This window comes from Callithrix jacchus, chromosome 6 (assembly GCF_049354715.1).
Source record: "Callithrix jacchus isolate 240 chromosome 6, calJac240_pri, whole genome shotgun sequence".
In the NCBI taxonomy this organism is placed as follows: Eukaryota; Metazoa; Chordata; class Mammalia; order Primates; family Cebidae; genus Callithrix; species Callithrix jacchus.
The window spans coordinates 28,543,266-28,687,444 of NC_133507.1; the positions used below are offsets into that span (position 1 = coordinate 28,543,266).

General features: G+C 45.5%; 3 protein-coding genes and 1 pseudogene across 5 annotated transcripts in view; 1 reads left to right on the forward strand and 3 right to left on the reverse strand.

Moving 5' to 3' along the window:
• The window catches only part of LOC100411414 (membrane integral NOTCH2 associated receptor 1), a 14,304-nt gene extending 11,259 nt beyond the window's left edge, over positions 1-3,045 (reverse strand). The window contains 1 exon segment of the mRNA XM_008998522.6: positions 691-3,045. Coding sequence (XP_008996770.3) covers positions 691-2,988 — 2,298 coding nt within the window. The 5' untranslated portion in view covers positions 2,989-3,045.
• A 59,540-nt stretch (positions 3,046-62,585) lies between these two features.
• On the forward strand, positions 62,586-65,323 carry LOC128930873 (RNA-binding protein with multiple splicing 2 pseudogene; annotated as a pseudogene).
• A 2,892-nt stretch (positions 65,324-68,215) lies between these two features.
• LOC128928082 (uncharacterized) lies at positions 68,216-84,937 on the reverse strand. 3 transcript variants are annotated; one of them, XR_013519296.1, is made up of 7 exons: positions 80,010-84,937; positions 78,810-79,242; positions 76,412-78,043; positions 75,619-75,646; positions 75,213-75,280; positions 74,745-74,772; positions 68,216-72,681 (listed from the first exon to the last, which is right to left on the reverse strand). XR_013519296.1 is itself a non-coding variant. In XM_078329073.1 (6 exons), the coding sequence occupies exon 6, from the start codon at positions 70,971-70,973 to the stop codon at positions 68,508-68,510; it is 2,466 nt and encodes an 821-aa protein (XP_078185199.1). In that variant the 5' UTR covers positions 70,974-72,681; positions 74,745-74,772; positions 75,213-75,280; positions 75,619-75,646; positions 76,412-78,043; positions 78,810-79,100; the 3' UTR covers positions 68,216-68,507. The 3 variants fall into 2 exon arrangements, 2 of the variants coding, with proteins under 2 accessions (XP_078185199.1, XP_078185200.1); XM_078329073.1 differs by lacking the exon at positions 80,010-84,937 and having other exon boundaries at positions 78,810-79,100.
• Positions 84,938-93,210: 8,273 nt separating this feature from the next.
• LOC144582930 (uncharacterized) lies at positions 93,211-119,859 on the reverse strand. The gene is made up of 13 exons (XM_078375619.1): positions 119,601-119,859; positions 116,736-116,842; positions 114,841-114,961; positions 108,169-108,377; positions 107,135-107,348; positions 98,619-98,693; positions 96,953-97,017; positions 96,192-96,219; positions 95,616-95,680; positions 94,828-94,855; positions 94,427-94,494; positions 93,635-93,662; positions 93,211-93,296 (listed from the first exon to the last, which is right to left on the reverse strand). Exons 4-13 carry the CDS (start codon positions 108,256-108,258, stop codon positions 93,211-93,213), a joined length of 747 nt encoding a protein of 248 aa, XP_078231745.1. The 5' UTR covers positions 108,259-108,377; positions 114,841-114,961; positions 116,736-116,842; positions 119,601-119,859.
• Between the last annotated feature and the right edge of the window lie 24,320 nt (positions 119,860-144,179).

Below are 144,179 nucleotides of genomic sequence, written 5' to 3' on the forward strand. Positions count from 1 at the left end.
TTGGCTCACTGCAACCTCTGCTCTCCCAGGTTCAAGCGATTCTCCTGTCTCAGCCTCCCGAGTAGCTGGAACTACACGTGCCTGCCACCACACCCAGCTAATTTTTTCTGTTTTTAGTAGAGGCAGGGTTTCATCATAATGACCAGGCTGGTGTCGAACCCCTGACCTTGTGATCCTATTTATCTTCTTTCCTTCCTAATCATCAATTTATTTTATAATTAAAAAAAACCCCTCCTACTTAAAAAGGAACATCCCATGTGCAATGAAGTCCACGAAAGGGATGTATCCACGAGCACCCTTTCCACTGTTTTCCCTCATTTACCTCGCCTGCATCCTGCATCCTGCTTTCAGAAAGCACAGGAAGATATCCTTGGTGATGCTTGCCTGCTCTGACACATTCCCCTTTCTATGAAAATCTGTTCTCACACCACCTGTCCAATGTATCCCAACCCTACACTCCGCTGTCGGCAACATCGCAGTATGTGCTCCTCCTAGTTGACGACAACCTGGCGGCACACACAACCTGCCTGTGCTGTCCTCTCCATTCCAATGTGAAAAGCCTGCCAAACTTGGAAGGAAAACTGGCACACAGAGGCCTCTTGCCTGTTTAATGCAGTGTTCAAGGCTTTGAAATACACCAGGGCTGTGATGAAGCTGGTGGCCGATGATGTGAACTTAAATTTAAATTACCTCTTTAGATTTCCGATGCCAGTCTTTATTATCTCCTGGGCCCGGGTCTTTTATCTCCTCCTCATTGAGGCCTGCACGGTTGGTATAAGTGATGGTACGCCAGTCTCTGGGTGAGTTGGAGATGCTGGCAATTTTGGACTCTGTGGCACTGTTCTCCTCTGTTAGGGACCTAGAGGACGGCCTGGTGAAGAGGCTTTTCTTTAAGGCCTTGACCCGCAGGCTTTCGCTGTTGCTCCCACTAGCATCAGAGCAGCACCAATCAGGGTTGTTCTCCAGTTTGGGTCCATGGGAGCTACTGTGTGCACGGAACATCCGGGGAGAGGCACTGTCATCAGACGGAGCCTCGCTTGTCAAGGAGTTCAGGTCTATCTGCACATTCACCTTCTCAGGCTGTTGCATTTTCTGGTCTAATTTATTTAGTTTGCCCAAGACCTGGGAGGTTTCCTCACGGACACCTGACAGGGATTCCAGCTTCCGTTCGATTTCGCCGATCCTGAGCACCAGTTTGCACACACTGGTCTTCAGCTCTTCTTCCAAGTGGTGGGTGTTTTCAGGTCGGCTGCTTTTGTCTCCCTTGCTGTTGGGGACCCCATTGGCAATTTTGGTTAAGTTGTGCTCAGGAGAGCTGTCGCAGTCTGACTTATGGAGCTGAGACAAGGACCCTGTGCTGTTGTAGCAGGATGAATGTATCACTCCTGTGGAGCCACTGATGCTCATGTCATCAAAAAATCGGAAAATATCACTGATGTCGTCACTGACAACTTCCGAGTCGTCGTCTGAGTGCTTCATGGCATGCCTGTCACTGTACTTGCCCTGACTGGAGGTGCACAGGTCTTTGCACTTCTTGGGCTCTAGTACATGCTCGGTCTGGGTGCCCACACTGCTGGTGTCTGAGCTGAGCTGCCCGCTGGTGCAGTTAATGCTCTTGTCTTTAAACTTTTTGACTGGTTCATGCTTCTCCAGGTCAACAGGGGATGAGATCTCTTTAGATTTGAGCCCGTTTGGTTTTGCTGCATAAGCAATGGGGAGAATTGGCTGCTGATCATTTGGAACGAGGTAAGTCGGGCGCCTGCCTGAGGCTGGGAAATTGGGAGTCTGGCTACTGGCATTTGGATAGCGCAACTTCTCCTTGGAGGGATTTCTATTGAAAAAGGACCGTTCAAAGTCAGGAACTTCCTCCATGTTCAGGCTCCAGCTTTTGGCTGGCCATGGAGTCTGCTTGCTGGGCCTCCCTGGACAGCACCTGGCTTCCTGGGTCCCCATCACAGGAGTGGGCCCGAAGTATGTAGAGGCTTGAAGGTCATCTAAGCTTTTGTGCTTTGCTCACCTTTTGTCAGGAACAGGGGAATACACCGGGTTCAGGTACTGGCTGTTATAGGGCATTTCAAAGCTGTGGTTAAAGAAGGGTGGCTTGTGGGGTTCCTTTCGACTCTGGGGTTCCCCGTGCTCATTCTCTGCTTTGCTGATGGGGCCAACCATACTGGGGGACACTGCCATCAAGTTGTGAAAATCCTCTTTAAAGATATTCCTTTTCTGGACACAGGACTGGACCACAAATGGCTCCTCATTGGAAATGAAGGTCTCCTTGATGCTCTGGTTGATGGGCAGGGAGTCCTGGTCTGAAATTGACTCATTTTCAATGTTCATGGGAAAGTAGGTCCTCTGCATCTCACAGGGCTGAGGGCTGGTCACAGAGTAAGGGGCCAGCGCCTGCAGCCTGTCCAGGGAAGCAGCCCTGTGTTTCACCTCTTTGCTAACTCCCAACAGGAAGTTAGGCTCAGAGGCAGGGACAAACTGCGGGCAGTCCTTGCAGTCTATCTTCCGGCACTTGGATGACTGCCTGGTGGGGTAGCCCCGGCTGAAAGATCTCTCACTCAGCTCGCAGTTCAGGGGCTCACACTCTGCTGCATTGCAGACCTCTGTGTCTGACCTGCATGAGTCAAAGGATGCCTCCTTCTTGCACACCTGCTGGCGGCCCATAGGCAGCTTCTCCTTGGCGGCCCCGCCATCCATTTGGATCAGGTTGAATATCGTCACTATATCTGCTGCCACCATAATTTTCTTGGATTGCTGGTTATTCACAATGCATTTCTTCTTGTCTTTGAACAGCGTGGCTGGAAAATTGGGATCGAGACAGGCCGTGTAGAAGAGCATGCTTCTCAGTTTGGCAAGCTGCGACAGATCGAACCGGGCACAGAGAGATTTGCACAGATCCTGATAAGAAATGGTATTTTGCTTGCTGTCCAGTTCCTCCAAGATCTTCACCAAGAAGAGGGAAGTTTCCTGACTGGTCCCCATGATTTATAACTTGAAAAGCTTGCTGATTACACTGAAACTTCAGGTCAGGTCTACGGTGGCAATACTGAGAAAAAGAGGAGGAAAAGAGGATTATAAACACCAGTGGAGTTTGAAGCCAAGCTTCTTACAAACTATATAAAGAAATACAAAGGAAAACATTTTAATGATTAAAAATGCATTAAGGGCAGTAAAAATATTCATAACATTCAACTTAGTAAATCCCTTCCCAGGAATCTACCTTAATGATTGATGACAATCATTATGCTTAAAGATATTCACTGTGATGGCACTTATAATAATAAAAAAGCAAAACATCTTAAATATCCAAATAGCAGAATACATAAACATGCTATGATATTCCATGAATTTTTACAAACATTAAAATTATGTTAATGTACATTCTTACAACAGAATACTACTCATCAAGAACAAACTATCAGTACATACAAGGACACAGATGAATCTCAAATGCATTGTGCACGGGTGGAAGAAGCCAGTGGGAAGGCTACATACTTGACTGCGTGATTCCAACTTAATTACATTCTGGAAGACATATCAGTGGTTGCCAAGAGCTGGATATGAGGAGGGAGGTTGACTCAAAGGGGCACAGAGAAGGTTTCCAAAATGATGTAATTGTTCTACATCCTGGTTGTGGTGGTGGTGACTTGACTACATGCATCTCTCAAAACTCACAGGACTCTAAAGTATAAGTTTTCCTTCACATAAGTAATACCTCCATTTAGAAATTAAATAATGAAGACTTTTCATAACAAAACTATGATATAATATTGAGTGAAAAATATGAAAATAAATCTATATAAGATTATAATGATATAAAATTATGCATTCTTGGAAACAAAAATGAAAGAAAATGATGTGCATGAAGATGTCAGTAGTGTTTAAGTTTGGGTTGCAAGTGTGGATGTTTTAATGAGTTGGTAATCTCTCTTCCCTAATACCCTATTATGCAAGTTTTCAAATATACAGCAAAGGGAAAAGAATTTTACAGTGAACACTAATATACCTACCATCTGGATTCTCCATTAATATTATACTTTATTTGCTTTATTGCATATCTATCCATGTATTCATCAAGCTTTCTTATTTTTTTATTCACTTCAGAGTAAATTGCAGACATCTGTACACTTCCTCCAATACTTTATCATACATATCAACCAAGTTCAAGAATGGTTCAGATTTTCTTTTCCTATAAAATGTACGTACAATGAAGTGCACAAATCTTAAGTGTGCGTTGGCTGAAGTTTCAACAGTTACGTATGCCTGTATAGTAACCAAAACCCCTGTAAAGAACTAGAATGTTCCCTTTGCCCCTGAAAGTTCCCTCATGCCCTTTCCTGTTCAACCACTGTTGTTTTTATAGGTTATTTTCTTTATCATTTCCCATCTTTTCTAAAATTCTCACAATGAGCATTTGTTATTTTGTAAGCACCAAACAATCATAAACTTTACTTTGAAATCTGATGAAAACACGACATTAACAGATCTTGGATGGTAAAATTAAAAACACTAAACCAAATATTAAATGGAAGTTCATAAGAGAAGGTGAAGCCCTTCATTGATAAACACAGATGCAGGTTCTAGAACTTACAAAGACACATCAAACTGCACAATGTATTCATTTCCCTGGTGCACACTGCTTAGAAAAGGTATTTTGATAATTGATTTATTGATTTTAAAGTTAGCGCAGTCCACATGTATCCAACCCATTTTCTAGGGGAATAGTATATTTTCTTTGGATTACATTAGCAGCTCGAGGTAATGAGCTTTCTCTCCATCCTGAAGGCAGCCACTCCCAATGGGCTTCTATAAACATTAGCCTGGTCTCTCCATGAATATCTGGAGGGACATGCAGAGACCAGTGGTTTGCATTTTCTTGCATGGAAAAGAAAACCACCTTTGACAGTTCTGCTCCTGCCCAGAACAAGTCACCGTGAAACCCATCCCGCCCCAGCCTTCCAGTCCATCTGATGAAAGCATTCTGTGTCCAAATGTTATGGCTTGTTAAAGGTGGGGACAACCTGTCACACTGGGTCTCAAGTAAATGAATGGGTGTAGATATCAGAGCTCAGGACAAGTGAATGTAATTTTGGGAACAGCAACTACAACCCATGCATATATTTTACAGTTTGGGTGACACAAAGCACTTTCAGGACTTCCAAGCTAATCCTGTGTGTGTCCTACCTTGCACCTTCCAGGAAAACCCAACACTTAGCTTCTCTGGGAAGATTTCTCAACTCTTCTATCCTACTTTGCATGGCAAAGGAAGTCTTAATCGCAGATCAAAAAACCTGTTTGGAAAAGCAAGGCCCAGGGTCTCCTGATGTGAATAAAAGAAGTACAAACAAATATGGTAAGCCTGAGTTATATTTTATCAAATCGGAGATTAGGAGGTCTGTGGCTGGAAAGAGGTGGGTGGACACACGTGCAGCACAGGTGCACGTGATGATCAGTTATCACAGAGAAACTGCACACAGATTTCCTACAATGTGCAAATGAGAACCAGAGAAGAAGAAGAGCAAAGGCAGAGATGAATTGAAAAACCGGATTCCAGGCTCTATAGCAGTGGAACAGGATCCAGCCGCCAGCATGAAGCCCTCGGCAGTCTATTTGACCACACAAAAAACTGTGTAGGGCAGGAAGAGCACCCCCATGTTACAGATAAATAAACTAAGCAACTCAGAGAGGAAGTAACCGTGTAATCCATGAGTTGCCAGGGCTCGGTATTGGGTTAGGGGCCCAAGTGTACTCCAACCCAGGTCTTCTGATGCTGTTGAAGGAGCACTAGGCTCAACTGCATGCCAGGAGGAGGACAAGCACCCAACGCCTACTGACAGAGGTGGATAAGGGTTGGGGAGCCGCTATGGATTCACCACCTGCTATGTTCTGAGGCCTCACATGGTTTCAAGCAACAGCTCAGAGGAGGCGGCATAGACACTCCTCAGTTATTCGGGAGAAATGAGGAAAAGGAAGCCAGAGAAACTACACTGAGAGCGTGACGCATCATAGACTGAACCCAGATCTGGCCAAAGAGCAAGGCAGAAATATCCGCCTGGAATCTGGGAGTTGAGCAAAACCGCCTTGGGACACTATGCATGCATATCCCCACACACACAGCTCCATACTCACACAGCTGCACACTCAGACTCACCCAGACCTGCTCACATGCAGACTCACACACCCACACACACACTCCCACACACAGCTCCATACTTACAAAGCTCCACACACAACTCCACACACAGACTCATCTAGACATGCTCACACACACTCACACACACTCACACAGACTCACTTGCTCACACACACACTCAGGTTCACACAGACACGCTCACATGGACACACACCCAGACACACACACACTCCCACACACAGCTCCACGCTTACACAGCTCCACTCTCAGATTCACACACAGACTCACCCAGACGCTCTCACATAGACTCACACGCACAGCTTCACACAGACACGCTCACACACACTCACCCAGACACACACACTCCCACATACAGCTCCACACTTAGCTCCACACTCACACAACTCCACTCACAGATTCACACACAGACTCACCCAGACATGCTCACACACACATGCTCACACAGCTTCACACTCACAGACATGCTCACACACACCCAGACTCACACACTCACATACCCCACAGCTCCATACTCATCCAGAAATACCCACCCAGCTTCACACTCAGACTCACCCAGACATACACAACTCCACACTCACACAGCTTCACACTCACCCAGACACACACATGCACACACACCCCAACTCTTACCCACAGCTTCACACACACCCCCAGACAGCCACACAGCTTCACACACCCAGACACATTCACTCACACAGCTTCACTCACCCAGACTCACACATTCACAGCTTCCCACTCAGACTCATCCATACACACACCCATACAGCTTCACACACCCAGACACCCTCACACACACACACCCAGACTCACACATGCTCATACCCACCCACACAGCTTCACACTCAGATTCACCCCCACACAATTCCACACTCACACAGCTTCACACTCACCCAGACACACAGCTTCACACTCACCCACACACCCACACAGCTTTGCACTTACACAGACTCACCCAGAGACACACAGTCACAGACTCACCCACACACTCATTCACACAGCTTCACAGTCAGACTCACCCAGCCACACACACCCACACACACACGCACACAGACTCACCCACACTCACATGCAGACACATTCACACAGCTTCACACTCAGACTCACCTAGACACACACCCCCATACATATACAGCTTCACACAGACTCCCCAGACACACACCCACACACAGACTCACCCACTCACAGTCAAATATCTTCACACTCAGACACACTCGCAGCTTAACACACACTCACCCAGAAACACACTTATACAGCTTCACACTCGCACAGCTTCAGACTCATACATACACATACCCAGACACACACAGCTTCATACTCACACAGACTCACACTATACCCAGACATACTTGCACAACTTCACACTCATAGACCTACACACACAATTACATTTATACACATACAACCACACATTCATACACACTCTCAAGCACACACACACATCCACCTACACACAAACAGACCTACACTCACACTCACTTGCACATACTGTCACACTTCTGCACACCAATGCATACACATAATTCACACAAATACTCAAGCTCCCACACATCCATAAACACATTCACACCTCTGCACACACACCTTCACAAACACATATACACCCACATACACAGACTCACTCACACTCTCATGCACATGCTTCTCTCCTGGGTGTCTCTGTCGTCAGGGTTTGAACTTTCTTAAGACCCCAGCACATCTCCATGCATATTTTGGGGGCCAGGCAGCCACCAATCCACCCTCTCTGGCATTTGGGAAGCTCACCCCATGATGCTGCACTTTACCTGCAAACACAGCCGTTGCAGCACCTTCTTCACTCCATCCTGTGTGGGAAAGCTCTGGGAGGACTCCAGGAGGCGAATCACAGGACTTCCATCCCACCTGGCTTCAGAGCTGCTTGCTAAGGAGCAGCCATGGTCAGCCCGGCAGGGAAACTTACGGGAGGAGCCAGTGGGCAGCAGAGATCCGAAAATCATGGGGCCAGACTGGGGCACATCAGCCCCCTAGGGCCCCACTGACTGCCCAGGTCAGCACCGCACCCAGGCCTCCCCTCCCTTGTGAGTCCTGCAGACCCCTCTGCTGGGAGGCCTGCTTCCTTGGCTACCCACACCCTCCTGCAGTCCTGCTCACCCACACCACCTCCTAGAACAGCCCTTCTTCCCCAGGCCCTCAAGAGTCTCCTTTCATGGTTCCCTCCATGGTTCCCGACAGCCGTCCACCTGTGCCTTGGCTAAGGCGCTTGCCACGCAGTTTTCAACCAGGTAAGATTCACCTGGGATGGTTTTAAAACATATTGAGACCTGACCTCCCCTACCTTAGACCAATTAAGTCAGAATTCCTGGGAGGGGTCCAGGTCTTGAGGATTTTTAAAAGCCACTGCGAATTTCTGAACCACGGGCCATTGGATTTGGGGACTGAAAAGCCCCATTTGGTAAGTAGGAGGGAAGAGATTTATGAAAGGTATTGAAGCCTGGTGGTAGAAAGGACAGAGCTCAGACTCCAGCCCTGCCCACTGTGTGACGCTGCATAGGTTACTTTCAGCTCCTACACCCTGCCTCAGTGTTGTCGTCTGTAACAATGGGTTTAATTAACAGCATATGTAAAGCACTTAATAATAAGCCTCTGGTGTGACAGCCATGCAACAAATGGCAGCTGTCACTGATGGGACAGCTGTGGTAATGGGAATGCTCGCAGGCTCAGTGGTTTATGCCTCATAGCACCCTCTGCAGGTTATAAAGAAGTATTTTTTGAAAAATTACTCCATTCTGTACAAAGAGCAAGACATGCCTGCCTAAAGTGAGATTCTGGCCTCTCCAGTTTTCCATTTTCAATTTCTTTAGAGACTTTTAGTTTCTCATTATGGAAAGCTTCATCCTCAACCACATGCTCCAGTGAACCTTCAGTAGACCAATGATTTACTGCCTCTGTCTCAGCTGCACACGACCTCAGAGGGAAAAGACAAGTTGGCTGTGGGGCTCATTATTCAGCTTTTTTTTATAAGGAAGACAGCTCATAAACTGATTCCATGAAAAAGTTCTGAAAGCCAGAGGTTGAAATTTCTCAGAATAAAGGGGGTGCCCTTGTCACCGGCCACTCCAAACTGTGGCACACCCCTCACTATGTGGCTCTCACTTGTGCATCTGCCTCATGTCTCCTTGAAGATTCTGTTGGTGTCCAGCCCTCCTGAAACTTGTTTCTGAGCACCCAGATGTGCATGAGACCGGACTAGGCACAGCCGAGAAAGGTAAAGGTGCTTCCCCAATAGAGCCCACAGTCCCAGAGAAGAAAACACTCTTTAGAGAGGGCTGCATGGGACACAGTGAACTCCAGCCTAAGCCCTTCATTTTATGGCCAAGAAAACTGGGGTCCAGAAGGTAACGTGACTTTTCAAAGACACATGTAGACCTAGTGGCAGAAGTGATCCTAGCACCCAGGGTTCCTGACACCTGTTTTCACACATGCCTGCAAAAATGCCAGTTCTCACTGTCAAGTGCCAGAGGAGCATAAACATGGAGCTAGGAACTGGAGTAAGGGGGAGATGAATTCCAGCCATGGGGAAAAGGTAAAGCTGGCTTCACAGAGGAGGTGCCACGTGTAATGGCCTCAAAGACTACAGAGGAGGAGAGTGTTTGATGGTCTGGAGGAAAGGGAACAAGTAGGTACTCCAGGCAGAGGGTGCAGGGCAGTGGGGAAGAGTCTGTCTGTCTGGTAGGGATGCAAACTAGGAGGCAGAGCTGGACACACAGGTAGAATTTAGATAGGGAGTGCTACAGTTTGAATGCGTCCCTTCAAGATTCAGGTGTTGCCAATATGATTGTTTTAAGAAGTGGGACCTTTAAGACACCCTCCCAGGAATTCTGATTTAATTGGTCTAGGGTAGGGAAGGCCAGGTCTCAATATGTTGTAAAACCATCCCAGGTGATTGTGATGAGGCCATAAGGGCTCCTCTCTCCTCAATGGAATCAATGCCCTTATAAAAGAGGCTTTGTGCAGCATTCTGCTAGCTTGCCCTTTTGCCCTTATGTGAAGATGGAGCAAAAATGCCCTCACCAGATATGTCAGAAACCGGCACCTTGATCTTGGACTTCCCAGCCACCAGAACCATGAGAAGTAAACTTAGGTTCCCTATAAGTTACCCAGTTTCATGTATTCTGTTATAGCAGCATAAACATACTAAGAGAGGGCAGTACACTAAACTCTGAGCTGGGAGTCTGAACTCAATTCTGTAGGAAATAGGAGCTGGGAATTGACAAAAAGGGTGTAGGAGCAGAGTAAGCCTGTGGTTAAGATGAGCACTCCAACCTACAGATGCCCTGATGGGGATCCACATTCTCTCAGCTCCTTTCAAAGCCTCCTCCCCGTACACAGCGAGGGGAAGAACTCCAGGCTCTTCTAATTCCTAATCCATAGGTATTTCCACTAGACAATAGTCTGTAGCTTTGGGAAAGGCCAGAACAAGATGCTTGATTTTTCTTCCCATTACCCTTGTTCATTTCTCGTGCCACATTCCAGACATGATAAATGTTGCTGTCCAGCCTACAAAGCTAAAGCAAACATCCACCCTTTCACAATCTTATGCATATTCAACTGCTCGCACTGTTGGCATCTGATGTTAATCAAAGCGGAGCAGAAAGGGAGAGATGATTTGGAGATATAGTTTGCAGTATTGCTGCTTGAATCTTTGGACAGAAGATAAGCTCTCAGAATTTCATTTCCGCCAACTCCCTTAGAAATTTAATCTTCCCTTCTGCTACCAACAACCTCAAAATGAATGACACAAACCTTGAACTGGATTAGCAAAACTCAGTTATAAAGTATTCTTATTAAAGCTTTCCAATATGCCAAAATACACTGATCTTTCAAAAACTGAAATAAAGTGCAGAGATGTAACAGCCACAATGTTCTCACTTCATGCTCACAAAAAGCACACTGCAAGGTAATTCATCTGCAGTATTCATGTAATTCCTGCCTTGGAGTTGGCCTGCTTGTTTTGAAATTTGTCTTGTTTTTAATTCAGGATGGTGGTTGCTACTGTAAACTGGTGAAACTATAAAAGGAAGGTATCAATCTAGGAATCTAAGTTTTGTGATTAAGAATATCTACATTATTTGTGTCACCTCTAATAAAATTTCAAATTTAAGGAGGAACACTTTCTTTCCCAGAGACAGCCATCTTCCACAAAAACTGCTAAAGAGGGCACCAAGGAGTTGAGAAGGGGTTACACTTCTGTTTCTCAAGACGTATACCTGCAGAGCTCAACCCTAATGCAAAGTCCTTGAGTAAGAAGTCAAGTGATTATGAAGCAATTTCTAGATCTGGCAAGAAAGTAAGCTTAAAGGATGTGAAAAACTCTCATTATGAGCACCTAGAAATGCCGGATAAAATGCAAATGTTTTTCTTAACATGCGTAACTAAATTTGCAAGAGCAAGCTAAATGCCCAGATGCCAGAAATAGAAGATTACAAATCACACAGGTAGACAGGAGAGCTGGCACTGTGGCTGCCCTAAGAGTAAAGGAGATGTTCTTCTAAGGTAGAGTAGGATAGGCCTTACATGAGATGGAAAAACATAGATGGAAAAATGTAGAAACACAGATGTCTGCATAAAGATCCTTGAAGCACTATTCTCTAACTTTATGTGAAAGGATGAAAAAAATCTGGTGCACAGGAAACAAAGACACTTGTAGCCTCCGCCTGAGCTCTGTGACAAATAAAGTAAAACATTACTCCTTAGAAATGGAAAACGAGACCAATATTTTAATATTTTAGGGCCCAACTTTATGTTGTCATGGTGTACAAGAACTCTCGAGCTAAGAAATTAATGTAAAAATCAGTTCCATGCTGATAATGTCCATGGGTGCAAGCAGAAACAAGAGCAAACGTACTCTAGACAATCAAAGGTACATAGGAGCACCACAGAGAAAAGCAGCCACATTAACGCTGAGTTACATCTTTAAAAATTACCACACACTAGAGAAAATACTACTCAATGAGTAAGCAGCAGCAGACACAAAATCACCAGCAGGATTAAAACTTAAAGAACTTCATAAAATGAATCCACAATCTTAAAGAAGATAATTATACTTAAAATAAGTAAACGCATAAAATTATTAGAAAATCCAAATAAAAGAAGACACTATGAAAAAAGAACATACAGATCTGGAAAAGGACTAAGTAGTACTTCTAGAAAAGGCATCATTAAAATGCAAAACACAATGGCATTAAATAGCATATTAGATCTAAACGAAGATAAAATCTATAAACTGGAAGATAGATCCAAGGGAATTTAGCTGCATGCAGCATAAAGAGATACAAAGATAAAAAACATGGAACCAGTCAGGCATGGTGGCTCATACCTGTAATCCCAGAGCTCTGGGAGGCTGAGGTGGGTGGATCATTTGAGGTCAGGAGTTCAAGACCAGCCTGGCCAACATGGCAAAATGCTGTCTCTACTAAAAATATAAAAAACTAACTGGGCAGAGACTCAGCAAGAAAAGAAAACTTCAGGCCAATATCCATGATGAACATATATGCAAAAATCTTCAATAAAATACTGGCAAACTGATTGCAACAGCACATCAAAAAGCTTATCCACCATGATCAAGTAGGCTTCATCCTGGGGATGCGAATCTATAAATGTAATTCACCACATAAACAGAACCAAAGACAAAAACCACATGATTATCTCAATTGATGCAGAAAAGGCCTCTGACAAAATTCAACAGAACTTTATGCTAAAAACCCTCAATAAACTAGGTATTGATGGAATGTATCTCAAAATTATAAAAGCTATTTATGACAAACCAACAGCCAATATCATACTGAATGGGCAACAACTAGAAGCATTCCCTTTGAAATCTGGTACTAGACAAGGATGCCTTCTCTCACCACTCCTATTCAATATAGTATTGGAAGTTCTAGCCAGAGCAATCAGGCAAGAAAATGAAATAAAGGTATTCAATTAGGAAACAAGGAAGCCAAATTGTCTCTATTTGCAGACAACATAATTGTATATTTAGAAGGACCCATTGTCTCAGCCCAAAATCTCCTGAAACTGATAAGCAACTTCAGCAAAGTCTCAGCATACAAAATCAATGTACAGAAATTACAAGCATTCCTATATACCAATAACAGACTAAAAGAGAGCCAAATCAAGAGTGAGCTCCCATTCACAATTGCTACAAAGAGAATAAAATACCTAGGAATACAACTAAAAAAGGATATAAAGGACCTTTTCAAGGAGAACTACAAACCACTCCTCAAGGAAATATGAGAGGACACAAACAGATGGAGAAACATTCCATGCTCAAGGTTAGGAAGAATCAATATTGTGAAAATGGGCAGTATGGCCATTTTTACATCTATAAAGTAATTTATAGATTCAATGCTATCCCCATCAACCTACCTATGACCCTCTTCACAGAACTGGAAAAAACCACCTTAAACTTCATATGTAACCAAAATATAGCTCCCATAGCCAAGTCAGTTCTAAGCAAAAAGAACAGAGCTGGAGGCATCATGCTACCTGACTTCAAACTATTCTACAAGGTTACAGTAATCAAAACAGCATGGTACTGGTAACAAAATAGAGATATAAACCAATGGGACAGAACACAGGCCTTGGAGGCAATGCCACACATCTACAACCATCTGATCTTTGACAAACCTGACAAAAACAAGAAATGGGGTAAGGAGTCCCTGTTTAATTAATGGTGTTGGGAAAAGTGGCTAGCCATGTGCAGAAAGCAGAAACTGGACCCCTTCCTGACACCTTACACTAAAATTAACTCCAGATGGATTAAAGGCTTAAACATAAGACCTAACACCATAAAAACCTTAGAAGAAAACCGAGGCAAAACCATTCAGGACATAGGCATAGGCAAGGACTTCACGGCTAAAACACCAAAAGCATTGGCAACAAAAGCCAAAATAGACAAATGGGATCTAACTAAACTCCAGAGCTTCTGTACAGCAAAAGAAACAATCATTAGAGTGAAGTGGCAACCAACAGAATGGGAAAAAATTTTTGCAATCTACCCATTTGACAAAGGGCTAATATCCAGAATCTACAAAGAACTAAAACAGATTTACACAAGAACAAAACAAACAAACCCATTCAAAACTGGGTGAAGGACATGAACAGACACTTTTCAAAAGAAAACATTTATGAGGTCAAGAAACATGAAAAAATGCTCATTATCACTGGTCTTTAGAGAAATGCAAATCAAAACCACATTGAGATACCACCTCACACCGGTTAGAATGGCAATCATTAAAAAATCTGGAGAGGATGTGGAGAAATAGGAACACTTTTATACTGTTGGTGGAAGTGTAAATTAGTTCAACCATTGTGAAAGACAGTGTGGTGATTCCTCAAGGACCTAGAAATAGAAATTCCATTTGACCCAGCAATCCCATTACTGGGTATATATCCAAAGGATTATAAATCATTCTATTATAAAGACACATGCATACATATGTTCATTGCAGCACTGTTTACAATAGCAAAGACCTGGAACCAACCCAAATGCCCATCGATGATAGTCTGGACAAGGAAAATGTGGCACATATACACCGTGGAATACTATGCAGCCATAAAAAATGATGAGTTCTTGTCCTTTGTAGGGGCATGAATGAATCTGGAAACCATCATTCTCAGCAAACTGATACAGGAACAGAAAAATCAAACACCGCATGTTCTCACTCATAGGCAGGGGTTGAACAATGAGAACACATGGAGGGGAGCATCACAAACTGGGGTCTGTTGTGGGGGGACAAGGGGAGGAACAGTGGGAGGTAGGGAGGTTGGGGAGGGATAACATGGGAGAAATGCCAGATACAGGTTACAGGGTGATGGAGGCAGCAAACCACATTGCCATGTATGTACCTATGCAACAATCCTGCATGTTCTGCACATGTACCCCAGAACCTAAAGTGCAATTATATATAAATATATATATATTATATATATATATTTATATATATATTTTATATTATATATAATATTTTATATATATTTATATATAATAAATAAATAAAACACAAAAGAAGGAGGAAATTAAAAAAAACTCAAATAAACTGAAAGAAAAAAGGAGAATGTAAAAATGTATGGAAATGAAATATACCAGCTTTGGGATAGTGGTTTCTGGGAGGGGCAAGAAAGATGTGATGTAAGGCCTACATTTAAGGCTCAATATGATGTGCTGCCTGCCACCTGGTGAAGCCAGGATGACCTTGATTGGCCAAACTGCAAGTTCCTCCACCCCTGCAGATACGTACCCGAGCCAAACCACTCTTCTTATCAAGGGACCAGGCACAGCTCCTACTTACCCCAAGTGGCAGCTTCTGGTTCCCTGCCAGTCCTCAAAAATATTCAGACAAGCCAATTGTTGTGGGAATCAGGGGTCGCCTCACCATTTTGGTACTGCGAAGGCTGCCTCCCACAGCCCCTGTTTGTTCCCTCTCTTCCTGAGTACACCCCCGTGTGGCCCTGTGTGGCCTGTGGTGTCCTCTGCTTGTCCTCCTTTGAGTGCAGGTGATTAATAAATCACTGTCCGTCTCATCTGCTCAGTGTTGGTGTCAAGTGTTCAGTCATCTCCATAACCTTAGAGTGGAAATCCTCCCTCACCAACACAGGGAGCAGCAGGTGATTAAAACAAAAGAAGGAGCACGTGACACTTGAACTATATCACATTCTTTTCTTTAAAAACAAACAAAAAACAAACACTGAAGCAAAAATGACAAAACATTATCATTTGTTTAATTTAAGTGGTATATGGACTTCTATTGGGTTATTTTATGTACTTAATTTTTAAAAATAAGTACTCATTTTAAAATAAAGTAAAAACACTGGATAAACAAGTTCCAACTTACCTGCTTTTACTGAGACCTGCCAAAAAGAGAGCTAAAGAAACCTTATGTAAGTAAGGTTCTAAATGGGCAGTAACCACTAAGAAAATTGACAGGGCAGGTTTTTGCTATTGTTTATGTTTCGTTGGAAGGTTGTTTTTTTTTTTTTTTCATTTTTATGGGTCAAGGCCATGCATGTTAAAGGGAACACTAAATAATTATTTGCTTTAAGTTAATTACCTAAGAATTCTGGTCAAAATAAAAATCTATTTGAATAGCTAAATATGAAAACTTACTACAAAGCTCTAATTATTATAATTTGACAGATAAATCAATGGAACAGAATCAAAAGACCAGAAGCAGACCCAAATGTAGATAAAGAGTCAATATATGGTAAAGGTGGCTTTTCAACTCAAAGAGAAAATAACCGTTTATTCAATAAACATAACTGTGCCACTTTATTAGTTAAATACTACTGAAATGAATGGTTAATTGTTTGGTAAAAAGTTAGCCCTATTTCTTGCCATTTACAAAAGTAAATTACAGATAAAATATAGAGCAGAAAATCTGAGTCAAGATTTAGATTATTGGAGGTTGTGAAAGGATTTTCTACACAGGTTGAAATAATTAAGACAAAGTGACACATTTGGATAAATAAAAATAGCTTACTGTGTCAATAAACATCAAAAACTTGAAAAGCAGAAAATTCTTGCATCTGACCAAAAACTCTTACAAATGAATAAGAAATAATGAACAACTCAAAGAAAAAAATGGTTAATTTACAAAGAAAAAAGGCAAAATAAACGTGCAACATAATAAATAAAGCAAAATAGAACAGCAATTTGTTTGATGACTTAATTATTTATAAATCTAAAGAAAATTAAAATGTTTTCTTTCTAAGTGGAAAAGTACTAAAGACTAAGGGTTTTGACTATTATTACGAAGGGTTTTGACCATTATTATTTATAACCAGTATATAGTGGTTATAGTATTTATAACATATAGGTTCTAGTGTCTATGCCCAATATGCTCATACCACTGTTGGGGAGAATGAGGGAAAATAGACATTCCCATGTATTGCTGAGAAGTATAAATTTATATGACTTATAGGAAGTAATCAACAATAAAACTTGAAAAATACACATACCCCTTAAATAAAGCAAATCCACAGTTCTAAGTATTTATCTAAAGAAAATAATCAGATATATATAAACAAAGTTTATGAATATATTCTCTTTAATGTGGCTTAAGCTAAGAAAAAATCAGCAATACTCTTCGTAGCCAACAATGGGTTCTGTAAATTGCAGTATGTCAGTATGACAGAACACCATGTAGCCATTAATAAGTCGTGGTGCAGAAATATATTTATTGGCATGTTGAAGTTTTAATGATGTATTCTTAAATGAAAAAGTATGCCACTAAATGGTAAGTTGTACTATGACATAAAATTTTGGACATACACTCACCCTCTCTCTATGTTAATAATAATTATCTCTGGGTGGTTTTCTCTTCCTTTCATTTCAGGTCTGTTTTATTTAAATGTTCTAAATATGCGATTTTCTAATAAAAAACGAAGAAAGGATTTGCGAGCAAATCCTGGTGAGGGGAATTTGAGGAAGTCAATTATCATATCTAATCTTTGATTTTCTTACTATAAAAAGAAGATATCGGTTTCTCCTCCTAGGATTACTAACAAGGTCAAATGAGACATCCATTTATTCATTGGAAAATGTTTCTTTTTTAATGGGCATGTGTCAGGCACTGTCTTAGCTGGTAACTATACGGCAGGGTATAAGGCAGACTACAGACAAAACAAAAACCCTGCCTTCATGAGCTTATAGTCTAGTCAGGGAGATGGACAATAAGCAAAATATGGAAGTAAAATGTATAGTGTATTAGATGGTAGAAAGTGCTATGGAGAAAAACAGAAAGTACAAGGGGAGGGGTTACAACTGTAAACAAGGGGGTCAGAGTAGACCTGGGGGAGAGATACCTTTGCATGAGGTACTGAAAGAGGCAATGGAGCATACCACATGCCTGCCTGGGTGGTACCATGTCCCTGCCTGGGTGGTGGGGAGGAGCAGAGGTTGGGGAGGGAATAGCAAGAGCAAAGGACCCGGGCTGGAAGGAGGACTGGCATGTTTGGTTGACCATAAAAATGTGCTTTATAAAATCTGGTGTGCAGGCCGGGCGCGGTGGCTCATGCTTGTAATCCCAGGACTTTGGGAGGCCGAGGCAGGCGGATCACGAGGTCAAGAGATCAAGACCATCCTGGCCAACATGACGAAACCTCGTCTCTACTAAAAATACAAAAATTAGCTGGGCGAGGTGACACGTGCCTGTAGTCCCAGCTACCCAGGAGGCTGGGACAGGAGAATTGTTTGAACCCAGGAGGCGGAGGTTTCAGTGAGCCGAGATTGCGCCACTGCACTCCAGCCTGGTGGCTAGCAATGGAGCAAGACTCTGTCTAAAAAAAAAAAAAAAATAGTGTGCAAAATAAATATTATTTATCAGTGTATTATCTTTGACATAATATTCACCTCCAAAATAATTATTTTCTGTCTTAAAATGTCTCGGAAAATAGCTTTCTAATGCTCAGGTCCTGCTTGTGTTCTATTTTAGAGTGAAATAATAAAAATGACAGCTATGAGCGCCCTCAACTTCTCTCTCCACCTCAAATCATTCCCAGGTGACCTCCCTTTGACCTCAGACTTCCCAGGAAGAGGTGAGGCCTTGGACCTGGTGGTGGGAGTCAAAATGGTGCGGTACAGAGTGGTACCATTTTGGGAACAGGAAAGTCACAATGTTCCCTCCCACCATCAGAAACCTCTGGCTTATGTTTCACTTAAGGAAGGAATTTCTGACCCCTTCTTGCACATAGTCTTAGAGGCATGACATTTTTGTTTTATTTAAATCATGTTAACTATTTTTTTCATTTGAGTGATGAATCTAAATGCATATTCTAGTTCCTGTGTACGGCAGCCTCATAACTGGATATGGCTACGTGGTTTCAGTGCCTGTTTGTGCTTTGGGAACAGCATTAGATTTGTATTGCTGTTTCCGAAACTGGGGTCCATGGAAGCTTTAGGCAGGGTAATTTTAGGGTTTAAGAAACACTGACTAAGGTGATGGTCTGACTAGATTCTCTGGATGTGCACTGCTCCCATGAGAAGTAAGGCAAAGTTACACTTCAGGTTCTGAAAAGGTCTCTTGCCTCCCCACACTTATGTGGCAAATCCTGATCATCTCAGTGCTTGTGCTGTATTAGCTTTCTACGGCTGCTGTAACAAATGACCACAAATGTAGGGATTAAAAAAAAAGATTTATTGTCTTATAGTTCTGGAGTCAGAAGTCCAAGATGGGTTTCAAATACCAAGGTGTTTATTCCTTCCAGAGCCTCTAGGGAGAATCAGTCTCCTGGCCATTCCCAGCTCCTTGATGCTACCCACGTTCCTTGGCTCAGGGCCCCTCCCTCCATCTTCAAAGGCAGCAATCACATTGTTCAGACCTCTACTCCAATGGTCACATCTCCTTCTCTAACTCTTCCGCCTTCTGGTCTCCCCATTTATAATCCCTTGCAAGTACATCAAGCCCACCCGTTTAATCCATCATAACTGCCTCACCTCAGGATCCTTAACTCCATCACATCTGCAATGCATCTTTTGCCATGTATGGTAACATAATTACAGGTTCTAGAGATTAAGACATGGACACCTTTGGGGAGCCATTATGCCACCACAGGGACCATGGCCTGTGTGCACAGAGAAAGAAAGGAAGTTCATCCTCCCCACATTCTTCATGTCTAAGATTGACATCCTCAACTGGAAGGCCTGCCATCCTCTGAAGGCAAACGTTTTGCCCTCATTGGTAAAATAAAGTCACATTTACCCAGCTTCTTTTCCGTTAGAACCTCTGTTAACTGGCAGCAGATGATAATGACAACTGGTGATGTTAACAAGGAATCTCAGGTACTATAATCCTGAGATGTGGGATTACAGTTCTGGAACCGAGAGGGGGAAGAAATTCAGAAGGTCACACTGTCACATCTTTCTCCCAAACTTGTCCTGTGCCTGCCTGGGCATCATGGCTCTTAAGATGGGGAACAGTCACAATTTCTCAAGGAAGCTGAATCCCCTTTGGAAGGGCAGTTCTTCAAGGATTTAAGGATGGGTCTTACATCCCATTTCTCCCATTTGCTTCAGGACCTGGCTGCAGCTCCCTGCATCTTTTAGGTTGATGGAGAGGAGGCTACCAGGAACAGTCTCTGACTCAGAAAATGAAGTCAAACCCCAGATCTTCTCCGTATAAAGTAGGCAACTCACAACAGCCTTGTAAAATATGGGGATAAAGCAAGTCTCTGGCCTCACCCCAGAGATTCTGACTCAGCAGATGCGGCCTGGAAATGTGCATTTATAAAATCCCCTAGAGGTTCTGGTATAGTGGATACACTGACGGCTGCTGGGAAATCCTGGACTAGTTGGACTAGTTGCAGCTTGGAGCCAATTCTTTTTTTTTTTTTTTTTTTGAGTCATAGTCTCCCTCTGGAGGGCAGTGGCACGTGATCTTGGCTGACTGCAATCTCCACCTTCCAGATTCAAGGATTCCGCTGCCTCAGCCTCTTGAATAGCTGGGACTACAAGCACACACCACCACGCATGGCTAATTTTTTTTTTATTATTTTAGTAGAGACAGGGTTTAACCATGTTGGCCAGGATGGTCTCCATCTCCTGACTTCATGGTCCACCCACCTCACCCTCCCAAAGTGCTGGGATTACAGGCGTGAGCCACCACTATTTAAATGATTTCCAATTGGTTCATGCACTTCTCAGGGTGTGTCTCCCTCACTTGAAGTGCACAAAAGAACAGAAGACCCATTCATCCTTCTAGACACTATTATTTCAGCTAAGGATCTTTCTGGTGGTCATACCATACTGTTGACTCAGGCCGAGGCTGTGGGAGACTAAATAATAGAATACTTTTCCCTTCGTGCTGTGACTACAGGGTCAGGCCTCTCCCATTTCTGCAGAGTGCATTCAGAATCACCTTGTTCTTTCTGTCTTTTACCCAACAGCTTTAGGGAACACCCAACTTGAGTGGGACACTGTGCTCCTCACCAGGACAAAACTATGAATGAGACCCTGGCCATGCCTGCAGGGCCAAAGGCTAGAAGAAGGGGAGCACCGATACATCATCTGTCATACAGCAGGGGAGTCAGTGCTCTGATGACACTGGCACAAACAGCAAGCGCCTACAGCCAACCACCCAACCCGTGGACTACCCACCCACCTTAACCCACACCCAACACCACCTACGCACCTCACTCCCACACAACACAGAGAACATTCCCTCACTGACTGCCACCACACCCTGCACACTCATGATCTCCCCCCGACATCTCATCACTACCCACCCACACCCACACACTCACTGCCCACCCCACCCACATCTCATCACTACCCACCCACACCCACACACTCACTGTCCACCCCACCCACATCTCATCACTACCCACCCACACCCACACACTCGCTGCCCACCCCACCCACATCTCATCACTGCCCACCCACACCCACATACTCACTGCCCACCCCACCCACATCTCATCACTACCCACCCACACCCACACACTCACTGTCCACCCCACCCACATCTCATCACTACCCATCCACACCCACACACTCACTGTCCACCCCACCCACATCTCATCACTGCCCACCCACACCCACACACTCACTGCCCACCCCACCCACATCTCATCACTACCCATCCACACCCACACACTCACTGTCCACCCCACCCACATCTCATCACTACCAACCCACACCTATACATTCACTGCCCACCCCACCCACATCTCACTACCCACCCACACCCACACACTCACTGCCCACCCCACCCACATCTCATCACTACCCACCCACACCCACACATTCACTGCCCACCCCACCCACATCTCATCACTGCCCACCCACACCCACACACTCACTGCCCACCTCACCCACATCTCATCACTACCCACCCACATCCATACCCACTCACTGCCCACCCACACCCACTCGCTACCTATTCCACCCACTCAGTCACTACTCACCCCCAATCACTACCCACTGTACCCACACCCACTCACTCCTTTCCATTCTGCACCCACGTAGCCAAAAGGCTTTCATCTTCTTCAGTGTCCACGCCTGAGACAGACCTCCTCTTGCTGTTTTCCAAGGTTTGCCTTCTCACCACTGTTCAATCTTTTAGGCTGCCAGGATATGCCAATGCTTTCAGTTCCTAGTGACTGGTGGATCTTTGTTTTCTTAGTTACTTGAAGCTTCCTCAAGTAACCCTAAAACTTGCATGTTTAGCTTTCTGAGTACTTCTTCTTCTCAAGATTCCAGTATTATTGAAGAGGGTTCAATGGGGTGACATGAGCCACTGATGGTCACAATTGCTCACTAGAACACAAAGTAAGTGGCAGGAAGAAAGGGTGCAGGGAATTGGACACACATGAGAAAGACACTGAAGCTGGGGACAGTGGAGGGCTGGGGACAGTGGAGGGCCCCCTGGATGAGAGCTTTTGCAGTGTGACGTTCTTACAGGCCACGTTAGTAGAAAAGCCTGTCCTTGGCTAAGGGGATGGAACAATGCTCAGAGCACCAGAAAAATCATACAGTTGTGTTCGATAAATCATGCTTTAAAGATAGTGCATGCATGTGTATGGAGTCTGTTGAGTGGGTAGTTCTCTAACTTGGACAATGAAGGATACATTGGCATGTAGGCGTGTTACTGCCCTATGACGCCGTCATCAAATTCATTCCACTAACTCTCCTGCCTTTCATTCTCAGCTCACAAATCACCTTCTGTTTGTATCTGGCTTTTAATGGACAATTCCCTATGATCACTGAACACATTTATCAGATTTTTTTCCTTCTCCCTAAACTACGAAACCAGCATCAGGCTTTTGGTTTTCAGGTTCCTTCTCCAAAAGACTAACGTGAGTATGTTACCAAATGAGCTCTCTGACCAGATGAAATGACAGCCACGTGCCAAAATGGGGTGCTTATACCAAGGTCCTGATCCCCATGAAGCCTGGTCTCTGCAAGCACTAGCCTTCCTGGATAACACTGCTATCCTGATCGGCTGCCTAAGTTCTTTATATGTTGTATCAGTCAGGATATGCTAGGTTACACTACAGCAATGAGCAATCCCCAGATTTCAGGGGTTTAAAGCACCAATCACTTTGTTTATTATCAGTGCTATATGTCCATTATGGGTGGGCAAGAAACTCTGCTCCACATCATCCTCAATCTCAGACCCAGGCTGAGGGAGGAGCAGCCACTTTCTGGAGACTTAACTACCCATTGGAACAGAAGAAAAGGGAGAACCTGGTGAGGCATCTGCTAACTCTTAAAGCTTCAGGTACTTTCTGGCCAAACAAATCACAAGGCCATACCTAACTTCAAATGAACAGGAAAATGCAATCTTACCACGTGCCCAGAAGCACAAAGACCCAGAACCTTTATGAACAAAATTAATAGCCAGCACACCTACACTTCTGTTCCCTCTTGGAGCAATCCATTCCCAGTGTTAACTTTAATCATTTTAAAGGACTTCCTATAATAAACCAAAATCTGCCTGTGCAGGCACCAGAAATATAGCAACAAATAAATCAAAGTCCCTGCTCTCCTGAGATTTCCGCCATAGTGGATCATCCGCCAGTCTTTGGTTGGCCAGAATAACTTTACTCCCTCTTCATTTCCTAATCCATCCAGTGAGCATTTACTAAACACCTGCTCTGACGCCAGGCAATGTGGTTGGCTCAGAAGATCCAGGGCTGAAAAAGCTACGCATGGCTCTCCCAGAGCTCACGTTGCAGGGCTTTAGCTAGCCATCCGGGAGGATCAGCTACAGGTGACAGGTACATGACAGTTTGTAACACTGAGCTAGGTGACCACAATGTTTCATTTGAAACACTCAGAGAGTGAATATGCCATATTGCAGAGAGAAGCTTCCAGTGATTCTCAAACTGAAGTCTGAAGAGCCCATAGAGGTTCCAAAGGGTGCTTCAGACACACTGCAAGTCAACTGGCTGCTATGTCCCTCCCTTCCTCTTCAATCTGTTTTGCATACTTAACTTGTTTTTTTTTTTTTTTTTGAGACAAAGTTTTGTTCTTGTTGCCCAGGCTGGAGCGCAATGGCGCGATCTTGGCTCACTGCAACCTCTGCCTCCTCGGTTCAAGCCTCCCGAGTAGTGAGGATTACAGGTGTGCACTACCACACTCAGCTAGTTTTTTGTATTTTTAGTAGAGACAGGGTTTCTCCATGTTGGCTAGCCTGGTCTTGAACTCCCGACCTCAGGTGATCCACCTCCCTCGGCCTCCCAAAGTACTGAGACTATAGGCATGAGCCACCGTGCCCCGCCACTTAATATTTATAAAAGATTTAATTTAAAGGGTTCTACTCTTAGAGAGACAAGGGGGAAAAGAGGAAAAAAATTCCATGATTTAGTCTGATACTCTCTCATTTTATCCATGTGAAAACAAGCATGCATTAAAGTTAAATAATTTACCAAGGTCATACAGTGAGTTAGAAGCATGCCTACGTAGGAAGCCAACTTATCTGCCTGTCTTAAGCTTCACAGCCTTTTTCTGTTTTTGAAATTTAAACCGAGTCTTCAGAGGAAGCTCTAAAAACAAAGATGTGAGTGTCTGTCGGTGGGAAAAGCTAATCAGTGCGATTAAGCAACATATTCACAGAGGAATCTAGAATCTTTTCCTAGCTAATTTGAGAATGCACATTACCACCTGGCTGGAGCAGAGGGCAGGGCCTTCCCCTGCCTTCTCCTGGCCATTAAATCCCTGCCCAGCAGGCACAGAGCCATAACTGCAACAATGCTTTCTGCTGCACATTTGTCAAGATTTGAGAAGGGCTCATTTTGGGAATCCTGAGTGAGAAAATTCCCAGACCCGTTCTGTGCATGTGCTGGGAACAGAGGCAGGAGAGATATTTCAACCTCACAGGAGCATGTCTGTTTCAGACAGAGTACTAGAGAGTTCATAAATATGACTGGTTTTAGAAACTGGAAAGATACATCAATTTTGCCTGGAGCACTGGCCAAGGGGAAGAAATATTCGAAAGGAACATAACACCAACAGCAAAACCTTTTGTCTGCCTTCTGAATATTAAGTGCCGTACAACAGTTCCTCACCAAACTCATCCGAAATACAAATAAACTGTTTGATCTATTCTCTGTCAACTGACATTTATTTTCACATAGTCCCTGATCTATACTCGTCTCTCAGACACACACAATAAAAATTAGGCTTTATTTACTAGACATTTAAGGTTTTCCCTCCAGGCTCCAGCAGCCTAAGAAAATCTCTAAGTTTGCTCTCTCTGCCGACTCACCACCGTCTCCTGCTTTACCCTCCTCCAATACACAAGAGGAAAACCCATTAAAGGGTGTTGTACAACTCCAGGCATCCTGCTTTCTCTAATCCACTTCTCTTATTTCAACAATCCCCAACATATTGCTGCCGGGCTCTCAATGAGGCTCATTTCAAAATACATCCCGTGGGCTAGCTTCCACCTGCATGGCAGGCTCCGTTGATGCTGGTGTCTGAGAAATGAGAAGGGCCGTTGACCCACCCTCTCCATCCAGAGAGGCGCCAGTGGCAGCTTGTTTGCTGGAATAAAGGGTGCATAACTGGCCATATAAGCTGCTGCCGCAGTCCTCCTAGCAACACTTCATGCCATGGATGAAATCACAGAGCACAAAATTGCAGAGCCCAGCAATGATGCCTCCAACCACAGCCACAGAAGTGGCTGCATGGGTCTACCATCTCCCAGCCAAATGGCTCCATCCGCAACAGAAACGGGTGCGAAGCCTTTAGGATAGACGCATATTGTTTACAACAGAAACTGGATTTTTCCTCTCCTTAGGTCTTCACCAAACGTAACTTAATTCCCACTGAAAAGAGCACCAGAACACAACCTTACCTTCCTTGCTGTATACACAGGCGCTTCACTCAGTGACAATCTTCCAGCAAAACAATGCTGGAGTGCGCGCTGCGAGAGTTAGGCTACTCAAGTGTTAGGCTCGCTGGAGAGGGGACAGATGACTACTTTGATGGGTTCGGTAGCCCAGGGGAATTCTCGCTTTCGGAGGGGCGGTGGCGAGCAGGGCGGGCACGCTGAGTTGGACGGCGTGTGAGCGAGCATACACTCCCCGCCTGCAGGCCTGGCCCTGGTGCTTTCTGACGGGTGAAGTTGAGCATCCTTATTCCCTCGGGAAGAACAACGTTCCCATTCCAGGTCAACGTGACTGGAAACCTCAATTTAAGAATTGCATCCACTGGTTGGTCCATCTGGGGTTTGTCCAGCTTCTCATCTTACTTCGCGCCTCCGTTGTGTCAGGCTTTTTTTTTTTTTTTTTCCTATGTGCACAGATAGCTCACATAGTTAACCCTCAAAACCCCGTTTTCTGAAGCGATTCTCAACCAGGAAAACTTGCCCCAAACTGCAGAATCTTCTTCCGTGGCTTCTCTTCCCGAATCCCTGCTCTGTCCACCAGGTGCGGCCCAGGCCAGTATCCGCACACACCTTTTCCGCCGCTGTCCGGGGCGCAGCGACAAGGGGGTCCCGCGCCTCCGCGGCCCGCAATGCTCCCCGGCCAAGCCGAGGCAGGGAGGCGCCTGCAGCTACTGACTTCACAACCCGCGCTCGTGTGCACCGACTAACGGGCACACCGCGAACACACCACACACACACACACGCACACACGCACTCATGCGCTCCCGCCCCCTGCCCGGCCCGGGCTCTCCAAAGTTACCTCCTAGGCGCCCGGGGGCAGGGCCCACGCCTCCCTGCGGGTCTCCGGCGGCCGCTGGGCAGTGGTCCTCACGGCCTCCGGTGCCGCGCCTCCGGGAGGCTCCGGAGCCAGCTGGTCGCTGTCACCCGGCAGCCGGGATTCCGCGCCCCGAGCTGCACCCTGGGGATGGGGCGGCTTTCGCCTCCGCCGCCCGGGTCCGGGTCTGCGCTCACCCGCGCGGCGCCCACCTGGCTGCAACCCTGGCCAGTGCCCGCGCGCCGCGGCTGAGGCTGGCGCTGGGACTCCTCCGGGGCGGCGCGCAGCAGACACAGCCTCGCATGACGCCAGCGCTCCAGCGGCCCCGGGACGCGGCCTCACCCTCAACCCCCGGCGGTCTCAGCCTCGCTCTTTGTGTCTCGGTCGGCGCCGCCACGTCACGGGCTTGGAGTCTCCGAGCAGCGCTGGCCGGGAACGCGGCTGCGGAGAGCGGGACTGGGCTAGTCCACCGCCGCCCGCCCGGGGCGCTCAGGCTGGAGGGGCGCACTGGCAGCCACCGAGCGCACGCCGGGGAACGGAGCGGGCGGGCCCGGGGAGGGGCGCGGCGTCGCGCCAAAGGGGTGCCCTGCCAGGGGCTGCGGCGGAGGAAAGTGGGAGTCCGAGCGCCGCCGGAGCCCCACGAAGGCGGTGTCCGTTCGGTCCCAGGTCGCGGCTGCAGCGCCAAGGGGCAAGCGAGACGAAGCTGTGCGCCGGAGGGAGCCCAGCAGCCGGAGCCACCCTCGGGGTTAGCGTCTCCCCACTCCCCTACCCTGAAGGTGACTGCGGCACCCAGGGGCAAGCAGGGGCGAACGGTGTCCGGGGCTCTCCTCTTCCCAGGGAGCACTCGGCTCACCCTCTGGGGCTTGGGACTCTGCAGTGCTTTGCAAGGCCAGGGCCAAGGGGCCACTTCACTCATTGATCTCTTCTCTTGGCTGGTGTCTACCTAATTGGAATCCAGACTGTCACATGACCACCCCCTCCCCAAACATTCACTCATTCATTCATACACCCCAAGCCCCACAAAACTGGGATGGGTTTCCAAAAGTCTTACTGGATACATGGATCAGAAATGGAGGCCTTTCCTGTCACCCCGTGTGCTGCAGCGGGGCCGAAACGCAGCAGCTGCCTCTGGTGGCCCCATCTAGACAGATTCTGTCCCTGTGGCTTCGGAGGCTCAGTTAACTTTGCATCCCCATGACAAGAACAGCACAAACAAGAAGGGTGGAGGAGGTGTCATAGTTTCGGGTCCATGGAATCTCATTTCAAAGGAAAGCAACACCCCCGTCCGCCCCCCACCCACCTCCTCCCTGCCACAGAGTTATGGAGCTTAGCTGCTAAGGAGCATACCTCGGCAGGGACAGGACCCTCTGGGGTGGGGGCTGCCTTAGATTTTCCCTGGTCAGCTCCCCACACCCCCCCCCCACTTGCTACTTGTGGTGGGATGACAGGCCCTGGGGGGATGCAAATCTCCTTCTCAGCCTCGCTCAGCTGTCTGTATGTGGGTGGCAACAACGCTTTGAAAGTGAACTTGCTAATAAATGGATACTTTAAATAATGCCCTATCAGGGTGATGCGTGTTGACAGCTAGATTTTCCCCAGAGCTCCTCCTCTCTGCCCAAGTTTTGAAAATCCACTTGTCTTTACTACCTTACTGTGAGATAGGTTTAAACCGATTCTAGTAAGGGCAAATGGATTTGAAAATGTAAACTAGAAGGGAAGTTTGTTTGATTCCCGGTACTTTGCCTAGGAACTTTAAATTTGTAAATAGTGCTGGCTCTGTCTTTGGGTCCCAATATTATTTGTGGCAACAGGGGGCATAAGCTTACAGAGTAAAGGGTGCCCAGGGTAAGAAGCCTGTTTGATGATAGCTAAAGACTCTTTGGGGGCCTCATTGCCCCGTAAGTTCAGGGTCATATTATTTGAGACCTGAACAAATACATATTTCTCCTCAAACCGAGAACAGTTGAACCACATGGAACAATTAAGGCAGGAAGCTGTTCGGGACCTGTCTTTTGCTTTAAGTTCTTCGTCCTTGTATTTCTCCTATTTCTTCATGAGATACCACCACAGAGACCACATCCTAGAAGGAAAAACCATAGGTTCCTGAAACTCAGATTTGGTAAAAATCTGCCTTTCCCTCACTTACCTCAGCTGAAGTCGGCTAAAGGCTTACTTAATTTCTTTCTGAAATAACCCTTTTGGAAAACAACTTTAAAAATTTTAAAACGGCATAAAAGGAACATGCGGAGTAGAGCCCTCTGTTTCTACAGTTACTCAATTCCAGCCAGAAGTTGGCTAGTGGTGTTTACAGACACAGCGGATTCAAGGGCTTGCCCCTTTCCCCTCCTGGCTACTGATTTCTGATTTCTGTAAGCCTGCCCCAGAAGCTCTCATTCAAGCCTTGGGAGACATTCCTCTCACTATCACTCACCCTCCCCAAGTGGACACAGATACAGTCACACCTCAGCCACATGCTCCGTCCCATGCATCACTGTCTGGAAAGAGAGGCTGGAACTCCGACTGCCTCTCCTGTTCTGCACACACACAGTGGACATCTTTATGCACGTCCGATCTTGCCTACCTGGGGAAAAGTGAAGGTTATTTGTCTGTCTCACTCACTGGACTGGAATGATACTAAATTATATTCACCATTTATCTACAGACCCAAGGCATTCAGTCTGCAGGGCTTGGGGGATGATGTGAATTCATGGCACTGCACCCCCCGCCAAGATACGTAGTTTAAAAACATGTTTTGGTCTGGGCAATAGAAAGAGACTTAAGATGAGATGGGAGACTGCACACCAGACTATGAAGACAAGAGTAGAATCAGCGTCCAGAAACTATCAGCCTCCACATTTTCCTCTGTTTCTAGTAATTTCCCACTCAGATCCCACATTTCACTTCATAATACAATTGGCAATGGTGTGAAAACCCAATGTGGTGTAAAAGAAACAGCTTTGAATTTGGCATCTGAAGACATGGATTTAGACATCTGTCAAATGACCTATGTGAACTTGGACAAATCACTTGACCTGATTTTGGTCCTCCAGCACTTTCAATGCAGGGTTCTACTTAAATTTAATATTAGAACTCAGAAACATCTATAGTTTCCTTCTTACAGGATCTGAGGTTTACTACGAAACCTAATAAATAGTTGAGGTCCGTGTGATCCAGTCTCAATTAGTATCCCATTCAATGAAATATAGTCCAGCAGCAAGAGAAATGTATTATTAATCAAATCCCTTACTTGAACTTCTCAGAGACAAACATCCTCCTCTCTCTCTAGGCCCTTCTTACCTCAGCTGTTTCAAAGCTCCTCTTTCTCTCTAAATACGTAACACACATCTTCTGAATCTCTCCTCTCCTACCTCCACTCTACTTTTCTGTATTTTGTAGAGCTATGCGTTCCCTCTCCTCTCTTTAGGGGAGGGAAGACGAAAGGAAAACTGGGCAAAATCAGAGTTCTCTGTAGTGATAGAGGTAGGGGAGAAGACTGTGGCCATTCATCCATTAATACTTTGGTCCATCATAATTAGCTCTCCTTTGGGTACATTTTAGATGTATTGAAGAATTAGAAAAGGGCACTGGATATAGCATCATTATTTAAAGATTTTGTCTCCAACTCACCTACTGACCATCTTAACCTCTTTTGAGCTCCAGTTTTATCATCTACAGAAGTGGACCAAGAGGTTTCACAGAATTTTAGGGAAGATGAGATAAATGCAAAGTGGGGATCTCGTAACAGGTATTCAGCAAAAGTTTGTGACTCTGAAAATGGCAGGCTGACAGAAAAAACAAAAGGAAGGAAGAAGGGAAAAAGGAAAGAAGGAAGGACAGAAGGAAAGAAGGAGGGAAGGGAGGAAAGAGGGAAGGGAGGAAAGAGGGAAGGGAGGGAGTGAGGGGGTGGGGAGGGGAAGGAGGGAGAAGAAAGAAAGGAAAGAAGGAAGGGAGGAGGGAAGGTGGGGAGGGAGAGGCAGGAGATAGGGGGAAGAAAGGAAGGAAAGAAGGAAGGGGGGAGGGAGGAGAGGGAAGAAGGAAGGAGGGAGAGAAAAAAGGAAGGAAGGAAGGGAAGGAGGGAGGGAGGGTGGGGAGGGAGAGGTGGGAGGTAGGGGGAAGAAAAGAAGGAAAGAAAGAAGGAGGGGGGAGGAAGAAAGGAGGGAGAGAAGGAAAAAAGGAAGGAAGTAAAGAAGAAGGGAGAAAGGAAGGAAGAAAAAGGGAGAAAGGAAGGAAAGAAGGGAGGAAGGGAGGGAGGGAGAAAGGAAGAAAGGAAGGAAAAAGAGGAGGGAGGAGGGGAGGAAGAGAGGGAGAAAGGGAGAGAGGAAGGAAGGAAAGGAAGGGAGGAAGGAAGGAAGAAAGGGAGGGAGGGAGGGAGGGAGGGAATTTTTTTTTTTTAAATTTTTTATTGGATTATAGGTTTTGGGGTACATGAGCAGAGCATGCAAGACAGTTGTGTAGGTACACACATGGCAGTGTGCTTTGCTTTTCTTCTCCCCTTCACCCACGTTTGGCATTTCTCCCCAGGCTATCCCTCCCCACCTCCCCCTCCCACTGGCCCTCCCCTTTTCCCCCCAATAGACCCCAGTGTTTAGTACTCCCCTTTCTGTGTCCATGTGTTCTCATTTTTCATCACCCACCTATGAGTGAGAATATGCGGTGTTTCATTTTCTGTTCTTGTGTCAGTTTGCTGAGGATGATGTTCTCCAGATTCATCCATGTCCCTACAAACGACACGAACTCATCATTTCTGATTGCTGCATAATATTCCATGGTGTATATGTGCCACATTTTTCCAATCCAGTCTATTATCAATGGGCATTTGGGTTGATTCCAGGTCTTTGCTATTTTAAACAGTGCTGCAATGAACATTCGTGTACATGTGTCCTTACAGTAGAATGATTTATAGTCTTTTGGATATATACCCAGTAATGGGATTGCTGGGTCAAATGGAATTTCTATTTCTAAGGCCTTGAGGAATCGCCACACTGTCTTCCACAATGGTTGAACTAATTTACACTCCCACCAACAGTGTAAAAGTGTTCCTTTTTCTCCACATCCTCTCCAGCATCTGTTGTCTCCAGATTTTTTAATGATCGCCATTCTAACTGGCATGAGATGGTATCTCAATGTGGTTTTGATTTGCATCTCTCTGATGACCAGTAACGATGAGCATTTTTTCATATGATTGTTGGCCTCATATATGTCTTCTTTCGTAAAGTATCTGTTCATATCCTTTGCCCATTTTTGAATGGGCTTGTTTGTTTTTTTACTGTAAATCTGTTTGAGTTCTTTGTAAATTCTGGATATCAGCCCTTTGTCAGATGGGTAAACTGCAAAAATTTTTTCCCATTCTGTTGGTTGCCAATCCACTCTAGTGACTGTTTCTTTTGCCGTGCAGAAGCTGTGGAGTTTCATTAGGTCCCATTTGTCTATTTCGGCTTTTGTTGCCAATGCTTTTGGTGTTTTGTTCATGAAGTCCTTGCCTACTCCTATGTCCTGGATAGTTTTGCCTAGATTTCCTTCTAGGGTTTTTATGGTGCCAGGTCTTATGTTTAAGTCTTTAATCCATCTGGAGTTAATTTTAGTGTAAGGTGTCAGGAAGGGGTCCAGTTTCTGCTTTCTTCACATGGCTAGCCAGTTTTCCCAACACCATTTGTTAAACATGGAATCCTTGCCCCATTGCTTGTTTTTGTCAGGTTTATCAAAGATTGTATAGTTGTATGTATGTTGTGTTGCCTCCGGTGCCTCTGTTTTGTTCCATTGGTCTATATCTCTGTTTTGGTACCAGTACCATGCTGTTTTGATTACTGTAGCCTTGTAGTATAGTTTGAAATCCGGTAGTGTGATGCCCCCCGCTGTGTTCTTTTTGCTTAGCGTTGACTTGGCTATGCGGGCTCTCTTTTGGTTCCATATGAAGTTCATGGTGGTTTTTTCCAGTTCTGTGAAGAAAGTCAATGGTAGCTTGATGGGGATAGCGTTGATTCTGTAAATTACTTTGGGCAGTATAGCCATTTTCACGATATTAATTCTTCCTAACCATGAACATGGAATGTTTCTCCATCTGTTTGTGTCCTCTCTGATTTCGTTGAGCAGTGGTTTGTAGTTCTCCTTGAAGAGGTCCCTTACGTTCCTTGTGAGTTGTATTCCAAGGTATTTTATTCTTTTTGTAGCAATTGCGAATGGCAGTTCGCTCTTGATTTGGCTTTCTTTAAGTCTGTTATTGGTGTAGACGAATGGTTGTGATTTTTTCACATTGATTTTATATCCTGATACTATGCTGAAGTTGTTTATCAGTTTCAGGAGTGTTTGGGCTGAGGCGATGGGGTCTTCTAGGTATACTATCATGTCGTCTGCAAATAGAGACAATTTGGCATCCACCTTTCCTATTTGAATACCCTTTATTTCTTTTTCTTGCCTGATTGCTCTGGCTAGAACTTCCAGTACTATATTGAATAGGAGTGGTGAGAGAGGGCATCCTTGTCTAGTGCCAGATTTCAAAGGGAATGCGTCCAGTTTTTGCCCATTCAGTATGATATTGGCTGTTGGTTTGTCATAAATAGCTTTTATTACTTTGAGATACGTTCCATCGATACCGAGTTTATTGAGGGTTTTTAGCATAAAGGGCTGTTGAATTTTGTCAAATGCCTTCTCTGCGTCAATTGAGATAATCATGTGGTTTTTGTTTTTGGTTCTGTTTATGTGGTGAATTACGTTGGTAGACTTGCGTATGTTGAACCAGCCTTGCATCCCCGGGATGAATCCTACTTGATCATGATGAATAAGTTTTTTGATTTGCTGTTGCAATCGGCTTGCCAATATTTTATTGAAGATTTTTGCATCTATGTTCATCATGGATATTGGCCTGAAGTTTTCTTTTCTCATTGGGTCTCTGCCGGGTTTTGGGATCAGGATGATGTTGGTCTCATAAAATGATTTGGGAAGGATTCCCTCTTTTTGGATTGTTTGAAATAGTTTTAGAAGGAATGGTACCAGCTCCTCCTTGTGTGTCTGGTAGAATTCGGCTCTGTACCCATCTGGACCTGGGCTTTTTTTGTGAGGTAGGCTCTTAATTGCTGCCTCGACTTCAGACCTTGTTATTGGTCTATTCATAGTTTCAGCTTCCTCCTGGTTTAGGCTTGGGAGGACACAGGAGTCCAGGAATTTATCCATGTCTTCCAGGTTTACTAGCTTATGTGCATAGAGTTGTTTGTAATATTCTCTGATGATGGTTTGAATTTCTGTGGAATCTGTGGTGATTTCCCCTTTATCATTTTTTACTGCATCTATTTGGTTGTTCTCTCTTTTATTTTTAATCAATCTGGCTAGTGGTCTGTCTATTTTGTTGATCTTTTCAAAAAACCAGCTCTTGGATTTATTGATTTTTTGAAGGGTTTTTCGTGTCTCAATCTCCTTCAGCTCAGCTCTGATCTTAGTAATTTCTTGACTTCTGCTGGGTTTTGAGTTTTTTTGATCTTGCCCCTCTAGCTCTTTCAATTTTGACGATAGGGTGTCAATTTTGGATCTCTCCATTCTCCTCATATGGGCACTTATTGCTATATACTTTCCTCTAGAGACTGCTTTAAATGTGTCCCAGAGGTTCTGGCACGTTGTGTCTTCGTTCTCATTGGTTTCGAAGAACTTCTTTATTTCTGCCTTCATTTCGTTGTTTACCCAGTCAACATTCAAGAGCCAGTTGTTCAGTTTCCATGAAGCTGTGCGGTTCTGGGTGGGTTTCTGAATTCTGAGTTCTAACTTGATTGCACTATGGTCTGAGAGGCTGTTTGTTATGATTTCAGTTGCTTTGCATTTGTTGAGCAGTGCTTTACTTCCAATTATGTGGTCAATTTTAGAGTAGGTGTGATGTGGTGCTGAGAAGAATGTGTATTCTGTGGATTTGGGGTGGCGAGTTCTGTAAATGTCCACCAGGTTTGCTTGCTCCAGGTCTGAGTTCAAGCCCTGGATATTCTTGTTGATTTTCTGTCTGGTTGATCTGTCTAGTATTGACAGTGGAGTGTTAAAGTCTCCCACTATTATTGTGTGGGAGTCTAAGTCCTTTTGTAAGTCATTAAGAACTTGCCTTATGTATCTGGGTGCTCCTGTGTTGGGTCCATATATGTTTAGGATCGTTAGCTCTTCTTGTTGTATCGATCCTTTTACCATTATGTAATGGCCTTCTTTGTCTCTTTTGATCTTTGTTGCTTTAAAGTCTATTTTATCAGAGATGAGAATTGCAACTCCTGCTTTTTTTTGCTTTCCATTAGCTTGGTAAATCTTCCTCCATCCCTTTATTTTGAGCCTTTGTGTATCCTTGCATGTGAGATGGGTTTCCTGGATACAGCACACTGATGGGTTTTGGCTTTTTATCCAATTTTCCAGTCTGTGTCTTTTGATTGGTGCATTTAGTCCATTTACATTTAGGGTTAATATTGTTACGTGTGAATTTGATACTGCCATTTTGATGCTAAGTGGCTGTTTGGCCTGTTAGTTGTTGTAGATTCTTCATTATGTTGAAGCTCTTTAGCATTCAGTGTGATTTTGGAATGGCTGGTACTGATTGATCCTTTCTATGTGTAGTGCCTCTTTTAGGAGCTCTTGTAAAGCAGGCCTGGTGGTGACAAAATCTCTGAGTACTTGCTTGTTCGCAAAGGATTTTATTCTTCCTTCACTTCTGAAGCTCAGTTTGGCTGGATATGAAATTCTGGGTTGAAAGTTCTTTTCTTTAAGAATGTTGAATATTGGCCCCCACTCTCTTCTGGCTTGTAGTGTTTCTGCCGAGAGATCTGCTGTGAGTCTGATGGGCTTCCCTTTGTGGGTGACCCAACCTTTCTCTCTGGCTGCCCTTAGTATTCTCTCCTTTATTTCAACCCTGTTGAATCTGACGATTATGTGCCTTGGGGTTGCTCTTCTTGCGGAATATCTTTGTGGTGTTCTCTGTATTTCCTGCATTTGAGTGTTGGCTTGTCTTGCTAGGTGGGGGAAATTTTCCTGGATGATGTCCTGAAGAGTATTTTCCAGCTGGGATTCATTCTCTTCGTCCCCTTCTGGTACACCTATCAAACGTAGGTTAGGTCTTTTCACATAGTCCCACATTTCTTGGAGACTTTGTTCATTCCTTTTTGCGCTTTTTTCTCTGATCTTGGTTTCTCGTTTTATTTCATTGAGTTGGTCTTCGACTTCAGATATTCTTTCTTCTGCTTGGTCAATTCGGCTATTGAAACTTGTGTTTGCTTCGCAAAGTTCTCGTAGTGTTTTTCAGCTCCTTTAATTCATTCATATTCCTCTCTAAGGTATCCATTCTTGTTATCATTTCCTCGAATCTTTTTTCAAATCTTTTTTCAAGGTTCTTAGTTTCTTTGCATTGATTTAATACATGATCTTTTAGCTCACAAAAGTTTCTCATTATCCATCTTCTGAAGTCTAATTCCATCATTTCGTCACAGTCATTCTCCGTCCAGCTTTGCTCCCTTGCTGGTGAGGAGTTTTGGTTCTTTCTAGGAGGCGAGGTGTTCTGGTTTCGGGTGTTATCCTCCTTTTTGCACTGGTTTCTTCCCATCTTTGTGGATTTGTCCGCTGGTCGTCTGCGTAGTTGCTGACTTTTTGTTTGGGTCTCTGAGTGGACACCCAGAATGTTGATGATGAAGTATTTCTGTTGCTTGGTTTTCCTTCTACCAGTCTAGCCCCTTCGCTGTATGACTGCTGAGGTCCACTCCAGACCCTGCTTGTCTGGGGTGCACCTCTAGTAGCTGTGGCACAGCGAGGGATGCTACCAGTTTCTTTTTCTGCTCTCTTTGTCCCAGGATGATGCCTGCCTAATGTCAGTCTTTTGGATATAGAGGGGTCAGGAAGCTGCTTGAGGAGACAGTTTGTACTTTATAGGGGTTTAATTGCTGAGCTGTGCACTCTGGTGTTCATTCAGGGCTGTTAGGCTGCTATGTTTTATTCTGCTGCAACAGAGCTCATTAAAAAACCCTTTTTTTTTTTTTTCTCAAATGCTCTGTGTTGAGGGGTTTGGGCTTTACTTTTGGATGTCTGATCAGGTGTCCTGCCCAGCTAGAAGGCAGACTAGCCACTGTTTGGCTGCCGAGGGTCCGCCCTGCTGTTGTGTGATTCGTGCTGTTCCTGCCGGCTCTGCTGTGGTCTCCGCCACGCCCTGCGGCGGAGTCTCTTCGTTGTAGCGTGTTGCCTCAGCAATGGCAGGCTGCGTCAGCAGTGGGCGTGTATCTCAGTAGGGACGGGTTGCCTCGGCAACGGCTGGCTGCATCAGCAGTGGGCGTGTATCTCAGTAGGGACGGGGGTGCCTCAGCAACGGCTGGCTGCGTCAGCAATGGGCGTGTATCTCAGTTGGAGCGGGTTGCCTCGGCAACGGCTGGCTGCATCAGCAGTGGGCGTGTGTCTCAGTTGGGGCGGGTTGCCTCGGTAGTGGTGGACGCCCCTCCCCCACAGAGCGTCTCGGACCGTCTGCTCGGGATAGTTTGAAATCGCGGTTTTGTTCGTCCCACTGGGTATCCCAATCCCTGCAATCCCCTGGGCTGGCCTACTGTCCAAGTCTCGTTCAGTCTCAAGTCCAGCCCTCTCAAGTCTCAGGTTGCCGGTTCAACCGGGCACCCGGACAAGCGCACCCTGTGGGGATTGCTGGGTAGGGCCGGCCGCCGCCGCCCCGGCTGCCGGCTTCGCTAGGCAGACCTACTGCCTGGCGTCCCGTGTCTTTTTTATACTTGGGAGTTTCCCCGTTCTGTGGGCAACAAAGATCAGTCTGGAAATGCCGCTCTGACTCACCGTTTGCGGATTCAACGAGAAGAGCTCCAATCCTGGGTTGTTCTCACAGCACCATCTTGAGTCCTCCCCGGGAGGGAATTTTTATCTTGGCATCTAGGCATAAGCTTCACTGTACCAGTGAACAAGGAATTGGGCATGAGAAAACTGTTTCCCCCTCTGGGCTGAAAGTCTGAGCTGTAATCTCCTTTTCGATCCTAAGAGAAGACGGTGCTTTGCTGGCTGACAAAATGGCAAGCAGCACAAATTTTTAAATCATGTCATTGGCGTGAGTACCCCATGATTAGTGCTTAGCAGCTCACTCTCTGATTCTCCTCTGAGCTGCCCAAAAATCCTGTACCCGTTTCTCCTGGGTACTCCAATGCTATCACCTGCCAGGACAGCACTTCATAACTTCACCCTGAACCCAGAGTTTTTTGGATCCCATCCTCTTAAGCCTCACATGTCCTGTATCTTATACAAGCACTTAAAAGGATATATATCATGCAGAAATTAATCTCAGAGATCATTTAAGATATCAATTTTCAGGCAGTACAACAGTTGCTTCTAACCTCTACTTCACTTCCCAGAGAAAAACTTAATATAATATCTGTTCCCAGAGGAATTTTATCAGTGGCAGGACCTGAGCTACAGTAATAGGTTTATGAGACACAGATTTGAAGTGAAGTGGAATATAGAAACACTCCCCAACTCTAACCCTTTGATGTGAGTTAAATGGGTAGAGACTGATACTAGCAGATTGCCAATCATAAAAATAAGATCCAGAAGGAATGGTAAACTTGTTTTTTTTTTTTTAACTTTTATTTTAGGTTCAGGGGTACATATGCAGGTTTATTATATAAGTAAACTCATGTCATGAGGGTTTGTTGTACAGATTATTTTATCATCCAGGAATCAGAAAGGAAGGAAAGAAGGAAGGAGGGAGGGAGGAGAGGGAGGAAGGAAGGAGGGAGAGAAAAAAGGAAGGAAGGAACAGAAGGGGGGGAGGGTGGGGAGGGAGAGGTGGGAGGTAGGGGGAAGAAAGGATGTAAAGAAAGAAGGAGGGGGAGGAAGGAAGGAGGGAGAGAAGGAAAAAAGGAAGGAAAAAACTAGGAAAGAAGGAAGGAAGTAAATAGTACCCATTATTTTTCCTAATCCTCTCCCTCCTCCCATTCTCCACCCTCTAGTAAGTCCCAGCCTCCATGGTTCCCTTCCTAGTGTCTGTGTGTTCTCATCATTTAGCTCCCACTTATAAAGGAGAGCATGCAGTATTTGGTTTTCTGTTCCCGCATTAGTTTGCTCAGAATAATGGCCTCCAGTTCCATCCATGTTCCTGCAAAGGACATGATCTTGCTTTTTATGACTGTATAGTATTCCATGGTGCATATGGAATTTTCTTTATCCAGTCTACTATTGATGGGTGTTTAGGTTGATTCTATGTCTTTGCTATTGTGAATAGTGCTGCAATTAATATACATGTGCGTGTGTCTTTATGGTGGAACGATTCATTTGCCTTTGGGTATATACCCAATAATGGGATTGCTGGGTCAAATTGTAGGAATTGTAAACTTCTTTTTTTTTTCATTTTTTAATTGCATTTTAGGTTTTAGGGTACATGTGAAGAACATGCAAGATTGTTGCATAGGTACACACGTGGCAGTGTGATTTGCTGCCTTCCTCCCCATCACCTATATCTGGCATTTCTCCCCATGCTATCTCTCCCCAACTCCCCACCCGCCGCTGTCCTTCCCCTATTTCCCCTGGGAATTGTAAACTTCTAAGTGATGCTGTGAATTATGAATGAATCTGAAACTAGAAATGAGTTATGAATACAGCCCAGTGTTCACAATACTTCCTAAATTTCCTAAAATATGGCCTGGAGTTCAGAGCACCTCTATGCTGTCTAGGAACTTCCCTGAGTCAGGTTGGAGACTAGGGGCCTCTCTAGACCAAGGAGAGTATAGAAGTTCCCATGGTCCCTTTCACAAGGCTGGGCCCAGGGAGCCAGGCTGGACATAGTACAGCTTCAGTTAAGCCATGCTCCACTGAATTCTACTCTCCTGCTGTGCAAATGGACTTTCCAAGCAGAGGCTGCTGTGGTGGTCTGTTTGCCAGGTGCAGAGGATATTCGATTTTTTGTTTTCTGGCTGCCTAGATTCCAAATTCTCTTCCTGTTTTGATGGAAGCTGCCATAGTGAAATTCTAAGGGCCCCTATCCTGAGCCTTGACAGCACCAGCATAAGCAGGTGGCCTGAGCTTGGCCAACCCCATGCTTCTGCCTGAGGCAGTGAATCTGAAGCCAGGGATGATGTGAAATAATCTGATGACAGTCTGAAAGTCATCCCACCCCTAGTGGTGGTGGCATCCAGGGTGCAATAGTCCAGGGTGCTCCCGTAGTGGGAGCAACAGAGCCCAAACAAATCCTTCCTGTGGCACGACCTTGGCAGTGATTCCAGCCCTCTGGAGAAGGAAACTACCCCAGTTTCCTTCAGTTCCTGTGTATTTTGCAATCCTGATTCTCTGGCCCCACCACTGATTCTGTCAGCTCCTGACATCCTTCCAATAGATTCCTTCACTCCCCAAGCACACCAGAATCAGGGCCTGATGTTGGCAACGCAGATTCCTGACTGGTGCATGAGAGGCTGGCTTTCGACTCTTGGAAATGATTATGCCCTGTAGGTCTCAGACAGGACAGCTGGGTTGAGATCCAGCTCCGAGTGTCCAGCTCCGAGTGTCCAGTTCTGAGTGTCCAGCTCTGAGTGCCCAGCCACGATGAGACAGAACTCACCAGGCAGCAAGAGCTTCCTGATGCTTCCCTCTCCTCTGCAGGATACAGGGCCATGTTGTACGACACAGGGGCTAATGTGTGGTGTACTGAACAAGGAGGCAGGAGGGTGGGGTTTCAGGCCCGACTCCCTTATGTCTGGCTCTGGCACCTTGGCCAACGCGCAGCAGTCGCTGGACTTCGTTTCCTTAGCTGTCACCTGAGGAGGCTGCACCACGTGTTTGCTAGAGACTTTGCCACTGCGACGTTCAAGGATTCTTGGATGTGGGGGTATGTGGAGGAGAGTCCCCAGTCGCCTTGGTTGCCAATTTTTACCTCCGAATGAGTGAAGGTTGTTGGATGAGCTTCCATGAAGGAGGAGAAAGGAGGAAACAGTGGAGAGTGGAAAGGAGCTTTGTCCACGGTTTGAGTTCCTAATTCCATCATGTGAGGTGAGGGAAGAATGAGAGGTGCTGTCCTAGCACTGGGGTGGGTGGGAAATCAATATCATTTGGGCATCACTATGTGGCACCGTCCATCCTCATTGCCTATTCACTTACAGTGTTCAAATGGGGTGACAGTTATATACTTTGTTAAAGAAGAACCATGGGCCAGGTGCAGGGGCTAGGCCTGTAATCCCAACACCTTGACAGGCCGAGATGGGCGGATCACCTGAAGTCAGGAGCTCAAGATCAGCCTGGCCAACATGGTGAAACCTTGTCTCTACCAAAAAGACAAAAATCATCCGAGAGTGGTGGCACATGTCTATAGTCCCAACTACTCGGTAGGAGAGACAGGGGACTCACTTGAACCCAGGAGGTGGAGGTTGCAGTGAGCTGAGATCTTGCCCCTGCACTCCCAGCCTGGGTGACAGAGTGAGGCTCTGTCTCAAATTAAAAAGAAAAAAAACCATGACTCCTCCTCTTTGAGACAATAATTGCACAGTAATGCTTGGATAACTTACAGATGTCATTGCTTTTGTTGAAACATGAATGTTGAAACTTGCATCCTGGAAGTATCTAGGCCTCCATTCTATTTCTTCTTCACAGTGTCCAACATCCAATAACATCCAAGTGACCTGGAAAGCAAAACAATGAATTTTTGTGGATTTTGGTCAACGATAAATCCCAAGCACTAAAACGGTGCTTGAAATATAGTAGGGGCTCAGGAAACATTTGCTAAGTGAGTTCCATGTTCTGGTAAAAATGACCAAACATGAATCTCCTCCATTTCCAAGTCTCTAAAACTGAATGCAAGACCCAGCACTTAATAGGTGCTCAGCACATGTTTAAAGAATCATCTCTGCGCTTTGATGCAATCTTATCTGGGTGCTTCCCAGCCCCAGCTTAGCATTAACCTTGTAATATCCTGATGCTGCAGCAGGGATTTGGTTTGTTTTTTTTTTTTTTTTATCATGACTAGACAGATGGGAGAACGGGGCCACAGGACTGTGAATGAAATGACTTCACCAGGTCTTCCAGGGAGTGGGAGTTCTCTAATGCTGTTGTAACATTTTCCACACTAGACTGAACTTCAGAAAGAATTGGATCTCAATTCAGCATACCTAAATAATATCACCTGAAAAGGAAAGTTCAATAAAAGGAAACTCGATCGAAAAGGGTACTTAAGAAAAATCCATTAATGCTAGGCTTGGATTGCTGGAGCTTCAGGTGCTATTTTGTGATCAGATAAAGCCTGGCCTCTCTATCTGAAAGTCTGGTAACTCAGAGTCATTCTGAGATTCTCATTATTTCCATGGAGTTATCTGGATCCCTGAGATAAACAAAAATATTTTTAGGGTCGGCACCGATGGGCATGCCTCCAGGTTTCCACGGAAATAACCACCTCCTTCATGATGTCAGGAATGTCAGGGTGGTGGACAGCTTGAATCATCCAGAATTCTCTACCAGCTAAGCCGAAGAAAGAGAGCTTTGCTAGCACCAGACCACAGGGTGGCATGCATCTATCCATTCTGCGAAAACACCAGTGCCACCAATATGTCAGGCCCTCTGTTAGCTGCATCCAAATGCAGAGATGACAACAGAAGCTAACAATTGCATGCCAGGTATCTGTTCTGAGACGTATCTTACTTAATCCTTACAAAAATCCTACAAGGCAGGTCACGCCATTATTTCCCACTTTACTGATGAGAAATGGAGGCGATGAGAGGTTTAGTTATTTCCCCAAGGTTACGAAGATAAGAAGAGCTGGAGCAGGGATTTGAACCCAGGTTCTAGAACCTGTGTGTTGAATGTTTATACCGTTCTGAGATGAGAGACACATGGCCTCTGCCCTCAAAAGTCTCACTGTCCACTTGGGAAAGGCAGATCCTAAGAAAGTCCTGATAACTCAAGGTGACCAGGGAGTGCACGATGCTGTGGGGACGCTGAAGAGGATGGTCCATAAACACATCACAGGAGTGTCGGTTATTGTTAAATAAATAGCTTTATTGTTTTGAATAGGTAATAATACAATGGTATAAAATGTTACAGCATTCAAACGAAACTAGCTAGTTTCTCTGTCCAGAGACAACTGTTTTACCAGTTTCTTATATGTCCCTCCAGAGATAGACTGAGAAAATAAAAGCAGCTCAGCATAGTCTGTTGCTAATATTTTGGAGATTAGTCTAACAGTATTTATAAGGCAGCCTTATTTTTAAGCTTTTTATTTTGAGATACATGTAGAGTCACACGCAGTTATTTTGTGTTTTATGATTGCCTAATACTTCATTGTAGATATAACTGTGATTTATTTAATGAGCATGAGGGAATATATATAGGTCATTTCAAACGTGTTGCTGTTATAAGTGTCAGTACAATTAACAGACTCAAACGCACTATTTCACACATTTGTGAGTAAATGCCTGTAGGAGAAGGTAGAACTGCTGAATCAAAGGACATATGAAATTTTAATTTGTCAATATTGAAATTTTACCTTCCCTTGAGGTTGCACCAATATACACACTCCTCCAGTTGAGACTTCAGTTCTGCAATCGTTTTATTTCCTCTTGTTCTACCTGCCCATTTTCCGCCTTCCGCTGTGGCTCGGCCATACTTCCCTCTCTTATCTGCTCTTTAAGCTTCAGTTATATACAAGTGGTGGCTTCATGATGCTTTTTGAAACTGTGGCACATACTTGGCACAATTCTGTGGCAACGTTTTTCCAGCGAATGTTCTTCATTTGCTGTGTGTTTTTTCTTTTACATTCCTTGTTATTCGTTTCTGAGTGATGCTATCTCTGCATATCTGAAAACTTTTTTTTTTTTTGAGATGGAGTTTTGCTCTTGTTGCCCAGGATGGAATGAGGTGGCCTGATTGCAACTCACTGCAACCTCCATTTCCTGGGTTCAAGCGATTCTCCTGCCTCAGCCTCCCTTGTAGCTGGGATTACAGGTACCCACCACCATGCCCAGTTAATGTTTTGTATTTTCAGTAGAGAAGAGGTTTCACCAGGTGGCCAGGCTGATCTCGAACTTCTGACCTCAAGTGATCCACCTGCCATGGCCTCCCAAAGTGTTGGGGTTACAGGCGTGAGCTACTGCATCTGGCCTGAATAGCTGAACCCTTTAACTGGGAGGGGATGCTTTACAGTGGTGCCTCCTGACTGTGAACAAGTAAGAACTTACTCCAAGAAAAGTTATTCACTGAAGGTTTGGGAATGGGGTCTGGGGCCTCACTGGAGGTTGGCAGATCCCTCTCTGTTCACAAGGTCATATGAGGTGAGATGTTGGGAATGGGGGTTGTTTCAACATTCATTTAGTCCCTTCCCTTTGCAGAGGCCAGCTCTTGCCAGCTGCTCACAGTGCAGTCTCCTCACCTCACCTTGACAACAGGCTGCTGACTGCATATACGATGTGTCTCCACCCACTCAAATTCCCACTGTTTCTCTCCATGTCAAACTAGCTTCAGGCAAGTTCCCACCACCAGGCCAGCCACCCTTTCCCCATTCCTCCAAAGAAGGCATTTCCAGGTTTGGGGCTGAGGCTATCTTGCCTTCTCGGGAGAAGTGCTCGCTTTGCCTGGGATTTGTGGGCAGGTGTCCACTCTTGGAGTCTTCATTTACTCCTCACATTCATATGCCTTTCACTGCCTTTGGAAGCCCTCCCTCATTCACTTACTCCGTGTTTTATCAAAGATGGATTCTGTATTGCTTTTGTCCCTTTGGAGCCCACTTCTAAGAGTAGGAGGAGGCGGCATGACCTCTGCATCCCTGTACCCTAGAACTTGAAATCAAGAGGTGTTCAGTTGGAGCTTGACCTGCTGTGTCTGGAGAGACCTGCTGCCCACCTCAGGGACCACCTTCCTGCTGTGGCCGAAAGGAGAGAGACCAGTTTCAGGTAGATGCAGTGGCAAAAATGCAGAAGCAAAAACCTCCTGGACCTGGAGGGAGAAAAACTGAGATAATTCCTTCCTTTGCTGCTCACTCTGGGTAAATCTTCAGGCAGGTCACCGCCCGAAGGCCTCCATAAGGAGGTCACTGTCATCATTCCAGGCTGGTGCTGACGCACAGACTGCTACCTGCCCACAACAGCAGAAATTCACAAGTCAGAGTAAGCATTCAGAAACTTCCATAGCACTTTGACAGAGTAATTTTATGTATGTTGAATTTAATAATATACAATGCTGGCTTACATTGTTGTGTGTCTATTTTATTACTATAATATTTTTACTTTATTCCTTTTTTCTAATAGTTTATTCAAGCTTTATTTTAACTGATGTCACTTACAGCATTTGAAGAGGAGGATCTAATTCCACATAAAATGGAAGACTCTAATGTGTATCTGTTAAACTGCTGAAAGAGGAATTGAGTGGTAAGAATACAACAGATGCCCAGTTTAGATTCTGAGTGTCATCACCATGTGATTACAATCATACAGACTCTTTCAAGCTTAGAGCTGGAGCTCCTGGAAGCGATTTCATACTCTGGTGCAAGAGCAAAAAAACACAACATGAAGGGAATTAAGTCCTGAATCACTGGCTTGTTTATATCCACCATCTCCCCGAAATGGTCCAAAAAACACAGTGACCACACCTTGTAGACCTTTTGGTTTAAAAGAGGTGACGATGAACTGAGGCAAGAACAGGTCAAAAAAATTTGTCTATAAAAGTCCTTTTCAGGTGGGTTCGTACATGCCATCAAGTAATTAGCCTCTTATCAATCAGGGTTAGGAAACCAGGCTTCAGTTCTCAGGAGGTTACAATTTCATTCGTTTACTCAATACGAATTTACGAAATGCCCACATATTACCAGTTTCCACGTGCAGTCATTTCTATTTAAAAAAGAAACCTGGTATCTCTAGAGGGGCAACCAAGTTCCCCCCAGGTCTATAGCTGCAATAATTTGCAATTGCTGTAATTATTTACCTAATAATTCATTTTATTTTATTGTATAAAAGCATTGATTTGAATAAATTGGAAATGTTTTTAATAGCCATATTTCACATCAGATAGTTTGAGAATCACTGCTTGATAAAATACCCAACACTACCTAATGATGTAGGCAAATTATCTGAGTCCTTATTAAAAACGTATATATCCATCTCTCCCTGTAGGATGGGAGTTGTTTCAGCGTAGAATAATAATTGAATGGATGTAACATTCTAGCATCCAAAGTTTTATTTTTCCCCTCCCTCAGCTTCTTACAAATTTTTCCTCATTGTCTTTTTCCACTTAGCATTAACTGAGAGAAATTTGATTCTCATTCATACATAAATAGTCTATCTTTATTCTCTGGAACTGTAAAGAATTCTCTTTCTCTTTGATGTTTCAAATTTTCACTACAATTTGTTCAGGTGTTGTTTGTTGATTTGCTTTTTGATTCATCCTGCTTGGTAAACAGTAGGTCTTTTCGATCTTTTTATGGCTGTAGACAAGCCTTTCTCCTCAGATTTTGTATTCCTCTCACCGCCATTCTTTCTATTCTCTTCTTCTAAAACTGCTATTAAGTAGATTTGGGGACCTTTGGATTTATCCTGCATGTCTCTGAACATTCCCTTTATGCTATGTGTTTTTTTTTTTTCCTTTAACCATGATTTGAGAGAATACGTCCGTCCAGTCATACTAACCCACTCTTCAATCCTATTCATTCTATTCAGCTCATTTGTTGAACATTTTATTTTAGCATTCATGTTTTTATCTCCAAGATCTTCTTAGTTATAAAATATCTTTCTTCTGTCCTAACTATCTGCTGTTTGGAGGGGGGAGACAGGACGTGAGGCTATGGCATGGAGACAGCAAAGCTCTCTCTTCAAAAAGGGCTACATATTACTAGCTTCCAATTGCAGTCATTTGTAGATAAAGAAACCTGGTATCTCTAGAGGGCATGCTGGGGGACACTTACACAGCTGGCCGGTGGACAGTCACAGGCTGCAACTGCAAAGTCCAAGCCCACTCGGGTCTCACTTGAAGTTTTGCACCATCTGACACTGGTGGTTGTCTGTTTCAGTTTAAATATCAGTGGAGACTATCTTGAGTCATGAGGCTTCTGAGAGTTCCAGGACAGCAGAAACTATTCCAGGACTCCCGTGATTAGTTAGTTCCCACTTCATCAGCTCAGTCTGAGAATAATCCTGGGGCGGGAAATGCTCTGCCTCCCAGGTTTCCTGTGAGGTCTCGCCACTGCTCTCCATCCCCGCCATAGGTAAGAAGGGTAACCTACGGCTTGGCCGAGGCATAAACTAACACCCATCACACTGTGTCTGAAGTCTCTGTAGGGTCGATGTGTTCCTTTAGAATTAAACTCTTCCTTTGTTTGGATGAATTGACTCTTGTACATGAGGTTCGCTCTCTGCAAATGTTTGCTGGCTTTAATTTCAGCCTCGTCTTCTTAGCCAAGACTTTCAGTTAGCAGATCTCCTGCTGGGCTGGGAGGAGATGGAGGAACCATCCCTGCAGAATGCACTGTGCTAGTGGAGTGAAGCCAGCTGGCTGGGCTTCTAGGGCAGCTGTCCATCTGGGCATTATTGTCCCCTCTTCTCCCAGGGGAGATGCGTTCTCCCACTCTTCCAGCTGGAGGGAGACAGCATTTCTGCTGCTACTGCTACTCTTGGGTTCCCTCCTGTCCCCAGTTTTTACCACCTTCTGACAAAGACCATCCTCAGTATTCTCCCCATTTCTCTGCCCCAGGTTGTTCACCCATGGTGTCCCCAGTTTTCCTTCCCTCTGCTATCTTAGGGCTTTGCTTGGTGGCTTTCTGCTGTCATCTTTCAAGCACCCATCACAGATTCAACATTGAGAATACCCCATGTGGTTTAGAAGGGTGAATAGTTTATAAAACATTATTTTCTTTTCTATGAAGTTTGTGGATAGGCACTGTGGATGCAGGGGACTGCTAAACCACCATTAACCACCATTGACATGCCACTAAACCAATCTTCAAAGCAGTGGGTTATGTATTTATTCAAGACAGAGTTTCTGTCTTGTTGCCCAGGCTGGAGTGCAATGACATGATCTCAGCTCACTGCGGCCTTCGTCTCTCGGGTTCAAGTGATTGTCCTGCCTCAGCCTCCCGAGTAGCTGGGATTACAGGCATGTATCACCACCCCCGGCTGATTTTTGTATTTTTAGTAGAGACGGGTTTTGCCGTGCTGGCCAGGCTAGTCTTGAACTCTTGACCTCAGATGATCCCCCCACCTCACCCTCCCAAAGTGCTGTGATTACAGGCGTGAGCCACCACACCCGACCACAGTGGTGTTTTTAAAAGACAGTTTACACCTAAACATCTTACTTAACTTCTGTTTTTAGCTCTTACTAGCTTTGTTCCGTGACTTTGAACAAGCATTTCACCACTCTAGTTTCAATTATTTACCTATAAATGGAAGATCTGGGCAAGATGGTCTAAATTTCTCTCTAGTCTGCAATTCTGCATTTTTACCTTAAATGCAGCTGTGTGTGACCAGAGCAGTGGGGCTCTGTACTCCGATTCTCATAAATAACTCACAGCCTTACCATCCTTTATCTCCTGGGAGAATCACCTGATTAATTCTACCATTTCACAGTCCTTGCATCTGCGCTCCGCAGTATAGTAAAACCTCATTAACTTGGATGACGCTCATTTAGAATGGATGATAATTCCATAACTGGACCAAAGTTTATCTTCGCTTAGTAAAAATGTGGCTTCATGGAAAGTGTAGATAAACAGTGTCAACAGCGATGCCAAGCCAACATTCAAAATCCTTAAGAAGCAGCAATTTTTCAAGTCTCTGCAAGCATTTTCAACGTGTACTTTTGTATCTACCAGGAACCAGCTTTTTATTCAGAGCATCAAACCAAATAGGCTGATGGTCAGGCCTCATGATGGCTCTGAGCCTGGCTGCTTTCCCTTTGACCCTGCTGTGTGTGTTTGCTCTGTGCTTTTAAAGATGGAAGAGTAAAGTGCCCACACTGCAGAGAGGATCAAACAACAAAACAGAAACTCTGGTCCTGCCGCAGCACACGGAGGATTTCTAACCACAGCTGCGGCAGCCTCACAAAAAGAATGCAGGGAAGCTGACAGAAGACACAGGAGATGGCCAGGGAGGAGATCTCCAATTAGCCAAGGAGGAAGCCCTTTCAGGAGACATTTACCACACAGAGTCAGACACTCACAAGCCACTTCAGCAGGATGACCTGCAGCTTTGGAGGAGAAGACCGTCTTCAGGACCCACATATTTGACAAGTGCCACAGCTGATTTCTAAGCCCAGCCCTAGTGGAGAAATATGGTGCTGATTATAAAGGATTATTAACCTTTGTTAACAAGACTCATCCTACAGTGATGCCTGGAACTATCTTCAATTCAGTAGACAGATGCTTATGCTGACAGCTTCCTAAACTGCGTATTTTACATTCTTGTGATTGTTAAGAGGTGAGATGTCATTAAACTATATGGACCTGACAATATTTGCAACTCAAATCCCTACGTCTGAGTGGGCAGAAAAGATGAGAGCCGCCTCCTGCCAAGAAGGGAACTTGGACTGAGTACCCACCTGTGCTGGAGCCTGCTGGCCCTCTCTGTGGGGGAACAAGGCCAGGCGGGCTCACGGTGTCTGTGTTGCACATGTGATGCCTGGCAGCTGCCTGTGTAAAGGAAAACTTTACAAGTCCCTGGGAAGGTAGAGATTGTCCAGATCCCCTGGGGAAAGGGCTCATTGTTGGCTGGTGTCATAGGCCTCCCCTGTGTCCAAATGGATGGAGTGAGAATGCTGAGAAGAGGGATGGGGGTCATATTGGACACTAATGGCCTCTTTTACCATATCACGATTGGGAGTCCATGGTCCTAGAGACTGGGCATTCCTGCAAGCTGAGAAGACAGAACCACCACGTTCCTCAGCCAACCACCACAGTCTCAGCCGGCCTCGCTGACTGCTGTGAATTTGTGGCACTCAGACTCAGAGGTCTATTGTTAGATTTAGTCTCATTTTTCCCATTTGCTATTTGAATGCCCTTCAATGTCTCAGATTATTTGCATAATGAGTTTTCCCCTCAGCCCTATATTTGCCATGAACAGATCAAACTCCACAAGGTGTTTGAAGATCTCTATGGTACCACGGAGCTGAAGAAAATGGCCCCATCAGACTGGGTCACCATTATTAATGAAGTCATTCTGTCCTGGTAAGATGAGACTTATGACCCCTGGAAAGAGATCACAGAGCTGGCAAGCTGGGGATTTCTCCTAATGGGCAGTGGATCCTGGCTAGCCAATATTTTGATCAATATGTCTGTTCAATCACAAACCAGCTCCTCCTTTCCAGATGTGCCAGGCAAGAAATGTCCATACCAGCTGCCAATTCAGGGCTGCTGAGAATCTTAAGACTGATTTATTAAAAGGCAGACTAGGAAGCCAAGAGAGACATATTCCAAAACCTCTCCTTAGTGGTGTCTGTGGCAACTTTAGCTATGATAGAAACAAGTTTCCAGTGTTAAGAAAAGAATTTTGAAAAATATGCTGTATTCACTTAAAGGGGTGTGTTTCTGGACCACTAAAATGAAACTAGTATCTGAAAGAGAAACAAATTTCTGATATGCTATGCTAACAAAAACCGCAAAGGAATCATATACGGTGTGTTACCACTGCAACAAAGAAAATACCCACCTTGGCATATGAACAAGAATTCAAAGGCATGGAGCAGAAAGGAAAGTGATAGTTGATGATTTTTTTCTACAATTGTTTTAAAGTGTTACTATGCACACACAAAAATAAGTTCTGCTGCCACACCACGGGAATTTTGTTTGCTGAATCCCCTCAGCTATCTGTGGATCTCTATGTTCTCAGCATACAGGCCTGTAATTAAAATTTCTGTTTCATGCTTCTTGACCTTTTCTGGGAGCGCTGCTTTTGTTATGGCTTTGACAGACTTAGACATGAGCCCCTAGAGTGATGTGGAAGGAAAGATTCAGCCAGCCCCAAGGAACCTGGCCTGAATGTACCCCGGTAAGTTGCCTCTGTTCACAAGGCAATCAAGTAGAACCCTCATCCAGATTCACCATGTACTTCCCCAAAACTATTTCCATAGTGCAAAGGTTGTTTTTTGTTTTTTGTTTTTTCTGAGACAGAGTTTTACTCTGTCGCCCAGGCTGGAGTGCAATGGCGCAATCTCAGCTCAATTTAACCTGCACCTCCGGGTTCAAGCAATTCTCTTGCCTCAGCCTCCTGGGTAGCTGAGATTATAAGTGCGTGCCACCATGTCTGGCCGATTTTGTATTTTTAGTAGAGATGGGGTTTCACCATATTGGTCAGGCTTGTCTTGACCTCCCAAAGTGCTGGGATTACAGGCGTGAGCCACTGTGCCCGGCCCAGTACAAAGGTTTTGCCACAACTATGACTGATTTTGGTCTGCAACTTCAAGAGAATTCAGCCACGCTTTTCAAGACAATAATAATATCCTCCTGATATCAGACTGTGCAGTGGGGGAAGGGAGTGGGTGGGCTGGTGTGTGATAGGGGCTGCTCTGCTGGAGCACTCAGGGTTACCTAGGGCTAACTCCCTAGGGCTACCCAAGCACTGCCAGCAGGCACAGCCAGGCTGGGGCCCCAGGAGAGGCCAGAAAACCACGGGGTGCTCAGGTTGTTGAACGGGCCTCATCTGACAGGCAAGACCACCCGGAAGAATTTAGTTCCCACAGTTACCCTAGGGCTAAAGTCTGCTATGGGAGCAAGTCGAGCCTAGAGGAATGGCTGTCCCTGGCCATGCTTCACTGCAAATCTCCCACAGCAAACCCTCTGGGCTCCACTCAGGCTGAATTTGCTGCCTCTACCACGTCTCCAAGCAGCTCTCCCTGCCAATTCAAGTGCCTGTGGTGGTCAAGGGGTCTCCTGCTGGGATTCCAGAGGCCTGTGGAGAGAGCAGGTTGTCCCTTGTGAGTTCAACTCACCTGTTTCCCTGGAGACATTGGAGGCCAAGAGCCAGTCCCAGTGCATGGTAGCCCCATGCAGGGGCTTTTCCCCACTTCAGCATAGCTTCTGTGTCTTCCTCCCGTCCGCTCTCAGTGCCTTCCTGCTGAAGATTTGTTAGGAGAGGGTCAGTCGTCCCAGTCCCTTGGTGACAGGTGTTCTGCCTGGCTGCGTATTGTCCAGCTCCTTCCAATAAGCTCCTCTGAATCTCCTCATCATTCAAAAAGATAAAATGATTTAAAGGATGAAATTTGGAACCATGGACTGCCCAGGATAAAGTCCTCCATTTGCATTCTCTATTTCTGTTGACTGCTTTCCCCTTTGTGGGAGAATTTACCTTTATTGCTGTCCCTAATTATCCTCCCCTAGCCAGAAAGGTTACACATACACCTGCCAGAAATGGGGAGCTGTTGGGAGCCATTAAGATATATTGAACTGACTCCAGTTTCTCCTTTTCCCCTAGATGGCTGTGTGACCCCAGGTGAGTTATCTAATATGGCAGCAGCTATTTTCTTTGTGCATACCTTAAGTGGTTAAATAAAATTATCAGTCCTGGAATTCAGAAATTTCCTTTGCTATTGCTAATTGTGAGTAACCAACATGCTTCTTCTTCTCAGGCTGCAAATCAGTAAGACAAATATAAAGAGAATGCTTTGACATCAGGAGTCAAAAGACACAGGAAACACTGTGGCATAGATGTGACATTCCTGTCAATATATTTTCATTAAAAAGGCAGGGCATGCTTCTGGAAATGTATTGCGATGGACCTGGGAAATTATAATTTAGATTGAAGCACTTGCCAATCATTGCTTCTGAGAGGTCGCTGCCAACTTTCATAATTTTATTTTTCCTTAATCCTGGGCTGTTATTCATCCATATGCATCTGTGAGAATCTTATGTTTTCCACAATTTAAAGCTTAAACACCTATGGGAACTCTTCAAGCAGTATTTCCTAGGTCCCAAATAGCAGTCGTTTCCTGTTCAATTAAGCTAGTGATGGAATTTGTTCTATCAGCTAAGCCAGTTTTGGTCCAGCTGCAGTGAACTTCTGTGTGGCATGCGGGCTGTCTTTGTGACGGTTGTGCTCTTTTCCTGACCACATCACGGTTGTCCTTCAAGTGCTCTCACCAATTAGGAAGATACAATTAGATGACAGCATCACCGTCTCCTATACCATCAGGAATAAGGAACGGATGCTCCATTCCAATGGGAAGAACTGGCTCTTTTCACAATTATTCATATCCTGAATTAGAATGCATTGCTTTATTTATCATTTTACCTAGTTTTCTCTGAATCCATACTATTTAAAGTCTTGTTTGTTTAACCATGAGGCTGATAAAGAAAGGAAATGCTAGGCATATGAACTTATTTTTCAATTTAAACAATTATTTGCTTAATGAATAGGTGGTGTATGTGTGCAGTATAAAATTCATCGAGTATGAAAAGAGCACAGGGTATAGTGAAAAATACCAATCCAATCGAGTGTACCTCTTATCTAAACGCAGTACAAAACTTCCTAAAATGGATCTTCAGGTAATTAGTTTACGCCTCTCTAGGGGCAACTAAGGTTACGGATTTCTTATGTATCCTCTAGTTTATTTTAAAGTTCGGGAAAATTGGGCTCAGAACAGCAAAATAATTAATTTACAGTCGTATGGCAAGTTGTTTGCTGCAGCCAAACCAGAACCTTGGCCTTTTAGTATTAACACAATTTCACCGATAATACATAGCTGTCAGCAGGCTCCAGGGAAACCAAAGCCATTCTTTCCTTACGATGCAAACCAAAAACTTTCTAATGAAAGCGGAAGGCTGAGGAAAACATTCAGACAAAGTGCTTTCATTTGGTTGGATGCTCAATAAACAACACGAAATACTCTTTTTAAAAGAGATGTATAACAAATCTAGTCCAGTGACCTTACTTTACACGTGAGCAAACTAAGGCTTACATTGGGAAACAATTGTCCAGCAAATTAACATTGAGTGGGCCTATTTGTATGAACTTTGAGCAGTGTTTGTGACTTTGCAAGGGGAATATGGATCCTCCTTACCCCACCTCCAATCATTACCTCTTGGTTCCCCTGGCTATATCTGGGGCACTGCAGCTGTGTTATAATGGAGAATGCAGAAGCACATTGATTTCCTATAATGGTTTTATCTATAGAAATTTGTGAAGACATCCTTTGGTTTGAAGATTTGGCGCTGGATATCTGACAGTGCCAAACTGAACTGAGAAGGAGTGTTCCAAAGTAGTGCCTCAAATGAACCTTTGCTCATCAAGAAAAGTCTTTCTCTGAACTTGCAGACTGTAACTCCCTGACCTGTCCGTATTATAGGATGCATCGCACAGTTGGAAATGCGTTGCTAGGCATTAAAGACTTTTTGTTGCCTTCGTAGGAATGCAGGTTATTCAGGAAAAAGCAATCAAAAGCAAGAGAGCTCTTGAGACAAGCTCTGTACTTGAATTAACAAAGAAATCTATATCGAGTCAAGTTTTCTTGTATCTTTTGAATTGAAGTTGTATTAGGACAATGTAATTAGAGGCCAAAAGAGAGATTGACAGTGAGATAAAAATGTGAATACAGAGACGCTGTGGGCCCTTCTTCCCTGCCCTGGGAAATATGCTATGCCTTTAAAACACTTCATGTGGTACTATGTGTCCTTCCTCTTTTGAATCTCACAACAAGCCTGGGAGGCAGGAATTCTCACCACTTGCATTTTAAAGGTGAGAAAAATAAAAGCCTAGAGAGGTCAAGTGATTTATGCAAAGCCACACAGCAAAGAACTGACCATCCCAGATCTGGGCCCAGGGTTTCTGGCTTGCAGGGGCCTTTCTCTATGAGTTCTCCCTACACCTCTCTTCCCACTCCTTCTCTGTCTCTTTAGCTGTTCTTTTCTTCTTTCACTCACTCACATTTAGGCATCCCTGAAGTTTCTCTTTGGGGCTGACTTCTCTTTTCTACTTCAAATGATGTCATTAAAATCCTTCTCACAGCTTTAAATATCATCTCTTTGCAGATGTCCTATGCCTCCGACCACCTTGGGAGTCAGTGTCTTCAGCTCAAAGCTGCTCCTCCGCACTCAGGCCATAGATTCTTCAGGTCCCTGAAAAGCCCATGGGTGACTTGTGCATCAGATGGGAGGAACTGTGACTGGCAGAAGCAGAAGGTGCATCCCAGCTTGGCAAAGGAAACTGATGTTCCAGCCCTCTGAGTAGGGCCTGCAGACCGAAGCTGCACAAGGAAGATCTCTATAGAGTGGTGTGAGCAGAAAGGAATTTCACACACACATTCTTACATCATTACAGATGAAGAACTTTTTCCTTTGCTGTCGGTTGGAAGGTCAGGATATTGAGGAGCAAACAGTTAGACTTCCCATTTTTTTTTAAAATTTTTATTGCATTTTAGGTTTTGGGGTACATGAGCAGAACATGCAAGACAGTTGCGTAGGTACACACATGGCAGTGTGTCTTGCTTCCTTTCTCCCCTTCACCCACATTTGGCATTTCTCCCCAGGCTATCCCTCCCCACCTCCCCCTCCCACTGGCCCTCCCCTTTTCCCCCCAATAGACCCCAGTGTTTAGTACTCCCCTCCCTGTGTCCATGTGTTCTCATTTTTCATCACCCGCCTATGAGTAAGAATATGCGGTGTTTCATTTTCTGTTCTTGTGTCAGTTTGCTGAGGATGATGTTCTCCAGATTCATCCATGTCCCTACAAATGACACAAACTCATCATTTCTGATTGCTGCATAATATTCCATGGTGTATATGTGCCACATTTTCCCAATCCAGTCTATCATCAATGGGCATTTGGGTTGATTCCAGGTCTTTGCTATTGTAAACAGTGCTGCAATGAACATTCGTGTACATGTGTCCTTATAGTAGAACGATTTATAGTCCTTTGGATATATCCCCAGTAATGGGATTGCTGGGTCAAATGGAATTTCTATTTCTAAGGTCTTGAGGAATCGCCACATTGTCTTCCACAATGGTTGAACTAATTTACACTCCCACCAACAGTGTAAAAGTGTTCCTTTTTCTCCACATCCTCTCCAGCATCTGTTGTCTCAGATTTTTTAATGATCACCATTCTACCTGGCGTGAGATGGTATCTCAATGTGGTTTTGATTTGCATCTCTCTGATGACCAGTGACGATGAGCATTTTTTCATATGATTGTTGGCTTCATATATGTCTTCTTTCGTAAAGTGTCTGTTCATATCCTTTGCCCAATTTTGAATGAGCTTGTTTGTTTTTTCCTGTAAATCTGTTTGAGTTCCTTGTAAATTCTGGATATCAGCTCTTTGTCACATGGGTAAACTGCAAAAATTTTTTCCCATTCTGTTGGTTGCCGATTCACTCTAGTGACTGTTTCTTTTGCCGTGCAGAAGCTGTGGAGTTTGATTAGGTCCCATTTGTCTATTTTGGCTTTTGTTGCCAATGCTTTTGGTGTTTTGTTCATGAAGTCCTTGCCTACTCCTATGTCCTCGATAGTTTTGCCTAGATTTCCTTCTAGGGTTTTTATCATGCCAGGTCTTATGTTTAAGTCTTTAATCCATCTGGAGTTAATTTTAGTGTAAGGTGTCAGGAAGGGGTCCAGTTTCTGCTTTCTTCACATGGCTAGCCAGTTTTCCAAACACCATTTGTTAAACAGGGAATCCTTTCCCCATTGCTTCTTTTTGTCAGGTTTATTAAAGATTGTATGGTTGTACATATGTTGTGTTGCCTCCAGTGCCTCTGTTTTGTTCCATTGGTCTATATCTCTGTTTTGGTACCAGTACCATGCTGTTTTGATTACTGTGGCCTTGTAGTATAGTTTGAAATCCGGTAGTGTGATGCCCCCCACTGTGTTCTTTTTGCTTGGAATTGACTTGGCTATGCGGGCTCTCTTTTGGTTCCAAATGAAGTTCATGGTGGTTTTTTCCAGTTCTGTGAAGAAAGTCAATGGTAGCTTGATGGGGATAGCGTTGATTCTGTAAATTACTTTGGGCAGTATAGCGGTTGTCACGATATTAATTCTTCCTAACCATGAACATGAAATGTTTCTCCATCTGTTTGTGTCCTCTCTTATTTCATTGAGCAGTGGTTTGTAGTTCTTGAAGAGGTCCCTTACATTCCTTGTGAGTTGTATTCCAAGGTATTTTATTCTTTTTGTAGCAATTGTGAATGGCAGTTCGTTCTTGATTTAACTTTCTTTAAGTCTGTTATTGGTGTAGAGGAAGGCTTGTGATTTTTGCACATTGATTTTATATCCTGAGACATTGCTGAAGTTGCTTATCAGTTTCAGGAGTTTTTGGGCTGAGGCGATGGGGTCTTCTAGGTATACTATCATGTCGTCTGCAAATAGAGACAATTTGGCTTCCACCTTTCCTATTTGAATACCCTTTATTTCTTTTTCTTGCCTGATAGCTCTGGCTAGAACTTCTAGTACTATATTGAATAGGAGTGGTGAAAGAGGGCATCCTTGTCTAGTGCTGGATTTCAAAGGGAATGCTTCCAGTTTTTGCCCATTCAGTATGATATTGGCTGTTGGTTTGTCATAAATAGCTTTTATTACTTTGAGATATGTTCCATCGATACCGAGTTTATTGAGGGTTTTTAGCATAAAGGGCTGTTGAATTTTGTCAAATGCCTTCTCTGCGTCAATTGAGATAATCATATGGTTTTTGTTTTTGGTTCTGTTTATGTGGTGAATTACGTTTATAGAGTTGCGTATGTTGAACCAGCCTTGCATCCCCGGGATGAATCCTACTTGATCATGATGGATAAGTTTTTTGATTTGCTGTTGCAATTGGCTTGCCAATATTTTATTGAAGATTTTTGCATCTATGTTCATCATAGATATTGGCCTGAAGTTTTCTTTTCTTGTTGGGTCTCTGCCGGGTTTTGGTATCAGGATGATGTTGGTCTCATAATATGATTTGGGAAGGATTCCCTCTTTTTCGATTATTTGGAAGAGTTTTAGAAGGAATGGTACCAGCTCCTCTTTGTGTGTCTGGTAGAATTCGGCTGTGAACCCGTCTGGACCTGGGCTTTTTTTGAGTGGTAGGCTCTTAATTGCTGCCTCGACTTCTGACCTTGTTATTGGTCTATTCATAGTTTCAGCTTCCTTCTGGTTTAGGCTTGGGTGGACACAGGAGTCCAGGAATTTATCCATTTCTTTCAGGTTTACTAGTTTACGTGCATAGAGTTGTTTGTAATATTCTCTGATGATGCTTTGAATTTCTGTGGAATCTGTGGTGATTTCCCCTTTATCATTTTTTATTGCATCTATTTGGTTGTTCCCTCTTTTCTTTTTAATCAATCTGGCTAGTGGTCTATTTTGTTGATCTTTTCAAAAAACCAGCTTTTGGATTTATTGATTTATTGAAGGGTTTTTCGTGTCTCAATCTCCTTCAGTTCTGCTCTGATCTTAGTTATTTCTTGTCTTCTGCTGGGTTTTGAGTTTTTTTGATCTTGCTCCTCTAGCTCTTTCAATTTTGACGATAGGGTGTCAATTTGGATCTCTCCATTCTCCTCATTTGGGCACTTATTGCTATATATTTACTGCTTTAAATGTGTCCCAGAGATTCTGGCATGTTGTATTTTGGTTCTCATTGGTTTCGAAGAACTTCTTTATTTCTGACTTCATTTCATTGTTTACCCAGTCAACATTCAAGAGTCAGTTTTTCAGTTTCCATGAAGCTGTGCGGTTCTGAATTGGTTTCTGAATTCTGAATTCTAACTTGATTGCACTATGGTCTGAGAGGCTGTTTGTTATGATTTCAGGTGTTTTGCATTTGCTGAGCAGTGTTTTACTTCCAATTATGTGATCAATTTTAGAGTAGGTGTGATGTCGTGCTGAAAAGAATGTATATTCTGTGGATTTGGGGTGGAGAGTTCTGTAAATGTCTATCAGGTTTGCTTGCTCCAGGTCTGAGTTCAAGCCCTGGATATCCTTGTTGATTTTCTGTCTGGTTGATCTGTCTAATATTGACAGTGGAGTGTTAAAGTCTCCCACTATTATTGTGTGGGAGTCTAAGTCTCTTTGTAAGTCATTAAGAACTTGCCTTATGTATCTGGATGCTCCTGCATTGGGTCCATATATGTTTAGGATCGTTAGCTCTTCTTGTTGTATTGATCCTTTTACCATTATGTAATGGCCTTCTTTGTCTCTTTTGATCTTTGTTGCTTTAAAGTCTATTTTATCAGAGATGAGATTTGCAACGCTTGCTTTTTTTTTGCTCTCCATTTGCTTGGTAAATCTTCCTCCATCCCTTTATTTTGAGCCTTTATGTATTCTTGCATGTGAGATGGGTTTCCTGGATACAGCACACTGATGGGTTTTGGATTTTTATCCAATGTGCCAGTCTGTGTCTTTAGATTGCTGCAGTTAATTCATTTACATTTAGGGTTAATATTGTTATGTGTGAATTTGATGCTGCCATTTTCATGCTAAGTGGCTCTTTTGCCCATTAGTTGTTGTAGATTCTTCATTATGTTGATGCTCTTTAGCATTTAGTGTGATTTTGGAATGGCTGGTACTGGTTGTTTCTTTCTATGTGTAGTGCCTCTTTCAGGAGCTCTTGTAAAGCAGGCCTGGTGGTGACAAAATCTCTGAGTACTTGCTTGTCCGCAAAGGATTTTATTTTTCCTTCACTTCTGAAGCTCAGTTTGGCTGGATATGAAATTCTGGGTTGAAAGTTCTTTTCTTTAAGAATGTTGAATATTGGCCCCCACTCTTTTCTGGCTTGTAGTGTTTCTGCCAAGAGATCTGCTGTGAGTCTGATGGGCTTCCCTTTGTGGGTGACCCGACGTTTCTCTCTGGCTGCCCTTAGTATTTTCTCTTTTATTTCAACCTTGTTGTATCTGACGATTATGTGCCTTGGGGTTGCTCTTCTTGCAGAATATCTTTGTGGAGTTCTCTGTATTTCCTGCATTTGAGTGTTGGCCTGTCTTGCTAGGTGAAGGAAATTTTCCTGGATAATGTCCTGCAGAGTATTTTCCAGCTTGGATTCATTCTCTTCGTCCCCTTCTGGTACACCTATCAAACGTAGGTTACGTCTTTTCACATAGTCCCACATTTCTTGGAGACTTTGTTCATTCCTTTTTGCGCTTTTTTCTCTGATCTTGGTTTCTCATTTTATTTCATTGAGTTGATCTTCGACTTCAGATATTCTTTCTTCTGCTTGGTCAATTTGGCTATTGAAACTTGTGCCTGCTTCGCAAAGTTCTTGTATTGTGTTTTTCAGCTCCTTTAATTCATTCATATTCCTCTCTAAGTTATCCATTCTTGTTATCATGTCCTCGAATCTTTTTTCATATATTTTTTCAAGGTTCTTAGTTTCTTTGCATTGATTTAATACATGTTCTTTTAGCTCACAAAAGTTTCGCATTATCCACCTTCTGAAGTCTAATTCTGTCATTTCGTCACAGTCATTCTCCATCCAGCTTTGTTCCCTTGCTGGTGAGGAGTTTTGGTCCTTTGTAGGAGCCAAGGTGTTCTGGTTTCGGGTGTTTTCCTCCTTTTTGCGCTGGTTTCTTCCCATCTTTGTGGATTTATCCACGTGTCATCTGTGTAGTTGCTCACTTTTCGATTGGGTCTCTGAGTGGACACCCAGATTGTTGATGATGAAGTATTTCTGTTACTTGGTTTTCCTTCTACCAGTCTAGCCCCTTCGCTGTATGACTGCTGAGGTCCACTCAAGGCCCTGCTTGTCTGGGGTGCACCTATAGCAGCTGTGGAACAGTGAGGGATGCTACCAGTTTCTTTTTCTGCTCTCTTTGTCCCAGGATGATTCCTGCCAAATGTCAGTCTTTTGGATATTGAGGGGTCAGGAAGCTGCTTGAGGAGACAGTCTGTACTTTATAGGAGCTCAATTGTTGAGCTGTGAGCTCTGTTGTTCATTCAGGGCTGTTAGCCTGCTATGTTTGATTCTGCTGCAACAGAGCTCATTAAAAAACCCTTTTTTTTTTTCAGATGCTCTGTGTTCGGGGGTTGGGGCTTTATTTTTGGATATCCGTTGAGGTGTGCTGCCCAGCTAGGAGGCAGTCTAGTCACTGTTTGCCTACCGAGGCTCCGCCCTGCTGTTGTGAGGTTCACCCTGTTGCTGCAGGCTCTGCTCTTCTGCTGCGGTCTCCGCCCTGCTGCCAGGGGCTATGCCCTGCGGCAGAGTCTCTCTGTTGTATCAGGTTGCCTCGGCAATGGCAGGCTGCATCAGCAGTGGGTGTGTATCTCAGTAGGGGCGGATTGCCTCGGTAATGGTGGATGCCCCTCCCCCAGGAGCATCTCAGGAAACGTCTCCACCGGGAGCGTTTGGAATCGCCATTTTGTTCGTCCCACTGTGCTACCCCTAACGCTGTGTCCCTGCAATCCCCTGGGCTGGCCCACTGTCCAAGTCCCGTTCAGTCTCAAGTTCAGCCCTCTCAAGTCTCAGGTTGCTGGTTCAACAGGGCACCCGGAGAAGTGCGCCCCGTGTGGAGCACTGTGTAGGGCCGGCCGCCGCCACCCTGGCTGCCGGCTGCACCAGCCAAAACCTCTGCCTGGCGTCCCGTGTCTCCTTTATACCTGGGAATTTTCCCATTCTTTGGGCAACAAAGATCAGTCTGGAAATGCAGCTCTGACTGACCTCTCTGCACATTCACCGAGAGCTTCAATCCTGGGATGTTCTCACAGCGCCATCTTGAGTCCTCTTTAGACCTCCCATTTTTATAGCATGTTACAGTTTGCCACGTAGTTTTGTGTCCACTGTCTTATTTGACGTTTCTGATGATTTTGTGAAGCAGGGAGGGTAGGAGCTAGCACTCGGAATGACTTGCCCAAGATGTCACAGCTAGTAAGTGGCAGTGCTGGAAAGCTGAATGAAAACCAGTCTGGTCCTCTACCAGAGCACGCCCTACTTCCTTGCTCACCTAATTCCCCTCTTCTTTGTAAGTTTTCTTAGATAACATAAATCCTCAATGGACTACCACCCACTGACTCCTGGACAAAGCAGGAGTAAGCAAACATTTCCTGTCAGGGGCCAGATAACAAGTGTTTTCGACTTTGCAGAACATGGAGCCTGTATGACAACTTTTCAGCTTCGTTTAGTCTGAAAGCGGCTGTAGGCAATACATAAACACATGAGCATGGAAGTGTTCCAATAAAACTTTATTTAGAAACAGATGGTGGGCCAGATTTGTCCCTCGGGCTGTAGTTTGCCAATTCCTGATGTAAAACTTCGCAGGATGATTCTTGTCCTCGCCAAGATCTGCCCCCATCTTTCCTCATTGCCTCCAGATCAATAACCGGGGTCTGGCTTCAGTATGAGCAGAACAGGGACCGAGAGTCCTTACTTTGGGAAGAAACAGTTCACATAACTCAAAGAATTTCAAGAACTGGCTAATATGTACTAATAGAAACTAGGGAGCAAATGCCCCAGTATCTTGAGGACTTGGGGCAGGGAAGGGTGACAAGGAGAATATAAGGCTGCGTTGGGAGAGTTTATTGACATAGATGCACTCTCCCTGACTCAGGGTTTAATATCCTGCTAAACTCAGGTGGAGTTGTTGAACTTGCTGCTGGAATGGCTCCTCCAAGCTTTCACTCAACAATAGGCTTCAGGTGGGCGCGGTGGCTCAAGCCTATAATCCCAGGACTTTGGGAAGCCGAGGTGGGCGGATCACGAAGTCAAGAGATCGAGACCATCCTGGTCAACATGGTGAAACCCCGTCTCTACTAAAAATACAAAAATTAGCTGGGCATGGTGGCGCGTGCCTGTAGTCCCAGCTACTCAGGAGGCTGAGGCAGGAGAATTGCCTGAACCCAGGAGGCGGAGACTGCGGTGAGGTGAGATCGCGCCATTGCACTCCAGCCTGGGTAACAAGAGTGAAACTCCCTCTCAAAAAAAAAAAAAAAAGTGCACTCGCCGGTGGCAGTGAAAAGGCGGAGGCGCCAGCCTCTCGGGCTCCCACTGCCTCCCCCTCCGCATCCCCTCCCCACCTCCCGAACCCGCCAAACTTGATGTGACCCCGGCCCGACATGGCGGCTGCCCCTCTAACGGTCCCGCGGGCCATCCGCAGCCCGCCCTGCACCCGCGAGCGCACCGCTCACCGGGTCCTTTCTCACTCCCCGCGGGGCCTACGCGGCGCTCGCCCTAGCGTTCCTTCCCGCCGCTCGCCCTAGCGTTCCTTCCCGCTGCCCCTTCCCCCGCACCATGAGCAACCGGAAGCCGGACAGAGAACACGGAGGCGGAACCGGCACCGGCTCCGGCGCTGGCTCCCGCGGCGCCCTGGAGGAGGAGGTCCGGACACTGTTTGTCAGCGGCCTCCCTGTGGACATTAAACTCAGAGAACTGTACTTGCTTTTCCGGCAGTTCAAGGGGTATGAAGGGTCCCTGATCAAGCTCACCGCGCGACAGCCTGTTGGTTTTGTGATTTTTGACAGCCGGGCAGGAGCAGAAGCAGCCAAGAACGCGTTGAACGGTATTCGCTTCCATCCTGAGAACCCGCAGACGCTGAGGCTAGAGTTTGCCAAAGCCAACACCAAGATGGCCAAGAGCAAGCTGATGGTGACTCCAAATCCCAGCAAGCAACATGCACCCTGCCCTAGGAGCACAACTGATTGCACGGGACCCTTATGACCTGATGGGGGCTGCTCTGATCCCTGCATCCCCAGAGGCCTGGGCCCCCTACCCTTCATACACCACAGAGTTGACCCCAGCCATCTCCCGTGCTGCGTTCACCTACCCAGCTGCCACTGCCGCCGCCGCTGCCCTCCATGCTCAGGTGCACTGGTACCCTTCCTCTGACACCACCCAGCAAGAATGGAAGTACCGTCAGTTCTGTTAGTTCTTCAGGGGAGTTGGTTTTGGGAATCTATGGTGGTGCCGGGGCAGGCGCCCTGAGCTCCCACCGCCCCCAGGCGGCCTGTACAGAGCTGCTGCTGCCCTCCAGAGACTGTGAATCCTAAGCCTGACTCAGTGGACTGCTTCCTGTTACCCTCCCTCCTCTTCCTCAGCCCTGTTCTGCACCCTCAAGCCTTTCTCCAATGCCTCCCAGGAGGATTTAGGGACCTTCTCGCTGGGGCATCCAGATCCCGCTCAGAGGCCTCACGGGGACCGGCAAGGCCTGACCTTCTGCCCAAACCTGATTCTGCAGCTCCCCCTGGAGAAAGCAAGGTGTTTGATTTTGCATGTTTTCTGGCATGAATGAAGACACTTACACTTGTGTATATGTGAGTGTACAGTTTGTTCTCACACTGTCACCATAGCGGCAGGTCCTGGCTTCCAATGGTTCATCCTGCCTGGCCCTTCCTCACCCTGCCCCTGCACCCACCCCACTTCAGGGAGGCCCCAAGCCCTGTGGCCCCATGCGCTTCCACGCTCAGCTCCCATGTCCACCCAACAGATAGATGGGGTTTGCTTTTCATTTCACACTGAGCTCCTCTGCTGCCGTCTTCTTGGACCAGCCCCCCACCCATCCTGTTCACCTCTCCACAGCGCACCCCGCCCACCACTGCTCTGTGTTTCTTCAAAACCTCGAAACCAACCAGACTGTGAAAAGTATTTTTGTACCGTGTAACAAAATATTTATGCATCATAAAGGATTTTTCATGTGTCTACAATTAATTACTAAAGAGACCTCGTTTGCCCTGCCAGATAAGTTTAATGTTTAGTTTGAGGCATGAAGAAGAAAAGGGTTTTCTTTCTTCAGCAGTAAGCCTTTGTGTCAGGCATTTGTTTAAGAAAATGAAATGAAGGAAACGTTGTGCAATGTTTTTTGTTTTGAGCATATCAGTGCTTTACTGTCAGCCGCAGCTGTGACCGTCCGGCCATTTCAGAGTCGGGAGCGAGGTGGCTGTTGTCATAGCTGATCCTGTGAGAATGTGAAACTGGATAATATATGAAATGCAAAATAAAACAAAATCAAGATGAAAAATAAAAAAGTACAAAAATTAGCTGGGCATGGTGGGGCACACCTGTAGTCCCAGCTACTCGGGAGGCTGAGGCAGAAGAATTCCTTGAACCCAGGAGGCGGAGGTTGCGGTTAGCCGAGATCATGCCATTGCACTCCAGCCTGGGTAACAAGAGCGAAACTCTGTCTCAAAAACAAACAAACAAAAAAGGACAAGAATTTGCTGTTCATGGTGTCACGCACCTGTAGTCCCACTACTCGAGAGGCTGAGGCAAGAGAATTGCTTGAACCCAGGAGGCAGAGGTTGCGGTGAGCCGAGATCGCAGCATTGCACTCCAGCCTGGGCAACAAGAGTGAAACTCCTTCTCAAAAAAAAAAAATAGTAAAAAATTAGCTGGGCATTGTGGCACGCACCTGTAGTCCCAGCTACTCGGGAGGCTGAGGCAGAAGAACTGCTTGAACCCAGGAGGCAGAGGTTGCAGTGAGCCAAGATTGCGCCATTACACTCCAGCCTGGGTAACAAGAGCGAAACTCCATCGCCCCCCTCCCCCCAAAAAGTACAAATATCAGCTGGGCATGCTGGCATGTGCCTGTAGTCCCAACTACTCGGGAGGCTGAGGCAAGAGAATTGCTTGAACCCAGGAGGCAGAGGTTGCGATGAGTCGAGATCACGCCATTGCACGCCAGTCTGGGTAATAAGAGCGAAACTCGTCTCAAAAAAAAAAAATAGTACAAAAATTAGATGGGCATGGTGGCAGGCGCCTGTAGTCCCAGCTACTCAGGATGCTGAGGCAGAAGAATTGCTTGAACCCAAAAGGCGGAGGTTGCAGTGAGCCGAGATCGCGCCATTGCACTCCAGCCTGGGTAAAAAAAGCGAAACTCCGTCTCAAAAAAAAAAATTCAAAAATTATCTGGACATGCTGGCGTGTGCCTGTATTCCCAGTTACTCGAGAGGCTGAGGCAAGAGAATTGCTTGAACCCTGATGGCAGAGGTTGCGATGAGCCGAGATCGCGCCATTGCACTGCAGCCTGGGTAACAAGAGCGAAACTCCGTCTCAAAAAAAAAAATAGTACAAAATTAGCTGGGCATGGTGGCAGGCACCTGTAGTCCCAGCTACTCGGGATGCTGAGGCAGAAGAATTGCTTGAACCCAAGAGGTGGAGGTTGCGGTGAGCTGAGATCACGCCATTGCACTCCAGCCTGGGTAAGAACCAAGAACTCCATCTCAAAAAAAAAGTACAAAAATTAGCTGGGTATGGTGGCGTGTGCCTGTAGTCCCAGCTACTTGGGAGGCTGAGGCAATAGAATTGCTTGAACCCAGGAGCCGAGATTGCGCCATTGCACTCCAGCCTGGGTAACAAGAGCGAATCTCAAAAAGAAGAAAAGAAAGAAAGAAAAGAACCATGGAGACAGATGGCGACGATGGTTGTGTGCTTGGATTACCGGAGTGAGCCACCACGCCCGGCCAGAGATAGGGTTTTACCATGTTGACCAAGCTGGTGTTTAACTCCCGACCTTAAGTCATTTGCCCACCTCCACCTCCCAAGGTGCTGTGAATACAGACATGAGTCACTGTGCCTGGCCTGCTGCTACTTTTTGGCCATTTATTTTCTTGTTCTTCATACTTTCACCTATAGTAGACAGCAAAAAACATGGGTGAATCATGAGTCAGGGAGGAGGTTTTTTTTTTTTTGAGATAGGGTCTCTCTGTGGCCCAGGCTAAATGGCAGTGGTGCAAGCTCTGCCTCCCAGGTTTAAGGGATTCTCCTGCCTCAGCCTTTTGAGTAGCTGAGATTACAGGCACGCACCACCACACCTGGCTAATATGTGTATTTTTAGTAAAGACAGGGTTTCACCTTGTTATTCAGGCTGGTCTTGAACTCCCGACCTCGTGATTCGCCTGCGGCAGTCTCCCAAAGTGCTGGAATTACAGGTGTGAGCCACCAAGCCCAGCCAGGAAGTTTTTAATAAAAGAAATATTTCTGAAATTTTGGTCTACAAATCTAGCAAATTTAAGGAATAATCTATTACAGATGAGGAAGGAAAAACAATGAATGAGAATATTCAGTCTCTTCCCTCAACATTGTTATAATCACCCCTTATTTAAAGAGGAGATAGTGGGAGAAGTACCGCCTTGGAATACTTTGGGGCCACTGGAAGGTGGCAAGGTAGATTTAGGCTTTTTTTTTTTTTTTACTTTTGAGATGCAGAATCTCAGAAAAATAAAAAATAAACCAGATGAAATCTAAAGAGAAAAGCAATTATTTGCTTAAGAAATGGAAACACACTATGAATTCTTTAAGTATCTGTAGAGATGATTTAAAAGTTGAAGTGGAACCACATGATTTACACTTGAGTTGGTGACTGACGGAGGAAAACATGAGTTGAAATGGTGATAGGGAAAAATATGAAAGAGAGGCCTTTAGGTGGCTGATGAGTGTGTTAATAGTGTGAGTAAACTCTGTGATTCTGGGTCCCAGGAAACACTGACAGATAGAAAGTGCCACCCATGCTCTGCTGGCACAGCTGGCAGGAACAAGTGACCTCCCTTCAACCCAAGTCCCCTTTATTTAGGATTCCCGGCTGCCCTGGCCCCTCTCTGACATCGTGAGCTTTAGAAGGAGGATCAGGACAGCCAAGGCTCTCCACCTGAGATTCCCTGGTGTGTCAGAGGCAGAAAGGCTTTGGGGTCTGAGGGCACTGTGGGACAGTGAAGGACACTCCAGAGATGGCCTCTCCCAGCTGGAAAATGACTCAGAGCCTCCATGGGAGTTTGGTCATCAGGGAGCCCACTGGGTAGATTTGGGTGGCAACACTGACCTGCTAGGACACACCTTCACCCCACCAGGTCAGCTGTGAGAACTCAGGGCAGAGGGGCCCAGAACAGGCGGGTAGCAGCTCTTATTTAAATGCAGTGGCTCTGCTCCTGTGAAGGTTTTGGAAGATGTAAGGTGGCTTCAGAAAGCTCAGGCTCCACAGCAGTGTCACGAAGCAGAATCGCATCTCAACCATACCCAGGGCTCCTGTCTTTACCCTCACTCACTGCACAGAAGAGGGGGCACCTTACCTGGGGACAGGGATCCACACTCAGCTCTGCTCCACACACCCACCATCCTCACTATGCTGATTCTGAACCAGTCCCTCCCTTCAGTCCAATTTAGGGTCTGTGGCCCAGACAGGGCCGACTCAGCCACCCTCAGCATCCGAAGGTTCTGAACAAATGCCACAGCTGTCTGCACTGAGGACAGCAGCAACACTGGCAATGTTGACAGCCAAGGCCAATACGACACACTCTTCACATGTACACGCTGTATTTTCTGTCGCTCTGTGCTAAGTCATGTTCTTAAAGGGGACTTTTGCTATGCCAGATAGTTTCAATATTTATGTAGACCAATGCTTTTTTCTCAAGATCAGTATTTTTGTGTCCTAAAACAACTATACATATATGCATGTCTGTATATATACAACTATATACATATATACATGTATATGTGCATATATATACAACTGTGTATATATACATACACACATGTATATAGTTGTATATATACACATACACACATATGTTCATATAAAAAACATTTGAATTATATCTCAAAGTCTGTTAAAAACATGAATGGCTTGATATTCTAGTGCCAAGTGAGGGATGGCTTTATTTAAAACATAAATAGTTTCCAGTAGATTCCTTTAAAAATATTATAGCAGGGATTTCCAGATCACCCCCACTCCCACCTTTTTATAATTTTTGACTATTTTCCAGAGTCGTGAATCCAATGAGGTGAAGGTGGAAGAAAGCATTTAGCAGTAGGTACAGGAGAGCTGGTGTTGAGTGAGGCAGAGTGGGGAGAGATGCTCCTTTAAGTGGGAGCCTCTGGAACCTGGAGAAAGCAAGGGTGAAATGGGCAACTTTCCTGCAGAGCTACCAGAGGTGTGGATGATGCCCCAGGCATGGATGATGCCCCAGCAGTGGATGCCCCAGGCGTGGATGATGTCCCAGCAGTGGATAATGCCCCAGACGTGAATGATGCTCCAAGCGTGGATGATGCCCATCTGTGGATGCCACAGCAGTGGATGATGCCCCAGGCGTGGATGATGTCCCAGCAGTGGATACCCCAGGCGTGGATGATGTCCCAGCAGTGGATGATGCTCCAGGTGTGGATGATGCCCAACTGTGGATGCCACAGCAGTGAATGATGCCCCAGCAGTGGATGCCCCAGGCGTGGATGATGCCCCAGCAGTGGGTGATGCCCCAGCAGTGGATGATGTCCCAAGAGTGAATGATGCCACAGAAATGGATGATGCCCCAGGCGTGGTTGATGCCCCAAGCGTGGATGATGCCCCAGCAGTGGATGCCCCAGGTGTGGAAGATGCCCCAGCAGTGGATGATGCCCCAGGCACGGATGATGCCACAGCAGTGGATGATGCCCCAGCAGTGGATGATGCCCATCTGTGGATGATGCTGCAGCAGTGAGTGATGCTCCAGGTGTGGATGATGCCCCAGCAGTGGATGCCCCAGGCATGGATGTCCCAGCAGTGGGTGATGCCCCAGGCATGGATGATGCCCATCTGTGGATGTTCCAGCAGTGGATGATGCCCCAGGCATGGATGATGCCCCAGCAGTGGGTGATGCCCATCTGTGGATGATGCCGCAGCAGTGAATGATGCCCCAGCTGTGGATGATGCTGCAGCAGTGAATGCCCCAGCAGTGGATGCCCCAGGCGTGGATAATGTCCCAGCAGTGGGTGATGCCCCCGGCATGGATGCCCCAGCAGTGGATGATGCCCCAGCAGTGGATGATGCCCCAGGCATGGAAGATGCCCCATCTGTGGATGCCCCAGGAGTGGATGATGCCCCATCTGTGGATGATGCTGCAGCAGTGGATGATGCTCCAGGCGTGGATGATGCCCATCTGGGGATGATGCCGCAGCATTGGATGATGACCCAGCAGTGGATGCTCCAAGCGTGGATGCTGTTCCAGCAGTGGATGATGCCCCAGGTGTGGATGATGCCCCAGCAGTGGGTGATGCCCCAGCAGTGGATGATGTCCCAGGGGTGGATGATGCCATAGCAATGGATGATGCCCCAAGCATGGATGATGCCCCAGGCTTGGATGATGCCCCAGGTGTGGATGATGCTGCAATAGTGGATGATGCCCCAGCAGTGGATGCCCCAGGCGTGAATAATGTCCCAGCGGTGGGTGATGCCCCAGGCATGGATGATACACCAGAAGTGGATGATGCCCCAGGCATGGATGATGTTTCAGCAGTGGATGATGCCCCAGCAGTGGATGCCCCAGGCATGGATGATGTCCCAGCAGTGGATGATGCCCCAGGCGTGGATGCCATAGCAGTGGATGATGTCCCAGGGGTGGATGATGCCACAGCACTGGATGATGCCCCAGGTGTGGCTGATGCCCCCCCCAAGCAGTGGATGCCCCAGGCATGGATGATGTCCCAGCAGTGGATGATGCCCCAGGCATGGAAGATGCCCCATCTGTGGATGCCCCCGGTGTGGATGATGCCCCATCTGTGGATGCCCATCTGTGGATGATGCTGCAGCAGTGGATGATGCTCCAGGCATGGATGATGCCCATCTGTGGATGATGCCGCAGCAGTGGATGATGGCCCAGCAGTGGATGCCCCAGGCGTGAATGATGCTGCAACAGTGGATGATGCCCCAGCAGTGGATGATGCCCCATCTGTGGATGATGCCCCAGGAGTGGATGATGCCCATCTGTGGATGATGCCACAGCAGTGGATGATGCCCCAGGTGTGATGTCCCAGCAGTGGATGCCCCAGGTGTGGGTGATGTCCCAGCAGTGGATGATGCCACAGCAGTGGATGATGCTCCAGACGTGGATGATGCTCCAAGCATGGATGATGCCCATCTGTGAATGCCACAGCAGTGGATGATGCCCCAGGCATGGATGATGTCCCAGCAGTGGATGCCCCAGGTGTGGATGATGTCCAGCAGTGGATGATGCTCCAGGCATGGATGATGCCCATCTGTGGATGCCGCAGCAGTGGATGATGCCCCAGGCGTGGATGATGCCCCAGCAGTAAATGATGCCCCAGCTCTGGATGATGTCCCAGCAGTGGATGCCCCAGGTGTGGAGGATGCGACAAAAGTGGATGATGCTCCAGGCGTGGATGATGCCCATCTGTGGATGATGCCATAGCAGTGGATGCCCCAGGAGTGAATGATGCCCATCTGTGGATGATGCCACAGCAGTGAAAGATGCCCCAGGCATGGATAGTGTCCCAGCAGTGGATGATGCTCCAGGCATGGATGATGCCCATCTGTGGATGCCACAGCAGTGAATGATGCCACAGCAGTGAATGATGCCCCAGTAGTGGATGATGCTCCAGGCATGGATGATGCCCATCTGTGGATGATGCCGTAGCAGTGGATGATGCCCCAGCAGTGGATGCCCCAGGCATGGATGATGCCCCAGAAGTCGGTGATGCCCCAGCAGTGGATGATGTCCCAGGGGTGGATGATGCCACCGCAATGGATGCCCTAGACATGGATGATGCCCCAGCAGTCAATACCCAAGGCGTGGATGATGCCCCAGTTGTGGATGATGCCACAGCAGTGGATGATGCCCCAGGTATGGATGATGCCCCATCTGTGGATGCCACAGCAGTGGATGATGCCCCAGGAGTAGATGATGCCCATCTGTGGATGATGCCACAGCAGTGGATGATGCCCCAGGCGTGGGTGATGTACCAGCAGTGGATGATGCTCCAGGCATGGATGATGCCCATCTGTGGATGATGCCCCAGGAGTGGATGATGCCCATCTGTGGATGATGCCACAGCAGTGGATGATGCCCCAGCAGTGGATGATGCCCCAGGCGTGGATGATGCCCCAGCAGTGGATGCTCCAGGCATGGATGATGCCCATCTGTAAATGATGCCACAGCAGTGGATGATCCCCCAGCAGTGGATGCCCCAGGGGTGGATGATGCCCCAGCAGTGGATGCCCCAGGGGTAGATGATGCCCCAGCAGTGGATGCCCCAGGCATGATGCCCCAGGCATAGATGATGCCCCAGAAGTCGGTGATGCCCCAGCAGAGGATGATGTCCCAGGGGTGGATGATGCCATCACAATGGATGTCCCAGACATGGATGATGCCCCAGCAGTCAATGCCCCAGGCGTAGATGATGCCCCAGTTGTGGATGATGCCACAGCAGTGGATGATGCCCCAGCAGTAGATGATGCCCCAGGTATGGATTCCCCATCTGTGGATGATGCCACAGCAGTGGATGATGCCCATCTGTGGATGATGCCACAGCAGTGGATGATGCCCCAGGTGTGGGTGATGTACCAGCAGTGGATGTCCCAGCAGTGGATGATGCTCCAGGCATGGATGATGCCCATCTGTGGATGATGCCCCAGGAGTGGATGATGCCCATCTGTGGATGATGCCACAGCAGTGGATGATGCCCCAGGTGTGGATGATGCCCCAGCAGTGGATGCTCCAGGCATGGATGATGCCCATCTGTAAATGATGCCACAGCAGTGGATGATGCCCCAGCAGTGGATGATGTCCCAGCAGTGGATGATGCCCCAGCAGTGGGTGATACCCCAGCAGTGGATGATGTCCCAGGGGTGGATGATGCCACAGCAATGGATGATGCCCCAGGCATGGATGATGCCACAGCAGTGGATGACACCCCAGGAGTGGATGATGCCCCAGCAGTGGATGATGCCCCAGCTGTGGATAATGCTGCAGCAGTGGATGATGCTACAGGTGTGGAAGATGCCCATCTGTGGATGCCACAGCAATGGATGATGTCCCAGGCGTGATGTCCCAGCAGTGGATGATGCTGCAGCAGGGGATGATGCCCCAGGCGTGGATGATGCCCCAGCAATGGATGATGCACCAGCTGTGGATGATGCCACAGCAGTGAATGATGCACCAGCTGTGGATGCCACAGCAGTGGATGATACTCCAGGCGTGGATGATGCCCATCTGTGGATGATGCCCCAGGCGTGGATGATACCCCAGGCATGGATGATGCCCCAGCTGTGGATGATGCCCATTTGTGGATATGCCCCTGTTGTCCCAGCCATGGATGATGATTCAGCTGTGGATCAAAGCCAACAGTTGTTTTCAAGAAAAATCTAGCACCCAAGTCATTAGTGAGATTTATCAAGAAAAAGAGAAAATCACAAAATTAATATCAGAAATTAATAGGAAGACATAACCACAGAGAGAGCAGAGACTATAAAACAATGAGTGGACATTATGAATACATAACTTGTTTTGAAGCAACGTTTTGTTTCACTTTGGCTGGTGTCCATATGCTGCAGTAGCCAGCCAATAGTGAGAGGGCTTCTCATGGAGGAAGCTTGGGTTGAGGCTGAGGATCTTTAACATGCATGCACAAGAGTTGCCACAAGGGGATGGAAACCAGGCTACCAACCAAGTGCTGCACAGAGTTTGTACCTGTCCCTCTCATCATTTTCAGCTGGCAGGGTTTGAGCATTTTAGGGCTTGGGAAGGTATTACTAAATCTACTAAAAGACATCACCGATCCTTATATGCTTTGGCCAATTGCTGAGCAAATTAACTTCACAACTGAAGTGGGCTGCATTGGCCAGTGTGGTCCCCCACTCCTCTTAGAATTTGTGAGCTTGGGGCCTGCTGGAGGGTGGACGGTGGGAGGAGGGAAAAGGTCAGGAAAATAACTGGTATTAGGCTTAATATGTGGATGATAAAATAACCTGTACAACAAACCCTCGTGACACACGTTTATGTTATATGTACCAAACCTGCTCATCCTGCACAGGTTCCCCTGAACGTAAAAACAAAACACAAAAGGATCTGTGAGCCGACCCAAACACCTGGGGATCTTTGTGCTTTTCACACTGATGATTACAGGGGAGATGTACCTGTAACTGCCCTGGGTTGTGTGACCATGGAGGCCACTTTATAACGACGGGCAGTGTCTGGGACTTCCTTAGGGCTTATACATGAATGCTGTACTCCCTGCATGGTGGCGAACACCCCATGACTGAGAGCATGCCAGTAGTTGCCAGTGTCAGCACTGGCCCACACTCCTGGATTTGTGTTTTCACTTTTTCATTCAGGAACTCAGGAGCTGGGGCCACCCCCTGGCCCTTCAGGTTCTCTACCTGAGCTGTGAGGATAATAAACCAATGGAAAGCTTCGTCCAGAAATTACAGATGTCTAGACAATCTGGTCATGAGAAAATCACTTCTGGGGTGAACAAGTGACACTGCACAATCAAGCAGTTTCATTCTTTTGTTCCACTGGGAAAATACTGACACATACAGGACAATCAAATTTTACTGAAAAGCAATTCATTTCCACAGAATGAATGCTCCAAAAAAACCTCTCAAACCATCATGTGGTCCACGTGACCTTCATTATGACTTAAAGCAGCTACCTTGGCTCTCTGTGTGTGAAGGTTTTCAGAAGGAAACAAAAACCTATTTCAACAGTAGCATCAATAGGGCATGATGGAGATTCTCCTGTCTCAGAGCCGAGTTCTTCATGGACACAACTGTTTCTCACAGCACGCCCCAGATCCTCACACCTATCAGGAACCTGAAGCTAGGAAGGTTCTCCAGACAAAAGCAAGCAAGAAAATCCTCCCAGACTTATCAATTACATTTGCCATTAGAAAGAAAGTGATACTAAAATATGTAAAATGTTAGAGAGGGGAACAACACACACTGTGAGGGAAGTGGACAGGAGAGAATCAGAATAAAGAGCTAATGTATGTGAAGATTAATACCTAGGTGATGGGTTGACAGGTGGAGCAAACCATGCCACAATTTTAGCTATGTAACAAAGCTGCACATCCTGCACATGCATCCCAAAAATTAAAATCAAATTTAAATTAAAAAAGAAATTGCCAGAGAAGGCAAATCTAGAGTAAAAGAAAGTGGCTTAGTGGCTGTCCAGGGCCAGCGGTGTGGGCCTAGAAAAAAAAGAGAAGTGACTACTAATGGCGATAGGGTTTCTCTGAGGGGGAAAGAATAGATTCTAAACTTAGATTGTGACAATGGCTGCACAACCCTGTAAATATAGTAAAAACACTACATCACTCACTTTAAATTAGTGAATTGATTTGCATATCAACTCTGTGACAATAAGACAGTTTAAAAAAAAAATACTTACGGAGGTCATTTGGGGCTGTCACGGGGTCCTGCAACAAGAGAAGAACACAAAAAACATGGTAAGCATCATATCATGCAGGGTGCTGGTGGTGCAGGTCTTTTCACATGGTGACATTAGAAAATCACATCATTGGTCCCTAAATGAAGCATAGGAGATGCTTCTGGAAAAGACAGTGGGGTGTGTTGGAAATTTGGAAAGTGGTGATGTCAGTTGGCAAACACAAAATTCTTTTTCAAAAAACAAATGTGACTACTAAGAAACATGCCCATGACGAGACTGTAAGTTAGGCCATCTACTGACTGACATCGTCAATCAGGCCTCAGTTGGTCAGACACTCCATTGAGTGCTCGCTAGAGTCCATGACAACTGAGGTCTGATTCACAATGGCAGTCAAAAATGATATTGACTTGATATTCCAGAGGCCCCAGGAAGAAATATTTCTCTTCGAGACAAAGAAATGCATCTTACCACATCAGGGGGCATCTAATAGTCCTCTATGTCTTCTAGGATGAGGTCCTGTAAGACCTCAACAGGACCTAGGAGAACACAGAGTGACAGTCAGTGGACAGGTGCAGCTGAGGAACATCAGAAGGAGCATTGGGAATTGTGGACGGGGCTGGAGTGTATGGAGCTGGGCATTTGACACGAATGGACAAAGCTGCTGCTGGACCATTCTCCTTGGTGCTGAAGAAAAAAAGAAAGGAGGGGCAAAAAGAAATGAAAGAGCCTTGGCTCCTAGCCAGGGCAACCTCATCAATGTGAAATCGTCATTTGAAGAACCAGTTAATACAGAAAGGAACCTACTTTAAATGGGTGAATTGGATTGCATGTCAACTAAGTCTCAGTAACTGTTTAAAAGAAACAGAATACGTACGGTGGTGATACTGGGCCACAGGCTTCTCCTGCAATGAGAGAAAAAGAAACACCATGAGGATTACATCATGCTGGGTCCTGTTGGCACAGGTCTTGTATTCACTTGGTGAAATGAACAACCAGATGGCAGGCTGGGAACGGTGGCTCGCGCGTGTAATCCTAGCTCGTTGGGAGGCTGAGGTGGGCAGATCATAAGGGCAAGAGATTGAGACCATCCTGGCAAACATGGTGAACACGGCTCTACTAAAAACTACAAGAAAGGTGGGTGGGGTGGTGGTGAGAGACTTCAGTCCAGCTACTAAAGAGTTTGAGGCAGGAGAATTGCTTGAATGCAATAGGAGGACGCTGCAGTGATCTGAGATCACACCACTGCTCTGTACCCTGGTGACAGAGAGACTCTGTCTAAAAACTAAACTAAGCTAAACAAAAAAAAACAGATATCAAACAGTGATGAAGCCACATGCCCCTAATGGAGCACACGGGATGCCTGCAGAAAATGCAGTGGGTTTGGAATATTTAGCAAGTATCTATGCTGGCTTAAAAATACGAAATTATTTTTCAAGAAGAAAATGTTGCTACTGAGAAATATGCCCATGACCAGATTGTGAGTTATACCATCATTTGACTGACATCGTCAATCAGGCCTCAGTTGGTCAGAAATTCCACTGACTGCTTGTTAGAGTCCATGACAACTGAGGTCTCATTCACAATGGCAGTCAAAAATGATATTCACTTGATATTCCAGAGGCCCCAGGAAGAAATATTTCTCGTCAAGACTAAGAAATGCATCTTACCACATCAGGGGGCATCTCATCGTCCTCTATGTCTTCTAGGACGAGGTCCTGTAAAACCTCAACAGGACCTAAGAGAACACAGAGTGATAGTCAGTGCACTGGTGCTGCTGAGGAATCTCACAAGGAGCATTGGGAAAATTGGACAGGGCAGGAGTGTATGGAGCTGGGCATTTGACGCACATGAACCGAGCTGCTGCTGGACCATTCCCCTTGGTGCTGAAGGAACAAAAGGAAGAGGGGCAGAAACAAACAAAAGAGCCTTGGCTTCCTAGCTAGGGCAACCTCATCAATGTGAAATCGTCATTTGAAGAACCAGTTAATACAGAAAGGAACCTACTTTAAATGGGTGAATTGGTTTGCATGTCAACTACGTCTCATAACTGTTTAAAAGAAACAGAATACGTACGGTGGTGATACTTGGCCGCAGGCTTCTCCTGCAATAAGACAAAAAGAGACACCATGAGGATGACATCATGCTGGGTCCTGTTGGCACAGGTCTTGTATTCGCTTGGTGACATAAGAAAACCAGACAGCAGGCTGAAAACGGTGCCTCACACATGTAATCCCAGCACATTCAGAGGCTGAGCAGGCAGGTCATGAGGGCAAGAGATTGAGACACACCTGGCCAACATGGTGACCCCGGCTCTACTTAAACCTACAAAAAAGGTGGGTGTGGTGGTGGTCAGAGACTTTCGTCCAGCTACTCAAGAGTTTCAGGCAGGAGAATTGCTTGAATGCAGTAGGAGGACGCTGCAGTGATCTGAGATCACACCACTGCACTGGACCCTGGTGACAGAGAGACTGTCTCAAAAACAAAACTAAGCTAAACAAAAAAAAAACAGATGTCAAACAGTGATGAAGCCACATGCCCCTAATGCAGCACAGGAGATGCTTGCAAAAAAATGCAGTGGTTTTGGAATATTTAGCAAGTATCTATGCTGGCTGAAAAATACAAAATTACTTTTCAAGAAGAAAATGTTGCTACTGAGAAATATGCCCACAACCAGATTGTGAGTTATGCCATCTTTTGACTGACATCGTCAATCAGGCCTCATTTGGTCAGAAACTCCACTGACTGCTCGCTAGAGTCCATGACAACTGAGGTCTCATCACAATGGCAGTCAAAAATGATATTCACTTGATATTCCAGAGGCCCCAGGAAGAAATATTTCTCTTCGAGACTAAGAAATGCATCTTACCACAGCAGGGGGCATCTCTTCGTCCTCTATGTCTTCTAGGACGAGGTCCTGTAAAACCTCAACAGGACCTAAGAGAACACAGAGTGACAGTCAGTGCACTGGTGCTGCTGAGGAATCTCACAGGAGCATTGGGAACTGTGGACGGGGCTGGAGTGTATGGAGCTGGGCATTTGACACGCATGGACCGAATTGCTGCTGGACCATTCTCCTTGGTGCTGAAGGAAAAAAAGAAGAGGGGCAGAACCAAACGAAAGAGCCTTGGCTTCCTAGCTAGGGCAACCTCATCAATGTGAAATCGTCATTTGAAGAACCAGTTAATACAGAAAGGAACCTACTTTAAATGGGTGAATTGGTTTGCATGTCAACTACGTCTCAGTAACTGTTTAAAAGAAACAGAATACGTACGGTGGTGATACTGGGCCGCAGGCTTCTCCTGCAATAAGAGAAACAAAAACACCATGAGGATGACATCATGCTGGGTCCTGTTGGAACAGGTCTTGTATTCACTGGGTGTCATAAGAAAACCAGATGGCAGGCTGGGAACGGTGGCTCACGCATGTAATCCCAGCTCGTTGGGAGGCTGAGGCGAGCAGATCATGAGGGCAAGAGATTGAGACCATCCTGGCCAAAATGGTGAACCCGGCTCTACTAAAAACGACACGAAAGGTGGGTGTGGAAATGGTGACAGACTTCAGTCCAGATACTCAACAGGTTGAGGCAGGAGAATTGCTTGAATGCACTAGGAGGACGCTGCAGTGATCTGAGATCACACCACTGCTCTGTACCCTGGTGACAGAGAGACTCTGTCTAAAAACTAAACTAAGCTAAACAAAGAAAATCAGATATCAAACAGTGATGAAGCCACATGCCCCTAATGGAGCACCCGGGATGCCTGCAGAAAATGCCGTGGGTTTAGAATATTTAGCAAGTATCTATGCTGGCTGAAAAATACGAAATTATTTTTCAAGAAGAAAATGTTGCTACTGAAAAATATGCCCATAACCAGATTGTGAGTTATACTATCATTTGACTGACATCGTCAATCAGGCCTCAGTTGGTCAGAAATTCCACTGACTGCTTGTTAGAGTGCATGACAACTGAGGTCTCATTCACAATGGCAGTCAAAAATGATATTCACTTGATATTCCAGAGGCCCCAGGAAGAAATATTTCTCGTCAAGACTAAGAAATGCATCTTACCACATCAGGGGGCATCTCATCGTCCTCTATGTCTTCTAGGACGAGGTCCTGTAAAACCTCAACAGGACCTAAGAGAACACAGAGTGACAGTCAGTGCACTGGTGCTGCTGAGGAATCTTACAAGGAGCATTGGGAAATGTGGACAGGGCTGGAGTGTATGGAGCTGGGCATTTGACACGCATGAACCGAGAAGCTGCTGGATCATTCTCCTTGGTGCTGAAGGAAAATAAAAGAGGGGCAGAAAGAAATGAAAGAGCCTTGGCTTCCTAGCTAGGGCAACCTCATCAATGTGAAATCGTCATTTGAAGAACCAGTTAATACAGAAAAGCACCTACTTTAAATGAGTGAATTGGTTTGCATGTCAACTAGGTCTCAGTAACTGTTTAAAAGAAACAGATTACGTACGGTGCTGATACTGGGCCACAGGCTTCTCCTGCAATAAGACAAAAAGAAACACCATGAGAATTACATCATGCTGGGTCCTGTTGGCACAGGCCTTGTATTCACTTACTGACATAAGAAAACCAGATGGCAGGCTGGGAACAGTGGCTCACGCAAGTAATCCCAGCACGTTATGAGGCTGAGGCAGGCAGATCATGAGGGCAAGAGATTGAGATCATCCTGGCCAACATGGTGAACCCGGCTCTACTTAAACCTACAAAAAAGGTGGGTGTGGTGGTGGTCAGAGACTTTACTCCAGCTACTCAAGAGTTTCAGGCAGGAGAATTGCTTGAATGGAGTAGGAGGACGCTGAAGTGATCTGAGATCACACCACTGCACTGAACCCTGGTGACAGAGAGACTCTGTCTCAAAAACAAAACTAAGCTAAACAAAAAGAAACAGATGTCAAACAGTGATGAAGCCACATGCCCCTAATGGAGCACAGGCGATGTGTGCAAAAAATACAGTGGTTTTAAACTATTTAGCAAGTGTCTATGCTGGCTGAAAAATACGAAATTACTTTTCAAGAAGAAAATGTTGCTACTGAGAAATATGCCCACGACCAGATTGTGAGTTATGCCATCTTTTGACTGAGGTCGTCAATCAGGCCTCAGTTGGTCAGAAACTCCACTGACTGCTCGCTAGAGTCCATGACAACTGAGGTCTCATTCACAATGGCAGTCAAAAATGATATTCACTGGATATTCCAGAGGCCCCAGGAAGAAATATTTCTCTTCGAGACTAAGAAATGCATCTTACCACAGCAGGGGGCATCTCTTCGTCCTCTATGTCTTCTAGGACGAGGTCCTGTAAAACCTCAACAGGACCTAAGAGAACACAGAGTGACAGTCAGTGCACTGGTGCTGTTGAGGAATCTCACAGGAGCATTGGGAACTGTGGACGGGGCTGGAGTGTATGGAGCTGGGCATTTGACACACATGGACCGAGCTGCTGCTGGACCATTCTCCTTGGTGCTGAAGGAACAAAAAGAAGAGGGGCAGAAACCAACGAAAGAGCCTTGGCTACCTAGCTAGGGCAACCTCATCAATGTGAAATCGTCATTTGAAGAACCAGTTAATACAGAAAGGAACCTACTTTAAATGGGTGAATTGGTTTGCATGTCAACTACGTCTCAGTAACTGTTTAAAAGAAACAGAATACGTACGGTGGTGATACTTGGCCACAGGCTTCTCCTGCAATCAGACAAAAAGAAACACCATGAGGATGACATCATGCTGGGTCCTGTTGGCACAGGTCTTGTATTCACTTGGTGACATAGGAAAACCAGATGGCAGGCTGAAAACGGTGCCTCACGCATGTAATCCCAGCACATTCGGAGGCTGAGGCGGGCAGATCATGAGGGCAAGAGATTGAGACCATCCTGGCCAACATGGTGAACCCGGCTCTACTAAAAACTACAAGAAACGTGGGTGGGGTGGTGGTGAGAGACTTCAGTCCAGCTACTCAAGAGTTTGAGGCAGGAGAATTGCTTGAATGCAGTAGGAAGACGCTGCAGTGATCTGAGATCACACCACTGCACTGGACCCTGGTGACAGAGAGACTCTGTCTCAAAAACAAAACTAAGCTAAACAAAAAAAAACAAATGTCAAACAGTGATGAAGCCACACGCCCCTAATGGAGCACAGGGGATTGCCTGCAGAAAATGCAGTGGGTTTGGAATATTTAGCAAGTATCTATGCTGGCTGAAAAATACGAAATTACTTTTCAAGAAGAAAATGTTGCTACTGAGAAATATGCCCACGACCAGATTGTGAGTTATGCCATCTTTTGACTGACGTCGTCAATCAGGCCTCAGTTGGTCAGAAACTCCACTGACTGCTCGCTAGAGTCCATGACAACTGAGGTCTCATTCACAATGGCAGTCAAAAATGATATTCACTTGATATTCCAGAGGTCCCAGGAAGAAATATTTCTCTTCGAGACTAAGAAATGCATCTTACCACAGCAGGGGGCATCTCTTCGTCCTCTATGTCTTCTAGGACGAGGTCCTGTAAAACCTCAACAGGACCTAAGAGAACACAGAGTGACAGTCAGTGCACTGGTGCTGCTGAGGAATCTCACAGGAGCACTGGGAAATGTGGATGGGGCTGGAGTGCATGGAGCTGGGCATTTGACACGCATGGACCGAGCTGGTGCTGGACCATTCTCCTTGGTGCTGAAGGAACAAAAAGAAGAGGGGCAGAAACAAACGAAAGAGCCTTGGCTTCCTAGCTAGGGCAACCTCATCAATGTGAAATCGTCATTTGAAGAACCAGTTAATACAGAAAGGAACCTACTTTAAATGGGTGAATTGGTTTGCATGTCAACTACGTCTCAGTAACTGTTTAAAAGAAACAGAATACGTACGGTGGTGATACTTGGCCGCAGGCTTCTCCTGCAATCAGACAAAAAGAAACACCATGAGGATGACATCATGCTGGGTCCTGTTGGCACAGGTCTTGTATTCACTTGGTGACATAGGAAAACCAGATGGCAGGCTGAAAACGGTGCCTCACGCATGTAATCCCAGCACATTCGGAGGCTGAGGCGGGCAGATCATGAGGGCAAGAGATTGAGACCATCCTGGCCAACATGGTGAACCCGGCTCTACTAAAAACTACAAGAAACGTGGGTGGGGTGGTGGTGAGAGACTTCAGTCCAGCTACTCAAGAGTTTGAGGCAGGAGAATTGCTTGAATGCAGTAGGAAGACGCTGCAGTGATCTGAGATCACACCACTGCACTGGACCCTGGTGACAGAGAGACTCTGTCTCAAAAACAAAACTAAGCTAAACAAAAAAAAACAAATGTCAAACAGTGATGAAGCCACACGCCCCTAATGGAGCACAGGGGATTGCCTGCAGAAAATGCAGTGGGTTTGGAATATTTAGCAAGTATCTATGCTGGCTGAAAAATACGAATACATTTTTCAAGAAGAAAATGTTGCTACTGAGAAATATGCCCACGACCAGATTGTGAGTTATGCCATCTTTTGACTGACGTCGTCAATCAGGCCTCAGTTGGTCAGAAACTCCACTGACTGCTCGCTAGAGTCCATGACAACTGAGGTCTCATTCACAATGGCAGTCAAAAATGATATTCACTTGATATTCCAGAGGTCCCAGGAAGAAATATTTCTCTTCGAGACTAAGAAATGCATCTTACCACAGCAGGGGGCATCTCTTCGTCCTCTATGTCTTCTAGGACGAGGTCCTGTAAAACCTCAACAGGAACTAAGAGAACACAGAGTGACAGTCAGTGCACTGGTGCTGCTGAGGAATCTCACAGGAGCACTGGGAAATGTGGATGGGGCTGGAGTGCATGGAGCTGGGCATTTGACACGCATGGACCGAGCTGGTGCTGGACCATTCTCCTTGGTGCTGAAGGAAAAAAAGAAGAGGGGCAGAAACAAACGAAAGAGCCTTGGCTTCCTAGCTAGGGCAACCTCATCAATGTGAAATCGTCATTTGAAGAACCAGTTAATACAGAAAGGAACCTACTTTAAATGGGTGAATTGGTTTGCATGTCAACTACGTCTCAGTAACTGTTTAAAAGAAACAGAATACGTACGGTGGTGATACTTGGCCGCAGGCTTCTCCTGCAATCAGACAAAAAGAAACACCATGAGGATGACATCATGCTGGGTCCTGTTGGCACAGGTCTTGTATTCACTTGGTGACATAGGAAAACCAGATGGCAGGCTGAAAACGGTGCCTCACGCATGTAATCCCAGCACATTCGGAGGCTGAGGCGGGCAGATCATGAGGGCAAGAGATTGAGACCATCCTGGCCAACATGGTGAACCCGGCTCTACTAAAAACTACAAGAAACGTGGGTGGGGTGGTGGTGAGAGACTTCAGTCCAGCTACTCAAGAGTTTGAGGCAGGAGAATTGCTTGAATGCAGTAGGAAGGCGCTGCAGTGATCTGAGATCACACCACTGCACTGGACCCTGGTGACAGAGAGACTCTGTCTCAAAAACAAAACTAAGCTAAACAAAAAAAAACAAATGTCAAACAGTGATGAAGCCACACGCCCCTAATGGAGCACAGGGGATTGCCTGCAGAAAATGCAGTGGGTTTGGAATATTTAGCAAGTATCTATGCTGGCTGAAAAATACGAAATTACTTTTCAAGAAGAAAATGTTGCTACTGAGAAATATGCCCACGACCAGATTGTGAGTTATGCCATCTTTTGACTGACGTCGTCAATCAGGCCTCAGTTGGTCAGAAACTCCACTGACTGCTCGCTAGAGTCCATGACAACTGAGGTCTCATTCACAATGGCAGTCAAAAATGATATTCACTTGATATTCCAGAGGTCCCAGGAAGAAATATTTCTCTTCGAGACTAAGAAATGCATCTTACCACAGCAGGGGGCATCTCTTCGTCCTCTATGTCTTCTAGGACGAGGTCCTGTAAAACCTCAACAGGACCTAAGAGAACACAGAGTGACAGTCAGTGCACTGGTGCTGCTGAGGAATCTCACAGGAGCACTGGGAAATGTGGATGGGGCTGGAGTGCATGGAGCTGGGCATTTGACACGCATGGACCGAGCTGGTGCTGGACCATTCTCCTTGGTGCTGAAGGAACAAAAAGAAGAGGGGCAGAAACAAACGAAAGAGCCTTGGCTTCCTAGCTAGGGCAACCTCATCAATGTGAAATCGTCATTTGAAGAACCAGTTAATACAGAAAGGAACCTACTTTAAATGGGTGAATTGGTTTGCATGTCAACTACGTCTCAGTAACTGTTTAAAAGAAACAGAATACGTACGGTGGTGATACTTGGCCGCAGGCTTCTCCTGCAATCAGACAAAAAGAAACACCATGAGGATGACATCATGCTGGGTCCTGTTGGCACAGGTCTTGTATTCACTTGGTGACATAGGAAAACCAGATGGCAGGCTGAAAACGGTGCCTCACGCATGTAATCCCAGCACATTCGGAGGCTGAGGCGGGCAGATCATGAGGGCAAGAGATTGAGACCATCCTGGCCAACATGGTGAACCCGGCTCTACTAAAAACTACAAGAAACGTGGGTGGGGTGGTGGTGAGAGACTTCAGTCCAGCTACTCAAGAGTTTGAGGCAGGAGAATTGCTTGAATGCAGTAGGAAGACGCTGCAGTGATCTGAGATCACACCACTGCACTGGACCCTGGTGACAGAGAGACTCTGTCTCAAAAACAAAACTAAGCTAAACAAAAAAAAACAAATGTCAAACAGTGATGAAGCCACACGCCCCTAATGGAGCACAGGGGATTGCCTGCAGAAAATGCAGTGGGTTTGGAATATTTAGCAAGTATCTATGCTGGCTGAAAAATACGAATACATTTTTCAAGAAGAAAATGTTGCTACTGAGAAATATGCCCACGACCAGATTGTGAGTTATGCCATCTTTTGACTGACGTCGTCAATCAGGCCTCAGTTGGTCAGAAACTCCACTGACTGCTCGCTAGAGTCCATGACAACTGAGGTCTCATTCACAATGGCAGTCAAAAATGATATTCACTTGATATTCCAGAGGTCCCAGGAAGAAATATTTCTCTTCGAGACTAAGAAATGCATCTTACCACAGCAGGGGGCATCTCTTCGTCCTCTATGTCTTCTAGGACGAGGTCCTGTAAAACCTCAACAGGAACTAAGAGAACACAGAGTGACAGTCAGTGCACTGGTGCTGCTGAGGAATCTCACAGGAGCACTGGGAAATGTGGATGGGGCTGGAGTGCATGGAGCTGGGCATTTGACACGCATGGACCGAGCTGGTGCTGGACCATTCTCCTTGGTGCTGAAGGAAAAAAAGAAGAGGGGCAGAAACAAACGAAAGAGCCTTGGCTTCCTAGCTAGGGCAACCTCATCAATGTGAAATCGTCATTTGAAGAACCAGTTAATACAGAAAGGAACCTACTTTAAATGGGTGAATTGGTTTGCATGTCAACTACGTCTCAGTAACTGTTTAAAAGAAACAGAATACGTACGGTGGTGATACTTGGCCGCAGGCTTCTCCTGCAATCAGACAAAAAGAAACACCATGAGGATGACATCATGCTGGGTCCTGTTGGCACAGGTCTTGTATTCACTTGGTGACATAGGAAAACCAGATGGCAGGCTGAAAACGGTGCCTCACGCATGTAATCCCAGCACATTCGGAGGCTGAGGCGGGCAGATCATGAGGGCAAGAGATTGAGACCATCCTGGCCAACATGGTGAACCCGGCTCTACTAAAAACTACAAGAAACGTGGGTGGGGTGGTGGTGAGAGACTTCAGTCCAGCTACTCAAGAGTTTGAGGCAGGAGAATTGCTTGAATGCAGTAGGAAGGCGCTGCAGTGATCTGAGATCACACCACTGCACTGGACCCTGGTGACAGAGAGACTCTGTCTCAAAAACAAAACTAAGCTAAACAAAAAAAAACAAATGTCAAACAGTGATGAAGCCACACGCCCCTAATGGAGCACAGGGGATTGCCTGCAGAAAATGCAGTGGGTTTGGAATATTTAGCAAGTATCTATGCTGGCTGAAAAATACGAAATTACTTTTCAAGAAGAAAATGTTGCTACTGAGAAATATGCCCACGACCAGATTGTGAGTTATGCCATCTTTTGACTGACGTCGTCGATCAGGCCTCAGTTGGTCAGAAACTCCACTGACTGCTCGCTAGAGTCCATGACAACTGAGGTCTCATTCACAATGGCAGTCAAAAATGATATTCACTTGATATTCCAGAGGCCCCAGGAAGAAATATTTCTCTTCGAGACTAAGAAACGCATCTTACCACAGCAGGGGGCATCTCTTCATCCTCTATGTCTTCTAGGACGAGGTCCTGTAAAACCTCAACAGGACCTAAAAGAACACAGAATGACAGTCAGTGCACTGGTGCTGCTGAGGAATCTCACAAGGAGCATTGGGAAATGTGGACGGGGCTGGAGTGTATGGAGCTGGGCATTTGACACGCATGGACCGAGCTGCTGCTGGACCATTCTCCTTGGTGCTGAAGGAACAAAAAGAAGAGGGGCAGAAACAAACGAAAGAGCCTTGGCTTCCTAGCTAGGGCAACCTCATCAATGTGAAATCGTCATTTGAAGAACCAGTTAATACAGAAAGGAACCTACTTTAAATGGGTGAATTGGTTTGCATGTCAACTACGTCTCAGTAACTGTTTAAAAGAAACAGAATACGTACGGTGGTGATACTTGGCTGCAGGCTTCTCCTACAATAAGACAAAAAGAGACACCATGAGGATTACATCATACTGGGTCCTGTTGGCACAGGTCTTGTATTCACTTGGTGACATAAGAAAACCAGATGGCAGGCTGAAAACGGTGCCTCACGCATGTAATCCCAGCACATTCGGAGGCTGAGGCGGGCAGATCATGAGGGCAGGAGATTGAGACCATCCTGGCCAACATGGTGAACCCGGCTCTACTAAAAATACAAGACAGGTGGGTGGGGTGGTGGTGAGAGACTTCAGTCCAGCTACTCAAGAGTTTGAGGCAGGAGAATTGCTTGAATGCAGTAGGAAGACGCTGCAGTGATCTGAGATCACACCACTGCACTGGACCCTGGTGACAGAGAGACTCTGTCTCAAAAACAAAACTAAGCTAAACAAAAAAAAACAAATGTCAAACAGTGATGAAGCCACACGCCCCTAATGGAGCACAGGGGATTGCCTGCAGAAAATGCAGTGGGTTTGGAATATTTAGCAAGTATCTATGCTGGTTGAAAAATACGAATACATTTTTCAAGAAGAAAATGTTGCTACTGAGAAATATGCCCACGACCAGATTGTGAGTTATGCCATCTTTTGACTGACGTCGTCAATCAGGCCTCAGTTGGTCAGAAACTCCACTGACTGCTCGCTAGAGTCCATGACAACTGAGGTCTCATTCACAATGGCAGTCAAAAATGATATTCACTTGATATTCCAGAGGTCCCAGGAAGAAATATTTCTCTTCGAGACTAAGAAATGCATCTTACCACAGCAGGGGGCATCTCTTCGTCCTCTATGTCTTCTAGGACGAGGTCCTGTAAAACCTCAACAGGACCTAAGAGAACACAGAGTGACAGTCAGTGCACTGGTGCTGCTGAGGAATCTCACAGGAGCACTGGGAAATGTGGATGGGGCTGGAGTGCATGGAGCTGGGCATTTGACACGCATGGACCGAGCTGGTGCTGGACCATTCTCCTTGGTGCTGAAGGAACAAAAAGAAGAGGGGCAGAAACAAACGAAAGAGCCTTGGCTTCCTAGCTAGGGCAACCTCATCAATGTGAAATCGTCATTTGAAGAACCAGTTAATACAGAAAGGAACCTACTTTAAATGGGTGAATTGGTTTGCATGTCAACTACGTCTCAGTAACTGTTTAAAAGAAACAGAATACGTACGGTGGTGATACTTGGCCGCAGGCTTCTCCTGCAATCAGACAAAAAGAAACACCATGAGGATGACATCATGCTGGGTCCTGTTGGCACAGGTCTTGTATTCACTTGGTGACATAGGAAAACCAGATGGCAGGCTGAAAACGGTGCCTCACGCATGTAATCCCAGCACATTCGGAGGCTGAGGCGGGCAGATCATGAGGGCAAGAGATTGAGACCATCCTGGCCAACATGGTGAACCCGGCTCTACTAAAAACTACAAGAAACGTGGGTGGGGTGGTGGTGAGAGACTTCAGTCCAGCTACTCAAGAGTTTGAGGCAGGAGAATTGCTTGAATGCAGTAGGAAGACGCTGCAGTGATCTGAGATCACACCACTGCACTGGACCCTGGTGACAGAGAGACTCTGTCTCAAAAACAAAACTAAGCTAAACAAAAAAAAACAAATGTCAAACAGTGATGAAGCCACACGCCCCTAATGGAGCACAGGGGATTGCCTGCAGAAAATGCAGTGGGTTTGGAATATTTAGCAAGTATCTATGCTGGCTGAAAAATACGAATACATTTTTCAAGAAGAAAATGTTGCTACTGAGAAATATGCCCACGACCAGATTGTGAGTTATGCCATCTTTTGACTGACGTCGTCAATCAGGCCTCAGTTGGTCAGAAACTCCACTGACTGCTCGCTAGAGTCCATGACAACTGAGGTCTCATTCACAATGGCAGTCAAAAATGATATTCACTTGATATTCCAGAGGTCCCAGGAAGAAATATTTCTCTTCGAGACTAAGAAATGCATCTTACCACAGCAGGGGGCATCTCTTCGTCCTCTATGTCTTCTAGGACGAGGTCCTGTAAAACCTCAACAGGACCTAAGAGAACACAGAGTGACAGTCAGTGCACTGGTGCTGCTGAGGAATCTCACAGGAGCACTGGGAAATGTGGATGGGGCTGGAGTGCATGGAGCTGGGCATTTGACACGCATGGACCGAGCTGGTGCTGGACCATTCTCCTTGGTGCTGAAGGAACAAAAAGAAGAGGGGCAGAAACAAACGAAAGAGCCTTGGCTTCCTAGCTAGGGCAACCTCATCAATGTGAAATCGTCATTTGAAGAACCAGTTAATACAGAAAGGAACCTACTTTAAATGGGTGAATTGGTTTGCATGTCAACTACGTCTCAGTAACTGTTTAAAAGAAACAGAATACGTACGGTGGTGATACTTGGCCGCAGGCTTCTCCTGCAATCAGACAAAAAGAAACACCATGAGGATGACATCATGCTGGGTCCTGTTGGCACAGGTCTTGTATTCACTTGGTGACATAGGAAAACCAGATGGCAGGCTGAAAACGGTGCCTCACGCATGTAATCCCAGCACATTCGGAGGCTGAGGCGGGCAGATCATGAGGGCAGGAGATTGAGACCATCCTGGCCAACATGGTGAACCCGGCTCTACTAAAAATACAAGACAGGTGGGTGGGGTGGTGGTGAGAGACTTCAGTCCAGCTACTCAAGAGTTTGAGGCAGGAGAATTGCTTGAATGCAGTAGGAAGACGCTGCAGTGATCTGAGATCACACCACTGCACTGGACCCTGGTGACAGAGAGACTCTGTCTCAAAAACAAAACTAAGCTAAACAAAAAAAAACAAATGTCAAACAGTGATGAAGCCACACGCCCCTAATGGAGCACAGGGGATTGCCTGCAGAAAATGCAGTGGGTTTGGAATATTTAGCAAGTATCTATGCTGGTTGAAAAATACGAATACATTTTTCAAGAAGAAAATGTTGCTACTGAGAAATATGCCCACGACCAGATTGTGAGTTATGCCATCTTTTGACTGACGTCGTCAATCAGGCCTCAGTTGGTCAGAAACTCCACTGACTGCTCGCTAGAGTCCATGACAACTGAGGTCTCATTCACAATGGCAGTCAAAAATGATATTCACTTGATATTCCAGAGGTCCCAGGAAGAAATATTTCTCTTCGAGACTAAGAAATGCATCTTACCACAGCAGGGGGCATCTCTTCGTCCTCTATGTCTTCTAGGACGAGGTCCTGTAAAACCTCAACAGGACCTAAGAGAACACAGAGTGACAGTCAGTGCACTGGTGCTGCTGAGGAATCTCACAGGAGCACTGGGAAATGTGGATGGGGCTGGAGTGCATGGAGCTGGGCATTTGACACGCATGGACCGAGCTGGTGCTGGACCATTCTCCTTGGTGCTGAAGGAACAAAAAGAAGAGGGGCAGAAACAAACGAAAGAGCCTTGGCTTCCTAGCTAGGGCAACCTCATCAATGTGAAATCGTCATTTGAAGAACCAGTTAATACAGAAAGGAACCTACTTTAAATGGGTGAATTGGTTTGCATGTCAACTACGTCTCAGTAACTGTTTAAAAGAAACAGAATACGTACGGTGGTGATACTTGGCCGCAGGCTTCTCCTGCAATCAGACAAAAAGAAACACCATGAGGATGACATCATGCTGGGTCCTGTTGGCACAGGTCTTGTATTCACTTGGTGACATAGGAAAACCAGATGGCAGGCTGAAAACGGTGCCTCACGCATGTAATCCCAGCACATTCGGAGGCTGAGGCGGGCAGATCATGAGGGCAAGAGATTGAGACCATCCTGGCCAACATGGTGAACCCGGCTCTACTAAAAACTACAAGAAACGTGGGTGGGGTGGTGGTGAGAGACTTCAGTCCAGCTACTCAAGAGTTTGAGGCAGGAGAATTGCTTGAATGCAGTAGGAAGACGCTGCAGTGATCTGAGATCACACCACTGCACTGGACCCTGGTGACAGAGAGACTCTGTCTCAAAAACAAAACTAAGCTAAACAAAAAAAAACAAATGTCAAACAGTGATGAAGCCACACGCCCCTAATGGAGCACAGGGGATTGCCTGCAGAAAATGCAGTGGGTTTGGAATATTTAGCAAGTATCTATGCTGGCTGAAAAATACGAATACATTTTTCAAGAAGAAAATGTTGCTACTGAGAAATATGCCCACGACCAGATTGTGAGTTATGCCATCTTTTGACTGACGTCGTCAATCAGGCCTCAGTTGGTCAGAAACTCCACTGACTGCTCGCTAGAGTCCATGACAACTGAGGTCTCATTCACAATGGCAGTCAAAAATGATATTCACTTGATATTCCAGAGGTCCCAGGAAGAAATATTTCTCTTCGAGACTAAGAAATGCATCTTACCACAGCAGGGGGCATCTCTTCGTCCTCTATGTCTTCTAGGACGAGGTCCTGTAAAACCTCAACAGGACCTAAGAGAACACAGAGTGACAGTCAGTGCACTGGTGCTGCTGAGGAATCTCACAGGAGCACTGGGAAATGTGGATGGGGCTGGAGTGCATGGAGCTGGGCATTTGACACGCATGGACCGAGCTGGTGCTGGACCATTCTCCTTGGTGCTGAAGGAACAAAAAGAAGAGGGGCAGAAACAAACGAAAGAGCCTTGGCTTCCTAGCTAGGGCAACCTCATCAATGTGAAATCGTCATTTGAAGAACCAGTTAATACAGAAAGGAACCTACTTTAAATGGGTGAATTGGTTTGCATGTCAACTACGTCTCAGTAACTGTTTAAAAGAAACAGAATACGTACGGTGGTGATACTTGGCCGCAGGCTTCTCCTGCAATCAGACAAAAAGAAACACCATGAGGATGACATCATGCTGGGTCCTGTTGGCACAGGTCTTGTATTCACTTGGTGACATAGGAAAACCAGATGGCAGGCTGAAAACGGTGCCTCACGCATGTAATCCCAGCACATTCGGAGGCTGAGGCGGGCAGATCATGAGGGCAAGAGATTGAGACCATCCTGGCCAACATGGTGAACCCGGCTCTGCTAAAAACTACAAGAAAGGTGGGTGGGGTGGTGGTGAGAGACTTCAGTCCAGCTACTCAAGAGTTTGAGGCAGGAGAATTGCTTGAATGCAGTAGGAGGACGCTGCAGTGATCTGAGATCACACCACTGCACTGGACCCTGGTGACAGAGAGACTCTGTCTCAAAAACAAAACTAAGCTAAAAAAAAAAAAACAAATGTCAAACAGTGATGAAGCCACATGCCCCTAATGGAGCACAGGGGATTGCCTCCAGAAAATGCAGTGGGTTTGGAATATTTAGCAAGTATCTATGCTGGCTGAAAAATACGAAATTACTTTTCAAGAAGAAAATGTTGCTACTGAGAAATATGCCCACGACCAGATTGTGAGTTATGCCATCTTTTGACTGACATCGTCAATCAGGCCTCAGTTGGTCAGAAACTCCACTGACTGCTCGCTAGAATCCATGACAACTGAGGTCTCATTCACAATGGCAGTCAAAAATGATATTCACTTGATATTCCAGAGGCCCCAGGAAGAAATATTTCTCTTCGAGACTAAGAAACGCATCTTACCACAGCAGGGGGCATCTCTTCGTCCTCTATGTCTTCTAGGACGAGGTCCTGTAAAACCTCAACAGGACCTAAGAGAACACAGAATGACAGTCAGTGCAGTGGTGCTGCTGAGGAATCTCACAAGGAGCATTGGGAAATGTGGACGGGGCTGGAGTGTATGGAGCTGGGCATTTGACACGCATGGACCGAGCTGCTGCTGGACCATTCTCCTTGGTGCTGAAGGAACAAAAAGAAGAGGGGCAGAAACAAACGAAAGAGCCTTGGCTTCCTAGCTAGGGCAACCTCATCAATGTGAAATCGTCATTTGAAGAACCAGTTAATACAGAAAGGAACCTACTTTAAATGGGTGAATTGGTTTGCATGTCAACTACGTCTCAGTAACTGTTTAAAAGAAACAGAATACGTACGGTGGTGATACTTGGCCGCAGGCTTCTCCTACAATAAGACAAAAAGAGACACCATGAGGATTACATCATACTGGGTCCTGTTGGCACAGGTCTTGTATTCACTTGGTGACATAAGAAAACCAGATGGCAGGCTGAAAACGGTGCCTCACGCATGTAATCCCAGCACATTCGGAGGCTGAGGCGGGCAGATCATGAGGGCAGGAGATTGAGACCATCCTGGCCAACATGGTGAACCCGGCTCTACTAAAAATACAAGACAGGTGGGTGGGGTGGTGGTGAGAGACTTCAGTCCAGCTACTCAAGAGTTTGAGGCAGGAGAATTGCTTGAATGCAGTAGGAGGACGCTGCAGTGATCTGAGATCACACCACTGCACTGGACCCTGGTGACAGAGAGACTCTGTCTCAAAAACAAAACTAAGCTAAACAGAAAAAAACACATGTAAAACAGTGATGAAGCCACATGCCCCTAATGGAGCACAGGGGATTGCCTCTAGAAAATGCAGTGGGTTTGGCATATTTAGCAAGTATCTATGCTGGCTGAAAAATACGAAATTACTTTTCAAGAAGAAAATGTTGCTACTGAGAAATATGCCCACGACCAGATTGTGAGTTATGCCATCTTTTGACTGACGTCGTCAATCAGGCCTCAGTTGGTCAGAAACTCCACTGACTGCTCGCTAGAGTCCATGACAACTGAGGTCTCATTCACAATGGCAATCAAAAATGATATTCACTTGATATTCCAGAGGCCCCAGGAAGAAATATTTCTCTTCGAGGCTAAGAAATGCATCTTACCACAGCAGGGGGCATCTCTTCGTCCTCTATGTCTTCTAGGACGAGGTCCTGTAAAACCTCAACAGGATCTAAGAAAACACAGAGTGACAGTCAGTGCACTGGTGCTGCTGAGGAATCTCACAGGAGCATTGGGAACTGTGGACGGGGCTGGAGTGTATGGAGCTTGGCATTTGACACACATGGACCGAGCTGCTGTTGGACCATTCTCCTTGGTGCTGAAGGAACAAAAAGAAGAGGGGCAGAAACAAACGAAAGAGCCTTGGCTACCTAGCTAGGGCAACCTCATCAATGTGAAATCGTCATTTGAAGAACCAGTTAATACAGGAAGGAACCTACTTTAAATGGGTGAACTGGTTTGTATGTCAACTACGTTTCAGTAACTGTTTAAAAGAAACAGAATACGTACGGTGGTGATTCTGGGCCGCAGGCTTCTCCTGCAATCAGACAAAAGAAACACCATGAGGATTACATCATGCTGGGTCCTGTTGGCACAGGTCTTGTATTCACTTGGTGACGTTACCAAACCAGATGCCAGACTGGGAACGGTGCCTCACACATGTAATCCCAGCACGTTGGGAGGCTAAGGTGGGCAGATCATGAGGGCAAGAGATTGAGACCATCCTGTCCAACATGGTGAACCCGGCTCTACTAAAAACTACAAGAAAGGTGGGTGTGGTGGTGGTGAGAGACTTCAGTCCAGCTACTCAAGAGTTTCAGGCAGGAGAATTGCTTGAATGCAGTAGCAGGACGCTGCAGTGATCTGAGATCACACCACTGCACTGTACCCTGGTGACAGAGAGACTCTGTCTCAAAAACAAAAGTAAACTATAAAAAATACCAGATGTCAACCAGTGATGAAGTCACAGGCCCCTAACGGAGCACAGGGGATGCCTGCAGAAAATGCAGTGGGTTTGGAATAATTAGCAAGTATCTATGCTGGATGAAAAATGCGAAATTATTTTTCAAGGAGAAAATGTTGCTAATGAGAAATATGCCCACGACCAGATTGTGAGTTACGCCATCTTTTGACTGACATCGTCAATCAGGCCTCAGGTGGTCAGAAACTCCACTGATTGGTCGCTAGAATGCCTGACAACTGAGGTCTTATTCACAATGTCAGTCAAAAATGATATTCCCTCAAACTTCCACAGGCCCCAGGAATAAAAATTTCTCGTCGAGGCAAAGAAATGCATCTTACCACGTCAGGGGGCATCTCATCATTTTCAGTGTCTTCTGTGATGTGGTCCTGTAGGACCTCAACACGACCTAAGAGAACACAGAGTGACATTCAGTGCACTGGTGCTGCTGAGGAATCTCACAGGGAGCTTTGGGAAATGTAGACGGGGCTGGAGTGTATGGAGCTGGGCGTTTGACAAGTATGGACCGAGCTGCTGCTGGACCATTCTTTTGGTGCTGAAGAAAGGAAAAGGGGCAGAAAGAAATGAAAGAGCCTTGGCTTCCTAGCTAGGGCAACCTCATCAATGTGAAATCGTCATTTGAAGAACTGGTTAATACAGAAAGGCACCTACTTTAAATGGGTGAATTAGTTTGCATGTCAACTACGTTTCAGTAACTATTTAAAAGAAACAGAATACGTACGGCAGTGAGCGAGGGCCACAGGCTTTTTCTGCAACAAGACAAAAAGAAACACCCTGAGGATTACATCATGCTGGGTCCTGTTGGCACAGGTCTTGTATTCACTTGGTGACATAAGAAAACCAGATGGCAGGCTGGGAACAGTGGCTCATGCATGTAATCCCAGCACATTGGGAGGCTGATGCAGGCAGATCATGAGGTCAAGAGATTGAGACCATCCTGGCCAACATGGTGAAACCCTGTCTCTACTAAAAACTACAAGAAACCCGGCCTGGTGGTGGTGTGAGCCTGTAGTCCCAGCTTCTCCGGAGACTGAGGCACAGGTTTGCTTGAACCCAGTACGTGGAGGTTAGAGTGATCTGAGATCACACCACTGCACTGTAGCTGGGTGACAGAGGTAGTCTCTGTCTCAAAACAACAACAACGAGAAAACCAGATGTAGAACAGTGATCAAGTCACTGGCCCCAGATTACGCACAGAGGATGCTTGCAGAAAATGCAGTGCGTTTGGAAAATTTAGCAGGTGTCTATGTTCTCTAGGAAATACAAAATTATTTTTTCAAGAAGAAAATGCTGCTACTGAGAAATGTGCTCACGACCAGTTTGTAGGTGATGTCCTCTCTTGACGAACATCATCCATCAGGCCTCAGTTGGTCATAGTCTCCAGTGACCAGTCGCTAGAGTCCAAGACGCCTGAGGCCTAATTTATGATGGCAGTCAAAAATCATATTCACTTTATAGTCTAGAATCCCCAGAAAAAAAAAAATTTCCAGACAAAGAAATGGATGTTACCATGTCAGAGGCCACCTCCTTCTCCTCACTGACAGGTGTACACTCCTGTGGGTCATCAACAGGAGCTAGGAGAACACAGAGTGACAGTCAGTGCATTGGTGCTGATGAGGAATCTCACGAGGAGCTTTGGGCAATGTGTGTGTGGAGGGGCTGGAATGTGTGGAGCTGGGTGGTTCACAAGCATTGACTGAGCTGCTGCTGGACCATTCTCCTGGTGTTGAAGGAAAAGGAGAGGGGCAGAAGGAAATGAAAGAGCCTTGGCCTTCTAGCTAGGGCAACTTCATCAACGTGAAACAGTCACCTTAAGAACCGGTTAATACAGAAAGGCACTGTATATAGAAACAAGAAATACATTAGGGATGCTTAGAACCAGGGGTGCAAGGTTGGGAAAAACAGAGGGGTGTCTACTAATGAGGTTTCTTTGAGGAGGAATGAAAAGGTTTTAAAATTAGATTGTAACATGAGTACATAGCCTATAAATATAGTAAAAACACTGAATCACCCACTTTAAATGGGTGAATTGGGTTGCATGTCAACTACATCGTAATGACGCTATGTTAAAAAAGGAATACGTACTGTGGTGATATTCACCTGTAGCATTTTCCTGCAGTGAGAGGGAAAAAAAACCATCATGAGGATCAGATCATACTGGGTCCTGACTGCACAGGTCTTTTATTCACTTGGTGGTGTTAGAAAACCAGCTATCAAACAGTGATCAAGTAAGTCACTGACCCCCAAATAAAGCATAGAGGATGGTTGTAGAAAGAGAAGTGGGTTTTTGTCTTTGGTTTTGGACAGATTCTTGCTCTGTCACCCAGGCTGGAGTGCAGTGGCATGACCTTGGCTCACTGCAACCTCACCTTCCTGGGTTCAAGCAATTCTCCTGCCTCAGCCTTCCAACTAGCTGTGACCATAGGTGCCTGCCACCATGCCCGGCTAATGTTTGTTTTTATAGTAGAGATGGGGTTTCATTATATTATATTGGCCCTGTCTGCCTCAGCCTCCCAAAGTGCTGGGATTCCATGTGTGAGCCACCAAGGCAGTGGGTTTTCATGGAATGTTTAGCAAGTCCATGTTGGCTGCCAAATACAAAATTATTTTTCAGGAAGAAAATGTTGCTACTGAGAAATATGCTCACTACTAGTTTGTAAGTGATGCCATCTTTTGACTGACATCATTAATCAGGCCTCAGTTGGTCATACATTACAGTGACTGGTAGCTAGAGTTCATGACAGCTGAGGCCTGATTCACAATGGCAGTCAAAAATAAAATTCACTTGATATTCTGGAAGCCCCGGAAAAAGACATTTCTCTTCAAGACAAAAAAATGCATCTTACTAAGTCAGGTGATGTCTCCTCCTGAAGCTTTTGACTTGTGCACCCCTTTGGGTCTTGAACAGGAGCTAGGAGAACACAGAGAGACAGTCAGTGCACTGGTGATGCTGGGGAATCTCACAAGGAGGATTGGGGGATGTGGACCAAAGCTGCAGTGTATGGAGGTGGGCTGTTGACAAGCATGAACTGAGCTGCTGCTGGGCCACTCTCCTTCGTGCTGAAGGAAGGCAAAGGAGAGGGGAAGAAACAAATGAAAGAGCCCTGGCTTTCTAGCTAGGGCACCCTCGTCAGTATGAAATAGTCTGAGAACCGATTAATACAGAAAGGCACTGTATGGCCCAGTGAGAGCATCTCATCACACCTGCTGCCCACGTGAAGGTCTAGGCAAATCCCAACATTTTATGAAAAGTTACAGGATTATTTAATTTCTGTGGATCTACATATCCTGCTACATTTATCATCTATCCTGTTGTATTTTTAAAATTTTAAAAGCTTACATATTTATTATTTTAATTATTAAGTGTGCATTTCAATGATATTATATTTAGTAACATTCATGATGCTGTGTCAATAATGAGAAAAATCAAATCTAAATTCATAATGTAGCTTCCACCTTGGGCAATGAAAGAAAAACAGCAGTATAATGTCAAATAGAGGAAAAATAAATAACGATTGCAGAAATTAATGGAATAAAAAACAGGTAATCAGAGAAAATCAACAAAACCAAAAACCAGTTCTTTGAAAAGATCAATAACACTGATAAACCTCTACCTTGTCTAACCTCAAAGGAAAGGAAGGAAGTCACGATGTGCTAATAATATCAGTTCAAGAGGAGTGAAATCAAAAAATAATAAAGGAATATTGTGAAAACATCTGTGCCCACACTTGGAAACATTATATAAAATGAGCTAACTTTTTGGATCTGTTTCAGAAGGTTTAAAGTCTTCTCATGATAAATGAATCATCTGAACAGGCCTATATTTATATTAGAAATTGAATCAATAATTAGTATCTTCTCAAAAGAGCAAAAACACTATCTTCAGATGATTTCACCGGTAAATTCTACCAAAATTCTTACAAAGCAACGTAGTCTTACTGTACGAGCAAGTAATCATAATTTTAGTATTTCCTTAGTTACATTTTAAAAATTGTTTCCAAACAAGACACAAAAAGGTTTATAATTGCTGTATTCATAATTGCCCAAACTGAAAGCAAATGTCTAAACATTTGACATGTCCTTTACTATCAAAAGTGAACCAAGCCTGGGCAACACTGTGAAACCCCGTCTCTACAAAAAAAAATAAAATTTAAAAAAATAGCTTGGTATAAAGCATGTCCATTACAGCCATCTGCTTGGGAGGCTGAGGTAGAAGGATCACCTGAACATGGGGAGGTCAAGATTGCAATGAGCTGTGATTGCACCAATGCAGTCCTGGGTGACAAAGTGAGACCTTTTCACAAAACCAAACAAAAAAAGAGCCAAACTCTAAGTTGTCAATGTACCTTTACTTGTGTAGTTGCATCACCCATTGATTTAATGCATTTAAATGGGCACAAATGAAATAAATGAAGAACATGACATAGCATTTACTGAGTTTCTCTGGGACACTGGATGAGTAAACTGGAATTATTTGCTTCAATAAACTTAATGATATAATTTCCACCCTACCTTCATTTTCAATGTGGCAACATTTCCTATGCCTCCATTTTTTTACTACCCAGCTCCTGATGCGGCCAGCCAAACCTGCAAGGTAGAAATGTATTATAATAAAGACAGTGCTTGACATCTTGCTGGCAGAAGACCACAGAGAAATTAGTAAAAACTTATTCAGTTTAAACTTTTGATCCTAGTTTTCACCGACTGCTTTTCAATGCTACCTGAATTAGATCTGGGTTCTAGGAAGATTTGTTTGTCTAGGCAGATACCTTTATTCAGATGAGACAATACAGAAAAGCAGAAGATCCAAGTTACCAAGAATAGGCTGGGTTCAAATCCTACTTAGAATCTGCACATACCTGGGAGAGGGATATGAACCCATCTGTGCGTCTCCTCCCTATTCTACCAAAATGTAGAAGATGTAGAAACATTAGTAGATCTATGCTATAGACCTACTCAGGTCTATAGCACCTAAAACGATGAAATGCAGATAAAGACCTAAAAAGACTTTTTTTTTTTGTAAATGCCCTAAAATGTTCAATCATTCAATGTCGAGAAGGATAATCAAGATGCTTGGTAGTGGTTGAATATAGAGAGGGAGCTTCCATGTCTCCTGTGCAGGGTGGGATGGAAAGTGACTTCACAGTTTCCATGGCTACATGATTTCCAGCTCATGACAGAGATCTGTGATTTCCCTGATCCCCACATCAGCCCCAAGGGACAGGCAGGGAAGGGGCTACAACCCATATTTTCCAATTCAGTGAATGAAAATTCAGACATTTTGAGTGACTTGCCCAGGGTCACCACAGTGAGGAGTGATAGATCTGAGGTAATAAAGTAGTTGGTTCCCCAGGGATAGAGATCCTAGAACACCTGAGTCCTCTAGATCATGCCCTGGACCCTGGACTGAGAGCTCTTCTCACAAGCTTTGTCAAATCCTGCTGCCCCAATTATTTCTGTGGGATGGTTGAAGCTCTGGAGAGGTGGCAGGTGGCTTACCGCATTTACTGACCTACTCTATTATCCCTATGTTGTCACTTTTAATAGTTTTATGACCCATAACGCAAACATTTTAAGTCTCTCCATTATGATGCATGATCAGAGATTTTACCTGAGTCCACTCTTTCTACCCATCAGGTGATTCTCATCTGCTGGGCTGGAGCTGGCCTGACGTAAAAGAGGACACGTGGCATACCACGGAGCTGCTGCGTGCCCCACTCCTGTGAACACAGCATACCACGGAGCTGCTGCATGCCACATTCCTGTGAACACGGCATACCACGGAGCTGCTGCGTGCCACACTCCTGTGCACATGGCATACTATAAAGCTGCTGCGTGCCACACTCCTGTGCACGCGGCATACCATGGAGCTGCTGCGTACCCCACTCCTGGGCACACTCTTGCCTTGCTTCTGCTTTCCCAGCTCTGACAATCCTAATTCTGGCTTCCAAACCAATCCTGTATGTCCCTCTCTGTTCTCAGACTTGCCTCAACTGTTGGATATTTTAATCACTGTTGTAGTGACCGTCACTGAACTGTGACATTTCATATACCATAGTATACGTTTATCTTATTATGTATTTCTTAATAAAATTTAACTTTTTTTTTCAGACTTTTAGGAACATTTCTGGGCTAGGTGTGCTGGCCCATGGCTATAATCCTGACATTTTTAGAGGCTAAGGCAGGAGGATTGCTTAAGGTCAGAAGTTTAAGACCAACCTGGACAACACAGTGAGACCTGGTCTCTACAAAAAATCCTCTAAATGTCACCAGATGTGGTGGTGAGCCCTTGTATCCCTAGCTACATGGAAGACTGTTGTGGGAAGATCATTTGAGCCTAGGAGATTGAGGCTGCAGTGAGCTATGATCATGCCACTGCACTCCAGCTGGGGTAACACAGCAAGACCCTGTCTCTTCAAAATAAAAAGCATTACTGTGTTACAAGTATCCCCATTTTATTTCTCATTATCTAATATTGCTGTTTTCATCCTGAGGCTTGATTGCTTTAGTAAGCCAAAAAAAAAAGTTTTTTAGACAAGGCAGGCCATATGCACACCTTTTTATAAATTCTAGTTTTATATGCCATATATCTAGAATTTACATTCTTGATCTACTCAGTCTTCTTCTTAGAACCAGCCTCCTCATATGTAACACAAGTATAATTCCCATATTACACCTAACTCAAAACACTGAGAGGATAGAATAAAATCAAAGAGCAGTCTGTATATTACACAAGGCACAACAGATTACAAAGCAAAGCTTTCTCTAACTCAAAGGCGAGAAGTGCACAGTTAACATCCTTTGCAGAACCCATAGCAGAAAGGTATTTTGAGAAAATATGCACGTTGGCTACCCAGGGAAGTTAGGAGAAAACTGTCACAGGTCATCATCAAGACTTCCCCAATGTTGTCTTTTATTTTTAAATAATGAAATACACATTATTTCCCCTGCTTTCTTTCATGTATATTACTGCATATTCTCCTTTTGGCTTTTCTGTGTACCCTATCTTGGGAGTCAGTCCATAGCAATAAAAAGACATCTTACTCTTTTTCACAGCTCCATACTTCTCCTTCATGTAGAAGTACCAGCTTATTTTACTAGTCCCTTACTAGGCATATCACTTATTTCCGATATTTAACTATTGAAAATAATGCTACAAGAACTTTGCACAGAGTTTGTTTTATATTTATGGAGCACACCTTCAGGATAAAATTCCTCAAGGTAGGATGTCTGGTTTAAATGCATTTTCACGGTTGTGAGATTGTGCCAAATTCCCCTTCATGGAGTTGGGCCTTTTTGCATTTCCACCAGCAATATATGAATGCACCTTTCCTTACAGCCACACCAAATAACGTTTTGCCATGTTTTTGGGATCTCCCTCAATAGGAGAGACACTGCAGTAGAGCTGTCCTTTGCCTTTCTTTTATGAGTGAAGATGTGTTTAACAATCACCTGCATTTCTTTTTCTGTGACTTGTCTATTTATCACTTTATTATCTATTTTTAGTGTCACTTGATTTTTCTGAAGTCGGCCTTTTTCAGGTCCTTGTAGTTTTTCTCTTCACTGTTGGCTCTCACCTGAACTACTCCACCAGCCTCCTAGCTGCTCTTCCTGCTTCCACCCTTGCCTATATTTCAGTATATTCACACAGAGCTGCTGCTCAGTCTTTTTCTTAGAGAACTAACAGTAATCCTGGGCTATAAACCTCCAGTGGTTTTTCATCTCAACTGAAGTCCATCTTCTCTGTGAGTGCTCACTACATGTACAAGGCCTTCACCCACCTTATTCATCCCAGCATCCTTTCACTCTGCTGCAGCCACTCTTGTGTCTTTCTGTCCTTTGCCTAAAACAACCTTGTTTTGATTTCAGGAATTCCAAAGTGGATATCCCTCTCTGGAAGCCCTCTCCCATCATCCTCACAAGTTTCCCTTCACTTTTTTATTTTTAAAAATAAACAAGATGGGGTGTCTCTGTGTTGGCCAGGCTGGTCTTAAACTTCCAGCCTCAAGGAATCCCCTCATCCTGGCTTTCCAAAGTGCTGGGATTAAAGGTGGGAACCACTGTACCCAGCCCATTTCACTTTTAAGACTGTTCACATGTCACTTAAAGAGAACCTCCAGCTCTTAGCACCAACCCTCCATAAAACTGCCCTCCTCTTTAATCCATCACCCTGCTTTACTATCTTCCCAGCACGTCACCACCCGCCATTCTTGACTATTCATGTGCTAGCTGCCCTTACTTCCCTATTGAATGTAAGGGTCAGACTTAGAATGGGGCTCTCTGTTTGTTCCACTGTTTGCCCTGCATCTGCAACACTTCCAGGCCATTTAAAAGTGCTCAATACATATGTTTCATTTTACCCCAAACTAGTTAAGTTTCTCCCAATTTTCCCAGATCTGCTAAAGTTGTCTTTTGATTTATCATCTAAGACAGCATCAGATTTTTTAAACTGATGGCTATTTAGAATTAAAGACACAAGCTATCAAGATCCACAAAAATATAAATGAAGAATGTTAATGTCTATTTAAAAGTCAATGGTAACTGCAGTTAAAGGTAACTGGCCTTAAATACAAAGTGACTCATTTCATTGGTTTAATTATGTCACTAGACAAAATATATTATCTGAATTTTATAATGAGATATCACGCATCTGTCATCAAAATGTGCTTTACGTGTGTTCTTAGAATCAAACGTGACAGGATTGTGTCTGACTTTACGAAAAAAGACGACCAATCGCAAAGGGTAGGTAAATACATAGTGCTTTAACCGGTCCGTAGTACACTAAGCAGTTATTCAAAGTCATCAGGTACAGCAGGGTGCCCTGGCATGCAAACACATCCTGGCGTGCTCTCTAGGTGTAAAGTACTGTTTGAGAAACTTACGCCATTATTGCACTGCTTTAAGTAAAACTTACAAGGCAGCACATATGAAATGATCAAAAAATTTTATTTTATAAAAAAGTTTGTGAAATAAAATATTCAAATGCATACCAAAAATTTCCAGAAGAACCAGTACTCAAACAGTAACACAAGTGAGCTCTGGGTATTCTGAGTATAATAAATAATTTTTCTTTATTTTCTACATCTTTTACATGAAACATACTGACAGTTATTTTAAAAGGACGATTCAAAATAGCAACTAGAAAGCTAAAAGACCTGCTGCTCAGAAATCTCTATATCATATGCGCATTCTTTCCCTTCCTGACCCCTCACTTGAGAGAGCCAGCCAACGAGCAGCGTTCCTATGGTAAGAACACAAAAGGCTGCATGAAAAGTTGATGGGTAGTGATAAAATTGGATAATGAGCTCCTACTATCTTAATCTGTGTTACTTATATTACCCCCAGTCATATTACATATAATGCTAAATAAATGCATGATAGGACAAAATATGTTTGAGTCTGAGATCTAAACTGGGTTCTTAGAACTTTTCTTTGAAATGGCTTCAAGACACAATGTTCTTTTGAAATATTTCAGAAGAGAACAATGAAGCAGAGCATCATTTATGGCATAAGTTCCTGAAACAGGACTTGGCACCGAGAGAGCACTCCAGGATGTCTTTCCACAGCAGTGCACCCTGCTCTACCTGATGACTTTAAATGACTGTTTAGTGTGTCACAGAATGGTTGGAGCACTGGTTACTGTGATATTTGTCTAAGGCACCAAAAGAATTCAATTTGTCTTTATAGAAAGGTTAAAATGTTTCACATCTAAGTAGGAATTTATCACTTTCCAAGAAAAGTGATACAAAATTTTCTGAAATAAAGATATTAACAACAAACTTTGAATGCGTCTATACTTTGTATTGAGTGTTCTGAACATGTTGCTTTCTTGTTTTATTTGCCCAGCCAGGCTGGAGTGTACTGGCACGATCTCGGCTCACTGCAACCTGCAATTCCTGGATTCAAGTGATTCTCCTGCCTCAGCCTCCCAGGTAGCTGGGATTACAGGTAAGTGCCACCACGCCTGGCTAATTTTTTGTATACTTAGTAGAGAAGGGGTTTCATCATGTTGGCCAGGCTGGTCCCAAACTCCTGACCTCAGGTAATCTGCCCACCTCAGCCTCCCAAAATGCTGGGATCACAGGCATGAGCCACCGTGGCTGGCCAAAGAATAAACACTGAAATTGAGGTTTCTGTTATCCCTTTACTGAATACCACAAAAATACATTTGAAACTTACTATCATGCACATACACATAAAATGGTAAATTCTGCACTCACAAACTATTTTTTCCTCAACTGTTCTGACTTAACACTTCTTACTCGCAGCCTGTGCTTAATGTGTGGGGCCTTACCTGCCCTCTTGCCAGCTTCTCCCGACCAGGACATTCTCAGCTTCCAATCAGTTAGCACAAGAAACTCTTTGTTACCCCTACTTTTATCCTTATCTATTTCAATAAATGTATAGACAGAAGGCAGAGCCAGGAGAGATGGCACATGCCTGTATTGTCAGCTCTCCTATAGGCTGAGGCAGCAGGAGTGCTTGATCCCAGGCCAGGAGTCAGAAGCCAGCCTGTGCCACACAGTGAGAACCCATCTCTTTAGGAGGAAAAATGGAGAGGTAAATGTTGTGTAAAATAAAATGCAGGGCCGGGCACGGTGGCTCAAGCCTGTAATCCCAGCACTTTGGGAGGCCGAGGCAGGTGGATCACGAGGTCAAGAGATTGAGACCATCCTGGTCAACATGGTGAAACCCCATCTCTACTAAAAATACAAAAAATTAGCTGGGAATGGTGGTGCGTGCCTGTAATCCCAGACACTCAGGAGGCTGAGGAAGGATAATTGCCTGAACCCAGGAGGCGGAGGTTGCAGTGAGCCAAGATCGCGCCATTGCACTCCAGCCTGGATAACAAGAACAAAACTCTGTCTCAAAATAAATAAATAAATACAAATAATAAAAAAAAATAAAATGCAAAAGGAACTAATCGAGATGAAAGTAAGTTCTAAGAGAGGTTTATGTTATGGGTAGACTTTAAAATAGAAGACATTCTGGAGTTTGTCAAGCTCTTTAAGAACTGAGTTTAGCATCACTACGACCTCCAATGTCTACTTTGATGACTTAGAACCTCAGTTCTGTTCAGCAGCTGTCTCACACAGTCCCTTCAGATCTCTAAGCCTTCCTTTCTGCATCAGCAACATAGGGAGAATATCCACAGGCCTTATTTGTATTTGGAAGGTTCTAATAAGATGTACATGAAAACATGTTTTACATCCTAAAGAATAAGGAAAAGGCTCACTTTGTTCTCTCACTACCTCATCTACCAAATCGGACAGAATATCACACAGAGGCTTGCCATACACCACCAAGCAAGGAGTTTCCACAGGTACTTGCATGCTTGTGTATAAGGTACAATCTATTAAGTCTCATAATTATTTGTTCATTCTTTCACAATTTTTCAATATTCTGAAAAGGGAGTACAGCACTTCCTTGTTACAAAGGCACACCCACCGTGAGGCTTAATTATTCTGTGAAAGAAGGTAACAGCTAAACTGAAGTTTAAACACAAGAGCTGTAAGACATTTTCTCCATACTAATAAAATCTCTGCCATTAAAATGAAAGAAATGAGCTGATCATATTTCTATGTTTTTATGATATAATGTTTTCTATTTCAGTGGACTTAGTTTTTGTTCAAGAACTGGTTACCCAGAATTATCTGTTGCTAGATTCATCTATTTCTAAAATCCTAAAGAATTTTAGACTGAAGGCTGCTGGCCCTGGCTGATGCCTGTCACCCAAAAAACCTATGTCACCTGGTTACCAGGAAACAACCAAGTCAGGCTACTGGCTCACAATGCCCTGCCCCACAACCCCACCCAATGGCTCACAATGCCCACCCCTGCTGCTGCTCACCTGGGGTCACTGTTCCCCCCCATGTGACTGCATTATTCATCCTGGGCTGCCTAAGCTTTCCAGTCCTGAGAAAAGTGTGTGGAGGGGAGGGAGGTTGTTATTGGGGGCTGAACTCAGTAGAAAACCCTGTCAGTTCCATTAGCATCTCTGGTTTTCTGAGTCTGGTAGCTTTTCTTTGCTCAACAAATGTAGTGATATACAAATGTTTGACTGATTTTGTAACTAAATGCTCCTCTCCTGTCTTACAAGTGTTAGTTTTTGTCTTCAATTTGACCATAGAAAAAAGAAATGTTTCCTCTCTCCTCCCCTTTCCCATCCTGCAGGAAGGGGAGCCATGAAAACAAACTCTTTTCCATAGGCAGGGTCTGGCCTTCTAACTCTCAAGTCTTTACCTTACAAATTCAAGTCTAAAGTCATTTCATCTCTTTTGGAACCTGTAACCATGAGCTAGCTCTACCTGTCTTTCAGAACAAGGAGGTAAACAAAGCCCGTGAAGTTACTGGAGAAGGGCTGAAGAGACATTCATGTCAAAGTGGGAATTTTAAAGTAATCACAGCTCCTCGGCTAAACTTTTGGGTAAAACCAAAACAAAAACAACTTCTTTACAGCTCTGGCAATAACATTTCATACCTTTTGCAGTCATTTTAAGCGTGTCCCTCAATTTTTCCTTCTTTTTTCAAATTACAATTAGAAGAAATAAAGCTGCTTCTGTCAAGGTGACTTCAAACCATCTATTAAGAACACCATATAATCTCTTCCATGGCAAACTCTATTTTAAATTTAAGAAGTCTCCAAATATTTGAGTCTGAATTATCCCAATTATTAGCTTCCTTATCGAATAGGAGAAAAGAAATGATTGGGCCTTTAACTGGCTCCTTCACTGAGGTACCATAGTAGCTGGATAGGTAAGGCTAGAGAATGGGATGGAGATTCCAAAGCTGGAGTATCTGAATTTTCATCAGGGAAAGAAAGAGACTAGACCAAAAATGCCTCAAGCAAGAAGGCTCAACAACAAAGACAAGAGGCAGGACTAGCCTTTGACCCCACGCCCAGCCCTGGGAAAGCTGGCTATAGGCAGGAGGGAGCTGGAAACTGAGGCTGTCTCTTGGGTGAGGGAATGGGAAGTAGGTGGGGGAGGTGGTGGCCAGAGAGCAAATGGCGCCCGTGGCTTCTTTACCTTTGCGCCGCTTTGACTTGATGGGCTGCACGTGCTGGACCTCCGCCACTCCGGGATGTAAAACAGCAGTCTCTGCAGTGGTGGATGCTGGTGCTTCAGCTGCCGCAGACTGAGTCTCACATTCACAAGACAGCACCTCTGCCTCCTGGCATGAGGCACAACTGAGGCAATCCCCGCAGCCTATGCAGTTCCCCATGAGTGACCTACAAGGGGACTTTCAAAAAAAAGCAACAAACAAAATCAGAAAAAAGAACAATGAGAACACATGGACACAGGGAGGGGAGCACTACACACTGGGGTCTGTTGTGGGGAAATAGGGGAGGGACAGTGGGTAGTGGGGTGGGGAGTTGGGGAGAGATAGCATGGGGAAAATGCCAGATACTGGTGATGGGGAGGAAGGCAGGAAATCACACTGCCACATGTGTACCTATGCAACAATCTTGAATGTTCTTCAGACATACCCCCATACCTAAAATGCAAGTAAAAAAAGAAAAAAAACAAAGCAACACACACACACACACACACACACACACACACACACAGAAAAAAAGCAACACACTGAAAAAAAAGAAAAAAGAAAAAGAAAAGCAACAGAGCAAGCGCCAAGGGCAAAAACACTTCTGTGAGAGTAGTCGGAGCTCCTCCTCCTCCCACTGCCAGCTTCCGACTGAAGGCTGCTGGCCCTGGCTGATGTTACAAAGCCTCCTATGTCACCTGGTTACCAGGAAACAACAACATCAGGCCAGTGGCTCACAATGCCACTTCCCACAAACCCATCTAATGGCTCAAGATGCCCAACCCTGCTGCTGGCCACCTGTGGCAACCCTGACCCTCTTGGTGACTGCATTATTCATCCTGAGCTGCCTGAGATATTCTATTTTTCACTACAGGCCTCAAAAAACTCAGAAATGTCCTTTCATAGATTCTATATAGAGAGCGTGTCTAACTTGTGAATAAAAACAAAGCTATCATTCTGCGTGATAAATCCACAAACACAAAGCATTTCACAGAATCCTTTGGGGCCCACCTCTCACCTTTAGCTTCCTGTTCTTAGTTATTTGGGCTTCTGTCTCGCATGCTCTGTCAGGTTCTAGGCCTTGTAAGGGTGAGTTCCATGTCTCCATTCATTTATATGGGCCCAGGACGTTGGCTCTTGGGAGGGTCTTCATGGTGACTGAGGCCATGGATCCTTTACACTGTTCCTTGAATCCACTTGACACGAAATGCTCATCCTGAAATGATGCTTTGAAAGTGATGCTTTCAGTCAATTAGTGGTCCACTGTATTATGGATCCCTAGTACCCAATATATGGCATATAAGAAATGAATGAAAAATGAGAAAATAAACTCAAGTGTGCCTACAAGGCGAGAGAAAAGTGGTCCTACTTACTAGGTGTGCTACAAAGGCATCTGGGACCATTGGCTTTGCTATTTGATAGTAGGCCTGGGGCTTTGAAGGCTGGTATTTCCTCATTCTAAACCTCAAATTCCAATAAATTACCACCCAGTGGACAAAGGTCCATGCGCCAGAGCTCTTGGTGTGAACAACATACCTTTTTTGGGTGTGATTAATGGACAGGGACTATACAGAACTAAAAACAATGTTTGTGTGCTGACTACCCACAAGCCATGGTGATAAAACACTCTGTATACATGATCTTATTCAATGCTTGTTACAAATCCATGAAGTGGATTTTTAGACAAACTTTCTATTCTAGAGCTTTCTGGAACAAGAGGCTAGTGTGGTGAGCTTTCACCTACTCAGCAGCAGATTCAGACATTTGTTATCTGATGGCCAATCTCATTAAATGTATACTCCTACATGCTTCTCCTCTTCCTCTCATGATTTTACAGCAAATCCCACACATCATATAATTTCCTCCCAGACTGTCTTGGTCTATGTCTGTAAAAGATACAATTTTTGTTTCTTCTTTCAAGACAAGGTCTCTGTCAACCAGGCTGGAGTTCAGTGGCATGATCTTGGTTCACTGTGGCCTCTCCTGCCTCAGCTGCCTGAGTAGCTGCAACTACAGACTCACACCACCATGCCAAGCTAATTTGTTTATTTGTATTTTAGTAGAGAAAGGGTCTTGCTATGTTGCCCGTGCTGGTCTAGAATTCCTGAATTCAAAGGATCTTCCCGCCTTGACCTCCCACACTACTGAGATTATAGGTGTGAACCGCCGTGCCCGGAGACAAGAACTCTTTAAAAAATATAATAATCCCAATACCATCATCAACCAACCATCTTACACCATTGCTCTTTATGACTGTCAACTCCCCTTCTAGCTCCAATTTCCAGTCATTTCATGTGTATATTGTTTGAATCAGGATCCAAATAAAGTCTCTCTTTGGGATTGTTTGATTCACCTCTTACAATTTTTTTGATCCTGACAGCTTCCCACTTTGATCTCTGTGCTGTACCTTGCAGCCCATTTAGTGAATAAATCAGGCCACTTCCCCATACTTTGGATTATGCTAAGTGTATTCTTATCATGCTGTTTCTCATACTGTGAATTCTGCTAATTGTATCTTGTCATGTTGGTTAACTTGCTCTTTGTTCTAGTTTTGACAAATTAGTAGTTTGATCTCAAGACTTGGTGAGATTCAGGTTGGACTTGAGGGTCAGGGCAAAGACTGTGCTAGTTTCTTCTGGGAGAAGGTGTGTACTTTCTGGACATCTTTTTTTTAAATTGGTGATATTAATGGCCATTGATCAATTATGGATTGAACAATGAAGATACTGTTGTATCATTCCTTCTTCGTTTATGAGCTGCCATACTTCCAGAAAGAGATACTGCTACCCGAAGAAGGGCCTTGCATGAAGAAAAAAATGAAGCAAATACAAAAAAGAGATGCTGCTTCTTATAAACTGTGTTACTCACTTCTACAACTTATATAGAAAACACCAGTTCAAGCCTTGATTTCTTCTGTTTACCATTTTTCAAAATGATGGGCAGTTTCATTTATATCCTTCAATGGTGACCACTTCTATTAATTAATTTATTTAGACAAGGAGGGTCTAGCTCTGTTGCCCAGGCTGGTATGCAGAGAAGCAGTCATGCCACTATAGCCTCAAACTTCTAGGCTCAGGTGACCCTCCCATCTCAGCTTCCTGAGTAGCTGAAACCAAAGACACGGGACCTCATACCTGAGTAATTTTAAAATATTTTGTAGAGACAAAGTCTCCCTCTGTTGCACAGGCTGGTCTTGAACTCCTGGACGAAGGGATCCTTCTAACTCAGCCTCCCAGAGTGTTGAAATTACAAGCATGAGGAACTGTGCCAGCCTACTTTTATTTTTTCAAAAGGATCATTATGAATGCAGATATTCAAACATATCTGATATCTCTCAATTCACTGCAACTATTAACCTTATTAATGTACAAAATGTCCTATCTTTGGTTAGAAGGAGTCCCTTCACATTGGCCCTTCAGACATGTTGAAATCATCCTAATAATCTTTGATGGATTTTTTGCTATCCAGAGTGACAATATGTTCCAGGCTCCTTACACATTTCTGGCCTAGACCTGGAAGCAGCACTTTCCCAGGAAGGCTTGTTTTCTTTCACTGGGCAATGGTATTTTGAGACTATATTGAGCCAAAATCTTGGTGCTAGGGGTAAATAGTATAATTTTAAAATGTAGAAAGCCGCCTGGCGCATGCCTGTAATCCAAGCACTTTGGGAGGCCGAGACGGGTGGATCACCTCAGGTCACGACTTTCAGACCAGCCTGGACAATACGGTGAAACCCCATCTGTACTAAAAATACAAAAAATTAGCTAGGCATCATGGCAGGAGCCTGTAATCCCAGCTACTTAGGAGGCTGAGGCAGGAGCAACAGTTAAGAAAATGAACAAAAGCAAGCCTGCACACAAATACATAAGTATAAAAATAATGTTGTGAGCCTGGGTCTAAATAAAATAAACGAGTAAATGTGAGGCTGCCAATAAATAATTAGATACCTAGATAGATATATACATAAATCCAAGCCCACTTCCAAATACATAAATAAATAAGTAAATTCGACCTCCTTCTCCATAAATATGTCAGCAAATAAATAAATGTAAGTCTGCCTCTAAATAAATCGACAAATAAGCAGCTCCACTTGGTGGCTCATGCTTTTTTTTTTTTTTTTTTTTTTTAGGATTTGTGCTTTTTTTTTTTTTTTAATTTTTTATTGCATTTTAGGTTTGGGGGTACATGTGCAGAACATGCAAGACAGTTGCATAGGTACACACATGGCAGTGTGTTTTACTTTCTTTCTCCCCTTCACCCACATTTGGAATTTCTCCCCAGGCTATCCCTCCCCACCTCCCCTTCCCACTGGCCCTCCCCATTTACCCCAATAGACCCCAGTGTTTAGTACTCTTCTCTCTGTGTCCATGCATTCTCATTTTTCATCACCCACCTATGAGTGAGAATATGCGGTGTTTCGTTTTCTGTTCTTGTGTCAGTTTGCTGAGGATGATGTTCTCCAGATTCATCCATGTCCCTACAAATGACACAAACTCATCATTTCTGATTGCTGCATAATATTCCATGGTGTATATGTGCCACATTTTTCCAATCCAGTCTATCATCAATGGGCATTTGGGTTGATTCCAAGTCTTTGCTATTGTAAACAGTGATGCAATGAACATTCGTGTACATGTGTCCTTATAGTAGAAGGACTTATAGCCTTTTGGATATATACCCAGTAATGGGATTGATGGGTCAAATGGAATTTCTATTTTTAAGGCCTTAAGGATTCGCCACACTGACTTCCACAGTGGTTGAATTAATTTATACTCCCACCAACAGTGTAAAGGTGTTCCTTTTTCTCCACATCCTCTCCAGCATCTGTTGTCTCCAGATTTTTTAATGATCGCCATTCTAACTGGCGTGAGATGGTATCTCAATGTGGTTTTGATTTGCATCTCTCTGATGACCAGTGACGATGAGCATTTTTTCATATGATTGTTGGCCTCATATATGTCTTCTTTCGTAAAGTGTCTGTTCATATCCTTTGCCCACTTTTGAATGGGCTTGTTTGTTTTTTTCCTGTAAATCTGTTTGAGTTCTTTGTAAATTCTGGATATCAGCCCTTTGTCAGATGGGTAAACTGCAAACATTTTTTCCCATTCTGTTGGTTGCCGATTCACTCTATTGACTGTTTCTTTTGCTGTGCAGAAACTGTGGAGTTTGATTAGGTCCCATTTGTCTATTTTGGCTTTTGTTGCCAATGCTTTTGGTGTTTTGTTTATGAAGTCCTTGCCTACTCCTATGTCCTGGATGGTTTTGCCTAGATTTCCTTCTAGGGTTTTTATGGTGCCGTGTCTTATGTTTAAGTCTTTAATCCATCTGGAGTTAATTTTAGTGTAAGGTGTCAGGAAGGGGTCCAGTTTCTGCTTTCTGCACATGGCTAGCCAGTTTTCACAACACCATTTGTTGAACAGGGAATCCTTTCCCCATTGCTTGTTTTTGACAGGTTTATCAAAGATTGTGTGGTTGTAGATATGTTGTGTTGCCTCTGTTGCCTCTGTTCTATTCCATTGGTCTATACCTCTGTTTTGGTACCAGTACCATGCTGTTTTGATTACTGTAGCCTTATAGTATAGTTTGAAATCCGGTAGTGTGATGCCCCCCGCTGTGTTCTTTTTGCTTAGAATTGACTTGGCTATGCGGGTTCTCTTTTGGTTTCATATGAAGTTCGTGGTGGTTTTCTCCAGTTCTGTGAAGAAAGTCGATGGTAGCTTGATGGGTATAACATTGATTCTGTAAATTACTTTGGGCAGTATAGCCATTTTCACGATATTAATTCTTCCTAACCATGAACATGTAATGTTTCTCCATCTGTTTGTGTCCTCTCCGACTTCGTTGAGCAATGGTTTGTAGTTTTCCTTGAAGAGGTCCCTTACCTTCCTTGTGCGTTGTATTCCAAGGTATTTTATTCTTTTTGTAGCAATTGTGAATGGCAGTTCGCTCTTGATTTGGCTTTCGTTAGGTCTGTTATTGGTGTAGAGGAAGGCTTGTGATTTTTGCACATTGATTTTATATCCTGAGACTTTGCTGAAGTTGCTTATCAGTTTCAGGAGTTTTTGGGCTGAGGTGATGGGGTCTTCTAGGTATACTATCATGTCGTCTGCAAATAGAGACAATTTGGCTTCCTCCTTTCCTATTTGAATACCCTTTATTTCTTTTTCTTGCCTGATTGCTATGGATAGAACTTCCAGTACTATATTGAATAGGAGTGGTGAAAGAGGGCATCCTTGTCTAGTGCTGGATTTCAAAGGGAATGCTTCCAGTTTTTGCCCATTCAGTATGATATTGGCTGTTGGTTTGTCATAAATAGCTTTTATTACTTTGAGATATGTTCCATCAATACCTAGTTTATTGAGGGTTTTTAGCATAAAGGGCTGTTGAATTTTGTCAAATGCCTTCTCTGCATCAGTTGAGATAATCATGTGGTTTTTGTGGCTCATGCTTTTAAGCCCCAACCCATTGCAAGCCTGAGCCAGCTATAATCACCTGAGATCACGACATCAAGACCAGCCTGGTCAAGATGGTGAAAGAATCCCTGTCTCTATTTAAAAACATACTAAGATGAAAGTAATTAAATAAATAAGTAAAAATATAAATAAATAAATGCAAGCTGGGCTTCCTGCCTCTAAGTAAATAAATCAGTAATTATGTAAATAAATAATGGCTGGAGGAGATGGCTCAGTCCTGTAATCCCAGCATGTTGGGAGGCAAAGACAGGTGGAACATGAGCTCAACAGATCGAGACCATCCTGCCCAACATGGAGAAACCCGGTCTCTACTAAAAATATGAAAATATTAGCCAGGCATGGTGGCACGTTCCTGGGGTCCCAGCTACAAGGGAGGCTGAGACAGAAGAATCGCTTGAACCAAAGAGGGGGAGGTTACAGTGGGCCAAGACTGCACCACTGCACTCCAGCCTGGTGAGATAGCAAGAATCCATCTAAAATCAATGAATCAATCAATCAATCAGTCAATCAAGAAACGCAAGCCAGCCTCTAAATCATTAGGTAGTTAAGAAAATGTATAAATGCTAGCCTGCACATAAATACATAAGTAGATAATTAAATGTCAGCCTGTGTCTAAATCAATAAATAAGTAAATGTAAGCCTGCCTCTAAATAATTAGATTGGTAGATAGATATACATAAATCCAAGGTTGCCTCAATATATATAATTAAATGCAACCTGCTTTTCCATAAGTACATCAGTAAATAAATGAATGAATGCAGGTTTGCCTCTAAATACATCGATTAATAGATAGATAAATAAATCAATGAATAAATAACCTCACTTAGTGGCTCATGCTTTTAATCTCCCACCCATTTGGAGCCTGAGCCCGGTATATCACCCAAGATCACGACATCGAGATCAGCCTGGCCAAGATGGTGAAAAAAACCCTGTCTCTATTTTAAAAAATAATAAGATGAAAATAAATAAACAAATAAATATAGACTTAAAAAATAAATGAATGCAGGATGGTCTGCTTACTACTAAGTAAATAAATAAGTAAAGTAAATAAATAAACAAAAGCTAGGGGCCATGGCTAAAGCCTGCAATCCCAGTGCCTTGGGAGGCCAAAACCAGCGGATCACGAGGTCAAGAGACCAAGACCATCCTGGCCGACATGGTGAAACGCCATCTCTACTAAAAATACAAAAATATTAGCGAGGCTCAATGGCACTCACCCGTGGTCCCAGGTCCTCCGGAGGCAAAGGAGGAAGAATTGCTTGAATCCAGGAAGCAGAGGTTGCAGGAAGCCAAAAATGGGCCAGTGCACTCCAGCCTGGTGACAAAGCAAGACTTCCTCTAAAATAAATAAGCAAATAAATAAATAAATGTGAGACTGCCTCTAAATCATTATACAGACAGTTAAGAAAACAGATAAATGCAAGCCTGCACACAAATGCATAAATATAAAAAAAATGTCGTGAGCCTGGGTCTCAATAAAACAAATGAGTAAATGTGAGCCTGCCTCTAAATAATCAGATAGCTAGATAAATACATAAATAGAAGTCTGCCTCCAAATAAAGAAATAAAGTGAATTCGACCTGCTTCTCCAAAAGTACATCAGCAAATAAATAAATAAATGCAAGTCTGTCTCTAAATAAATCAATAAATAAGCAGCCCCACTTTGGTGGCTAATGTTTTTAATCCCCCGCCCATTGGGAGCCTGAACCGGCCATATCACCTGAGATCAGGACATTGAGACCAGACTGGCCAAGATGGTGAAAGAATCCCTGTCTCTATTTTTAAAAATACTAAGATGAAAATAATTAAATAAGTAAAAATATTAATATATAAATGCAATCCAGGCTTCCTGCCTCTAAGTAAATAAATCAATAATTATGTAAATAAATAAATAAAGGCTGGGCAACATGGCTCAGTCCAGTAATCCTAGCACTTTGGAGGGCCAAGACAGGTGGAACACGAGCTCAAGAGATTGAGACCATCCTGGCCAACATGGAGAAACCCGGTCTCTACTAAAAATACAAAAATATTAGCCAGGCGTGGTGGCACGCTCCTGGGGGCCCGACTACAAGGGAGGCTGAGATAGAAGAATCGCTTGAACCAAAGAGGGAGAGGTTGCAGTGGGCCAAGACTGTGCCACTGCACTCCTGCCTGGTCAGAGAGCTAGAATTTGTCTAAAATCAATGAATCAATGATCCAATCAATCAATCAAGAAACGCAAGTCAGCCTCTAAATCATCACAGTTAACAAAATGAATAAATGCAAGCCTGCACACAAATATATAAGTACATAAATAAATGTCATTCTGTGTCTAAATGAATAAATAAGTAAATGTAAGCCTGTCTTTAAATAGATAGGTAGATAAACACATAAATCCAAATCTGCCTCAAAATACATAATTAAATGTGACCTGCTTCTCCATAAGTACGTCAGTAAATAAATAAATAAATGCAAGTTTGCTTCTCAATAAATTGATTAATAGATAAATAAATCAATGAATAAATAGCCCCGCTTAGTGGCTCCTGGACAATGGACTGCTTTGATAGTGATTTTGTTTTTTCTTCATTAGTAACCAACAGCACAGCTAACCAAGAAACTATACACATTCGGGGCCATGTCAAACTGAAGAGTCTGTGCCTAACAAACAATGAACAAATTGAAAAAGCATGCTAAAAATTGTAAGAAAAGATTGGGCAAACATTCAGTTGAATAAGAAGTTATTTTTTTAAAAAGGTACAAGCCAGTAACACTACCAGCTTGCAAAAAAAAAAAGGAGAAAAATAACCAAACCAAATAACCTGAAGAGATATTTGTGCAGACAAGAAACTGATGCAACATTTGCAAAAATGTGGTTACCATTACCACGCATGAGAAAAATGAAGATCAAAACCACACTCAGATCTTATCTCACTCCCAACTACAATGAATATTATAAACAGATTAAAATATTTAAACAGACAACTTCTAATATTAATTTCCACAAAGGGGAACTTTGTGGAAACGTAAATTGAGTGTTAACAGTATAAATCACAGATGGGGGTCCTGCAAAGAATAGAAAAGAAAAATACCATACTATCTAGCATTCCCAGTACTGGGTATACATTCCACTTACCTGTCCATCCACAGAGGGATCAAGAAACTCTCGTATGCATACACTAGGGAATATTCTTCGGACACCAAAATGATGAAACAGTGTCATGTGGAGCAACCGAGATGAACCTAGAAAACATGTTCAATATGAGCTGGGCCATGAAAGACAAACACTGAATCTTAAGATGTCTATCTTAAAGAGATAGAAACCACAATATTGGTTACCAGGGTCTGGGAGATAGAGGGGGAGTAGGGATTGGTTATGGAGGCATAGTTATCTTAACCTTAAAGGAATCAATCTGAGTGTTCTCCTCCTCAGCCTGATGACTGGAGTTAACAATATTATATTTTTCCAAACAAGAAAGGAGAATTTTGAGTGTTCTCTCCACACAAAAATAATACCTTATGAGGGAACTGAGATCCTAAGTACCCTGATTTGATCATTACTCAATCTATATGTGTGAAAATGTACCCCTAATTATGCACCTTTATGTTGCAAAAAAAAGTTAACAGAAATAAATACATATTGCTAAAAATCACAGGGAACCATAAAAACACTTAATATCTAACGGAATCCTGAGAAATACAATCAAAGTGAGGACCCACAATCTTCGATATTAAATCACACTGCCAAGCTGCAGTTATGCTGCAGATAGATAGTACTTGGATAAAAACAATACCTAGAACTGTGGACAAAAACGGGGAGGACAAAACAAGATCAATTCAAACATGGACATAGTCAACTCACTTTGATAAAGACCACCACAATGTGGAAGGCAGAGTCTGCTCAACGAATGCCTTTGAGAAAAATGTTATCTGGATGCAGAAGAGAGAAACAGGACCCTGATTTTACATGATATAGGAAAATCAACCCCCGCACCCCCCACACACCCCCCAAAAAACAAACACACACACACACACAAACCCCTGAAGACCAGAACAAAAGACCATAAACCACAAAATGTTTTTAACTAAAACACAGGTTGAGCATATATTCTGGGTCACTTGAATCTCTGCTCACCTTTGAAAAGAGAAAAAGACACACCGTGGAAGAAAAACCTCATTGACAATTAAATGCTTTGTAACTGATACCTATTTCCTTATATGGATGACCAAAATTACATGCATAAAAGGTGAAAATAAATGTGGACTACATCAACCAGAAAAGTTTCAGCATGGCAAAGAAACTACTTTCCAAATAAAAAAAAAACCCTATATATTAGGCAAAACTTTCAGGTAATCATATAATTCATGTGTTGTCATCTAAGTTGTATACAAAAAACACTACAAAGTAACAATCTAATATTTCACAAAGGACCTGAACAGGCAATTCTGCAACATAAAACCGAACAACAGATAAAAGGTCCTCAAAATTAACTATCCAACAAAGTTAACTAACTGTGTGTGGTTTAATTAAAAACCACACAGATAAATTCACACTTACTGAACATTCCTAGAAAATATTTTTAAAAATAGGAGAGGCCAGGCTCGGTGGCTCACACCAGGAATCCCAGAACTTTGGGAGTCTGAGGCAGCAGATCACCTGAGGTCTAAAGCTTGAGACCAACCTGATCAATACGGAGAAACCCTGTCTTTACTACTGATACAAAAATTAACCAGGCCTGGTGGCACCCGCCTGTAATCTCAGCTACTGGAGGGGCTGAGGCACGAGAACCACTTGAACCCAAGGAGAAGGTTGCCGATCTGGGGTCACTGCAGTCTCCACCTCCCAGGGTCAAGCAATTATCCTGCCTCAGCTGGCCACTCCCGGGGATCTGGAGTGAGGCGGGGGAAATCCCAGCCACCTGGCCATCATGCTGAAACCACATCTCTACTAAAAATACAAAAATTAACCGGGTGTGGTGGCGCCCGTCTGTAATCTCAGCTACTGGAGGGGCTGAGGCAGGAGAACCACTTGAACACGAGGAGGAGGTTACAGATCTGGGGTCACTGCAGCCTCCGCCTCACAGGCTCAAGCAATTCTCCCGCCTCAGCTTCCCGAGTAGCTAGGATTACAGGCACCCGCCACCATGCGTGGCTAACGTTTGTATTTTTAGTAAGACAGGGTTTTACCATGTTGTCCAGGCTGGTCTCAAACTCCTGAACTTGTGAGCTGCCACCTCAGCTTCCCAAAGTGCTGGGATTACAGGTGTGAGCCACCTTGCCTGGCCGGGTCAGGAGTTCCAAACCAGCCTGACCAACATGCAGAAACCAAGTCTCTACTAAAAATACAAAAATTAGCTGGGCGTGATGGCACATGCCTGTAATCCCAGTTACTTGGGAGTCTGTGGCATGACAATCACCTGAACCCGGAAGCGCAGGTTGCAGTGAGGCCAGATGGCACCACTGCACACCAGCCTGGGCAGAGCAAGATTGTCTCCAAAGAAAAAAAAAGGAACGCGGGTATGCTTTTCGAGAAAAGTTTCCATCTACAGCGTATGAGTTTTCCATCCACTCATACACTGTAGATGGAAACGAAAAGTCAGAATACACACCACGGAAAACAGCTAAATACCTGGAGACTCCTCAAAGAACTGACACTACAGACGTCCCCTGCTCTATTGTGCTCTAGCTAGGTCTCTTTCTAAAGGTCCGGAGACATCAAAATAACCCTGGACCTCAGCTCAGAGGCCCGTGGGGCTCGGAGGGTCCCAGGTCCCGCGCTTCACCGCAGCCTCTGGGCCAGGCCCTCCTATATGCTGGACGCGGGTCGCACACCGTTCCCAGCCAGGGTGCAGACGCTGGGGCGGCCAGGACCCCACAACCGCCGCCATGCAGACTACTGGGGCTCAGATGCCCACAAGGAGTCAGGGCCCAAAAGCGAGCAGCGGGGAAGGAGCAGGGAGGCCCAGAGGCTTCCCGGTGGGGTCCATGCCCCGCCACTTACCACGGAGACCTGCCTCCTGCTCCCCCATCACGTGGAAGCCACCACGGCTGCTCGGAAGCTCGCTGGGACCGCGCCACCACTTCTGGACGCTGCAGCTTCTGTTCCCTGGGACACGACTCCTCTTCTGCTCCACGGGACCGCGCCGCCACCTCTGGCCGCCGCTTTTGCTCTCTCCGACCACACCGCCACGGCTTCCGCTTGCTTCAACGACGCCATGGCTTCTGCCGGGGGCCCTGCCGGAGGCGCCCTCTCAGCTTCCGTAGAGGCTCGCACGCCGGCAGCGTCCCTAGCGATTGGCTGAAGCACCACCCCCTCTTAAAGGGGCCGCGGCTCGGACTGCACAGAAGCAGCTTTGCCTTGTGGCACAGGCTGAGCCTCTGCCCACCCCCAGAGGTGAACGAAAGGCACCCAGTCTCTCCTCCCGGCTCTGGGACCCTAGAGATCACAGGAGTGGAGCCCTGTGACCCCAGCCCCGAGATCAGCTCTCTTTGCCTCGGGAGCTTCCAGGACCTGCCCCTGCCCTCCACTGGACCTCAGCTTCGCAATCCACAAAGGAAGCGGCCTGGCTGGAGCTCTGGGGTCCCTCAAGTGCAGCGCCTCAGGATGCAGGCCGGGCTCCCTTGTCCCATTGCAGAGGGGGCGCTTAAAAACACGGAAAGCTGGGGGCTGGAGGGACAGTCCCGAGGGCCGCAGGGCCTCCCCGGCCTCCCTGTTCGCATCTGTCCTGTGGGAGCCTGGGGGCCTCCTAGGGCCCAGACACCCGCGGCCTCACCAGGGCTGCCTGGGTCACCCGGCTCCCCAGGATGCAGGCAGGGGCTCTGGTGTCCCGCGCTGCCGCACCTCAACTCCATCCTAGGTCAGCACCCGGAGGGGCCCTGTGGACTGGACCCAGCCAGCCCCTTCCCAGGGAGAGGGGCCCTCATCGCATCTGTCTCTATGCCACCCACGGGAGGGCCATGGTGGCCTTTCCCGGGGATCTGGAGCGAGGCGGGGGAAATCCCAGCCGCCTGGCCATCATGCCGAAACCACATCTCTACTAAAAATACAAAAATTAACCCAGGCGTGGTGGCGCCCGCCTGTAATCTCTGTTACTGGAGGGGCTGAGGCCGGAGAACCACTTGAACCCGAGGAGGAGGTTACAGATCTGGGGTCACTGCAGTCTCTGCCTCCCAGGCTCAAGCAATTCTCCTGCCTCAGCTTCCCGAGTAGCTGGGATTACAGGCACCCGCCACCATGCGTGGCTAACGTTTGTATTTTTAGTAAAGACAGGGTTTTACCATGTTGTCCAGGCTGGTCTCAAACTCCTGAACTTGTGATCTGCCACCTCAACTTCCCAAAGTGCTGGGATTACAGACATGAGCCACCACACCCAGCTGCACCTTTGCCTCTGAGTGCCAGGTGTCCCTCAAACCTGTTTCCTCCCTGGGTGTTTCATGGGTTCCTGGTCCCTGTCCCCTACACAGTCACTCGAGAGAGATGTTGGTTGCCTTCAAGCCTGGGATAGGCTGTGTGGTTCCCCCCAAGATATCCACATCCTAATCTCTGAAGTCTGTGGACACATTTTCTCAGAGGGCAAAAGGGACTTTCCTAGTGTGATGAAGTTAAGGATCTCTAGAGGTGGAGATTTTCCTGGGCCCTCCAGGTGGGCACTAAATGTAACCACAAGGATCCTGATTAGAGGGAGGCCAGAGGCCAAAAGCAGAAGATGAGGCAGCAAAGAGGCAGAGGCTGGAGTTGTGCACTTTAAAGATGGAAGCAGGAAGAAGCATGAGCCAAGGAAGGAAGCAGCCTCTTGAAGAAAAGACAAGGAATTGGGGCCTGGCCAGGTGGCTCACACCTGTACTCACAGCACTTTGGTAGCTGAAGGTGGGCAGATCTCTTGAGGTTAGGAGTTCGAGACCACCCTGGGCAACATGGTGAAACCTCATCTCTATGAAAAATAGGACAATGAGTCAGGCATGGTGGTGCCCTGCAGTCCCAGCTGTTCAGGAAGCTGAGGCAGGAGAATCATTTGCACTGGGAAGGCAGAGATTGCACTGAGCTGAGATTGTATTATTGCACTCCAGCCTGAAGGACAGAGCAGACTCTGTCTCAAAAACAAAACCAAAAAAAAAAAAAGACAAGGAAATGGATTCTCCTCCAGACCCTCAGAAGGACCCAGCTCTGCCAACATCTTTATTTATAAAAGCAGAAGATCTTTCCCAAAGCTCAGATAGGCATGTCTTCTAGTGAGAACCGCAAAAGCCAAGCCAAGTTTGGGTATTGTAGACATCGCCCTCTAGTGAAATATATGAGGAATATCCAGGTAGAAATCAACTGAAGAAAGCCCCCCAAATGGTGTACGAAATATACAAAAACAAGCACACATTAAACAGCAAACAATAAATCAGACATAATATGAAAACCACAAGTCATATGGATAGATCTTAGAAATAAGACCAGAGCCTAAGCAATCAACAAAAAGGGAGAAAAAGGGAGAAGGAAGAAAAAAAAGAATTTAAGAAGAAAGATAAGAGGCTGGGTGTAGTAACACGCGCCTGCAATCCCAGCACTTTAGGAGGTCCAGGCAGGAAGGTTAGCTGAGGTCAGGAGTTCGAAACCAGCCTGGCCAATATGGTAAAACCCTGTCTCTACTAAAAATACAAAAAGTAGCTGGACATGGTTGTGGGCATCTGTAATCCAAGCTACTTAGTAGGCTGAGGCATGAGAATAGCCTGAACCCCAGAGGCAGAGGTTATAATGAGCTGATATTTCACCACTGCACTCCAGCCTGGGTGACAGAATGAGACTTAGTCACAATAAATACATAAATAAAGTAAGTAGAAAGATAAGATCTTAAGTTCAAAAACCTGTAAAAATCCAGAAGAGGAAGGAGATCTTCTCTTTGGAATGAAGGTATTAGATGTAGTTAAGAAACAAACATTGTTTTTTTGTTTTATATATATTTTTTGAGAGTCTCACTCTGTTGCCAGGCTGGAGTGCAGTGGCACAATCTCAGCTTACTGCAAACTCTGCCTCCTGGGTTCAAGTGATTCTCCTGCCTCAGCCTCCCAAGTAGCTGGGATTACAGGCACACACCACCAAGCCTAGTTAATTTTTGTATTTTTAGTAGAGAATGGGGTTTCAGCATGTTGTCCAGGATGGTCTCGATCTCTTGACCTCATGATCCACCCGACTCGGCCTCCCAATGTGCTGGGATTATAGGTGTGAGCCACAGCACCTGGCTAAGAAACAAACTTTTCAATAGGTCCTTAAGTCTGGTAACAAACATAACAGAGGGCAGGACATAGGGTGAAGGTATGAAGGCCATTCTTAGGATTAAGGTTTTATGGAATTATTTTAAAATCTTTCAATTTTTTTTTAAGATGGAGTCTCACCCTGTCACCAAGGCTGTGGCACAATCTTGGCTCACCAAAACCTCTGTCTCCCAGGTTCAAGTGATTCTCCTGCCTCAGCCTCCTGAATAGCTGGGATCACAGGCATGCACCACCACACCTAATTTTTATATTAGAGGTGGGATTTCACCATGTTGGCCAGGCTAGTCTTAAACTCCTGACCTCAGGTGACTCACCCACCTTGGCCTCCCAAAGTGCTGGGATTATAGGTGTGAGCCACTGTGCCTGGACTAATTGTTTTTGTTTTTTTTTTTACTGCTCCTTGCAGAGCAACACTAACCCATAGGCAGTGTAAACCAGACTAGCCAGGTTTTGTAGAATGTTTTCTCCTCAAATTGAAATATCCAATGGTTAAATATGAGTGAGTTGCCAGGCATGGTGGCTCATGCCTGTAATCTTAGCACTTCAGGAGGCCAAGGCAGGAGGAATGATTGAGCCCAGGAGTTCAAGACCAGGCTGAGCAAAAATAAAAAAAATTAGTTGGGCATGATCCTGTGAGCTGGATATCTGGGGTATTAGCTACTCAGGAGGTAGAGGTGGAAGATGGAAGGATCACTTGCACCCAGAGAGATTAAGGCTGCAGTGAGCTGTGATTGCATCACTGTACCCCAGGCTGGACAATTGAGAAAGGCCCTGTCTGAAGGGGAAAAAAAAGGCTAGGTGCAATGCTGCAGTGGCTCACACCTGTAATCCCAGGACTTTGGGAGATTGAGACAGGTAATTACCTGAGGTGAGGAGCTTGAGACCAGCCTGAGGCAGGCAGATTACATGAGGTGAGGAGCTTGAGACCAGGGTGGTGAAACCCTATCTCTACTAAAAATATAAAAATTAGCCAGGCATGGTGGTGCACACCTGTAGTCCCAGCTACCAGGGAGGCTGAGACAGGAGAATTCCTTGAACCCAGGAGGTGCAGGTTGCAGTGAGCCAAGATCGTGCCACTGCCCTCCAGTCTGGGGGACAAAGTGAGACTCCATCTCTTAAAAAATAAAAAAGGGGCTGGGCATGGTGGCTCACGCCTGTAATCCCAGCACTTTGGAAGGCTGAGGCGGGTGGATCACGAGGTCAAGAGATCAAGACCATCCTGGTCAACATGGTGAAACCTCATCTCTACTAAAAATACAAAAAATTAGCTGGGCACGGTGGTGCGTGCCTGACATCCCAGCTACTCAGGAGGCTGAGGTAGGAGAATTGCCTGAACCCAGGAGGTGGAGGTTGTGGTGAGGCGAGATTGTGCCATTGCATTCCAGCCTGGGTAACAAGAGGGAAACTCCACCTCAAAAAAAAAAAAAGGTGGGTGACATCAAAGCCCTTTATTTTATTTTATTTATTTATTTTGAGACAGAGTTTCACTCTTGTTGCTCAGGTTGTAGTGCAATGATGTGATCTAGGCTCACCACAATTTCTGCCTCCCAGGTTCAAGTAATTCTCCTGCCTCAGCTTCTCAGTAGCTGGGATTACAGGCATGTGCCACAATGCCCAGCTAATTTTCTATTTTTAGTAGAGATGGGGTTTCACCATGTTGGTCTAGCTGGTCTCGAACTCCTGACCTCAGGTGATCCACCTAACTTAGCCTCCCAAAGTGCTAGGATTACAGGCATCAGCTACTGCGCCCAGCCATCAAACCCTTCAGAACTGACAAATTTGTTTTTTTTTCCTCTTAAGAACTATTTAAAAGAGTATCTTATTTACTATCAATTAACATTTTTGGTTCCTTGAACAGTATGGCATAGCCATTAGAGTTAAAAAGCAACGATTTGGATCCAGAATGAGTAAGCAGGAATCACTGCTTCTGGCTCTGCCTAGACTGTACAGCCTGGAAGACACTAAATTTCCTCACTTATTCAACAGTTGCTGTGAAGATAAAACTAGATTACACAAAGCTCCCAGGACACTGGCTTGCATGCGTGGTGGCCAATCATCAAAATATATTTCTTCCTCCCCTACCCCTACTCACCCAGAGTATACATTTAGCAAAATGTTTGTGAACGAATGGGCCAGATTAAGTGGATCACACCTGCAATTCCAGCACTTTGGGAGGCCAAGGTGTGAGGAATTCCACTTGAGGCCAGACATTCAAGACCAACCTAGGCAACAAGCAGGTTGTGTATTTTCTTTTGCTTTTTTTTTTCAGATAGGGTCTTGCTCTGTTGACCAGGCTAGAGTGCAGTGGCACCATCATAGCTGGCTGTAACCTCAAACTCTTGGGCTCAAATGATTCTTCCACCTCAACCTCTAGAGTAGCTGGGACTAATTGTATCTAACAGTAGTAAGACAATAACCTCAGAGAGGCCAGGCATGGTAGCTCATGCCTGTAATCCCATTATCCTAAGTGAACTAACTCACAAACAAAACCAAATACTGCATGTTCTCACTTATAAGTGGGAACTAGACAGTGGATACACATGGACAAGAAGATGGAAATAATAAGACACTTGGGACTCCACAAAGGGAGATGGGAAAGAGAAAGAGGGTTGAAATATACAATGTTCTAACAGATACAATGTTCACTATGTGAGTAATGGATACAATAGAAGCCTAATTCCCACCAGAACAGAATATAATGTAACAAACATGCCCATGTACCACCTGAATCTAAAATTAAATTAAAATTTTTTAAAAAAGAAGATAATTAGTTTCCCTCATCACTTGAGATTATGAAGAGAGGCTTCCTACAGTTTCTGGGGCAATAAATACAAAAATCTGAGAAGAGTGACATAATTCTTACCCTTCTGTCAATCTTCCTTAAGTGACTTGACCTGCAAAAGCAGAGGGCTGGAAAAGAAGGCAACAGAGACTAAGGATACTGTGAGCAGCAACTTCCTAGCTCCTTAATCCCCAATAAAAGCAAATAGGTCACTCCAGACATTCTGTAACTTATAGCACAATGGGAGAGAACTCCTTTAGAAACAAAGAGACCGCACATGCAGGAAATAAACTAATGCTACAGAATCTTTCAGTTGTCATGTCAGTTTTAAAACAAGAAGAAGGTTGGGGGAAGTGGCTCATGCCTTGGGAAGCCAAGGCAGGCAGATCATGAGGTCAAGAGTTCAAGACAAGACTGACCAACATGGTGGAACACCATCTATACTAAAAATATAAAAATTATCTGGGCATGGGCACATGCCTGTAATCCCAGCTACTTAGGAGTTTCAAGCAGAGAATCACTTGAACCCAGGAGGCGAAGGCTGCATTGAGCCAAGACCATGCCACTGCATTCTAGGCTGGGTGACAGAGCAAGACTTCATCTCAAAAAAAAAAACCACAAAAATAAAAATAAACCAGAAGGAATGAACCACTGGCCAGGCACAATGGCTTATGCCTGTAATCCCAACATTTTGGGAGGTCAAATCAGGTGGATCACCTGAGGTCAGGAGTTTGAGACCATCCTGGCGTTGGCCCTGTCTCTATTAAAAATACCAAAATTAGCCAGGTGTGGTGGCCTACACCTAAACAGCTACTCAAGGCAGGGTTAAGGCAGGAGAGTCACTTAAACCTGGGAGGCAAAGATTTCAGTGAGCTGAGATCACACCACTGTACTCCAGCCTGGAGTACAGTGAGACTGAGACTCTGTCTCAAAAACAGAGTGAGAGTGAGACTCTGTCTCAAAAACAAAAACAAAACAATAACAGCAACAACAACAACAAAAATGGCGGGTGTGGTACCTATAGTCTCAGCACTTTGGGAGGCCTAGGAGGGTGAATCACTTGAGGTCAGGAGTGGTGAACCAACCTGGACAATATGGTGGAACCCCATCTCTACTAAAAATACATAATTAGATAGGCATGGGGGCTCACACCTGTAATCCCAGCTACTCGGGAGACTGAAGCAGGAAAATCACTTGAGCCTGGGAGGCAGAGGTTGCAGTGAGCTAAGATTACACTGCTGCACTCCAGCCTAGGTGGAAAAAAAAAGAAGAAATTGACCACTTTTAAAAAATTATTCGTTGATCAAATCCTAGAAGACATGAACATTTTTTAAAGACAGGGTCTCACTTTCCCCAGGCTGGTCTCAAACTCCTAGGCTCAAATGACCTGCCCACCTCAGCCTCCCAAAGTGCTGGAATTACAGGCTTGAGCCACCATGGCATGAGCATTTTGAAAGGCAAAGAGAGCTATCTGCCCTTCAAACCCCTTGGACATAATTTGGAAACAGTAAATTGCCCAGTTCCTTGGATCCTATGAGACACTCCTCTGTATTCATCATTGGGGTGTGCAATTAGAGATCTAAATGTCTCCAAGCTTGATGTGAGGAAACACTTTGGGGTTCACAATTAGCTCATCATCTGAAAGACAATTCAACTTCGAGTAGAAAAACACTCATTAGATGCACTGTTTGTTCTCACACTGGGTCCTCACGGCCCCATCAGGATGGTATTGCTACTCCATTGACACAACACAGGAAGTTCTATTTTGTAATGAAGCTTAGAATGACTAATGGATTCACATGGGAACACCAAGTTACAGAGGAGCTGAGTGGACCAGTGCTCAGGTACCTTTGTCTCCATACCCTGTGCGCATTCTACTACCCCACTGCTTCCAGGTACAGAACAGCCCTCAGTCTCTGGAAATTAGCTTTGGACAGCCTTTTACTCCCTCAAATAATGTGTATCTGGCATATAATAGTAACAAAACCGGCTGGTTCCCACACAGCACAATTCCATACAGTTATTCAATGCTCAAAGAATTTCCCAAACAGTGTCTTAATGTTACCCTCACAATAACTATTTGGATCTAACAAGAGTAAGAAAATAACCACAGAGAGGCTAGGCACAGTGGCTCACTGTAATCCCAGCACAGGAGGCTGAGATGGATGGATCACCTGAGGTCAGGAGTTTAAGACCAACCTGGCCAACATGGTGAAGCCTCTTGAGTAGCTGGGACTACAGGCACAAGCCACTGAACCTAGCAATCCCTAATTTTATTTGCTATAATATTTCCACTGACAGTTTCAAGCCAAATCCTCCCCGGAGCTTCCTCCTAGTTTACATAGTCCAAATTCAGCTCCCTGAGAACATATATCTCCCTCTGTTTGGTTTTATCATTCTCTTTTTGCCCGTCTACATTACCAAACTGAAAACTCTTTAGGGACAAAGAGCCTTTTTGTATTCATACTCATTATGTCTGGCGCAGGTATACAATGAATAAATATCTGTTGGTTTTGCTTATTTTTATTTTAAGACAGGGTCTTGCTCTATCACCCAGGCTGGAGTGCATGGTGCAATCTCAGCTCACTGAAACCTCTGCCTCCCAGGTTCGAGCAATTCTCCTGCCTCAGCCTCCTGAGTAGCTGGGACTACAGGAGCATGCCACCACGCCCAGCTAATTCTTGTGTATTTTTGGTAGAGACGGGGTTTCACCCTGTTGTCCATTATGGTCTCGATTTCCTGACCTTCTGATCCACCCACCTTGGGCTCCCAAAGTGCTGGGTTACAGGTGTGAGCTCCCATGCCTGGCCTTTTCTCTCCTTTAGAAGGACATCGGTCATACTGAATTAGGCCCCCTCCTTCATGGCCTTGTAGATTCTTAGTAGGAGTTCCTCATTACTTATGCAAATTTCTGCAGGCAGCTTGAATTAAATATAAACCTGGCCCTGCACAGTGGCTCATGCCTGTAATATTAGCACTTTGGGAGGCCAAGGCAGACAGATCACCTGAGGTCAGGAGTTTGAGACCAGCCTGGCCAACATTGTGAAACCCTGTCTCTACAAAAATACAAGAATTAGCCAGGCGTGATGGCAGACACCTGTAATCCCAACTACTCGGGAGGCTGAGGCAGGAGAATCATCTGAACCTGGAAGGTGGAAATTGCAGTGAGCCAGGATTGTGCCACTGCACTCCAGCCTGGACAACAGAGTAACACTCTGTCTCAAAAACATCAACAAAACGAAAACATAAACCTGACTTCAGCAGCTGAATAAAAGCGTTTACTTCTTTTCACATAACAAGAAGTCCAAAGTATCTGGCCATTAGAAATTAGCTAGCATTGGATTTAACCTTCTGTCATAAACAACAAACAAAATATATCAAGTGACTCTTTGTAGGCACTGGGTAACAACCAATGGAGGAATATGACCTTGGCAGAAAAGGACAAGAAGTGAACCCCACATCAATCCCAGATTTCTGCTTATGGGCATTTCCTAAACAACATCCTTTGACTCCATGCCTCACATCCAGGTAAGCGGAACCCCATCTCTACTAAAAATACAAAAATTAGCCAGGCGTGGTGGCGTGTGTCTGTAGTCCCAGCTACCAGGGAGGCTGAGGCAGGAGAATCGCTTGAACCCAGGAGGCAGAGGTTGCTGTGAGCCGAGATCGCACCACTGCACTCCAATCTGGGCAATAAAGAGCAAAACTCCATAAATAAAAATAAACTTGTACCTATTCCGTGTGACATCTGCTGGTGATGCTGCCTTTGTTGGGCACCCATCACAGTCACTGTCCCTGGATCTGTGAAATCTGTGTGGCCATCCCTCCCACAGAGGGAGCAGGGCTCTCCCTTTATTGCTCCTAAAATGGTCCATAAGTCTGTCCCCACAACTGGACAGCTCCGCTTGGTTCAGTCCACCTTCCCTGTGTCCCTGAGCCTGGTCCCCAGTTGACCTTTATGAGCAAGTCGGTGAGTGGGTAACCTTGGAAAAGACCAAGCCAAGTCCTTGCTGCCTTCTCAGGATGCCTTGCAGACCACCCTTTCCCTTGGCCATTTTGTTGAAAATGCAGTACAAATGGATTCGGTCATAGTAAACCCGGGGCTCATCTTTGCTCCTCCCTCTCCAGTTGGCCCCCTCCTCCCAAATCTGTGCCCCTATCTGTCAAACTCTGCATGGGTCACCACGACACCCTCCCTGGGGTATTCCTCATTCTGGATTCCCACCCCTGCTCACCCATCCACGTCTAATCTTATTACTTCCCTGCAAACAGCTCCAGAATCTGGGCCTTCAGTCTGTCCTCTGGGTCTGGGCCTTGTGCCTGTTCAACCTCTTCTCAGAACAACTTGGCCCCAGGATGCCCTCATTCCATCCCTGCTGACAACTGGGAGTTTCAACCTCTGTGCCTGCAAGGCCTCTGCTCAGGTGTCCTTCAGGCATCACCTGCCATATGGTTGTTACCTTGCCCAGCTTCCTTTCCATGTGGACTTCAGTTGGGGCAAGTCTGGTTCCTCTGCGACCTCAGCCCCAGCACAGATACTGACCCTGATGGGTATTCCTTGCCTGAAAGGCCCTGAGGGACACTGAGACCCCAGTCCCATCATGGTACCCAAGGGTGCTGTCTCCCCACATTCATGGCAGGGCTGCTGATGTGGCACGGGTCAGCCTCTCCTGCAGGAGCCTTCACCACAGCCACTGCAAAGGTGGGCATCAGGCTGCAAAGGCCCTCAATTTGGAGGGCCCCTCAGTTTTCAAGACTATTCAGTTTGCAGAACAAGAAACTGAGGACTAAAGAGGTGCACATGTCAGCTCCATCAGCTCCAGGGTCAGGGACAGGGAAAAACTGGAGTTGGACTACTAAGTAAAGCCCCATGGCTTTTTCAGTCACTAGCACTGCTAAGCCAAAACTGTAATTACCTTGCCCCCGGTGCAGTCGACATTTGGGGTGAGGTGAATGACCTTCCCTTTATTTCTGGCAAATTACGTCTCAATCTAGTTGTCTTGATTTGTAGCAGTTGGTGCAATTTGTCCAAGGCATTCATCAACTCTGCCAATTCTGCAATATAAGCTGAGTGACCTTGGGCAGGCTGCCTCCTTTCCCTGGCCTCTATTGTCATCTGCACAATGGGGATCACAGCAGAATCTGCCTATTCTGTGTCTAAAATGATTACCACCTGTGGGATATAAAGTGCACCAGTGATACATGGGCTGTTGGGTCCCAGATGGTCACAAGTTGTCGCAGATGTTCGATGCTTCATCCAGGGACCTCCCGCCACACACAGAGAGTGAGGCCTGGGGACACACAGAGAGGTGGGCTGCACCATGGTGCCCCACAGATGCTTCCCTGGGCCTTTCCCTCAGAGGCACCTGCACTCTATGAGGGCTTGGGCTCCCTGGAGGAACTGGCTAAGGTTTAGTGACCCAGGGGGCTTAACAGTGACACATAAGTGAGAGAAGGAAAAGGGAGAGAAAGAGGGAGAAGACCTGAGCACCCTGCAGGGACAGTAGCCAACACCCATTGGGGACTTTCTGCCCCTGCCTTAGTTTCTGTCCTACCTGGAGTGCTAGGGAGAGGCAGGTGAGGCACTGACCTTGGTGCCTAATTTAAGGGAAGCCAGAAATCTCAGGAATCAAGATAAATACTATTTGTAATATGATATTGAAAATAAAAATAATTCAAATCAAATCCATGGTGGGCAAAATATCAACTCCTTAATTAAAGCCAGTGTCTACCCAGGCCTCTATAGGGGATAAGCTTCCTCCTCACCCCTCTGGCTTATCTGCCCTGCAGGACTCCCACATTTCCTGGAATATCTCGCCCTTTACTGCCCCACAGGCTCTGCAGGCTGGGCTGGCCTCATTCCACCCAGGCTTGCAGCTCCAGCTGGGAGGAACAAGGTGGGGCCTGTTTATGAAGGAGACTTGCCTCACTGTGCCCCTCCCAGTACCTGCACCTGAGCTGTGCCATGTGGAGCTTCCCTTTCCCATGGGACCCCAGATCCCTTCAAAACCCCTTGGCCACAGCCTATGGCTTCCCATTACCTTTAGTGACACAGCTCTTTTTGGTGTGTAAGACACTAGCCTACACGTTAGGTCTACCTCAGAGCTGACTCCAAGCCCTTCCCCACGGCTGGCCAGACCAGTCTGGGGTGCCCAGTGGCTTTGAAATACTTTGTGTGGGAATGAGGCTTGGCTGGCTCCCACACCGTGGAGTAGTGTAGGGAAAAATAGAAAATATCCTCATGTGCCTGGGGCCCCACAAAAATGAGTTGCTGACTTTCCCAGGGGTGGCCACTGTCTCTCAGGCCACTGTACACCTGCTATGGTAGATGACTCCTGAGGCACTGGTGACCAAAAGCTGGTCCTTCCCAGTTTCCCTGACCCTCACTTCTCAACCTCTGACATGACTGTCACTGGCAGCCTCCTGCTGGCTGTTCAGGTCTCTGGCTGGGGAGCCAAGGGACACTTGTGAGTCCTCTTGTCAAAGCCACCACCTGCTCTAAAAGCCCTCCATGACACCTGAAGACAAACCAGCATGCATGGGTGTGTGGCCGGCCCTCCCTCAGCACCCTTTCCTCTACTGCAGGACCTATGGCATCATCAGCAAAGGTCTGATCCCCTTGCCAGTGTGGAAGCTGTAGGGGAAGGAGGAGCTCCAGGATCTCATCCCACACCCACTGGCCCCTGTCAGCAGGAGGAAACAGGACATGGTTAAGCCCCTCTCCATGAGAAATGTGAGCACAGAATCAGCACTGGTAACGATCATGACACCCAGTTGTCACTAAGGGCCTCTGATGTGCCAGACATTGTTTACAAACCTAACATTTAGACAACCCTCTAGGAAGGTGATGTCTCCTTTTACAGGTGAGGAAACTGAGGCACAGTGTCTTCTCTCTCTCCCACAGTCCACGGGGTCATTTGGAGTTGCAGGGCTCAGGCCTACTAAAGGTTCTGATTCTTTCCTAGTAAAGAAAAGAATTCAATGGGCACTGCCGTAGGGTGGGGCCAGTGAGAGCAGGGGGAAAGAACAGTGAAGGGCTGAGGAGGGCCTGAAATGAGGTAGTGAGGACACCACGGTACCTGGACTTCCCATTCCACAGGAATTGCTGGGCCCACCTGGGCTGAGCTCAGGAAGCAGGAGCAGCAGAAACTCAGTCCCAGCCAGCTCTCCCCACCAAAGTGCTCGTTCCCGTTCCTGACGCCTATACCCACAGAGCCCTGTCACCCCGTGGTGTTTGCTACTGTGTCCTGGGGGTCCCAGGTGGTCCCCACAACACAGAATGAGAGGGCATGGGCCTAGGAACCACCGGGTCTGGGCACCCCACCATGCTCAGGATTTCCGAGGAAACATTATGTGCCCACCTTGCTAGAGCAGGAAGAGATGGCCCTATAGAGTCCAGAGTCCAGGGAGAGGAGAACTGCTCTTCTCTCAAAGACCACTGCTGTCACTGACACCTCCGCTGCCAGCCAGCCACCAGCAGTGCAGCTCCCGACAGACGTGCCACTGGCAGTGTAGCTCTGGGATAGGGCCAACACGCTGCACCCCACAGCAGGAAGTAACACCCAATGGTGGCTCCACCTGCCCCTGCCTCAGACACTGCAGCACCTGATGGTGCCTGCAATCCACCCCCCCACCGACCCCACTCTGTGCAGCACACCCCAGGATAATGCCCCCAATTTACTCCCTTCCATGGGCAGTTCTCCACATACAGCATCCCAAACCAGAATCTTATTGCGGTCAGTGACACCCCGATATGCCACCCAAACCGACCCCCATCGTGGGCAGTGCAACCCCAGATAGCACCCCAATCCCCTCACTACTGGGTGCAGTGCAGGACCCCATAGCTCCTCCAACCCACTTCCTGCCTCAGGACCTGCAGCCAGGGATAGCACTCCAAACTTGCTACCCACCTCTGGAAATGTAGCCACGGATAGTCCACCCAATCCATCCCCCACCATGAGCAGGGTAGCTCCCAATAGCAGACCTAACCTGCCCCTGCCACAGCCAATATGCCTTGGATGGCACACCCACCTGCTCCCTGCCAGGCAACACAGTCCCCTGATACCACCCAACATGCTCCCTCGCTATGAGCAGTCTATCCTGCCCCCAACAGTGCCCCCAGCCAACCCCCACTTCCTCTCCTCATGCAGTCTGGCCTCCAGTAGTGCTCCCAAGAAACACTCCCCACCTCTGCCTCAGTGTAGACCCTGATAGCACCTTCAAAAGTCCCTCCCCGCCACCAGGAGTGTAGCACCCTATAGTGACCATAACCCATCCCCCACCACTGGGATTCGAGCCCGAGAGTGTCCCCAACCCATCCCCTGCTGAAGGCCGCAGCCATGGATAGTGCCCTAACCAGTTCCCAGATGGAGGCAGTGAGGCCCTGGCTATCACACTCCCAACCCACCATGGACAATGTAACACCCCACAGCGCCCCCAACCTATTCCTGACAAAGGAATTGGCAGCATCCTATAGTTCCCCCAACTTGCCCCCCAATGCGGGCAGTTCATCCCAGGGCAGTGCATCCCCAGACAATGCTCCCAAAACGCCCCACTGCCGCTGGCTGTACAGCTTGGCATAGCGCCACAACCCACCCCCAGCAACGAGCAGTGCACCCCGGATAGTGGCCCCAACCTACTCCCCTCCATGGGCAGCGATGTTCCCAGATAGCACACCCAACCAGCCCGAAACACAGGCAGTGAGGTCCACATGGACAGTGTCCACTGCCCACAGTAGGTCGGGCACTGCCAACCCAACCCCGCATGCTGCAGGAATTGCACCGTGGATGGTGAACCTATCCCACCACCTTTTCCCCTTCCTTGCTGGGCTGTAGTCTCCTTTCTCGCCACACAACCATCCTGCCCCAACTCACCACCATCCAAGGGCAGTGCACCCCCAGATAGGGTCCCCAATCCTCTCCCCTCCATGGGCAGTGGCACCCCAGGTAACACACCCAACCAAACCCTGAATACGGGCTGTGACACCCTGAATAGCACCTACTGCCCAGGGCATGGTGCCCCCAACCCACCCTCCGTGATGCAGGCTGTGCGGGCTGGGATGGAGAACCTATCCCACCATCATTTTACCTTTCTGGCTGCACTGTAGTCTTCCTCACTGCCACCAACCGCAACACCGAAGCGAGCCAAGATGCTGCAGCCTCCAGCTTCCAGCGTGGGTGGGTACTCCGCCTTCTCCTCTACACCCAGCCACAGCCGGTAGGCGAGCTGACCCAGAAGAACCTAAAATGGCGGGACTCCCCTTTGGGATGCTTCGTATAAGGCATTCCTGTACTACATGTTCTGATTGGATGAGTGAAAAACTACAAGGTCTACTCTAATTGGTCTTTATTTTCATGCTCTGATTGGTTATCCTGATTTGCTCTCATCCAATCAGAGCACATAGTCAAGAACGCCTTATATAAAACCAGTGAGCCAAGGTCACGCCATGGCACTCCAGCCTGGGTAACGAAGAGCGAGACTCCATCTCAAAAAATTAAAAAAAGTACAAAAATTGGCTGTGCATGGAGGCGCGCGCCTGTAGTCCCAGCTACACTGGAGGGCAGAAGAATTGCTTGTACCCAGGAGGCTCAGGTTGCGGTGAGCCAAGATCGTGCCATTGCACTGCAGCCTGGGTAACAAGAGCGAAACTTCGTCTCAAAAAAAAAAAGTCAAAAATTAGCTGGACATGCTGGTGCGCGCCTGTAGTCCCAGCTACTCAGGAGGCTGAGGCAATAGAATAGCTCAAACCCAAGAGGCAGAGGTTGCAGTGAGCCGAGATCGCACCATTGCACTCCAGCCTGGGTCACAAGAGCGAAACTCCATCTCAAAAAAAACAAACAAAAAAAATGGGCTTCATCAAATGAAATTGAGACACTGGGTCTGCCTTGGAAGCATATGGAGGAAGAGTAAGGAGAGCCAGCGAGGTGGGAATGTAAGAAGGACTCACTGTGTGAGACCGGAGAGCTCACCTTGTGTGTAACAGCTTCCCTGGAAATGCACCAAAAATGCTTCTTTACTAAGGCAATAAAAATCCACTGATGATGGAGGCATTAGCACTTTTAGGAAGCTCAGCGGCCACTGTCTTCTGATGGCTTGGATTGACACTAGAAAATGCTGCATAGAACTAGGCTCTCTAGTAAATGAAGGTGACAGGATGTCCACATAGCAAGAATCATTTTGGTCAGAGGCAAGAAAGTTGTGTTAACAGAACAGGCAGCAACTGGTGTGGCAATGGGGATGGCCTCAGAGATTGATGGTGATGCCCATTAGGCCATAGTATTCCCTGGGGGTAAGATAAATGGGTAGCTGGCTAGGGTGTAATCTGACTTCAAAACGGAAAAAGTGAAGATATGATGAGCAGAGCCAATGTCAACTGCTGAACAGAAAATCGCTGTTCCTCCTTCAGTTTCCAGTTAAGTCAGTTCACAGACCCAGGACCTACTGCTTCCCTGGGAGGAATCAGTATTCTCACAGCATTCTTCCAGAATAACTGTATGTGTGCACTCTTAGATATGAGTTCTAGGCTAAAACTGATGGCAAGGGACCCAACGTGCCATCATGGCCCCCACCCTCCCAGTGAGAGTGGAGATGTGGAAGGTCAGCTGGAGCCCTGGCCCACATTCTCTCATAGTAGGTCCGTTGTAGCCACAGACCTACCACCTAGTTATTCTGCCAGTTGTCAAGTGTATAATTATTTCTAGCAGCTGACAGACTGTCTCATTCATTTCCTGGTCTGTGAGACCAAGAGAAAGAGTTATTAAAGCACAAAGGGTGAGTGGAAGCCCATGAAACAGCCCCTCATCCCGGCTAACACAGCAAATTAGAATCCATTCTGCCCCTGGGGTGGAATGGCAAATATTAGTGGCATCCTCAAACATGGAAAGAGTGCAAGTGTGATGGTCCTCATCACATCTGTGTTCATCTACAAGGCTTCTGCAAAAACTAAATAGATACAGTGGATGATGGGGAACTCCTATAAACTAAGCCAAATGATAGCCTCAGTTGCTACCACTGTTCCAGATATAACATCTTTACTGGAAGAGACAAACACAGCCTCAGGCTCTAGGACTGTGGCTATTGAGCGGGCAAATAAGTTCTTTTCAAACCCCATCAGTAAGGAGAATAAAAAGCAGCTCACCTTTATGTGGGAAGGACAGGCTTACACATCTACTGCCTTGCTCTAGGGCAATGTTAATGCTCTTGCTCTCTTAGTAGAGTCTGCAGGGATCTGATTGTCTTGACATTTATGAAACATCATGATTGCCCCCTAGATGAATGATATTGTTCTAACTGGACTGATGAGCCAGAAGTGGCAAGTATTTCAGATACCCAAGTAAGGCACACACTGCCGGAATATGGGAGATAGAAGCCATGAAACTTCAGGGGCTGGTCACACTGGTGATGCTTCCAGGCATTCAGGGGTCTGAGGCTTGCCAGGTTCTTCGCTGTAAGATTGGTTGCTGCACCCTGCAACATCTACAACCAAGCTTTGGTAGGCTCCTTGGGATTTTGAAAGCAGCATGTATAGTCCTTAGGAGTATGACTGCAATTCATTTGTCAGACATGCTGGAAGACTTCCAGTTTGGAGCAGGACACCAGTGAGAGAGGATTCTCTAAGAGGTCCAAACTTGCATTCACACCAATTTATATTGAGCTCCCACCACTCAGGCCATGTGACTGGGGGATCTGATATGCCTAGAAGGTTCTGAAGGGAATGATGATGCCCTGAGGATTCTCTGGCCATCACCACAGGAGAGTTTCAGCTCAGACTGCCGGAGCTCTGGATCGAAGCTGTAGCATCTGCAGCAGGGAGTAGTATGCCATTTGAAAAAGTGGGCATGCCTGAGTTCCTGACCACAGAATTGCAAGTGGCTATGAGATTGGAGCTGAGTATCATGAACTGATATTTTTCAGATGCACTAAGTCATGTTGAACATTGTATATTCAGAATTGGGTCCAAGAAGGTTCAGAGGTGGCCTCAACAGGAAGCCCAAACCTGTGAGACTGCTACCTTTAACACACCAGTGCCACCTCCTGAACTATACCCACAGCATATGGCAGAATACAGAGGAGTCCCTATGATGAACCGATAGAAGAGGAAAACTGAGGCCTAGTTCATAGATGGAGGGGCTTACTTATGTTGACACTAAACAAAGCAGGAATGCTGCCCACGAAGGACATCTGGGAAGGTAAATCCTCCCAGTGAGCAGAGCTCAACTAGATGGTCAAGTTTCAGTGGAGGGAGAAGCGGGATGAAGTAAGACCATACATAAATGACCTGCTGATTGGTAAAGAGCATGAAAGGAGCAAGACTTGGAGATCAGAGGTCAGAAACACAGAGGAAAGTCCTGAGGATGGACCCATGGGAAGAGGAAAAAGTGTGAAGAACTTTGTATTTCATATGAATGCCCACCAGAGAACATGCATTGCTAAGGAAGCATTCCCCTGTCATGTTTCAGTTTGAGGATGACAGCCAGCTTCTCTCCAGACATTCCAGTGCTTGGGCAATGGACCCATGAATGAAGAGGCTACAGAAACAAGGCAGGATGCTACAAATGGGCCCCATGGCATGGGGCCTCTCATCAGTGCAAATCTGACTGCCGATGCAGCTAAATGTTTGTCCTGTTACCAGCAGAGGCTGATGCTGAGCCTTTGATATGGTTACCATCCCTTAAGATGGTCCCTTGAGATGGACCAGGCATGTGGTGGCAGGATGACTGCAATGGACTCCTCCACCTAGCAGGGAATTGTCACCTAATTCTTACAGGGATTTGACTACCCTGCCCATTGTGCTTCCTCCCACTTTCCATGCAAAGTCTTACAGAAGACCAGGCTTATTGGCATAGAATCTTGAACAACATTGATTCAGACCAAGGAGTACATATTATGACAAAGAAGGGGTGTGAATATGTGACTATCATATAGCACATCATCTGGAAGATACAACCTAATGAACAATGAAATTATTTTTTAAGACTTAGAGTAAGGGCCAGATTGGGGACAGCACCTGCAGAATTGGGGCCCTTTCCTCCAGAATGCAATATGGCTGAGGGCCATGCCTGGCATAGTGTCCCCAATATCTAGAATGCACATATTCAGGAACCCAGAGGCACACATAGCAGTGATCTCTCTCACCATTATTCTCAATGACTTTCTTGCAAAAGTGTGCTTACTGCCTCGATTACTCTAAATTCTGTTGGATTGTAGGCTGTGATTCTCAGTAAGGGAGAGGTTCTAGCAAGATTGCAATATGTTTCCAGTGAACTGAAGCTATGACTACCATCTTACCATCCTGAGTTTCTCATGCCAGTGGATGAGCAGGCAAGGAAAACAGTTACCAGATTGGTGGAGAGAATTGTCCCCGACGATCACTAGAAACTGCGGTGGCTGCTCTATAATTAGGTCTGAAACGAGTGTATACAAAAGGCAGGGGATACCCTGGGAGGCTGTTAGTGGGTTTTCACCAAGAGATAATAGTAAAAGGGAAAAGGTGGCAACTGCCACCATGCAATAGCAAGAAAAGTTAGAGTTCAGATCCCTAAGGATGGAGTCCAAGGTCTGGGTTACCCCACCTGCCAAGCCACCTAGACCAGATCAATCACTGCTAGGGGATCCTGGAAGGGGAGAGAAAAGAGAACATTAATCACTGCCTCAGGCCAAGTTACAGCAGCAGGGACTGTAGCTTGTTCTGCTGACGCTTCTGTATCAGTCTTTCTTTTTCTTTTTTTTGAGACAGAGTCTTGCTGTCACCCAGGCTGAAGTGCAGTAATGTGATCTCAGCTCACTGCAACCTCTGCCTCCTGGGCTTAAACAATTCTTGTACCTCAGCCTAGCCTCCCCAAGTAGCTGAAACTACAGGCACGCACCACCACATCTGGCTGACATTTTCTTTTTCTTTTGAGTAGTACTAAACAGGGTTTCTCGGTGTTGACCAGGCTGGTCTCGAACTACTGGCCTCAAGTGATCCACCCACCTCGGCCTTCCAAAGTGCTAGGATTACAGGCATGAGTCGCCACTGCTGGCCCTGTGTGAAGTCTTGATGAAGCTCCTTCACAAGGCTCTGTGGCCCAAACTGTGAGGACTCAGCTGTGTCGTATGCTTTGCCGCCTACTCTTTGGCCCACTTTTCACCAACAATTGCTAAGGCAATCAATCAGCTCTGTGCAGGTATGACCTGCCAGTACAAGTCTTGGTTCTATTATGAGTCTCTCCCTTTCTGCTTCTGGGATTCTCTAAAACCTCAGCATGAGCCACCTGTATGAACCCACCCGGCATTCACTCACACATGTATAACCTGGGGGCTGGACAAGGTTAATGACAGTGAGATAACTGGACCCATGGGGGACAGGAGTCAGCAAATAAATGCTCCACCCTTTGGTGTCTGGGTGGACATCTATGAGGCACATTCTCTCCTGCCCCTGAGGTCTCAGTAGAATGGAGCCCTCACCATCCACAGCAGCGACCCACTGGAGAATGCAATCTTGATCAGCTTTTCCTTCTTCCCTCTGCATGCTCCCTCTCCCCTCTTCCTGATCCCTGAGGTCTCAAAATAAACCAGCTTCCCAAAAGCCTTTGCCACAGGTTCTTCTTTCTGGGGGACTCAGGCCAAGACAATGACCTCCTTTCCCTGCCATCACCCCATCACTGCTCCTTTACCAACCAAGAAGGGCCCCTGAGGATACACCTCATGAAGAATGCCTCCTCCAAAGCAACTTTCTAACTTCGCCTAAAAAATCCTATTGATGAGATTTCAATTGCTAACCACATCTACTTGAAAATGGTATTAAACATCCCCGCCTGACACACCCCATTGTAAAACTGGTTTGGCAGGAAAATCTTTATTCTGATTCTTCCACCCTCATTTCTCTTTTCCATTTGTCATTTTTGCAGTTACTGGCACTCAGAGGCAGAAAAGTGAAGCAACTCTTTCACACACCCCCATGTCACTGTTTGTCTTTCCACATGAGGTGAGGACAGGGCTTCTGAATCTTGGCCCTATTGACATTTGGGAATGAATAATCCTTTGTTTGGGGAGCTGTTCTGTTCACTGCAGGATGTTTAGCAACATCCCTGCTCTCTACCCACCAGGTGCGACTCCAATGTGACAAGCAAGGATGTCTCCAGACATTGCCAAATGTCCCCTGGGGGCAAAGCCACTCCTGGTTGAGAATCACTGGCCTGGGAAATCCTTCTGCTCCTCCTATAGGCTCCCCGTCATCTATCTCATACTCCTGTAAAGAAAACACTTATCTTTCCTTCTTTTCTAAATAAATATACAAATTCTTGAATATTTGTCAAGAAGCTGCTACATGCCAGAGCATGTCCTGGGCATTATGCCATTAGGAAATGACATATGAATACTAGTACTTATGTGTTTTACTTCATTCATTCAATCATGCATGCAGTCCTTCAACTCATATTTATTGAGTGCCCAGTCCATGTCAGGAAATATTCTAGGCACCGAAAATCAATTACTGTAGAAAGTAAATAAAAATCCTAAGACACAGAGTACTCACTCCCCCATGGAAAAAAACATATATGGGACTTGGGGATAGAACCAACCTGAGTTTAAGTCCTATTTTTGTTACCTTCAGGCTGTTTCATCCTAGGATGGTACTCAGTTTCTCTGAAACCCAGTTCCTGGTCTAGAAAATGGGGTGCTAAAATGCTCACCTTAGCACGCCAGCTTAAAGAGTAGAGGCAATGTATGCTGCATGATTTATAATAGTAACTGTCTTATATAGCAATTATTACTCACCATGACAGCTTGTTACATTGTTGTGGAAGATCGGACATGGAAAGGTCCTTTGGCATTAAGTAATCCAAAGCCCTCATTTTACAGAAGAAAATACCAATACTTACATTGGTGACAAAGTCAGAAAAACAACACGAGTCTCCTGTTCCTTTCTCATTAAATGAGATAATTTTTATATACACAGAATTGTACTAAAATGATCGCATTGTAATAATCACTTTCTCTCCTGTTTTCCTGTCTCTTAGGTATAATGAGAAGGCGCTCATCAGCTCTAGACCCTAGATGTCATTTTCACATTGCTCATTTAATCAACAAATGTTTACCAAATGTCTATTATGTGCTAGGCCATAAATGTTTTAGGCACTGTGGATGTGAAGGTGAACAAGGTAGCCAATATCCCTGCCTCTATCATGCCCATAGTTTAGTAAGGGAGATAAACAATAAATAATTAAATAAATAGTCCATGAAATGACTCCAGCTTACCAAAGAAGCCAGGAAGAAACCAAACAGGTACTGTGACAAAGAATAACAGGGGAGACTTACTCGGATAAGGAGTAAGGGAGGGTTTGTTTGTAGAAGCAACGTTGAAGCTGAGAAATAAAAGATTAGGAGGGACCAGTGCTGTGGAGAGCGAGGGAAGAATGGTCCAGGCAAAGGAAAGAGCAGGTGCAAAGGTCCTGAGGTTAGGAGGAGCATAGCAAGTTCAACGGATCTTTTAGCTAGAAGAAAGGCTGCGGAGAAAGGCAGGAGCTATGCAGTGTTTAGACTTTCTCCCTGGTATGATAGAAAGCCATTGATGTTGAGGACAGGGATTATGGGCAGCAATTTCCTGACCTGGTATACCTTGTAAATCACCCCACTTGCAAAGTAGAGAGGGTCATTGGCTGTCAATGAACCTCACAGAGAGAAAGAGGTCCTGCCTCCGTGGGGACTGACACGCACGTGTCAGCCTGGCTGGCTTAGATTCATGCCCCCTAATTTCAGCTGTCACTGCAGATAAGAGCAGGATTACACTTGACAGTTCTCACAGATGCAATTTTTATTTAGCCTTTCCAGAGCCCATTTAGGTTGGCATTTGAGTAATGAATTGGAGGAATGTTCTGCCCAGTTTGGGAAGGCAGGTCAGAAACCTTTCTAAAATGCAAATCTGACTGTGTCTCTCCCTTGCTTAAAACCCTTCATTACATGCTGATAAAGGACACATTTCCTGTCATGGAATTCAAGGCCCCTCCACACATGGCTCCTGGTCACCATTCCAGCTGATGTCTGTTGCTACACAATATCCTACTCCTAATCCAAAACTCCCAATTCTCCTGAATGCATCATGGGTCTCCATGCCTCAGTTTCTCCTTTCTTTCCTCTTCCTTGTGTTTTTTGGACTCACACAAGCAACTGATGATCAACTTGTCCCAGGATGTCCCCAGCTTTAGCATTAGAAGTCAGTTTGGGAAACCTCAGTCCTGGGCACACCAGGACAGTTGGGGTGATGATTAATTGCATGTGTCCACTTGAGTGAGCCATGAAGAGCCCAGATATTTGGCCAAGCATTATTCTGGGTGTTTCTGTGAGGGTGCTTTTGAATGAGGTTAACATTTTGCTGGGCGTGGTGGCTCACGCCTGTAATCGCAGCACTTTAAGAGGCCGAGGCAGGTGGATCACTTGAGGCCAGGAGTTCAAGACCAGCCTGGCCAACATGGTAAAAACCCCATCTCTACTAAAAATACAAGAATTAGCTGGGTGTGGTGGCATTTGCCTGTAATCCTAGCTACTCTGAAGGCTGAGGCAGGAGAATCCCTTTAACCAGGGAAGCGTAGGTTGCAGTGAGCTGAGATCATGCTACAGCACTCCAGCCTGGGCAAAAGAGCAACACTCTGTCTCAAAAAAAAATAAATACATAAATTGGGAGACTGAGAAAAATGGATGGGCCTCCCTATTGTAAATGGGCCCGGTCCCATCAGCTTGTGATAAGTAGTTTTATGTGAAAACTTGACTGAGCCATGGAATGCTCAGACATCTGGATAAGCACAATTTCTGGATGTGTCTGTGAGGGCATTTCTGGAAGAGACTGGCATTTGAATTGGTGGACGGAGTAAAGCAGATGGCACTCCCCGGTGTGGGTGGGCCTCATCCAATCCCTTGAGGTCCTGAAGAGAACAAAAAGGTGGAGTAAGGGGACTAATGGAAGCTGGGGCATTGATCTTCTCCTGTCCTTGCAGCTTCTGCTTCTCAGGCCTTTAGCCTTGAACTGGAATCTACAGCATGGGATCTCTGGCCCTAAGTCCAGCAAACCACACCGCTGGGTTTCCTGAGTCTCAGACGTCCCCAATTGAAAGAATCACTGAGGCTCTGAGACACTTGGAGAAACTTAGATCATCAATCACCGAAGTTCTTACAGGGCAGCTCTCCCCACCCCATCCCACCCTGCTTTCATAGTTTTAACTTAGAAAACAGAGCTTTTAAAAATGACCTGCCTTTTAAAGTAGATATGCCTTCCCCCACTACCACAAATTTCCATTTATATTTTCTTTTATATATTACTATAAAAATTTTAAAAAAAACATTAAACTTTGCAGGCTGCAGATTGTAGGACTTCTCCAAGGGAAGCTGAGGCAGGCAGATCACCTGAGTCCAGGAGTTCAAAGCTGCAGTGAACTGTGATTATGCAACTGCCTCAGCAACTAAGAAAGATCCTGTCTCTAAAATAAATACAATAAAATAAATGACATGGAAGAGTCATGAATGCATACTACTAAGTGAAAAAGCTAAACGGAAAAGGCTACATATGGT

What these genes read in the sequence shown, in the direction of transcription:
- LOC144582930 (XM_078375619.1), bottom strand. Translation starts at nt 108,258, where the DNA reads ATGGAGACATGGAACTCACCCTTACAAGGCCTAGAACCTGACAGAGCA. An exon ending in AGGAGGTGGCCTCTGACATG is followed by an intron (nt 94,856 to 95,615) that starts GTAACATCCATT and finishes GTCTTGTTGCAG; the next exon opens with AAAAAGCCTGTGGCCCTCGC. An exon ending in ATGAGATGCCCCCTGACGTG is followed by an intron (nt 93,663 to 94,426) that starts GTAAGATGCATT and finishes GTCTGATTGCAG; the next exon opens with GAGAAGCCTGCGGCCCAGAA.
- LOC128928082 (XM_078329073.1), bottom strand. Translation starts at nt 70,973, where the DNA reads ATGGGCATCATCCATGCCTGGAGCATCATCCACTACTGGGGCATCATT.